This window comes from Micromys minutus (assembly GCF_963924665.1).
Source record: "Micromys minutus genome assembly, chromosome: 11".
In the NCBI taxonomy this organism is placed as follows: Eukaryota; Metazoa; Chordata; class Mammalia; order Rodentia; family Muridae; genus Micromys; species Micromys minutus.
Window position 1 is genome coordinate 22,697,627 of NC_137980.1, and position 144,179 is coordinate 22,841,805.

Sequence of the window (144,179 nt, forward strand, 5' to 3'; positions counted from 1 at the left end):
AACCACTCTGGAAATCTGTCTGGCGATACCTCAGAAAATTGTATATAGTACTACCTGAAGACCCAGCTATTCCACTTCTGGGCATATACCCCAGAGACACTTTAATACACAACAAAGATATATGCACCACAATGTTCATAGCGGCTCTATGTATAATAGCCAGAAGTTGGAAGGATTCTAGATGTCCTTCAGAAGACGAATGAATACAAAAATTGTGGTACATATACACAATGGAATACTACTCAGCCACCAGAAACAATGACTTAACCAAATTCTTAAGAAAATGGCTGCATCTAGAGAAGATCATCCTGAGTGAGATAACCCAGTCACAAAAGAACAGAGATAATATGCAGTCACTGATAGTGGGATGCTAACCCCAGAGGCTTGCACTCCCCCAAAACAACTCACAGACTGTATAAAGTCCAAGAAATAAAGAAAACAAAAAAATATACATATATTCACAAAACAAGAAGACTTTGACTATTTCCATGTTGCGTTTTGTTTTACATGTACTTTACGCTTATTGTAACTAGTAGGTTTGCAATGCATACTGTCAAGCCTTTGAAAAAAATCAAGTACTGACTAAAAAATATATTCACATGGTTTTATGTAAAATTTATTTTAATGTCTGAAAAAACAGTACTGACAAAAATGTATAATTTCAAGCAAAAAATGTTTAAAATCTGTACATTTATCTTTGTTTTGCAAAATAAAGTCGTTAAAAAAAAAAACAAAACAAAGCCCATTGTATTATGAGGTGTAAGGAAAGGTTTAAAGGTGCTTGCCTGTAGTTTCTGATAGTGTTTTTTTTTATTTAAACATTAGTGTTTATTAAATACAGACACCTATTGGAATCTGTAAAGATGTGTATCTTTAAGATTCCCATGGCAGACTTTCTAGACCATTCCCTATGTCCGCCTCTTTGCCACACCATATAGCATCAGAACATGGGACCTACTGACCCACTGAAGCAGTTTCAGAAAGATCGCTGTTATGTGACTATTAGTTTTTTAAATGTTTGCTCCAAGCTTCTCCAGAATATAAGCACTCATCAAAAGCCTCCAAAATAAAAGTGGGTTCAGATGCGTTTAGTGCAGAATTCTATCAGAATTTTATAGAATACCTAATACCAATACTCTCCAAACTATTCCACAAAATAAAGTTAGACGGAATACTACTAAGTTCATTCTTCAAAGCAACAATAACACTCATTCCTAAACCACACAAAACCTGACAAGGAAAGAGAAGTTCAGACCAATCTCCTTTATGAGCATTGATGCAAAAATACTTAATAAAAATTTTGCAAACCGAATCCAAGAACATATCAAAACTATCATTCACCTTGAACAAGTAGGCTTCATTCCTTGGACGTAGGGATAGTTTAATATATGGAAATCTATTGAGATGATTATGTGGGTTTTTTTTTTAGTTTGTTTAAATGGTGAAATACATTGATGAATTTCTGTATATCAATGTGTTTTCCTCTTAGAACTGTTTTCATTTCATCCCCAAGGTTTGGGTATGTTGTCCTTTCATTTTCATTAAATTCTAGTAAATCCTTAATTTCATTATTTCTTCATTGACCATGCTATCGATGAACAGAACATTGTTCAGTTTCTTTGTGTATGTGAGCTTTATGTTGTCTTTGTTGTTAATGAAGACCATTTAGTTCATGGTGATCTGATAAGATGCATGGGAGTATTTCAATCTTCTTATATCCATTGGGGCTTGTTTTTCGAAAAGTAGGTCTAGGTGTAAGAGAACCTGTGGAACTGATCTTCAAGCACTGCCTTTCCTGGTCACACCCCAGTTTCCTCTGACAAAGGCCTGAGTCTTACTCTGGGCTGGAAACAAACCTTTTCCACAAGCACTGCTAAGTCCTCTCTGTGTTCTGATTACTCATGGCATAAACTCACTAGGCCTGTGCCCCAGGATCTCTACTGGTCCAGGTTGAAAGGAGACTGTGCATTTATTCTGCAAGCATGGCATTTCCCGGACAGATTCTGAGTACCTCTGAAAGAGGCCTGACCCTTACTGTGGGCCTGAGGGGAACCTTTTCCGGGATCGGTTCCAAGCCTTCTCTGTGCTATGTTCACTCATGGTGCAAAGTCACCAGGCCTGTGCTCCAGGATCTCTGCAGGTCCAAGTGGAAGAGAGCCTGTGCATTTAGTCATGAGAATGGCCTTTCCCAGATCAAAATCTTCTTAATCATCTGTAGAGCTGAAATCCACTTTTATACCTACATTATTCTTCACCACTTCCATCAAGTCAAGGCTGTTCAGTGAACCATATGTAAAGAGTGAGTACACCACAAGGATATTGTATGCAAAATATCAGCGGGTAATCAGTGAGATCTGTTGTATTGCATGTCTCAATCATGGAAGAGGATATTTTTTCATCTGTATAAAATAATGACTGTGGATTCTCCTAACTGCTTCAGTGCTTTGACTAAATCTTGCCTCTGTGCTGTATCTCACCATATTTTAAGTGGTTTAAAAATCAATAAAGTGTGTCCAACTGATGGGGAACAAATAGTACAATGATGTTTCTTTAACAAATGGTATCAAACATTTAGTGAAAATACAACACCAATACTTCTAATAGTATTCTACACAATGTGAAGGGGATGGAGACTATCACAGGTTGCCCATAGAAAAACATGGCATCAGAGAACTGGTATGAACAAGAAGTAATGAGACAACAAACCTGAAGGAAACTGTGAAATAATAGCTGATAAATGTATCAGCAAATTTCATTTTACATACTAATCAAGCATACTAGTGAATATGTTAACATTTCCAGCCAATAGGATAGCCTAAATGGAAAGGAAGAAACCATTCCTTGATAACCAGAAAGGACATGTGGTACGTGGTGTGCATTTTTTCACCATGGCAAGCCAGTAACATAACTTTTAGGCAAAAAGAGAAAGTTCAAGTAACACTTTGTGTGTTCCAAGCAATATAGAGTTTGTCTTTTCAGAAGACTACAAAAACGCTCATATCTCATTTTTTGCAAAATAAAATTCAACATTATTGAAGAATCTGAATGTTTGATTAGATGGCTTCATATAATAAGTACTTTATGGATCCCAGCCCAATGCTCAAGCAAACCAGCTGACATGCTTAGAACGGCCACAACTCGGGATGGCATTTCCATAGAACCACAATGGATTTCACAGTCTGTCTCCATTATAGACAGAATGTATATTATTAGTAGATTAAACATAGCCATATATTATATGAAATGTATACATCCAGTGTACAAAATGATACAAATTTACTTAGTAAGTAGGTCTGTAAAAGTACTGAAATAGTATTTAAACTGACAAAGGTATAATTTAACCAAAGGATGTGACAAATTTTTATTCAGATTAACACATTTAGTGCAACAAGCTCAATAGAAAGATTCTATTTTAAGCCAATGAAGTATCAACCATTCTTAAAATTCATTCAGTGGTGTTGAATAGATAGTTTTAAAAACAACAATTTCTAATGGGGATAGGATTCAGTGTGGCAATCATGAGCATACATATAAGGTAGTTCAAACTATTACAAATTAAAATCAATGCTCTATTTGTGTAACTCATTGTAATTGAAACAAGTTACATAAATTAGTATATCAGACATTCAACTGCGTTGTTGCAAAGTCATCCAAAAGAGCACTGTATGAAAACAAATACCGAGTAAATGAAAAAAAAAAGGTAAGGTTTATACTAATATTACAGATTAAATTTGCTTATAAATGACAATGAAATTATCTCATTCCTTTGAGTAAAACATATAAAAATGTTCTTAATCATCTTAATGATATATGGATAAACATCAACCAAATTCAATGTTTCATTAAATGGCACTGACTGCCAGGGACTGATTATCAGGCAAGCAATAAGCATTATAACTCAGTGAATGTCATCACAGGTAGTGATATTGGACAGGAGGGTGTTGAATCCCTGTAATTCTAGGCATTACTGGATGTAACATGATCACAGATTCTCCAGCTGACAGGAATCACAGAAAGTTGGAGGAGATTTTCCAAATATGGCTGACATAGAATAGTGTATATGCAACAGACAGAATGTTTGGCTCCTGGCTCATGTTGCATATGAGATTGCCCTTCTCTAGACTAGACAGTGGAACATGTAATGTTCCATGTATCAACTCAAAGTCTGAATAACATGGGATATTTATAACTTTCTCAATTCTTTGTTTAATATGAAACTTCTGATGAACTTCATTATAATTTCCAATAGTGTTCTTACATATGGCTGTCGATACATAAGTCTTTCCCAAGCTACTCAGGAGAAGACGGTCCCTGGAGTGTCTGCCATGGGATATTAATGAAATCATGGCACCTGAGGATGAAAAACATGACCTTCACAACATGTTTTCAGAAGTGTTTTGATCAAAAGATTTCAGACCTCAGATGTAGTGCTTGAGGACACAAATTTCCAGATATATCCAGGGACTATGACACAGGATGAGTGGAAAGAAATTGTAGAATATAATTCAGTGGATCTCCAGACAGCAAAACCCTTAAAACAGAAACATAGGTGTCAATGTGTGTGATGTTTGTCTGCATAAGAAACGTATTTCATAACCGCCCCATCTTAGGTCCTAGCAGCCATGAAGAAGCTGTGTGCTTTCAACGTTTTCTTCTTGCTCTTGATATTTTCTCTCATCTTGTGCAGTGTGACTGAACCCCATTGCTTCTGGAGGATACAGAATAATGAAGATAATGAAGAATTTCGTAGTGACTGTGGTTTTCTTCTTTTCCCAAGCAAGCAACTTATGGATGAAAAGTTTTACAATGATGTTATCAGTTTTAGGTAAGTCTAATTTTGTACTTTAATGTCATAAATTATAAATCTATATCTGTACATATAAGCTGTGGGATTCTGTCATGTTCTTTTCATTGTAGCATGAGGAACCACTGAAAATTGTATAGCACATCAATCATTATTTTAATAGTTTCAAATGTGTCACTGTTTAATTTGGTTTCAGTATAACGTGCTTCAATTTATATAGCTAATAGCAACATATATGCTAATGGAGTGTTGAACAGATGAAAATATTTCATATGGAGAAAAGTTCTCAGTGCTCAGGCATCACTTAAAGTTTGGAAAAGATTTAAAAACTGAGGTATTTATTAAAATAAAACTGGGAAAGTGTTTTTACCTAACTAAAAGATAACATCAAAATTGATGTACAAAAAGTCTAAAAGTTAATCTACTTATGTAGTATATTGTATTATTTTATATATTTTGATATGGGTACATGTATATTAAATTAATTACTATGATTGATAAATATTAATATTTGAAAATAATATTACACTTTTTAACAAACATTAAAAATGTAATAATTTTATATATTTTAATTCAGAATACTGTACATTTCTGGTAGCCCTTCCCAAAGTTCTTTACCCCATCCCTTCTTTGAGTCTATGAGAGGGTGTTCCACAACCCCGAATGCCTCATCCCCCTACCATACTCACCTCTCTAGATAACCCCCACAACTTCTATTCTTTACTCCCCCCACACCGCCCGCTAGCCTCCGAGGTCTCTACAAGTTTAGGCACATCCTGTCAATTGAGTTCATAATAGAGAGTCCTCTGCTACATATGTGTCAGGGCCACTGACCAACAAATGTATGCTTTTTGTACTAAGGCTATATGACAATAACAATGAAATTAACATATATGTAATGTTTGACTTCAAAGAGTTTTTCCTATTTTGTATATATATATAATTCTTGCTGATTACATAAATTCTCACATAGAAACATGGATAATGTCTTAATCTTTTATTCAGATATTTTATATATTTCCATTTCAAATGATGTCCCCTCTGCTCAAATAATATCACATCCCCCCTCCTATCCCTTCCATGATTATGCTCCCACACTAAAGAACCCACTCCTATCTTTTTGCCATGGCATTCCACTTCACTTGGGAAAACATTCTTCATGGGAACAATGGCTTCTCCTCCTAATTCTACCTGACAATTCCATCTTCTGCTACCTATGATGCTGGAACCATTGGTCTCTCCATGTGTCCTCATTAGTTTGTTTTATTCTCTGGACCTCTGGGGGTTTGGTTGATTGATATTGTTTTTCTTCCCCTGAGTTTGCAAATCCTTTCAGCTCCTTTAGTTCTCTCTCTATCTCCTCCATTTCTATCCTCCTGCTTAGTCCCATGGTTAACAGCAAGCATCCTCATCTATATGAGTATGGCTCAGGCAGAGCCTCTGAGGAGACATCCCTATCAGCAAGCACTTCTTGGCATTAGCAATATCTCTGTGTTCCAGAGATAGCCAAGGTCATCTATTGTGCTGCAGCTGGGTTGGTAATGTGTAAGAATTGCCCACGTGGTACTGGTTTTAAAGATATAAAGCTGTCATGGAGAACAGCTATAGTTTGGCAGTATAAGATGCCAGGCAAAACCATTTGTAAAGGTGCAGCCTCAGTTAATAGCCCAGGACTAAATGGGTCATTATAACAGGTGAGTTTTGTCACTGTGAAGAGAGCCGATGGGATGCTATTGAGGAAGCCTGGATGCATCAAAAGTTTTCCATGTTGCAATTGCCAGAACCAAGGAATGACTATGAAGTAAAGTAGCAGCTGTGGAGTGGAGTCAATCAAAGCCTAGAGTTATACTGAGGGCAAAGCTGGAGAAATGACACAAGGCCTTTGGAAGAAGCCATAAGATCATGTTCAAATCCCAGACATTGGAACTAGAAGCTGTGAAGTTGAAGTTGACTTGGAGACTCCAAGATTGTAAAGATGTCTGACTCAGTGTTATTAGAATTTGAAGACTATTGTGTAGCAATCTTAGTTTATCGGACTCTAATGTAGTCCATGTAATGCATCCAGAGATTAAACAAATATGTATCCATAGTCACAAATATAAAAATTTTCATATCAGAGTGACCTATTTAGGGGAGTTCTTAGGGGGCATTCATCTCTAAATTTCACTAATTTCCCAAGCTTATTTCAAGCAAGGGAGCATTTACATATTTCTTAGCACAAATTTACTGCAATTTAGGGAAATTTTCATGCTTCTAACATCCTCCTTAACCATCCCTATGACTTCTTGTAGAATACCAGCAAGAAGATATGAGTATTTTTCGGTACTGTTTTTTGCAACTGATGAGATCAACAGGAATCCTCATCTTTTACCAAATATGTCTTTGTTCTTCATTATCAATTCTGTCACATGTGAGGATATATTGGGATATATAGATGTACTAAATTCACTGGGAAATAATTCTATGAATTTTCTTAATTATGACTGTGCAATATGGCCAACATGTGAAGTAGATCTTACAGGACCATCTTGGACAGTATCTTTAAAACTGGCAATTCTTTCTAGGAATCCAAAGGTGAGGATGTGTGACACTGGATGAAGTAACAACTTTTAAATCTACTTATAGGTGCCTAGGGAGACAACTTGGTTTACATGGGTTTCTGGGTGCTGTTTTCCATATTTTATACATATTTTATTAAGGATTAAATAATCAGTTCATAGATGTATTGGGGAAGGAGATAAAACTGTTTTCTACAAAACTGAAATTTGTTAGGAATAGTTTAGAATCTAATAGTAACAATACATGATATTTATACTATAATCTTACTATCCTCAATAGGACTCCGAGAACTAAGTAATGTCATTTGTACATAAGTCAAAATTCCTAACAATCGTATTCCTTTTGGGAATGTTTAATTCTCTTTTCATTTAGATTTCCTTTGGACCATTTAATCCCCACATGAGTGACCATGATCAGTTTCCCTATGTCTATCAGATAGCAACAAAGGACACATGTTTGTCCCATTCCATGGTCTCCTTGATGTATCATTTTAGATGGACCTGGATAGGACTGGTCATCTCAGACAATGACCAGGGTATTCAGTTTCTTTCTGACTTGAGAGAAGAAATGCAAAGACATGGAATCTGTTTAGCTTTTGTGAATATGATTCCAGAAAACAAACAGATATTCATCGCAAGGAGTAGGACATATGAAACAAAAATAATGACATCATCAGCCAAGGTTGTCATCATTTATGGTGAAAGGAACTCTACTCTGGAAGTCAGCTTTAGAAGATGGGCCGATTTAGGTGTTCAGAAAATCTGGATCACAACCTCACAATGGGATGTCATCACAAATAAAAGAGATTTCAGCCTTGATTTTTTCCATGGGACTCTCACTTTTGCACACCACAATGGTGAGATTAGTTTATTTAGGAATTTTTCACAAACAATTAACACTTCTATATATCCAGTAGACATTTCTCAGTCTATGCTACTGTGGAATTATTTGAATTGTTCAATGTTTAAGAACAGCCATAGCAAAATGGACCATTTCACATTCAACAACACTTTGGAATGGTTAGCATGTCACAACTTTGACATGGCCCTGAGTGAAGAAGGCTACAATTTGTATAATGCTGTGTATGCTGTGGCCCACACATACCATGAACTATTTCTTCAACAAGTAGAATCTCAGAAAATCACAGAACCAGGAGTTTTCACTGACTGTCTGCAGGTAAAGTCTCTAACATTTCATTATGCTGAGGTTTACAGTAAGACCTTTAAATGACCTCTAGAAACTCATGTATATTTGTTAGAGATTCTTCTCTCAGTGAACAGAATTCTACAGTACAAAACTCCCCAATGGATTGTTTATTGGCTCATGTTTCCTGCACAAAGATAAAAATTTATAGAAGACAATATTTTATATGTGAACATAAGTGAGTTTTGTGGAAATGTGCCTCAACATTTTATCGAATGAGTTCAATATTTTATATAGGAGCCATGAGTTTTCTCATAAATGTTTTAACTTATTTAAGTAGAGTAGTGTTCACAAGAAGTGATACAAGATTTAATAGTCATTGAAAGTAACATTATTTAAAAATCACAAATGATCAACACAGCACATTTCTTAAGTTTATTATTATTTCATGTAGGTAAACTCTATGTGCAAGAATGACCCATTACCACTATTTGTTTCCACAACTTCCAGATATTCTGACTGCTCACTCATTATTACATACATGCCTTCAATTTCTTAAATAATTTTTGTCCATTATGTACACACACACACACACATACACGCACACACACACACACACACACACACACTCACTCACTCACTCACTCATACATGTTACATTCTATTTGGTAAGGTCTTTAATTACCAAATAGGTATACTGTATTTTCCTACATGGTATAACTTTAATATAACTGGAAGACGTTAAAATTTAGGGAAATATCAATTTTGTATTTCTTTAATTGATATGCATATATAATCATCTTATGATCCATCTCTTTTAGGTTGCTTCAGTGCTAAAGACCAGGGTATTTACTAGTCCAGTTGGAGAACATGTGAACATGAAACATAGGGAAAATCAGTGTGCGGAGTATGACATGTTCAACATTTGGAATTTTCCACAAGGCCTTGGATTAAAAGTGAAAATAGGAAGCTATTTTTCTTGTGACCTACAGAGCCAACAACTTCATATATTGGAAGACTTGGAATGGGCCACAGGAGAAACTTTGGTGTGTACACCACAATTTTTATTTTTTCTATTTGATCTATTTTCAAAAACATATTCCTTCTTGTTATTCTCTTCTTTTATTCCAGATTTTATTCCTCTCCTAGTCCATCCCAAACTACTCCACTTCTCATACCTCCTGCCTGCACCCTTTTCTCCAGGAGGATATCTTCATCCCTCCCACCAGGTCTTAAGTTCCTTGAGGGTCTCCTGTTTCTTTGTGGTTAGGTGAATCTTCTATGACTGAACACCACCTGGTAAATCTCTGCTGGATATGTGTTGCGGGACTCATATCAGATGGTGAATGCTGTGTGATTGTTTGTCCGGTGTCTGAGAGATCTCAGGGGTTATGGTCCTTTGAGACTGATGGTCCTCCTACAGAGTTGTCTTCCTCCTCACTTTCTTCCAGCTAGTCCCCAAATCAACCACAGGGGTCAGCAACTTCTGTCAATTGGTTGGATGCAAATATCTGCATCTGACTCTTTCAGCTGTTTCTTGGGACTTTTGAAGGGCAGCCATGTTATCTCCCTTTTTAATGAGTGTTCCAAAGCCTCAGTAATAGTGTCAGGTCTTGAGGTCTCCCCTTGAGCTGTATACCAGTTTGAGCCTGTGGCTAGACTGTTTTTTTCTCGGGCTCTTCTTCATTTCCATCCCTGCAGTTCTTTGAGACAGGAACAGTTATAGGTCAGAGTTTGGACTGTGGGATGGCAACACATTCTCTCTCTTTATTCTCTGACTTTCTATTGGATATGGGCTCTATAAGTTCCCTATCCCCTCTGTAGTACATTTTACCTAGGGACCCCTTCATTGAGAACTTGAAGGTCTCTCACCTCCCTGGTCTCTGGTACATTTTGCAGTGTCCCACTAAATTCCTACCATCTGAGTTTGCCTGTTTCCATTCTTTCTGGTGGCTCTCAGGGCTTTAGCCCTTCCCCCCTCTGAATAGCAGATAATGTGTTGTTTCCCTCTTCCCCCTCCTATCACATTTCCCTTCCAATTTTCTCTCTCACTCCACTTTTCTGATTGCTTTCTTCTTCCTCCACAATGTGACTGCTGTTTCCTCACTTGTGCTCTTCAGCTCGTTGACCTTTTTGAGTTCTGTGGACTGTATCTTGGTTATTCCGTACTGTTTTGTCTAATATATTCTTTTATTAATGAGTACATTCCATGAATGTCCTTCTGGTCTGAGTTAACTTACTCAGGATGATATTTTCTAGTTCAGTCCATTTGCTCGTAAACTCAGGATGCACTCGTTGTTGATAACTGGGTAGTATTTTATTCTGTATATGAACCACATTTTCTGTCTCCATTTTTTGTCATGGGACATCCAGTATATGTACTTTTAAAATATGAGGCACTGAAGTTATAGCTGTGTAGTTAAAACCAATCACTGCTGTTGCAATAGACACATCCTCTGTTACCAGCATCAGAATTTGATAACTCATAACTTCATGTAAATCTAGGTCAAAGTGATCAAAGGCCTCTGGATTCCATGTTCAATTGCACTCCTATGCCTATCCACCCCACAATGCAGAAACAGTTTTAAAAAATTTAAATTTGTATGTATGCATATTTAGGTGCATATATACATATACAATAAAATGTTTAATTAATTTTTCTATGCATACAAGGTATTTTTTAGAATTATATATAAAATATTTTATATTTTACATTTTTAATGTTTTATTTCTTTTACATTTTTATTGTTTTATTTCTTTTACATTACTAATGCTGTGTCTTTTCTATTCCCCACTCTATGAGAACCACAATCAATGTCTCCCCTTAACCTTTAAGAGAGTGCTTCTTCAATCTTCCACCCATTCCTATTTCATACCTCTACAATTAACCTTCAATGAGGAATCATATCTGCTAAAGAACAAACACATTCTTTTCCACTGAGTCTAGTCATGGCAGTCCTTTACTATGTATGAAGCAGGGGCCACGGACCACCCTATATGTGTTCTTTGGTTGGTAGCTTAATGCCTGGGAGTTCTGAGGTGTTAGATTAGTGGATAGTGTTGTTTTTCCTATGGGGATGCAATCTCCTTCAATTCCTCCAGTCCTTATCTCAACTCTTCTGCTTGAGTCCCCCATCTGAGACCAAAGGTTAGCTATAAGTATCTACATCTATCTAAGTCTGAAGCTGGTAGAGCCTCTCAAAAGACATCCATATTAGAGGGACTTGGTGTATGTACATGGAATGGATTCTAAGTTGAATGGTTTCTGGATAGCCTCCATTTTTGTTCCTGCAATTTCTTTAGGTAGGAACGATTTTTGCTCAAAATTTTTGATATGGATAGGTGGCCCCATCCCACAACTGGGGTACATGTCTAGCTACTTGACCTGGTCTCTTCAAGTTCCATCTCCCCACTTTTGGCAAATTCAGCTAATGACATCCATTGTATCTGGTATTTTCTACAGGTTCTCTACACCCCCATCCCACACCTCTATATATTTCTATTCATTTTTCTGAACCTCTGTGCTTCTCTCTTTTCTCCCTCAATACCTGATCCTGCCCCCATTTTCTTTTCCTGTCTCTCCCAGGTTCCTCCCTCTCTCCCTCTGCTTCCCAGGATTACTTTCTTCTCCCTACTAAGAAAGCATTAAGCATCCACACTTAAGCCTTTCTTCTTGTAAACTTCATATGGTCTGTGAGTTTTATGTTGGATATTATGAACTTTTGGCTTTACTTTATTTTAACAGTGAGTACATACCATGCATGTGGTTTTTGTCCCGGTTACCTGACTCAGGATTATATATTCTAGTGCCATTTTTTCCTGAAAATTCATGGTGACCATACTTTTAATAGCTGAGTAGCATTTCTGTGCAAAGGCCTATCCTTAGTTAGCAGCATGAAAATTTGATAACTCACAACTTCCTATGAATCTGGGTCATAAGAGTCAAAGGTCTTCAGATTCCATGTTCTACTGTACTCACATGCCTATTCACCCCACAATAAAAACACATTTATGAAATTTAGAACAATATATGAGTATATTTATATCAAAATTTATAATTGCAATATACCATAAAATTTTGTGATTCTGTTTGAACATTGTTATAGCCTATTAAGTACAGCATTTTTCATTAACAGCCTTGTATTAAACTTAGAAATAGTCTATTAATTCTATGAGAATTGTATATGACATGCTTTGTTCAAAGCCATCAAAGTATGTTTTTGAGCTACCCTACTTTCTCTTCTCAGCCAACTTAGTATTATTATTATTTTATTTTAAATTATGTGATATAACCTATATCACATAAATATACTATCTGAATTTAATAACTTTAGGAAGGAAACTTTTAAAATCTATATAGCACAAACATTATATACTTAATATTACAAGATGTAGTAAATATTGTCTGAAAATTGGTGCACTAGAGGCTTACACAAAATAATAAAGTGCCTGAAGTTGATAAGTGACTTTTCAAGGGAATATATATATATATATATATATATATATATATATATTAATATCTGTTAAGTATATACATAAACATACATATATTAAAATAATATAACTACATATTAAACTTGAAAATTAGGTACAGATTAGTAAATGTATACCTATACATATATGTGTGTCATTATACACTTGATATATATATACATTATACATATATATATCCTCAGGTTCCCACCTCCATGTGTAGTGTGACATGCACTCCTGGATTCAGGAAAATTTATCAGCAACAAACTGCAGACTGCTGCTTTGACTGTGCCCACTGCCCAGAAAATGAGGTTTCCAATGAGACAGGTACATACTTCTATGAGAAAAATACCTGCGGAATTCAAATATCTTTGCTTTTTATAATAGAAGTATAAATTTTCCTAGGTGGAAATGGAGGCCCTAAAATCTATGAGTTTCAGATTTTAATCATTTCATGATACCAACAATTTTGGGCCCTGCAAATAACCTTCAATATCTTCTACAATCAACTCATTATTTTCACAATATTATGGCCAGTGATTTTATATTTTGCAGAAAACTTTTAGGGGAAGAAATATTTGTAACCTTTTTTTTATTATTCCCCTCATTGTGGCTCTTCAAGTCCGTTTGAGATTAAGTGCTTCAGCTCCTTCTAAGGCCAGACATGGCAGCCCATAGGCAATTGCATATCCCACATATAGTCAACAGCTTTTGGAATAGACCCCTGCTCCAGATATTCCAGAACCCCGGTGCACCCAGCTGCATATCTGCTACATAAGATTTGAAAATTCAAGGCCCAGCCTGTGTATATTTTTTTAGAGGTTCAGTCTCCAAGAGTCCCAATCATCCAGTTTAGTTGATTCAGTTTGTGTCCCTGTTGAGATAATATCTTTAAGGGGCTGAAAGTCTTCTTCCTATTCTTCCATTAGGTTTCTAAGTACCATCCAATAATTGGCTGTTGGTGTCTGCAACTGTTTCAGTCAGCTGCTGTGTAGAGCTTCTCAGAGGACAGTCATGGTAGACTCTTGTTTTCCAGCATAACAGATTGTTATTAATAGTGTCAGGAACTGGTACTTGCCCACAGGATGGACCTGTTATTGGGTGGTCTTCCCATCAGTCTGCTGCATTCCAAACCTCTGCATTTCTTCTATGATAAATTATGTGATGAACATTTTGTGGGCGAGTTGGTGTTTCTCTGGCTGCATTGGGGTTTCTGCCTGGCCCTGAGAGGCAGTCTCACCAGTATTCATATCTCCAGTGGTGTGAGTCACAGCTAAGCACACCTGCATTGGATTTTCTCACCTCCACTATCTCAGGTCACTGTGTTTATTCTGGAGATTCTCCATAATTCCCCACCACACACCACTGGTTGCAGATTTCCTTTAATTCTCATGGCCACCCTATCCGGCCATCCTGCTTTTCACATTCTAAACAAACTCCCACACTCTCATCCATTTCCTATTTTCCACACAGTTCCCTACCTTCATAAGCTTTCCATGACCATTTTCACCCCTTGCCCCTTCTAAGTGAGTCTCAAACATCCTTACTTGGGTCATTTTGCCTGTTAAGCATCCTTGGGTCTGTGAGATGTAGCATAGGATTCCTGTACTTTATAGCTTATATACACACTTAAAAGTGCACATTTACCATGTATATTCTTTTAGGACTTGGTTACTTCATTAGGATAATAAGTTCACGATCCATCTATTTGTAAAATTTATTTAAAAATTTGTGATATCTTTGTTTTTCATAGATGAATAGTGTTTTATTGTGTAGATGCACCACATTTACTTTATCAATTCTTTTTTTTTTTTTTTTTTGAGGGATATCTAGGTTGCTAGGTTTGCCAAGGCAGTCCAGCTAACAGAACATATTTCCCACCCAGATAACAGGTTTTTGGATAGCCTCTGTTTTAGTGGCCTAGGACAAAACATGAAGACCAAGCTGCACATATGTGGCATATGTGCAGGGATGTCTATGTCTACCCCTTGTATTTTCTTTGGTTGGAGGTTCTGCCTGTGAGAACTCCTAAGATTTAGTTTAGTTGACTCTCTTAGACTTCCAATGGAGTTCTTATTTGTTTTGGGGCTCACAATCCTTTCTCCAACTTTTTTGTCTCCAAGGTTTATCCATTGGATTTGTTTGTGGGTGTCTATCTCTCTGAGTCAGCTGCTGGATGTGGCTGTCAGAGGATATTTACAGAATTTAATCCAAGATCTAGTTATTAGTGTATGTTGTGCCTTCATTTCAAATTCTAATTAAATTCTAAAAGTCTTTAATTTCTTTTTTTATTTGTCTTTGACCAAGTTATTGTTGAGAAGAGCATTGTTTAGCTTTTATGTATATATGGGCTTTTTATGTATTTATTTTATTCTTGTGGTTGTAATTAAAGACCAGTCTTTATCCCTGATGATCTAATAGAATGTATGTGATTATTTTAATCATGTATCAGTTGAGGCCTGCTTTGTTACTTAATATATGGTTAGTTTGGGAGAAGGTACCAGGAATTGCTGAGAAGAAGTTATATTCTTTTATTTTAGAATGAAATGTTTCATTTTTTCAAAACTTCTGTTAGTTTTACTGTGTCTCAGTATAGTATCTGTTTCATGATCTGTCTATTGTTGATAGTGGGGTGTTGAAGTCTTCCACTATTATTTTGTGAGGTTCAAAATAATAATTTTGAGCTTTAGTTTAATGAACGTAGGTGCCCTTGCTATTGGGACATAGATATTCAGAACTGAGATTTTTATGTTGGTGGGTTTTTTGAAGAGTATTAAGTTTCCTTCTTTATATTTTTTGAGAATTTTTGGTTGAAAGTTGATTTTATTAGTTATTATATTGGCTACTCCAGCTTGTTTCTGGGACAATTTGTTTGGAAAATTATTTTCCAGGTTTTACTCTGAGGCAGTGTCTGTCATTGTCCTTAGGTGTGTTTCCTGTATGTAGCAAATTTCTGGGTCCTCATTGTCTATCCAGTCTGTTAATCTATGTCGTTTTATTTTTAAATTGAGTCCATTCATGATCAGAAGTGTTAGGGATCAATGACTGTTGTTTTCTGTTATTTTTGTTTTTAGAGGCTGGATTATGCTTGTGTGATTGTCTTCTTATGTGTTAGTCAAAAGAAGATTACATCTTGCTTTTTCTAGGGTGCAGTTTTTCTCCTTATGTTGAAATGTTCTATCTATTTTATTATGTAGGTCTGGATTTGTTGACAGGTATTGTGAAAATTTGGTTTTGTCATGAAATAATTTGGATTCTTCATCTATGTAAATTGTGAGTTTTTCTAACTATAGTAGCCTGGGCTGGCATTTGTTTTCTCTTAGGATCTACAGGACATCTACTCAGGATCTTCTAGATTTCATAGTCTCTGTTGAGAAATGGGGTGCGATTGATAGGTCTGCCTTTATAGGTTACTTCAACTTGTCCCTTATTGCTTTTAATTTCCTTTCTTTATTTTGTGCAGTTGTTGTTCAATGTTGTGATTATGGGTGTGATTTGAAAAACTTGCATGTAATGTTTAGGATTCATAGGTCTGATGAAAACAAGTGGAGAGGTGGGAAGGGGGAGAATGAAAGTCCTTTTGGAATAGCTGGATGTTCAGAGTAGCTTGGCTTGTTTCAGAGCCAATGCAAGCATGAAAGATGGATGAGGATGAGTAGATTAACTTTATAGTTCATGCTCAGTAAATGTGATAAAGATAGGAGAGAGAGCAGTGTAATTCTTTTTTTTTCACTTTGGAGTTTTATTGAATCTCACTTTAAATCATGGAATGACAATAAAACTACAAAATGCATGTTGAATAAATTAGTCTTATGCTATAGTATAAAGGGTAGGAATGCTTTGGATCTGGGGTTGAAGTTCAGTGACAGAGTATATATTAACAAACATGAAGCAATGTGTTCAATCTCCATCTCTCCAAAACAATGAGTGTTTCATCTGAGATCTTTCTGCCCCACCGTTTTTTTCTTTAGGGGCTGCTAAAATTAAAGTTGGTTCTAGCAACTTTTACAATACAAAGCAAAGTCTTACTCAAATGTGAGTCAAACTTATTTAGCTATTTTCATTTAGAAATTTGTAGTGAATTCTTGGTCAGATTTATTGGAGGGAGCATGTGTTTTCTTCTATGGAGTAGGTCTTAAATCTAATCATAAAGGCGTTGGTTAACCATGTAATGTTTGTACCACTATAGTATCCATGAACATAAGCCTCATTTTTATGAGAAGAAATCTTTAACAATGCATATTTTCATGTGAGGAAATAAGGTTCAAGAACAAAGCCTACCCATTATTATTTAAGTTATAAACAAAAAGATACATGGTGGCTGGAGAGATGGCTCTGTAGCTAAGAACACTGACCACTCTTCCAGAGATCCTGAGTTCAATTCCCAACAACCACATGCCACATGGTGACTCACAACTATCTGTAATGGGATCTAATGCCTTCCTCTGGTATGTCTGAAGACAGCTATATTGTACTCATATAAATAAGCAAATCTTTAAGAAACCCCAAAAGCCATAGACACATATTAAATGCTTAATGTACAGCAGCAAAGCTATAGGTCACATACTTAAACTGTATTGGCATCCATCAAGATGCTTGCACTGGATTTTCAGTATCAGTGGCAGAAAAGAGACTAACAGTGGTGCTGGAGACTGATGTTTTCTTCACACATTTTATCAAGGGGTTATACATGCTACTCTAAAGACAGCTAACCAAATAAAAACCTCATATTGGCCACGGCTAGTTTCAGAAGCATAAACAGAACTCTAAACAACAAGCCATTTCTATTATCTTCTTGTGTGGTTTAGTGCAGTCCTCAGGAGGCACTGACCACAGTAGGGACTGTTTCTAAGTCCCTGTTCAACTTCCTCTTGTGTGTAGCTCTCATCATCAGTAATCAGGATGTGCTGCAACCATCACTCCCACATCCTAGAGGGCAAAAGAAGAAATGAAGAAAGATGCTTGGTTCCAAGTAGCTGCCACATGCCATATATGCTATGCCGCATAGCCAGAATTTTTCTCACTTGGACACATATAACAGCAGAGGAGACTGGGGTGGGCAGTCTTCATTTCTGGGAGACATCCACATAGTTTAACCTTCAAGTCTTACTCTTCTTTATAGATTCACAGAATCCCACTGTGTGCCATATTTTTACTATCCATTCACCAATCATAGGCAGTTTCCATTGCCTAGCTGTTATGAATAGAGCATCAATGAGCATGGGCAGCCAAGTGTCTCCATAGTTGGGTATAGAGTGCTTTCATGGTTTTTCTTCTTTGTAAGTCTTCAGAGTATATGACCTGGAGTAACTCGAAGAACTTGAAGGTAAGACCTTATTATTGCTGAAGATACCACTTGCTTCAGACACAGGACTTGGAGGAACCAAGCTGACTTGGAAGCTTCTTGCTTGAAGGCTAGCTCTCATAGCATCAGAAGATGCTGTTTTGTTCCTCACTAGCAGGGATCCTGCCATGCAAAGATCACTTACTGAGGTCTCTTCCCAGCAGGGCAGGAGTCACTTCTGAGCTTCAGCTCCTCTTCTGAAGGTTAGGAGGCTCAGTCATTGTGGTGCCCCGGAAGTGGCACAGCAAGAGTTGGCTGGCATGCTGATGGCATACTGAGTGATTTGGAATGCAAACTTAATATAGTAAGGAGTTCTTTCAGCTAAACTGTGTTTGCACAGTGGGGATATCAAACCTGAAGAGGCCACCTCTTGTATGTAGTCAGGCAGGAACCCCAGTTGTGCCATAGGGACACAAATCCACCCACAAAAATTTCTACCCCAAATTTATCCTACCCAAAAGGATAAATGCAGGGATGGAGGATGGAACAGAGACTGAGGGAATGACCAAGCAGTACCTGGTCCAACTCAGCAGTGGAATTCTATAAGCATATTTTACACAATAAATTCTATACATACTCTATGTATATATTTAATCTTGCTTGATTATTTTAACAAAGTAACTTGACTACATAATCCATAGAAAATTTTTCCCTTGTATCACCATCCAGCTTGGCCCCTGACAAAATCCAGATGCTCAGTGTAACAATTGTCGTTAGATGAAATATACTTTAAGAGTTTAGATGTCATTGAGGATGAAAAGTTTGGTGTCTGCGAATTAGAAGACCTGTAAAGTTTTCAGGAATGCACCCAAAAATGTGATAGTGCTCATCAGCAATCATAGCTCATTGAAGAAATATTGCTTTATGCAAAGTATATTTACATTAATAATTTAAAGTTTTTAAGCAATGTTCAGATATTGACAAAGGGCAAAACCATCAAGGCCAACAAAGTGCATAATGCATTTTATTATCTGACATTGTGAACTATGCCAGAACACTGCAGAGATCTGTGATAGTTTAAAGATAAAGAAAAAAATAATATGATTTTATACATATTATTGTATAAAATGCGCTCTAAAACTATGTTTCCTTTTTCTTATATAATTAATGAGTATTTTTCGCCTACATTCTGTAAGGTGGTATGTTTTTCTATCACCAAACACAGGGTAATACAGAACAGCTCTATGTCAGTGGTCCCTACAGCAATAAGGAATGACATAAATACTCAAGATCCAAAGATTTTTGTAGTGTTCTCTTATTAATAAAAATACTTCCTTATCTAGAACATAACTATGGTATTTTATTTGGGGTTTATCTTTTTTGTCAGCAGATATGGAGCAGTGTGTGAGGTGTCCAGATGATGAATATGCAAATTTTGAGCAAACCCACTGCCTCCAAAGGGCTGTGTCATTTCTGGCTTATGAAGATCCACTGGGGATGGCTCTAGCCTGCATGGCCCTGTGTTTCTCTGCCCTCACAGTTGTAGTACTAGTCACCTTTGTGAAGAACAAGGATACCCCCATTGTGAGGTCTAATAACCGAATTCTTAGCTACATCCTCCTCATTTTTCTCATCTTGTGCTTTCTTTGCTCCTTGCTCTTTATTGGTTATCCCACCCAAGCTACCTGCATCCTCCAGCAGACCACATTTGCAGTCTTTTTCACAGGGGCTGTTTCTACAGTGTTGGCCAAAACAATAACTGTGGTCATGGCTTTCAAGCTCACATCTCCAGGAAATCGGATGAGAGGGATGTTGGTAACAGGGGTACCTAACTTGGTCATTCCCATTTGTACCATAATCCAACTTGTTCTCTGTGGCATCTGGTTGGTAACATCTCCTCCCTTTATTGACAGTGATATACAATCTGAACATGGGAAGACTATCATCATTTGCAACAAAGGCTCGGTCATTGCCTTCCATCTTGTCCTGGGATACTTGGGCTCCTTGGCTCTGGGGAGCTTTGCTGTGGCTTTCTTGGCTAGGAACCTCCCTGACAGATTCAATGAAGCCAAATTCCTAACATTCAGCATGCTGGTGTTCTGCAGTGTGTGGATCACCTTCCTCCCTGTCTACCACAGCACTAGGGGAAAGTTCATGGTAGTTGTGGAGGTCTTCTCCATTTTGTCTTCTAGTGCAGGGTTGCTTGGGTGTATTTTTTTCCCAAAGTGTTATGCTATTTTACTTAGATCAGATTCAAAATTTCTGCGGAAGTAAAAAAATAAACATTATTATTGAAATTACAGTAGTTTAAAAATGTTTGATGGTACTCAACATATCTTACTACTTTGTCTTAAGAAAAATAATACTATATTATAACAAAATGCTAAGTAATAGACTAAAATCATAATAACTCATCATTTATTAGTGCTGTCTAATTAAATAGGAAGTACTATGCTCAGTGGAAAATGTGTTCATTCTTGACTACACAAACCTCAACTGTTACAATAGGGAATCTGTTTTGAATAATGGCTGCCATCATGTCGACATGTGTATGGGTGTAAGCCATGTTCTTAAATAATGACTGATATAAAGTGGCACTACTCTTTGTGTACAATGCCAACTCTAGGCAACTTGTACTGGGAATTTAAAAAAGATTTTAGACAATGTGCACATGAAGCTAGTAATGAGCATTATTCCATGGACATGGATTGGACTCCTGCACATATGTTCTTGACTTGGCTTCATTCAAATAACTGTGACTAAGATATGCAGGGAAATCAACACTTTTTTATGTGTTCCATTTTGACTCTCGTGTTTTGTTACATCAACAGTAACTAAGATATTAGAAAAATTGTAAATTTCCTAATTAGTAATTTGGAATATTAGATTACTGATGTAATAAAAAGAACCAATTTGAAAAGAGAAATAAGAGTGAATGTTAATAGACCATTGTACATAGTGAGAGCATTGCATATTATTGACGGCCATCACAGAGGATTGGATTTTGAGTGACTTTACAATGTGTTATGAAGATGTTTATAACATCAGATAACATACTAGGAAGAGTACAGTATATGAAAGAACAATGGGGTTCAGATTGTACTTGAAATATAAAGCTTTTCTACTTCATATGAAAACCCATTTTAACACCAATTAAATGTAGTTCATTCAGTGAGCAATGTCGGTAGATAAAATAGTATCATACACCATACCTTTATCACAATAAGGTCAATGAATTATATGAACATATAATTCATTCTAGATGAAGATTCTCATAAATTTTACCAGAATAAGAGATGCTAAATCTTATTTAAGCTTCATATGACAACCACAAAATATGTATACAAAACCATACATTATTATTTTTGAACATTTCCTGTTGAACTCAGTATCCTTTTTCTTTCAAAGTGCTGTTTGTTGCTTTATTTTTAAATTTTATATTAATAGTTTGTGTTTTTACATGTAATTTAATTGTTTTATTTTTACATTTTATGTCTCTAAAATGTTCTTTGTACTACTTTCTGCAATCTTAAAATTGACATGGCTTCTTATTCAATTAATTCTTATGAAATGTCTATGTGTACTTGTATAAATATATATATTTTGAAATATATCTGTAGAAATCATGAAAAATTGCATGCAATTATATTCATATTGCTCATTATTTGGTAATACATGGTTAGTCTTTGTTCCCTTTTGTGGCAATAACATTTGACTTATTCCTCCCTGTTATGACTATTTCTAAATTCCTGATAAAAACAACCTTAGAATATCCACCTCTTTCCTGCTAAATCCAGGGAATGGGGTCAAGGACTCTTCATAGCTTCTTCAAGATGAATATATGAGTATTGTGAATTTAGAAGCAGGGAGGGGGAATGTAGAACCACGACAACCTCAATAAGGAAAGCCACACAGACGATTGGTGTTGTCTCTGGTGCCTGGAATCAGGTCAGTTTAGCATTCTGATGACAAGCTTCAGTGTTGCACATATTGGTTTGGGGGAGGGGGTCCCACTCTGCTCCTCCAGGCTAAGGTAGCTTTTTATACCGCAGGTCCCAGGGAAGGCTTCTTCGGGCGTGCTCTGCCTGGCTCACAGACTGGGTGGCATGGGAGCAACTCACAGCCGGGTGCTGCCATGCTTGTGAACTCTGGTGGGACAATGCACATTCGGGTGCTGAGATTATATAGCCCTGCTGGCCAGGGCCATAAACTGACTCTTTGAAAAGTGCAGAGCTTGCGAGAAGGCTCTGGGGTAAAGCGTTCCCAGAGGACGAAGGAGTCAGGACCACAAAAAAGCCAGGACAGAGGAGAAAGTTTCAACGAGTGTCTTTATTTTCGTTCGCCTCTTTCCTTTGTTCTGTTCTTTTTAAACAGCCTGGGATCCAACCACCTGATTCCCATGTGTTTGCCTCTAAGATTGGCCATAGTTGTTTTCTAATGCTACATACATACATGAGTTCCTGCTTGTTCATGTGCATTTGTCTCTGTGTGTGTGCAGGGGAAGGAGTTAGGGAGTGGCTGATTAGGCTAGAGTCTACATCACTCTCTCCCATGGAGTTGGTGTTTGGGGCTTGCCTAGAGCCTTGTACATCTACCCCACTGTGGTGTATCCAGGCAAAGTGGATTTGCAATCAGGAGTTCAGAAAGCACCTCCCAGTTGACAGTTACCTGACCTCGGAACTCGACCGAACTCGACCTTTCACATTTCCAACTTTGGCCCTAAAAACACCCACTTCACCATAGCTGCACATCCTGTAATAAATCTAAAACTCAACAGAAAACATTTTAGTATCGAGATGTATTTTGTATGATCTCTTGAATTTAGTTTCAAATATGATCTATATAACTCCAGAATTCATGTAAACCCGAATCATCCTTTTTCAAAAACAAAAACAAAACCTTCCACCCAAAGTAGTGTGTCCCTTAGTTGGCAACTAGAATATTTTGTATTTTGTATTCTCTTCCAAGGAAATAATATAACCACAAAACTCAATATCACACCTAATTTGAAATTTGAAACAATATAAAACAAATAGATGAACTAAAAACTGTATGATTTTATTCTTAGGTCTCTAATATTCTGTTGTGTGAGAAATCAACTTAAGTTCCCAATAGATTCCATGTTAAGAAATTATGAGCTTCTTGAGGTAATTTTAAGATAATCACAAATACTCACTAGCTGGCATCTGACGAGCCATGTGTGCTTAGCAGGTTAATTCACAAAACAAACTAATTTACTCTCAGTATCAAATAAATAAGTAATCAACTTGTATAACCAAGATCTTAGCCCAAAATAATTTGATCTGTCCATGTCTCAATCTGGAGGGTCTGATCTACATTGATTAATAATTTTCCTAATATATGTCTTTATTCATTCTGCCTGACGTACAGACTTCTATATATAATAACTTTTTAACATTTAAAATCACTATTCTTTCTCTCCCTTGTAGTCACTGATTAATTTTCCTAATCTAATTCATAACTATGGGTGGAAATTTCAAAATGATTAGAGTAAACTCTGTACTCTCTTCTTCTAACTAGAAAAACAAATGTGACTTGAGCATTAAATCTGTATACCATCTTTAACACAAAGAAATCAACTTCTTAAGACATTTTCGAAACAATTCTGTCAATGAATCAGACATCTTTTAATTTCTTACTGTGTTACCCTGCCTTTTCACAGCAGGAGATCCACAGTCTACAGATAGAAGCTGCCAACCTCGTGGGAAGAATAACTTTATTAACCAACCAAACCCTCCAAAACTCCCATGGACTAAAACACCAACCATTGAGCACACATTGAGAAACAAATGGCTCCAGTTGCATATTTAGCTGAAGATAACAGTGCTAGCATCAGTGTAAGAATAGGCCTTTGGTTCAAGGAGGGCACATTTTTTTCCAGTGTAAGTGAATAACAAGGCAATGTAGTGGAGAGTGTGATTAGAAGGGAGTGCACCTTTGTGAAGACAAAGAGGGGGTTGGAGATGGGAGAAGGGTGGGGGAAGGAGATTACTTTTCAAATGGAAATACAAAGTATCTTTTTTTAAAAAAAGGAGTAAACATTTTATCTTCTCCAGTGCTGGCTCCCTCAGGGACATATGGCACTATGAAGTTCTCTAGCTGGGTGCTCCATGCCACCTCTATGAACTCAGGCATGGTTCATACCACCTCTCCTGATACTTCTTTCCAAGATGGATTATGGCTTCCCCAGAGTGTTGAATTCACTCACATTCCTTTATCACCCAGTATGAATAAAACTCACAACCATTATGTTATCAAGCAGGTTTAGATATTAAATTGTCTACCCACAAACTTTCTATACAATAAACTTACAACCAATAAAGAATGATATAAACTGCCCATCTATATGAGATAAAATAACACATAGAAACTCTTAGAAATAATAATAACCATAAATATAATGAAGAGATGCACTTAGAAAGACATAAAGCTCTGCCTACATCTCCATTCCTCCTGGAATCTCCCCCTCATTCTCCCTCCTCATCTGTTTCCTAGCCTTTTCTCCACCTACCTTTCTACTGTCCAGTTTTATATTTCCTTAGCATGAACATACAACTTTCTGGGACAAGCATATAATAATCATCACAGTGAGATAGAAGAATTCTTATTTAGACCTTCATTCTAGTTAAACTTCTTATGGTCTATGGTTTGTATCCTGGTATTCTGTTCTTTTTGTTAATATCCTCTTATCAGTGAATATATACCATCCACATCCTTTTGGATCTAAGTTACCTCATTGAGGATGATATTTTTGAGTTCCAACATTTTGCAAGCAAAATTCATGACACCTCATTTTTAAGAGTTAACAATATTTCACTGTGTAAATGATCCACATTTTCTATACGGATTCCATAGTTGAGGGACATGTGCATTGTCTCCAACTTCTGGCTATTACAAATAAGGCTGCAATTAACATATAGGAGCATGTGTTCTTGTGTTGTGGTGAGGTATCTTTTGGGTATATAGCCAGGAGTGGTATATCTGGGTTTGAAGATAGAACTATTTCCCGTTTTCTGAGAAGCTGCCATATTGATTTCTAAAGTGGTTGTACAAATTTTCACTCCAACCTGCAATGAAAGAATGTTCTCCTTGCTGCACATCATCAACAGCCTGTGCTCCCCTTTGGGATATTAATATTAGCCATTCTGATGGGTGAAAGAGGAAGATCAAAGTTGTTTTCATTTGCATTTCCCTTATGACTAAGGCCAGATCATCATGTTCAAAATTCTTCTACCGCCTAAATCCTGCCTGTCTACAAGGTATTTCATAGTAACCAAGGACATATGTGAGACTCCCACCCAAATACCCATGCCAACTAGAACACTACCAGAGCCCAGCTGACACTAGTCCTACCAACCCTATGGAGCTCCCTTTCCCTTTAGGCCTATATCTTCACAGAGGCCAGATCAGTGGGCCTGAGAACCTCTCACACCCTACAGTCTCTGACTTTCAGGAAGTCTTCAGTAACCAGGGACACAGCCTGCCTGTCTCCAAGTAGGTCTGCAGTAACAAAGACACAGGAGTACTGCATTAACAGGGGAACAGTCCTTTCACTTTGCTCCTCCATTTGCAACTAGAGCATATCCTGTTCTCAAAGCTCAGGACCTCCCTATCTACCAAAATGTTCTCCCTTGGCAGGAATACAGGAGGTCTACCCTAACCAGGGATGTAGGACGCCCACTCTAACCTGAGACAGTACTGCCTGCTTCCCAAAAGACTGGCTCTTACCCAGGTCAAAGGGTTTTAATTGCCTCCAAAGAGGCTGCCTCCATACAGAGATACCCAGAACAGTTATCACCAGAGATAAACAGATGTCAAGCCCAAGAGCATAAGCTACAGAGTCCAATACAATTAAGCACCATTAAAACAGAAATCAACCACCAGGGCAAGATCGTGATACTCTAACATACCTGAGAAGCAGTATTCTGACTTAAAATTCCATCTCTGAAGATGATGAACCTTAAGGAGGATACAAATAACTTCTTCTAAAAATACAGGAAATCACAGGCAAACAGGTTGAAGCCCTTAAAGAAGAAAGAAATATATTACTTAAAGAAATACTAGAAAATATAATCAAGTAGATGAAGAGTCCACGTTTGAAAAATGGAAATAGAAACAATAAGGAAATCACAAATGGAAACAACCCTAGAGACTGACAACTGAGGAAAGATATCAGGAGCTATAGATGCAAACATCACCAACAGAATAAAAGATATAGAAGAGAGAGTCTCAGTTGTGGAAGATACCATAGAAGATATTGACACGCTTGTAAGAGAAGCTTCATTTGGGTCCCAGTGTTCAGGTTGATGGTTAGCTGCAAGCACCCTATTCTATAACAGTATGACTCTGTCAGAGCCTCTGAGGAGGCATCCATATCAGGCTCCTGCCAGTAAGTCTGGGCATCAGCAATAAAATTGATTCTTATCCATATAAGAATAAAATTTATTCTTTTCCTCTTCTACTAAGCTCAAGTCCATGTGGATCAAGGACCTCCACATAAAACAAGATTCACTGATTCTAATAAAAGAAAAGTGGGAAAGACTCTCAAACACATTGGCATATAGGAAAATTTCCTGAATAGAACACTAGTGGCTTAGGCTCTAAGAGTAACAATTGACCAATGGGACCTGATAAAATTGCAAAGCTTCTGTAAGGCAAAGGACACTGTCAATAGGACCAGATCACAATTTACAGCTTGGAAATATATCTTACATCCAATAGAGGGCTAATATTCAAACTATACAAAGAACTGAAGAAGTTAGAATCCAGAGAACCAAATAACCCTATTAAAATTTGCATGCCTTCCAGCATAGCATGTGGTGACAATGGGAAAGACAGCTTACAAGTGTCAGTAAATCTGCTTCATGGCCTTTCTCTGAGCTGCCTTAACTGTGTGAGGATCTGGTGGTGCCCAGACAGGCCAGAGGTGGTAGGTGGAGCTGGGACTGGTGAGCAGCACGTTTAAGGCACACCTTGTGAAGTAGAGACAGCCAGCCTGCTTGGCCAGATGGAGGAGCTTTTCAAGGACGAAAAGGCTGAGCAGCAGCTATGGAGGGAGGTGGGTTGCTGCAGAGATGCGGGCTGTTGCTGATACTTGTAGTGAGAGGACCAGGACAGGAAAAAGTCTTTCCAGGAGAAGTGGCGCTAGGCAGGAGGCAGCTGAGGCTCTGGCAGCCCTGGACCCAGTCCCTATGCTGAGCAGGAGCACTGGTGGCTGAGGGGGTAGCAGTGCCTAGTAGCCAGCAGTGGGACTTGTGTGGTAGGTGGTGCGGAAGCAAGTGCTGAGAGCAGAGGAGCATCTCAGGCTCCCTTCAGCCGGGAACCAAGAATATTTTACCAAGTCTGGAAAAATTATTACTCTTGACGAAGCACAGTGATCTTGAAGAAGGTGGGTGGGTCTTCTGAATGTCTCATAAAACCTATTAGTTTCTATGTATGAGACAAGAGAAATGCTGCGTCAGTCCTTCTGTATGATAGGAGAAAAGAAGCTATAGACGATGCTCCCTGATGTGCTGAAGAACTGTTCAGTAGAATAAATTAATAAACTATGCCAGGAACAATTAGAGCTCCTGTCTTATAAAACAAAAACAAACAGCAACAACAAAAACCTTGATGATTCTTGAGGGTAACAATGGTTTGGACTAATATGGAAGAGGAAGCAGATGAAGGCTGTAACGTGGCACCTGATATGATCAATCAGCAAGATCCCTTCATCCCTGAGCGAGAACAACCAGAAGGTTTGGAATGAAAACAAGGGAAAGGTGAAGTCAGTGAAGTACTCAGTATTAATGCAGATGCTTATGACAGTGATATAGAAGACCCAAGCAATGAAGAAGCTGCTGCTGCTGTCAACACGGCCCCTGCTGCTGCTGCTGCTGCTGCTGCTGCTTCAGAGGTCCCAGGAAATACAGTCCAGAGTGAAGTTGGTCTTCTACAGAATATCCCACAGAGCTATTAATATCCCAATAGCTCTTTTAGCTCATAGTTCCAAAGTCCTTACATAGTCCTCCCCAAAACATTGTCAGGTTGTCACAGAAATACCCTCACTTCTGTTAACCAATTTTTCTTAGTCAGGGTTTCTATTCCTGCACAAACATCATGAACAAGAAGCAAGTTGGGGAGAAAAAGGCATATCCATCTTAAACTTCCACATTGCTGTTTATCACCAGAGAAAGTCATGACTGGAACCCAAGCAGGTCAGGAAGCAGGAACTGATGCAGATGCCATGGAAGGATGGTGCTTACTGGCTTGCTTATCTTGCTTTATTATAGAACACAGGTCTCTCTGCCCAATGATGGTAAAACGCATAATGGTCTGGGCTTTCACCCCTTGATTAGTAGTTGAGAAAATGCCTTACAGCTAGATCTCATGGAGGCATTTTTTCAACAGAGGCTCCTTGCTCTGTGATAACTCCAGCTTGTGTCAAGTTGACACAAAACCAGCCAGTACATTGAGGATATGGAATCTGAACTGACCATCCTTTGTAGCCAGGCAGGGCTTCAATGGCGGGAATGGGTTACATTTGGTTGAGCTGCTGCCCAAGGAGGTCCTAGGAGATCCTTAAACAACCCATGCTGATGCTAGGACAAAACTTGTTTCTCTTAAAACTGACAGCAGGGCCCCATTGATGAGGACAATTTCTACACAGCTCCATTGAATATAGAGGTCAAGCATCACTGCTATGTTCTAGTCTCTTTTAGGAGAGAAGGGTCTCTACAGGCTACAGAGAGATCACTTATGCCAACTACTTCCAAAGGAAGAAAGCTCTCACCTTCCTTCCTATCCCTTCCATGCTGTGATGTCTTACACAGGTCCTTATTCACCACTAATTCCCCTGCAAATGTCAGGGAGATAAGAAAACATTCATTATATAGTCTCACTTCCTGTTCACTGACCAGTGAGGACTCAGCCCAGAAGCAATTGCAAAACTCTTTTTCAGTCACAGAACAGCAGAGGCAGGATAGGATGTTCAAACCAAGTCTTAACTATATAGCCAAGCCTGAGAGACAGAAGATATTGTTCTAAGCAGAAACAAATTATCAAAGCCCTTGAGGAAAAAAAAATTCTTAACTACACAGAGATATTGAACAATAGAAACAAATAATAGATCAGTGATTCATTAAGAACTTAAAATTAATCCCAACATTGGCTTCTTAAAAAAATACAAATAAAAAAAGTGCATAGTTCTAGTAACTTTACAAAAGAACAGGCCATTCCTTGGCATCAATAAGATATCATTTGATCTTGCTCCCTTGTGCAATGTTAGCTGCTGAGAACTGTATCCTGACACATACAGCTATAGCCAAAGGCCTGTGTCTCAGGCCCACGGAGCTAACTTAACTATGTCAAAAAAGATTGTACACATCTCTATAAGACAGTCTCCTAATTAGAAGTTCAATATTCTTTAGCTAAACACGAACTTCCCAAATTGTATATCCACTAATCTGGTCTGTTCTCACTAATATCCATGAATTAATACATGCTGCGAGATTACAAAATCACCACACTGCCTGAATCAGAACTTTGATCATAATAGTGAACTTGCTTTTGTTATAATCTCAGGTGTAGGGATGTGGGGCTGCTTCTGATTGTCTATAGTCACTGACCATGATTTGCCTTGTGCTCCAGCAGAAGGATGGTTTAACAAGCTACAGGTTTCTGTGATGTGACATTTGGAATTCTGGAAACTTTTTGAGGGCACTCCAAGGACCCCAAGAGGCAGTGTGATGATGGTGTGTATATGCTTGGGCCAGGGAATGGCACTATTAGGAGCTATGACCTTGTAGGAGTAGGTGTGTCAGGTGGGCATGGGTTTTAATACCTCAGTCCTAGCTGCCTAAAAATCAGTCTTCTCTTAGAGGCCTGCAAGTGAAGATGTAGAAATCTCAGCTCTTCCTGCACCATGCCTTCTTGGAAGCTGCCATGCTCCTACCTTGATGATAATGGACTGAATCTCTGAACCTGTAAGCCAGCCCCAAATAAATGTCTTTATAAAAGTTGTTTTGGTCATGGCGTCTGTTCCCAGCAATAAAATCCTAAGACTGGCAGGGTGCTTGTTGGTCTTTTAGAGAGGTTGGATGTACTTTGGTGAGTAGCTTAAACAAAAGGAAAGAAATCACATTCAAGGATGTCTTTCTCTTCTATCCTTGTTTCTTTCATATCTTGTGTTGGGGTGAAGGGGGAGGTGGTAGTGGTGGATAAAGTATGGGAAAAAGAAGAAACCACAAACTAGGAAAACCCAGCTACACTGGTTAAGGCTAAAAGAGGAGTCAGCCTAGGGTGAAGTTTGTATTCCACATATGCTCTCCCCCTTAAGTCTCTTTTAGGTTCAGATCCCAGGTTATAATTTGAACCATTTAAACATGGATTGGAGACTACAAGTCTAGTCACTTAGACAGATTAGAGTCTTATACAGCAAAGATATCCCCAGGATCATTTCTTAAATACACAGTTTCTTAAAACTGCTGGTCATTCTTTAGTGACAGGGTCTTGAGAGGAAGGTCACATATGGGAAACACATAGGAAAAGGAGATGATAGAATGTGTAAATGCTGGGGTGGGGGGGGCTTGTATATGCTATGTTTTATGCTAAGTAAGCTTCTTAAGAATAACATCTTGGGCCCTGCCCTGCCTGATCCAGGGCCCAGGAACCCAGCATTGGGACCTCTGTCCCCACCCAGCGGCTTGGGGCGCAGAACCGATCTCGGCCAATCTGCCACTTGGGCCAGCAGTTTACAAAGGTAAGGCCTGGTGAGAAGGATATCTGTGAAGCCAGGGAGCAGAGAGATCTCTGCCGAGTGTACACAGTGAGTGCTCCCCTGCCCTATCTGATCCAGCAACCAGGAACACAGCATTGGGACCTCTATTCTCACCTGGCAGCGCACGGAAAGCCCGCCCCAACCTGCCTGATCCAGAAACCAGGAACCCACCATTGGGAACTCTTTTCCCACCAGGTGACTTGGGGTGCAAAACAGGTCTTTGCCCATCTGCCAACTGGGCCAGCAGTTCGAAAAGTCTAAGGCCTGGTGAGTAGGAGATCTGAGCAGCCAAGAGGCAGAGAGACCTCTGCCAAGTGAGCACGGAAAGCACGCCCCTGCCCTGCCTGATCCAGGGCCCAAAAACCCAGCATTAAGACCTCTGTTCCCACCTCGGGGCGGACTGAAAGCACGCCCCTGACCTGCCTGATCCAGGGACCAGAAACCCAGCATTGGGACCTCTGTTCCCACCCATCGGCTTTGGGACACAGAACAGGGCTCATACCATCCAACACCTGGAGCAGTGGAGATTCAGGGACATAGACAGGTACAAGCTCAAAGCAAGAACATATCAGTGACAACAAGATGGCAAGAGGAAAGCGAAAGAGCATATCCCAAAAAAACCAAGACAACCTGGCAACACCAGGACCCAGCTCTCCCATCACAGCAAACATTAGAATGACAAACACTCCAGAAAAAGAAGACGCAGACCTAAAATCATACCTCAAGACGATGATAGAGATCCTTAAACAAGAACGGTAGGAAAAGCAAAAAGAATCAGAAGCTTTTAAAGAGGAAACAAGAAAATCACTCGAAGAACTCATAGAACTAGAAAAAAACAGAACCAAAGAGAATGAGGAATGGAGGAAATAATTTAAAACAGAAATGACACAATAAAAAAACACTAAAAGAGATAACCCTAGAGGTAGAACACCAAAAAAAGAAATCAGGAGTCACAGAAGCAAGCATTTCCAGTAGACTGCAAGAGATGGAAGAGAGAATCTCGGGGGCAGAAGACAACATTGTAAACATAGACAAGATAGCCAGAGAAGATGCAAAAAACAAAAAGCTCCTAACCCAAAATGTCTAGGAGATCCAGGACACAATGAGAAGACCAAACCTAAGGATAACAGGAATGGAAGAGGGAGAGGAATATCAACTAAGAGGCACAGTAAATATCTTCAACAAAATCATAGAAGAAAACTTCCCTACACTTAAGAATGAGATGACCACGAGCATAAGAAGCCTTCAGAACTCCAAATAGGTTAGACCAGAAAAGAAATTCTTCCCGACACATAATAATCAAAACACCAAGTGCCCAGGCAAAGAAAGAATACTAAAAGCAGTAATGGAAAACAGTCAGGTAACATATAAAGTCAGACCAATCAGAATCACACCCGATTTCTCAACAGAGACTATGAAAGCTATAAGAGCCTGGACAAACATCATGCAGACCCTAAGAGAGCACAAGTGCCAGCCCAAACTGCTATACCCAGCAAAACTATAAATCACCATAGATGGAGAGATGAAGATATTTCAAGACAAATCGAAATTTACACAATATCTGACCACAAACCCAGCACTACAACGAATTAAGGTGGAAAACCCAATACAATGAGGGGAACTACATTCTCGTAAAAACAAGAAAACTCCTAAGCAAGAAAACCAAAACAATAAGGAGGCACAGACACAACTCAATCTACAGAAGCAATAAGACTAGGGAACAGAAACCACTATTCCTTGATATCTATTGTCATAAATAGTCTCAACTACCCAATAAAAAGACATAGGCTGTCAGACTGGATATATAAACAAAATTCAGCATTTTGCAGCATACAAGAAACTCATCTCAGAGACAAAGACAGATACTATCTCAGAGTAAAAGGGTGAAAAAAAAACTTCCACGCAAACAGCCCCAAGAAGCAAGATGGAGTGGTTATTCTAATATCAAATAAAATAAATTTCCAACCAAAAGTTATCAAAAAAGATAAGGAAGGACACTCTTTACTCATTACAAGGGAAATCTGTCAAGAGGAACTCTCAATCTTTAACATATATACTCCAAATACAAAAGCAACCACATTCATAAAAGAAACCCTACTAAAGGTAAAAAATACATTTCACCCCACACAATAATAGTGGGAGACTTTAATACCCCACTCTCACCAATGGACAGATCATGGAAACAGAAACTGAATAAGGATACTATAAAACAAGCAGAGACTATGAACCAACTGGTAGTAATAGATATCTACAGAACATATCATCCTAACATAAAAGAAAACACCTTCTTCTCAGCACCCCATGGTACCTTCTTGAAAACTGACCACATAATTTGACACAGAACAAGCCTCAATCGATATAAGAAGATTGAAATACTCCCATGCATCTACTCAGATCAACATGGTCCAAGGTTGGTCTTTAACAACAACAAAGACAACAAAAATCCCACATACACATGGAAACTAAACAATGCTCTGTTAAACGATAGCAGGGTCAAAGAAGAAATATAGAAAGAAATTAAGGATTTTCTAGAATTCAATGAAAACAAAAACACAACATAACCAAACCTATGGGATGCAATGAATGCAGTACTGAGAGGAAAACTCATAGCCCTAAGTGCTTCCAAAAAGAAACTGGAGAGAGCATACATCAGCAACTTGACAGCACAGCTAAAAGATCTAGAACAAAAGGAAGCACATATACCCAAGAGGAGTAGATGGCAAGAAATAATCAAAATTAGGGCAGAAATAGACCAAATAGAAACAAAAAGAACCATTGAAAAATCAACAAAACCAAGAGTTGGTTCTTTGAGAAAATCAACAAGATTGATAAACCCCTAGCCATACTAACTAGAGGGCAAAGAGAGAGTATACAAATTAACAAAATCAGAAAGGAAAGTGGAGATATAACATCTGAAACTGAGGAAATTCAAGAAATCATCAGATCCTACTACAAAAGCCTATACTCCTCAAAGTTGAAAAATGTGGAGGAAATGGATGAATTTCTAGACAGATACAAGATCCTAAAGTTAAACCAGGACCAAGCAAACCATCTAAATAATACCATAACACCTAAAGAAATAGAAGAATTCATCAAAAGCCTCCCAACCAAAAAAAGCCCAGGTCCAGATGGGTTCAGTGCAGAATTTTATCAGACATTTATTGTGAACATAACACCAATACTCTCCAAACTATTCTACAAGATAGAATCAGATGGAATACTACCTAACTCATTTTTTGAGGCTACAATAACCCTCATTCCTAAAACACACAATGAACCTACAAGAAAAGAGAACTTCAGACCAATCTCATTTATGAACATTGATGGAAAAATACTCAACAAAATCCTTGCAAACCGAATCCAAGAACACATCAAAACGATGATTTACCATGACCATGTAGGCTTCATCCCTGAGATGCTGGGATGGTTTAATATAAGGAAATCCATCAATGTAATCCACCATATAAACAAACTCAAAGAACAAAATCACAAGGTCATCTCACTAGATTCTGAGAAAGCATTGACAAAATTCAACACCCCTTCATGTTAAAAGTCCTGGAAAGAACAGTAATCCAAGGTCCATACCTAAACATAATAAAAGCAATATACAGCAAATCCACAGCCAACGTCTAACTTAACAGTGGGAAAATTGATGCAATCGCACTAAAATCAGGGACTAGATAAGGCTGCCCACTCAACCCCTACCTGGTCAACATAGTACTGGAAGTCTTGGCTGGAGTAATTAGACAGCAAAAAAAAAATCTGAGGGATACAAATCAGAAAGGAAGAAGAAGAACATCACTCTTTCCAAATGACATGATAGTGTACTAAGTGACCCCACAAATTCCACCAGAAAACTCCTACAGCAGATAAACGAGTTCAGCAAAGTGGCTGGATAGAAAATTAACTCAAACAAATCAGTAGCCTTTCTATACTCAAAGGACAAACATGTGGAGAAATAAATTAGGAAAAAGATACCTTTCACAATAGTCACAAGAACTATGAAATACTTTGGTGTGACTCTAACTGCACAAGTGAAGGACCTGTATGACAAGAACTTCAAACCTCTTAAGAAGGAAATTGAGGAAGATCTCAGAAAATGAAAAGATTTCCCATGCTCATGGAAGGATCAACATTTTAAAAATGGCCATCCTACCAAAAGCAATCTACAGATTCAATGCAAACCCCATCAAAATTCCAACCCAATTCTTCATTGAGTTGGAAAGATCAATGCGCAATTTCATCTGGAATAACAAAAGACCCAGAATAGGGAAATCCATCCTCAACAACAAGAAAACATCTGCGGGAATCACTATCCCTGATCAAGCTATATAACAAGACAATTGTGCTGAAAACGGTCTGGTACTTGTACAGAAATAGGCACCTGGATCAATGGAATAGAATGGAAGACCCAGAAATGAGCCCTCATGTATATGGTCACCTGATTTTTGACGAGGTGCTGTAAACATTCAATGGAAAAAAGACAGCCTATTCAACAAATGGTGTTGGTCCAACTGGCACTCAGCATGCAGAAGAATGAAAATAGACCCTTTCTTATCTCATTGTACAAAGCTCAAGTGTAAGTGGATCAAAATCTCCACATTAAACCAGATACACTGAAACTATTAGAAGAGAAAATAGAGAAAACCTTATAACACATAGGCATAGGAGAAAATTTTCTGAACAAAACACCAATGGCTCAAGCTCTAAGGTCAGATTAACAAATGGCACCTAATGAGATTGCAAAGTTTCTTTAAGGCTAAAGACATTTTCAAGAAAACAAAATGGCAGCCAACAGAATGTGAAAAGATCTTTACCAAGTCCACATTATATACAGGCCTAATATCCAAGGTAAACAAAGAACTCAAAAAGCTAGAACCCAGAAAATCAAACAGCCCTATTAAAAAATGGGGTACAGGGCTAATGTTCTCAATTGAGGAATGTGGAATGGCTGAGAAACATCTAAGGAAGTGCTTGACATCCTTAGTCATCAGGGAAATGCAAATCAAAACAACCCTGAGATTCCAACTCACACCAGTCAGATTGGCCAAGATCCAAAAATCAGATGACAGCAGATGCTGGTGAGGTTGCAGAGAAAAAGGAACAGTTCTCCACTGCTGGTGTGGTTGTAAACTGATACAACCACTCTGGAAATCAGTCTGGCCATTCCTTATAAAATTGGACATAGTACTACCTGAAGATCCAGCTATTCCATTTCTTGGCCTATACATCAGAGACACTCCAATATACAACAAAGATACATGCACCAAAATGTTCATAGCAGCTCTATTTATAATAGCCAGAAGCTGGAAAGAACCCAGATGTCCTTCAGTAGATGAATGGATACAAATATTGTGGTACATTTTCATAATGGAGTACTACTCAGCGATCAGAACCAATGACTTAAACAAATTTTTAAGAAAATGGTTGCATTTAAAAATATCATCCTGAGTGAGATAATCCAGTCACAAAATAACAGACATAATATGCAGTCACTGATATTGGGATGTTAACCCCATAGGCTCGGACTGCCCCAGAAACAACTCACAGACTGTGTGAAGTTCAAGAAAAAAAGAAAACAGAACAAAACTAACAAAAAAAATTAACATTATACTCAATCCTTACACACCAACAAAACATTGACTAATTCTGGGTTACATCCTGTTTTACATGTAATTTTTGCTCATTTTAACTAGTAAGACCTTAATGCAGAGTATTAAACCCTAAAAAAAAAAAGTAAAAAAAAAAAAAAAAAAAAAAAAAAAAGCAAAGCACTGACACAATTGTATTTGTATACATTTATGCAAAAATGATTAAATTTTTTTCTTTTATCTTTGTTTTTTTAAAATAAAGTTTAAAAAAGTTGCTCAATTGAAAAAAAAAGAATACCATCTTGCATACTACTTACATGGGGTAAATGGAAGGAAGTGGGTGAGGTCTATGAAGTCAGCAGAAGCATCATACAATGGGGCACACTGAGAAGTCTAAACAAACGGGTTTTCAAGAACATTCCTGACCAAGCCTATAGTGGCCCAAGTCTGATAACCACAGTCCCAGACACTGGGAAGAGTTGTGTTCTCAGAATCTGATGCAACTACTCACTTAGACTCTGAATTATTGAGATAAAACAGAGTTCCTTCCCTAAAACCAGGAATATGTTTTAAAGAGGTGGGAATGGTCTGGGCCCTTTGGGCACTGGGACCTCAAGGAAAGAAAATCTGGTCTTATCAGGCCAGCACTCAACACAATAGTGTTTTGTTTTGTTTTTGGTTTACCTTTTCAAATGGTTGTCAACAGGTGTCATCTTGCTCATGTGGAAGAAATATACTTTTCTTAATAAGATATCTTAACCTTTACCACATCAGGCCTTACTGTTGACTGTGATCCTGTAATCCTCATCAACAGCTTGTTAAAAGTCTGCTCCTTGATATGGGATATGCTTGGTGGCTGGTTAAAAATTAGGGTTATTTCCTTGGTTATGGTCTGGAGCCATATCCTGGACATTCCTGGTAAATTAACTTGTGTACCCTAATATTCTAATCTCTAACATGCCAGGTTAGCATACTGTTTATCTGTGGGGTGTTATACAGGCAGTCGTCCCTCTGCTAAATTCTACTTGTTGTCACCATCTCTTAAGCATTAGTAAATCCTTTACATCATCAGGTCTGCAGTTTTACATCACCTTAATGTTAAATAAGGACAGAACTTAGAGAAACTAGGACTCTCTGAGTTTAGCATTATGCCAAAAATGTTTCTACACACAAGCCACTGTTCTAAATGCTCTACACAGATGAAGCCCCAATAGTGAAGTTATTCAGAGGCTACCTTTGGGTGCAGCGAGTGACAGGACCACAGTGGACCTCACCAGCATCTGGCCTCTGGTTTCCACCCATCCCAGGAAGACCCACGACACCAGCTGCAGCTGCTCTGCCCTCTGCTCTTCTCCATTGTTGGCAGCGACTCTGTGCTCACCATTTCGCAACCTCGGAGCTTGTCTAAGCACTACTCACAGTCTTTTAGCAGCATTGCTCAGGGAACAACCATTCTAGCCTCCTCAGATGCTAAGGGAAACCTGCCTCAGGGCACCAGAAGAACCCGCCTCCTCTTCTGACTGGCAGATCTACATGATTGGCCAGTGAATCTTGAGGGACATGAGTTTCTCCCTTACGCTGAGATTGTGCTCAGGTATATGGACAAAACAGTGGTTCTTGTCCAGATCCAGACTTTTCCCAGATCTGCAGGGATTTGCATTTCATTAGTACTTGTCCCTGTCCTCCAATAGCTTACCCATCTGTCTCAGAGAGCGGTGCTTAGGGCACATACTTGAGGACAAGCAGGCTCTTACAATATTCTACCTATCCACTCCTGTGTGATGGATCAGTCCCCTTTTCCCTTTCTCAGCAACTGCACATAGCTGTCCATGCAGCACCCTTCCAGGCTCCCACTCTGTGTTCTCCAGTTTACAGAAAAGATCCTCAGTCCCCACTGAGTCATCCCTCTAGCGAGCCTGCCTGCCTGGTAGGGATAAGAATAATATTCGAAATGCTTGTATCTCTCCCTGAGGCCAACATCTAGTGAAGCAGTGGACTCCATGAAATTTAGCTTTCCCCAGGAATCTCATTCTGGAAAAAATTGATTTCTCCAGATGAAAATGTCTATACTAAATAAACATTATCTTATTATCTGAATACCTTGAAGGGTAGAAAGAAGCTGAGAATGTGGGAGGGATTTATGAATAGGAAAATATTATTTACATGGCTTGGTTAGATTATTTCGTTGTTCATTTGTCTTTTCTTATTTCTATCTAAACCTGTTAGAAGCCCAGGGATGAATTAGTTACAATATATCATCATCACTGGTCAAAATTAGTCACACCAAGAAAATGTATTAAATTGTTTTTAGTTTTCATTAATAGTTTGTTTTTTTCCATTGTTGCCCACCCCATTTTTTTTATTTTAAAGAATAGTCCAACGATGAATGTCTGGCTGTCCTTGAACTCAGAATATAGACTAGGCCGTCCTAGGACATCAGAAAGATCTGCCTACCTTACCTCCAGACTGACCGCATTATATTGGGAATATTATAGCTAGAATATTCTGTTCTTCTAGTTAACTTATTGAGGATGAGTGGCTAAACCTGGCTGGTTAGGGTACCAGTACCCAGGCTCCAGTCATAACTCCAGTTGCAGAAGAAGGTCCCAGCAACTGCAACTCTCTTTAAATTCAACTGTCTTCCAACTATGAGCAATGGTGTTGCACTTTATCATTGAGTCTGTTATGGCTCATCAAAGGACTAGGGCAGAGTTCTGTCCTTACTCTACAGAGAATAAAATCCACCCACAGAGAAGCGTGGTTTTTTAGTATAGTTTAGTGCAGCTGTTGGTTGTACTCACCCTGTCATTCTATTAAGTCATTAAATCACGTTGAAACAACCTAAGACAGGCATGGTGGCACGGGCCAGTAATCACGGTGCTTAGAGAGGCAGAAATTTCAGGATTACAAAATCATCCAAGGAGAGAATGGTCAATGGAATGGTGGGTAGTCCACAGAATAAAGAGACACTTCTATGTTTAAAGTCTGTATTTCCAGAGGAACTTACCTGAGCTCTCGGAATTGGGGTGCGTGGGTCTATCTTGGCATTTATCTGCCACAGCAACCTAGCTAATCGGGTAGAGAGAGGTTTCCAGAGCTCAGGGCCAGAGAGTTTGCCAAGATGAAAACACCCTGCTGGTGCCATGTGGCCTTCTGGTGCCAGTGCCGGTTCTAACCTTAGGTCACTATGTTGTTTTCAGTCTTAGTTTAGTCATAGGGTTAACCTAAGTTCAGGTTCTCAATTCCTGGAGGAGCTGGGGATTTCCCAATAGCAATCCTTCCATTATTATTTTTGTTGTTGTTGTTCCTGAAAACATTGACTGTCTTTAATAATACCTTCTGCCATTCATCTTGTCCTCCTCAAAAGGTAACATTTGTTCCTACCATTCAACAAATAAATGAGACTGGTACACTGTAACACCCACATTCTATATCAGTTGACATAGAAAATGACATAAGGAAAGCACTTATCTCTAATACTGATTGGTGAGGAAGTGTAGCTGTAACTTGGCACAATGTTTCTGGTTTTCAAACTTAAAAGCTCTAAAACACTCCAGCTCACAATGGGGGATGGGTGCATGGCGGGACAGACATTAGGTTCCGAGTATGTTCTCTGGTCATGATCAGCAGCTTGATTATAATAAGTTCTTGCCATTTAAGTTTGATCTCAGCTTGAGATATCAGAGGATCCCATAACAAAAGGCTTTGACACATTGCTTATGCTCACAGAGATTACTGTTTATTGATTAATATTTACTACTGTAGCTACGTGGGAAGACAGTCATGCATTTCCTTCCAGGCTGCGCCTTCACTACTCAGTGAAAGAAAAACTAGGGCAGTGAGTGTCCTCCCACCTCTGTGTCTTTATTGGTAGTTGCAAACAAAGAAGAGTCTGTGCAGGAACTGAGTTCTGTGACCAGTCTTGAACCTAGTGTTGTCACAGCAGAAAAGGAGATGGACGAGAAGGAGGGTGAAAGCTTTCCTGCTTTGACAGTAGTTGACATCATCAAGTAGTAGCGAGGTAATCAATTGTACATGATCAACTAATGTCCAGACTGCGATTTCTCAGACCCACAAACCAGGCAATCAAGACTACGGATTTAAGAAAACCGACTGAATTTATTATGAAACCAAATGGTTATAGTTACACTAGTTCAATCAAAATAGAACATCTGGCTGCCCTGGTAAATAGGACTGCTATTTTCCAGTTTAAAGATGTTCTGTCCTAGAGAAAAGGTATGAATTGTGTTTGGTGTGCTCTAATTCAAATCCCTACACAGCATAATGCTTGGTTAAACTTTTAAAAAAATTTTCTGGGACTATAATTACATCTTTTCACCATCATTTTACTGCTTCCAAGCCGTCCCATAGACCCCATACTGTTTTCTAATTCATGGCCTCATTAACAACAGTTACTGTTTGAATGCGACTTCTGTTGGGCTACAGGGCTTCCTGGGTATGAAGCAAAGGGAAGGCAGAACTGTACATTTAGTGTGTAATAGAATGTACACACAAGAGACCTTGCTTAGAAGAGAAGTACTCTGGGAGAATGGAAGAATTTCTGCAAAACTAAAAATTTCCCATACTAGGGTCCTGTCTGCTCCTAGTGTGGAAACTGTGTAAGTCTGTGTGGTCTGAGTCATGTGATCTCTGCTCACCACTAGGGGACCTGTTACAGAAGAGGCAGTGCTGGGTGGCCTTGGCTAATGATAAACTCTAGGAAGGCCTAGCAACCAGAGCACTAGTGAAAGGGAGCCTGTAAGTTCTTTCCAGGATTTTCCTCTGATGAAATTGTGGGACCTGTTAAAGAAACCACAGACATACCATGTGAGAGCCTATACAAAAGAGGGCTAATATTATCCAAAGATGGCATTCTCATTTTAGAAAAGATTAATAATCCTTTGTGGAGAGTACAAAATATTCATCTCCAAACTTCTGATCAAAGTCTTCCCAGTCTGTGTGATCAGGGAGAGGAGGATATGATTTTGAAGCCTTTAGAGCCACAGAAGCCATCGAGTTGATGTCTGAACCAGCATTTTAAAATAAATTATTTATTTACATTTCATATGTTGTCCATTTCCAGGTCTCCCCTCTGGAACGCTCCCACCCCATTCTCCATCCCCTTCACCTCTAAGAGGGTGCTTACCCACCTAACCAACCAACCACTCTGGCCTCACTCTTCTAGCATCTCCCTATGCTGGGAAAACAAGCCTCCACATGACCAAGGACCTCCCCTTCCTCTGATGCCAGACAAGGAAGTCATCTACTACATATGTAGCTGGAACTATGGACCCATGGACCCATTGTGCATACTCTTTAGTGTTTAGTCCTGGGAGCTCTGGTGGTTGGATTAGTTGATATTGTTGTTCCACCTATGGGGTTGAAATCCCTTTCCTCTCCTTAAGTCCTTCCTTTAACTCTTCCATTAGAGTCCCAGGGCTCAGACCGGTGGTTGGATATAAGTATTTGCATCTGTCTTAGTTGGATGCTGGCAGAGCCTCTCAGAGGAGAGATACACTAGGCTCCTGTCTCGGAGCACTTTTTGGCATCACCCAATAGTGTCAGGGTTTGGTGTCTGCAGATGGGATGGATCCCAAGGTGGGACCATCTCTGGATGGCCTTTCCTGCAGTTACTGCTCCATTTTGTTGCCCCTGTGTTTTCTTTAGACAGAAACTATTCTGGGTTAAAAATTTTGAGATTAAATTTTGAGAAAAATTTGAGGATAAAAAAAATGGGTGGGTGGCCCCATCCCTCAACTGGGGGCTATACTTATATACTGGATGTGTTCTCTACAGGTTCAATCTCCCCTCTGTTGAGTATGTCAGCTAATGCCATTCTCTTGGGTCCTGGAAGCCTCTTGATTCCCTGGGTGTCTGAGACTTTCTAATGGTTCCCCCCTTCCCACCCCCACTGCTACACATTTCTATTCATTCTCCTGACCTCCTGGACTTCTCTCTGTAGGACCACCTTTCGGGGACCCCCACATGAGTCTCAGGACACGGGGTTAACCAGTGAAACACGAGAGACCTTCTTGTTGCAAAAGCATGAGGTAGTTTAATGATGGGGATCCGGGCTGATATCTCACGCACGAGTATCGGCCAAGAGGCTTGAAAGCTAAGGGTTTTTATAGAGGGAGGGTCAAGGGGGGCTAGGAAGAGAAGCTTGCCCAATATTCACTGCAGTCAGGTAGTCAGAAGCCTGGGCTCCACACAATGACCTCTTTGCTCCATTCCCCCTATGTAGGAGCATGGGCTTTTCTCAAGGACCTGGCATTTACACAAGAATTAATTACACTCTAGGGACCCAGGCACTGCAGTGTTTATACAAGATAAGTCACAGCTTCCCTAAGGACTGTGAATTCCAGAGCTCTGCAATCAATTGTGTCCAGGTGTCTGGAGGAGGCACTTAAGCAGTTAAGCCCTAAATTTCCTAGCTAACAACTGACAAGATACTTCTCTCTGTCTGGTCACTCCCACATTCTATCTCTTTATATAAGAGATAGCCTAGACAAACCATATTCAGGCAATAAGAATCATTATTTCTTCAAAAAAGAGTGAAATCAGCATTGCAGAGACTGCCAGATAGTGGAAGGTCTTAATTATTAAGGACTGAAATATACTATGAAGAGAACAACAAAATCCAGCAATAAGATTATCAGGCCTTGAGATTATCAGGCCTTGAATTTAATTTCCTTTCATTTCCTGTCCCGCCTGATACCTGATTCTGCCCCCCTTTCCCTCCCCACCTCTTCCTTTCATGTCCCTCTCTCCCTCTACCTCCTGTGATTATTTTGTTTCACCTTCCAAGTAGGATTGTAGCATCCACACTTTGGTCTTCCTTCTTGTTAAATTTCATATGGGCTGTGAGTTATATTGTGGGTATTCTGAGGTTTTGGGCTAATATCCACTTATTGGTGAGTACATGCCATGTGTGTCCTTTTGGGTCTGGGTTACCTTATTCAGGATGGTAATTTTTCGTTCTACCTATTCGCCTGCAAAATACATGAAGCCATTGGTTTTAATAGCAGAGTAGTACTCCATTGTGTATATTTACTGCATTTTTTGTACCTGTTTTTCTATTGATGAACCTCTGGATTATTTCTAGCTTCTGGCTATTCTTACTATTCAAGTAAAGCTACTATGAACATAGTGGAGAAGATGACCATCTTTTAGGTATATGCCCAGGATGGGGGTTATAGCTGGTTCTTCAGTTAGACCAATTTCAAATTTTCTAAGAATCTCCCAGACTGATTTCCAGAGTAGTTGTACCAGTTTGCAATCTCACCAGCAATGGAGAAGTATTCCTCTTTCTCCACATCCTCACCAGCATCTGTTGTCACCTTGGTGTTTGATCCTAAGGATTCTGATTAGTGTGAGGTAGAATCTCAGGGTTGTTTTGATTTGCATTTCCCTGAAGACTAAGGATGCTGAACATTTCTTTTCTCTTTTTTCCCCCAATTGTTTGTATATTCTCTGTATTTACATTTCAAATGTTATACCCCTCCCCTCCCTCTTCTTCCTTCTCAACTTGCTTTCAGGAAGGTACTCCCTCTTCAAGTCATCCTTTCTACCTCAGTGCCTTGGCTGGTTGATGATGTTGTTCTTCCCATGAGGTTGCAAATCTTTCAACTCTTTTAGTCCTTTCTCTAGCTCTTTAACTGGAGTCCACCTATACAGTTTGATGTTTGAACATTTCTTTAGATGCTTCTCTGCCATTTGAGATTTCTTAATAGAGAATTCTTTGTTTATATATGTACCCCATCTTTTAAAGGTGATAATTTGTTTATTAAAAATTATACAAACTTAGCTTAATTATAACATCAACTTATCAAAGGTTCTAAAAGTCAATTTTGCTTCAGGAAAAGTATCAAGTCTTCATATCCAGAATCTCAGCCATTTATTATCTTGATTTATGGAACTATACACCAGTTCTTCTAACAATGACATGAAATGAAACCCTGTATCATATTGTTCCTTTACTCATAGCTTGGAATGTGTATCGCAATTTGTTTTATTTTATTTTATTGAGGGAAAATGTGAACAAAAGACCAAACATATATCAGAATGGCTTGTTTCTGGATTTCAACATGCAAAAATTAACTTTACATTGTTAAAAAATAGCCTTAAGTTGATTTTTTTATTAAAGAAGTTTTAAAGCAAGTTTGATCTCTGAGCCTTATAAAAACAGTTAGTTAATTTTAGCTAGGAAACTCACACTCACAAAAAGACATCGTCCAACAGTAATTATGTTAAAAGTACACAAAAGTAAATAAAGTTCTTAAATTGCTAAGAAATCCAGGAAGAGAAATCTAATATTCTGTTGAAAAATTTAGGTAACCTTAATAGAAAGATGCTTGGTCAATCTTTCTTAAAGCTTTTGTGTTTTTTGCCCAAATGTTTAAAAACAAAGGAAAAATTTTTCTGTTTCCTTCTTGTTGGCTTTTAAGATATCAATTTATAGACATTGACTTAAAGAAATATCCAAGGTATCTAACCATATTTGTCATGAATTTAGATACTCGCCTAAAATCTATAATATAAAAGTAAAAAATATATATACTTTCAGCCTAAGATGAGTTTACCTAACAAGTTTTACAAGAGAAATATCACATGAGACCTAAATAAACATTAGATACACAATTATATGACATAGCTTCATTCAAACACACATAATATCCAAGTCAGAAAACTAGACTGGCTTTTCTATGTCACCAGCTTTCATCAGAGCCTTACTTGCTCTTGCCCTTATTTCAAGTTCTAGAAGCTCCAGTTACTGCGCAGAAGGCTGAACATCTGCTGGAGGAACAGTCAGGGTGGCCGCTTGGGTTCCTTTGGGCTAGACTCTGCCAGTCCCAAAATCTCATCCAAACTGTTTCAATATCTCTCTCCAGGTCATCTATCTGACCAACTTCACTCTGGACTGTATTTCCTGGGACCTCTGAAACAGCAGCAGCAGCAGCAGCAGCAGCAGCAGCAGCAGCAGCAGCAGCAGCAGCAGCAGCAGCAGCAGCAGCAGCAGCAACAGGGGCCATGTTGACAGCAGCAGCAGCTTCTTCATTGCTTGGGTCTTCCATATCACTGTCATAAGCATCTGCATTAATACTGAGTACTTCACTGACTTCACCTTTCCCTTGTTTTCATTCCAAACCTTCTGGTTGTTCTCTCTCAGGGATGAAGGGATCTTGCTGATTGACCAAATCAGGTGCCACCTTACAGCCTTCATCTGCTTCCTCTTCCATATTAGTCCAAACCATTGTTACCCTCAAGAATCATCAAGGTTTTTGTTGTTGTTGTTGTTTTTGTTTTTTAAGACAGGAGCTCTAATTGTTCCTGGCATAGTTTATTAATTTATTCTACTGAACAGTTCTTCAGCACATCAGGGAGCATCATCTGTGGCTTCTTTTCTCCTATCATACAGAAGGACTGACGCAGTATTTCTCTTGTCTCATACATAGAATCTAATAGGTTTCAATAAGACATTCAGAATACCCACCCACCTTCTTCAAGATCACTGTGCTTTGTCAAGAGTAATTATTTTTCCAGACTTGGTAAAATATTCTTGGTTTCCTGCTGCAGGGAGCCTGAGATGCTCCTCTGCTCTCAGCACTTGCTTTCGCACAACCTACTGTTTCATGCAACCATCTCGCCAGCAAGAATGACGCGGCACACGAAATAGGATTCTTCTGTGGTAAAGCTTTAATGCATCTCAAGAGGCAGAGCATAAGCTTGCAACACGTGAAGACGAACACCCCTAACTATCTAGCCCATCCCCTTATATAGGAATCAGTCCTCCCCTTGGACGTGGAGCCCCCTGATTGGTTGAAACTCATCAGGCCATATGACGCCACGGGAGAGGCAGAGCTCAAGGAGTGGAAAGTTATCCAGCACGTGCGTGCGCACATCACTTGTTTACTGCTAACTCCAGCCGGATGTCAGCGCCATCTTGTAATGGAGAATGTGCAGGCTGCGCCCCAAATCTCCCCCTTTCTTTTATTCTTTAAGCAAAGTAGGACACCCATATTAGGGGGTGGAGATAGAAGTCAAATCCTCATTAAGGTGTATAAAGACCATGTACAGAAGTAACCGCTAGGCTTTTTGTAGCCCGTAGTACTCCTGACCTGTCACTCTGCCATTTTTCTGAGGGAGGGACACTGGGGCAGGCAAGCCTCATGCAAATTGACATATCTCCCAGAGATACCCCGCGGCGAGGGGATCTCAGTTCGATGCTTAGCTCAGCATCCCTCATGGGCTGCTCAAACCAGACATTCTAATCCTGTGCAATGAACCAAAGTTCTAGGAGACAAGGGCTGTCTGGCCGGCGACCTACTGCTTAAGTATAGACAACCAGATATCAGCTGATGCTCCATGTTCCAGAGCAATAACCACCTTGTCTCTCTTTTTGTTTGGGCCTTGAGCTTACAAACCAGCCAGAGAAGCAACACAAGTCCACAGCAAAGGATTGCTCCAAAGGGTCCCACCCCCACTCAAGTTGGTATCAGTGGTGAAAAACTTAGGGAAGACTGTAGCATCATGTTTCACTGGAATTGGTTTCGGGAATGCCGACAGAATCGCCCATCTCGCCTCTCCTCTGACTCTCTGGTTCCAAAGCATCAGGAGCAGGGCTGTCATCAGGAGTCTCCACCATTTTTCAAGTGAGCCTCTCGGGGACCCAGAAGGGATTATTTTCATCCTGAGGGAAAACACAAACATCTCCCCTGGATCTGATCAATACAAGATCCGGTCCTTTCCATTTATTAGTTTTGACATCTTTTCATTTCACCATCTCTCTTGGTTTGTCCATGAGTAGGCAATGCCTTTCAGCCGCCGTATGGCCGTGGTCATCAAGATTTAAAAAATTTAAGGTGAATAGTGCCATGGAAGTTGCAGTTCTAGGCACAGGGGGTAGAGCTTGCATAATTCCCCCTTTTTGTTTTATTAAATAGGATTTGAGGGTATGGTGAGCACGTTCCACAATGCCTTGCCCTTGTGGGTTGTAAGGCAAACCTGTGAGATGTGTCATGGCCATGTGGCTACAAAATTGTTGGAATTTTTGTGAGGTATAAGCCGGACCATTATCTGTTTTTAAGAACTTTGGTTTATCCCAGGCACTCCAGGCCTCTAGGCAATGTTGGATGGCGTGCGAGGCCTTCTCTCCAGATAAGGGAGTGGCTGCAATTACACCCAAACAGTTGTCAATGGATACATGTACATATTGCAGCATAGTCAGGCTATTAGCCATGCCCTGAGGCAGGACCTTCCATTGGAACCTCTTGTCAGGTTCTGCATGATTAATAGAAGGAAGGGTAAAGTCAAACCTGGGCCTATCTTGAGAATGTAAAGGTATGAAAAAGAAACAATATTTTTTTTTTGCTTAAAATTATACATTATTGTCAGTACTGTTTTTTCAGACATTAAAATAAATTTTACATAAAACCATGTGAATATGATTTTTAGTCAGTACTTGATTTTTTTCAAGGGCTTGACAGTATGCATTGAAAACGTACTAGTTACAATAAGCGTAAAGTACATGCAAAACAAAACGCAACATGGAAATAGTCAAAGTCTTCTTGTTTTGTGAATATATGTATAGTTTTTGTTTTCTTTATTTCTTGGACTTCATACACTCTGTGAGTTGTTTCTGGGGGAGAGCAAGCCTCTGGGGTTAGCATCCCACTATCAGTGACTGCATATTATGTCTGTTCTTTTGTGACTGGGTTATCTCACTCAGGATGATCTTCTCTAGATGCAGCCATTTTCTTAAGAATTTGGTTAAGTCATTGTTTCTGGTGGCTGAGTAGTATTCCATTGTGTATATGTACCACAATTTTTGTATCCATTCATCTTCTGAAGGACATCTGGGTTCCTTCCAGCTTCTGGCTATTATAAATAGAGCCGCTATGAACATTGTGGTGCATATATCTTTGTTGTGTATTAAAGTGTCTCTGGGGTATATGCCCAGAAGTGGAATAGCTGGGTCTTCAGGTAGTACTATATCCAATTTTCTGAGGTATCGCCAGACAGATTTCCAGAGTGGTTGTATTAGCTTGCAACCCCACCAACAGTGAAGAAGTGTTCCTATTTCTCCGCAGCCTCGCCAGCATCTGCTGTCATCTGAGTTTTTGATCTTGGCCAATCTGACTGGTGTGAGGTGGAATCTTAGGGTTGTTTTGATTTGCATTTCCCTGATGGCTAAGGATGTTGAGCACTTCCTCAGATGTTTCTCGGCCATTCGGTGTTCCTCAACTGAAAATGATTTGTTTAGGTCTGTACCCCATTTTTTAATAGGGTTATTTGATTCTCTGGTGTCTAGCTTTTTGAGTTCCTTGTACACCTTGGATATTAGGCCTCTATCTGATGTGGTGTTGGTAAAGATCTTTTCCCATTCTGTCGGTTGCCGTTTTGTTTTCTTGACAAAAAAACATGTCTTTAACCTTACAGTAACTTTGCAATCTCATTAAGTCCCATTTGTTAATCTTTGACCTTAGAGCTTGAGCCATTCATGTTTTGTTCAGGAAATTTTCTCCTGTGCCTATGTGTTCTAAGGTTTTCCCTACTTTCTCATCTAATAGTTTCAGTGTATCTGGTTTAATCGGAGGTAATTGAAGAACCCATACTTGATCTTCCATTTTCCATGGTATGGGCCATACTGCCTCAATGGCGCTTAGGAAAAACCCAGACCCTGCCTTTCTTTGTTGGGGTTAGGCGAAACAGGCTCTAGGGATCCTTGTTCATAACGTCCCAAGCCTTTTCCCTCTTTATATCCCATCTTATCCATAATATCATAAGCCTGTGCATAATATTTATTAGACAGAATTAGCCCCATTTGTTGCATTATATCTCTCCCCCATAAGTTAACTGGAAGAGGGAGTACATAGGGGACAAATCGCCCACATTGGCTTTCAGGGGCTTTCCAGGTGAGTGAGGCTGCACTGATGGTAGGGCAGGACTTATAACCCAATCCTTGTAAGGAGTGTGATGACTCTACAACAGGCCAGTGTTTGGGCCACCAATGAGTGGATATAATACTTTTATCGGCCCCTGTATTGAGGATGCCCTCAAATTTCTTCTCATTAACCCACAACTTAAGCCTTGGCCTGGTATTCAAAGATACTGCTAAATAGGCTAAGTGGGTCCCAGAGGAACCCATCTGTTTTTCTGCTTTTTCCTTAGTCTTTTTATCAGAGTTATCAGGGAGGAGCAATAACTGTGCAATCCTGTCACCCTGAGTTACAGAGAATATGCCCGTTGGGCTAGAGCAGAGTACCTGTATTTCAGAGGAGTGGTCATTGTCTACTATGCCTGGGTGGACTATCAGTCCTTGTGCTGTAAGGGATCCTCGTCCAATGATCAGTCCTAGGGTTCCTGGAGGCAAGGTGACCGCTCCTACAGGGATGGGCTAAACGCCCATCTGAGGCATTAATTAATATGAGTGAGGAGGAGGCACACAGGTCCATTCTTGTTGGCCTGTTTTTTGGCATCCAATTGGTCTGGGCGGTCTGGCTCTCTAGTGGATGGAGGAGCCATCCTTTGAGGTCTCTGACGGAGCGGCAATGTTCAGCTTTATGGTACCCCTTGCCACATCTTGTGCAAAGGGGCGGAGGATCTCTAGTGACCATCGATGATCTTTTTTCAAGTGTCCAGATTTTCCACATCTAAAACAGATCCATCTATCAGGGGCTCATGGAGGGCCCCTCTGGGACTGCAAAATGGCTGCCGCGAGACCTGCATTAGTCTCTGGCAGTCTGCGCAAGGCCTAAATCTCTACCCAATTTTTTTCATGAGGCTGGTGAGAGAGACCCAGAGACCACAAACCAAAAGGCAGCAAGCTCTACCTCTTTTACGAAATGCTGTAAGACTCCGGTGGGCAATTCTAGATCTCTCTGTTTAAGAATTGACTGCAGGGCTCTAACAGTCAAGTGTGAAGAGCTCATCACAGCAATGAAATGCCCGAGGCTTATTTACATTGTGGCACAAAGTGAAACTGAAAGGCGAGTAAGCACAAAACTAACACCAGCCTCAATGGACACAATAGGAAATTAAGAGGAAGAGAATAAAAACTGCACTGACAAAGACCAGAGCCTCTATGGACCCTTACCACAGCCGGGGAAGATTTAAACCAAAATTAAAGAAAGATTCAGGGTAAGACATACCTTGCCGAACTTATCTCCCTGCAGTTCTGGATCCTCCATGCCCGGAGACAGGGGGTCTTCGCTGGTGCTGACAATGGAGTGGTCTGAGTTCCCAGGTTCAGGCACCAGATGTATCGTGCAACCTTCTCGCCAGCAAGAATGACATGGCACACAAAGTAGGATTCTTCTGCTGTAAAGCTTTAATGCATCTCGAGAGGCAGAGCATAAATTTGCAACACGTGAAGACGAAGACCCCGAACTATCTAGCCCGTCCCCTTATATAGGAGTCAGTCCTTGCCTTGGACGTGGAGCCCCCTGATTGGTTGAAACTCATCAGGCCATGTGACACCACGAGAGAGGCAGAGCTCAAGGAGTGGAAAGTTACCCAGCGCGTACGCACATAACTTGTTTACTGCTAACTCCAGCCGAATGTCAGCGCCATCTTGTAATAGAGAATGTGCAGGCTGTGCCCCACACCTGAGATGTTTGTTCCTCAGCTCTCAGCACTTGCTTCCGCACCACATACCAAACAAGTCCCACTGCTGGCGACCAGGCACTGCTACCCCCTCAGCCACCAGCGCTCCTGCTCAGCAAAGGGATCCGGTCAAGGGATGCCAGTGCCTCAGCTGCATCCTGCCCAGCTTCACTTCTCCTGGAAAGACTTTTTCCTGTCATGGTCCTCGCACTACAATTATCAGCAACAGCCCGCATCTCTGCAGCAACCCACCTCCCTTGATAGCTGCTGCTCAGCCTTTTCGTCCTTGAAGATCTCCTCCATCTGGACAAGCAGGCTGGCTGTCTCTGCTTCACAAGCTGTGCCTTAAAGGTGCTGCTCACCAGTCCCAGCTCCACCTACCACCTCTGGCACGGGCTAGGCACCACCGGATCCTCACACAGTTAAGGCAGCTCCGAGAAAGGCCATGAAGCAGATTTACTGACACTTGTAAGCTGTCTTTCCCATCGTCACCACATGCCATGCCGGAAAGCATGCAAATTTTAATAGGGTTATTTGGTTCTCTGGATTCTAACTTCTTCAGTTCTTTGTATAGATTGAATATTAGCCCTCTATTGGATGTAAGATATATTCCCAAGCTGTAAATTGTGATCTGGTCCTATTGACAGTGTCCTTTGCCTTACAGAAGCTTTGCAATTTTATCAGGTCCCATTGGTCAATTGTTACTCTTAGAGCCTAAGCCACTAGTGTTCTATTCAGGAAATTTTCCTATATGCCAATGTGCTTGAGAGTCTTTCCCACTTTTCTTTTATTAGAGTCAGTGAATCTTGTTTTATGTGGAGGTCCTTGATCCACATGGACTTGAGCTTAGTAGAAGAAGATAAGAATAGATTTTATTCTTATATGGATAAGAATCAATTTTATTGCTGATGCCCAGACTTACTGGCAGGAGCCTGATATGGATGCCTCCTCAGAGGCTCTGACAGAGTCATACTGTTATAGAATAGGGTGCTTGCAGCTAACCATCAACCTGAACACTGGGACCCAAATGAAGCTTCTCTTGCAAGCGTGTCAATATCTTCTATGGTATCTTCCACAGCTGAGATTCTCTCTTCTATCTCTTTTATTCTGTTGGTGATGTTTGCATCTATAGCTCCTGATATCTTTCCTCAGTTGTCAGTCTCTAGGTTTGCTTCCATTTGTGATTTTCTTATTGTTTCTATTTCCATTTTTCAAACGTGGACTCTTTATCTACTTGATTATACTTTCTAGTATTTCTTTAAGTAATATATTTCTTTCCTCTTTAAGGGCTTCTACCTGTTTGCTGTGATTTCCTGTATTTTTAGAAGAAGTTATTTGTATCCTCCTCAAGGTTCATCATCTTCAGAAATGGAATTTTAAGTCAGAGTACTTCTTCTCAGGTATGTTAGAGTATCACGATCTTGCCGTGGTGGTAGAATTCTGTTTTAATGGTGCTTAATTGTATTGGACTCTGTAGCTTATGCTCTTGGGCTTGACATCTGTTTATCTCTGGTGATAACTGGTCTGGGTATCTCTGTATGGAGCCAGCCTTTTTGGAAGCAATTAAAACCCTGTGACCTGGGTAAGAGCCAGTCTTTTGGGAAGCAGGCAGTAATGTCTCAGGTTAGAGTGGGTGTTCTGCATCCCTGGTTAGGGTAGACCTCCTGTATTCCTGCCAAGGGAGAACATTTTGGTAGATAGGGAGGTCCTGAGCTTTGAGAACAGGATATGCTCTAGTTGCAAATGGAGGAGCAAAGTGAAAGGACTGTTCCCCTGTTAATGCAGTACTCCTGTGTCTTTGTTACTGCAGACCTCCTGGGAGACAGGCAGGCTGTGTCCCTGGTTACAGAAGACTTTCTGGGAGTCAGAGGCTGTAGGGTGTGAGAGGTTATCAGGCCCACTGATCTGGCCTCTGTGAAGATATAGGCCTAAAGGAAAAGGGAACTTTATAGGGTTGGTAGGACTAGTGTCAGCTGGGCTCTGGGAGTGTTCTAGCTGGCATGGGCATTTGGGTGGGAGTCTCACCTATGTCCTTGGTTACTATGAAATACCTTGTAGACAGGCAGGCTATAGGCGGTAGAAGAATTTTGGGCATGATGATCTGGCCTTAGTCATAGGGGAAATGAAAATGAAAACAACTTTGAGCTTCCTCCTTTCACCCATCAGAATGGCTAATATTAAGATCCCAAAGGGGAGCACAAGCTGGTGATGATGTGGAGCAATGGGAACATTCCTTCATTGCAGGTTGGAGTGAAAACTTGTACAACCACTTTGGAATCAATATGGCAGCTTCTCAGAAAACAGGAAATAGTTCTATCTTCAAACCCAGATATACCACTCCTGGCTATATACCCAAAAGATACCTCACCACAACACAAGAACAAATGCTCTTCTATATTAATTGCAGCCTTATTTGTAATAGCCAGAAGTTGGAGACAATGCACATGTCCCTCAACCATAGAATCAGTATAGAAAATGTGGATAATTTACACAGTGAATATAGTTAACTCTTAAAAATGAGGTGTCATGAATTTTGCTTGCAAAATAATGGGACTCAAAAATATCATCCTCAATGAGGTAACTTAGATCCAAAAGGATGTGGATGGTATATATTCACTGATAAGAGGATATTAACAAAAAGAACAGAATACCAGGGTACAAACCATAGATTATAAGAAGTTTAACTAGAATGAAGGTCTAAATAACAATGCTTCAATCTCTCTGTGATGATTATTATATGCTTTTCCCAGAAAGTTGTATGTTTATGCTAAGGAGATATAAAATTGGAGAGTAGAAAGGTAGGTGGAGAAAAGGCTAGGAAACAGAGGAGGAGGCAGAATGAGGGGGAGATTCCAGGAGGAATGGAGATGGAGGCAGAGGTTTATGTCTTTCTAAGTGCATCTCTTCATTATATTTATGGTTGCTATTATTTCTAAGGGTTTCTATGGGTTATTTTATCTCATATAGATGGGCAGTTTATATCATTGTTTATTGGTTGTAAGTTTATTGTATAGAAAGTTTGTGGGTAGACAATTTAATATCTAAACCTGCTTGATAACATAATGGTTGTGAGTTTTATTCATACTGGGTGATGAAGGAAAGTGAGTGAAATCAACACACTGGGGAACCCATTAACCATCGGGGACATAAGCATCAGGTGTATGATCCATGCCTGAGTTCATAGAGGTGGCATGGAGCAAACAGGTAGAGAACCTCATGGTGTCATATGTCCCTGAGGGAGCCAGCACTGGAGAGGATAATAGGTTTACTCCTTTTTTAAAAAAAGATACTCTGTATTTCCATTTGAAAAGTAATCTTATTCCCCCACCCTTCTCCCATCTCCAACCCCCTCCTTTGTCTTCACAAATGTGCACTCCCTTCTAATCACACTCTCCACCCCAGTGCCTTGGCATTCACTAACACTGGAAAAAAAATGTGACCTCCTTGAACCAAAGGCCTCTTTTTAAAATGATGCCAGACACTGCTATCTTCAGCTAAATATGCAACTGGAGCCATTGGTTTCTCAATGTGTGCTCAATGGTTGGTGTTTTAGTCCATGGGAGTTTTGGAGGGTTTGGTTGGTTAATAATGTTATTCTTCACATGAGGTTGGCAGCTTCTATCTGTAGACTGTGGATCTCCTGCTGTGAAAAGGCAGGGTAACACAGTGAGAAATTAAAAGATGTCTGATTCATTGACAGAATTGTTTGGAAAATATATTAAGAAGTTGATTTCTTTCTTTCTTTTTTTTTTTTTGGTATAGGACAGAATAGTTTATTCAAGTCATGGGAGAGTTCAGAGGGTAGTAGAGGCAGAGAGAGAGAGAGAGGAATAATAGAATAGAGAGAGAGAATAGAGGAGCAGAGTCTCCATGAGCACGTGGAGAGAGAGGAGATTAGGGAGGGGGAAGAATAAGGATAGTTTGAAGAGCCAGGCTGCAAGAAAGCAAGAGAGCAAGAAGTTGATATCTTTATGTTAATGATGGTATACAGATTTAATGCTCAAGTCAAATTTGTTTTTCTAGTTAGAAAAAGAGAGTACCGAGTTTACTCTAATCATATTGAGATTTCCACCCATAGTTATAAAATAGATTAGAAAAATTAATCAGTGACTACAAGGGAGAGAAAGAATAGTGACTTTAAAATTAAAAAGTTATTATATACAGAAGTCTGTACCCCAGGCAGAATGAATTAAGACATATAATATAATAATAATGTATGGTTTTTTATACATATGTTGTGGTTGTAATATGAAGCTCAAATAAGATTTAGCAACTCCTATTCTGGTAAAATTTATGAGACTCTTTATCTAGAATGAATTATATGTTCACATAATTCATTGACCTTATTGTGATAAAGGTATGGTATATGATACTATTTTATCTATCGACATTGCTCACTGAATGAACCACATTTAATTCGTGTTAAAATGGGTTTTCATATGAAGTGGAAAAGCCTTATGTTTAAAGCACAATCTGAACCCCATTGTCCTTTCATATACTGTACTCTTCCTAGTATGTTATCTGATGTTATTAACATCTTCATAACACATTGTAAAGCCACTCAAAATCCAGCTCCTCTGTGATGGCCATCAATAATATGCAATGCTATCACTATGTGCCATGGGCTATTAACATTCATTCTTGTTTCTCTTTTCAAAATTGGTTCTTTTTATTAAATCAGTAATCTATGATATCCCAAATTACTAATTAGGAAATTTACAATTTTTCTAATATCTTAGTTACTGTTGCTGTAACAAAACACTACAGTCAAAATGGAACACAAAAAAAGTGTTGATTTCCCTGTGTACCTTGATCACAGTTATTTGTATGAAGCCAAGTCAAGAACATATGTGCAGGAGTCCAATCCATGTCCATGGAATAATGCTCATTACTAGCCTCATGTGCACATTGTCTAAAATCTTTTTTAAATTCCCAAGACAAGTTGCCTAGAGGTGGCATTGTACACAAAGAGTAGTGCCACTTTATATCAGTCATTATTTAAGAACATGGCTTACACCCATACACATGTCGACATGATGGCAGCCATTATTCAACACAGATTCCCTATTGTAACAGTTGAGGTTTGTGTAGTCAAGAATGAACCCATTTTCCACTGAGCATAGTACTTCCTATTTTATTAGACAGCACTAATAAATGATGAGTTATTATGATTTTAGTATATTACTTAGCATTTTGTTATAATATAGTATTATTTTTCTTAAGACAAAGTAGTAAGATATGTTGAGTACCATCAAACATTTTTAAACTACTATAATTTCAATAATAATGTTTATTTTTTTACTTCCGCAGAAATTTTGATTCTGATCTAAGTAAAATAGCATAACACTTTGGGAAAAAAATACACCCAAGCAACCCTGCACTAGAAGACAAAATGGAGAAGACCTCCACAACTACCATGAACTTTCCTCTAGTGCTGTGATAGACAGGGAGGAAGGTGATCCACACACTGCAGAACACCAGCATGCTGAATGTTAGGAATTTGGCTTCATTGAATCTGTCAGGGAGGTTCCTAGCCAAGAAAGCCACAACAAAGCTCCCCAGAGCCAAGGAGCCCAAGTATCCCAGGACAAGATGGAAGGCAATGACCGAGCCTTTGTTGCAAATGATGATGGTCTTCCCATGTTCAGATTGTATATCACTGTCAATAAAGGGAGGAGATGTTACCAACCAGATGCCACAGAGAACAAGTTGGATTAGGGTACAAATGGGAATGACCAAGTTAGGTACCCCTGTTACCAACATCCCTCTCATCCGATTTCCTGGAGATGTGAGCTTGAAAGCCATGACCACAGTTATTGTTTTGGCCAACACTGTAGAAACAGCCCCTGTGAAAAAGACTGCAAATGTGGTCTGCTGGAGGATGCAGGTAGCTTGGGTGGGATAACCAATAAAGAGCAAGGAGCAAAGCAAGCACAAGATGAGAAAAATGAGGAGGATGTAGCTAAGAATTCGGTTATTAGATCTCACAATGGGGGTATCCTTGTTCTTCACAAAGGTGACTAGTACTACAAATGTGAAGGCAGAGAAGCACAGGGCCATGCAGCCTAGAGCCATCCCCAGTGGATCTTCATAAGCCAGAAATGACACAGCTCTTTGGAGGCAGTGGGTTTGCTCAAAATTTGCATATTCACCATCTGGACACCTCACACACTGCTCCATATCTGCTGACAAAAAAGATAAACCCCAAATAACATACCATAGTTATGTTCTAGATAAGGAAGTATTTTTATTAATAAGAGAACACTACAAAAATCTTTGGATCTTGAGTATTTATGTCATTCCTTATTGCTGTAGGGACCACTGACATAGAGCTGTTCTGTATTACCCTGTGTTTGGTGATAGAAAAACATACCACCTTACAGAATGGAGGCGAAAAACACTTATTAATTATATAAGAAAAAGGAAACAAAATTTTAGAACGCATTTTATACAATAATATGTATAAAATCATATTATTTAATTTCTTTATCTTTAAACTATCACAGATCTCTGCAGTGTTCTGGCATAGTTCACAATGTCAGATAATAAAATGCATTATGGACTTTGTTGGCCTTGATGGTTGTGCCCTTTGTCAATATCTGAACATTGCTTAAAAACTTTAAATTATTATTGTAAATATACTTTGCATAAAGCAATATTTCTTCAATGAGCTGTGATTGATGATGAGCACTTTCACATTTTTGGATGCATTCCTGAAAACTTTACAGGTGTTCTAATTCGCAGACACCAAACATTTCATCCTTAATGACATCTAAGCTCTTAAAGTATATTTCATCTAAAGACAATTGCTTTACTGAGCATCTCGATTTTGTCAGGGGCCAAGCTGGATGGTGATACCAGGGAAAAGTTTTATATGGATTTTGTAGTCAAGTTACTTTGTTAAAATTATCAAGCAAGATTAAATATATACATAGAGTATGTGTAGAATTTTTTGTGTAAAATATGCTTATAGAATTCCACTGCTCAGTTGGACCAGGTACTGCTTGGTCATTCCCTCAGTCTCTGTTCCATCCTCCATCCCTGCATTTATCCTTGTGGGTAGGATAAATTTGGGGTAGAAATTTTTGTGGGTGGATTGGTGTTCCTATGGCACCACTGGGGTTCCTGCCTGACTACATACAAGAGGTGGCCTCTTCAGGTTTCATATCCCCACTGTGCAAACACAGTTTAGCTGAAAGAACTCCTTACTATATTAAGTTTGCATTCCAAATCACTCAGTATGCCATCAGCATGCCAGCCAACTCTTGCTGTGCCACTTCCTGGGCACCACAATGACTGAGCCTCCTAACCTTCAGAAGAGGACCTTAAGCTCAGAAGTGACTCCTGCCCTGCTGGGAAGAGACCTTAGTAAGTGATCTTTGCATGGCAGGATTTCTGCTAGTGAGGAACAAAACAGCATCTTCTGATGCTATGAGAGCTAACCTTCAAGCAAGAAGCTTCCAAGTCAGCTTGGTTCCTCCAAGTCCTGTGTCACAGGAGCTGGTCACACAGAAGTGTTTACACACCTGTGAACACAAATAAGTCCACAACTGCTGTTCTAAGGAACCTAAGGATAATAGGCATAGAAGAAAGCAAAGATTTCCAACTTAAAGAGCCAGTAAATATCTTCAACAAAATTATAGAAGAAAACTTCCCTAACAAAAGAGATGCTCATAAATGTACAAAAAGACGAGAGACCTCCAAACAGATTCAACCAGAAAAAAATTTTCTCCTGTCACATAACAGTTGAACAACAACTGCACAAAATAAAGAAAGGAAATTAAAAGCAATAAGGGACAAGTTGAAGTAACCTATAAAGGCAGACCTATCAATCGCACCCCATTTCTCAACAGAGACTATGAAATCTAGAAGGTCCTGAGTAGATGTCATGTAGATCCTAAGAGAAAACAAATGCCAGCCCAGGCTACTATAGTTAGAAAAACTCACAATTTACATAGATGAAGAATACAAAATATTTCATGACCAAACCAAATTTTCACAATATCTGTCATCAAATCCATTCCTACATAATAAAATAAATAGAACATTTCAACGTAAGGAGGGAAACTGCACCCTAGAAAAAGCAAGATGTAATCTACTTTTGACTAACACATAAGAAGACAATCACACAAGCATAATTCAGCCTCTAAAAACAAAAATAACAGAAAACAACAGTCATTGATCCCTGACACTTCTGATCATGAATGGACTCAATTTAAAAATAAAACGACATAGATTAACAGACTGGCTAGACAATGAGGACCCAGAAATTTGCTACATACAGGAAACACACCTAAGGACAACGACAAACACTGCCTCAGAGCAAAACCTGGAAAACAATTTTCCAAACAAATTGTTCCAGAAACAAGCTTGAGTAGACAATATAATAGCTAATAAAATCAACTTTCAACCAAAAATTCTCAAAAAATATAAAGAAGGAAACTTAATACTCCTCAAAAAACCCACCAACATAAAAATCTCAGTTCTGAATATCTATGTCCCAATAGCAAGGGCACCTACGTTCATTAAACTAAAGCTCAAAGCACACATTCACCTCACAAAATAATAGTGGAAGACTTCAACACCCCACTATCAACAATAGACAGATCATGAAACAGATACTATACTGAGACACAGTAAAACTAACAGAAGTTTTGAAAAAATAAAACATTTCATTCTAAAATCAAAGAATATAACTTCTTCTCAGCAAACTCATGGTACCTTCTCCCAAACTAACCATTTATTAAGTAACAAAGCAGGCCTCAACTGATACATGATTAAAATAATCACATACATTCTATTAGATCATCAGGGATAAAGACTGGTCTTTAATTACAACCACAAGAATAAAATAAATACATAAAAAGCCCATATATACATAAAAGCTAAACAATGCTCTACTCAATAATAACTTGGTCAAAGACAAACAAAAACAGGAATTAAAGACTTTTAGAATTTAATTAGAATTTAAAATGAAGGCACAACGTACACTAATAACTAGATCTTGGATTAAATTTTGTAAATATCCTCTGACAGCCACATCCAGCAGCTGACTCAGAGAGATAGACACCCACAAACAAAACCAATGGATAAACTTTGGGGACAAAAAAGTTGGAGGAAGGATTGTGAGCCCCAAAACAAATAAAAACTCCATAGGAAGTCCAAGAGAGTCAACTAAACTAAATCTTAGGAGTTCTCACAGGCAGAACCTCCAACCAAATAATACAAGGGGTAGACATAGACATCCCTGCACATATGCCACATATGTGCAGCTTGGTCTTCATGTTTTGTCCTAGGCCACTAAAACAGAGGCTATCCAAAAACCTGTTATCTGGGTGGGGAATATGTTCTGTTAGCTGGACTGCCTTGGCAAACCTAGCAACCTAGATATCCCTCAAAAAAAAAAAAAAAAAAAAAAAAAAAAAAAAAAGAATTGATAAAGTAAATGTGGTGCATCTGCACAATAAAACACTATTCATCTATGAAAAACAAAATTATCACAAATTTTTAAATAAATTTTACAAATAGATGTATCGTGAACTTATTATCCTAATGAAGTAACAAAGTCCTAAAAGAATATACATGGTACATATGCACTTTTAAGTGTGTATATAAGCTATAAAGTACAGGAATCCTATGCTACATTTCACAGACCCAAGGACGCTTAACAGGCAAAATGACCCAAGCAAGGATGTTTGAGACTCACTTAGAAGGGGCAAGGGGTGAAAATGGTCATGGAAAGCTTATTAAAGTAGGGAACTGTGTGGAAAAGAGGATCTGGATGGGAGTGTGGGAGTTTGTTTAGAATGTAAAAAGCAGGATGGCCGGATAGGGTGGCCATGAGAATTAAAGGAAATCTGCAACCAGTGGTGTGTGGTGGGGAATTATGGAGAATCTCCAGAATAAACACAGAGACCTGAGATAGTGGAGGTGAGAAAATCCAATGCAGGTGTGCTTAGCTGTGACTCACACCACTGGAGAATATGAATACTGGGGAGACTGCCTCTCAGGGCCAGGCTGAAACCCCAATGGAGCAAGAGAAACACCAACTCGCGCACAAAATGTTCATCACATAATTTATCATAGAAGAAATGCAGAGGTTTGGAATGGAGCAGACTGATGGGAAGACCACCCAATAACAGGTCCATCCTGTGGGCAAGTACCAGTTCCTGACACTATTAATAACAATCTGTTATGCTGGAAAACAAGAGTCTACCATGACTGTCCTCTGAGAAGCTCTACACAGCAGCTGACTGAAACAGATGCAGACACCAACAGCCAATCATTGGATGGTACTTAGAAACCTAATGGAAGAATAGGAAGAAGACTTTCAGCCCCTTAAAGATATTATCTCGACAGGGACACCAACTGAATCAACTAAACTGGTTGTTTGGGACTCTTGGAGACTGAACCTCTAAAAGAATATACACAGGCTGGGCCTAGAATTTTCAAATCTTATGTAGCAGATATGCAGCTGGGTGCACGGGGTTCTGGAATATCTGGAGCAGGGGTCTATTCCAAAAGCTGTTGACTATATGTGGGATGTGCAGTTGCCTATGGGCTGCCATGAAGGAGCTTCTGGCCTTAGAAGGAGCTGAAGCACTTAATCTCACACGGACTTGAAGCCACAATGAGGGGAATAATAAAAAAGAGTTACAAATATTTCTTCCCCTAAAAGTTTTCTGCAAAATATAAAATCACTGGCCATAATATTGTGAAAATAATGAGTTGTTTGTAGAAGATATTGAAGGTTAATTTGCAGGGCCCAAAATTGTTGGTATCATCAAATGATTAAAATCTGAAACTCATAGATTTTAGGGCCTCCATTTCCACCTAGGAAAATTTGCACTTCTAATATAAAAAGCAAAGATACTTGACATCCGCAGGTGTTTTGCTCATAGAAGTATGTACCTGTCTCATTGGAAACCTCATTTTCTGGGCACTGGGCACAGTCAAAGCAGCAGTCTGCAGTTTGTTGCTGATAAATTTTCCTGAATCCAGGAGTGCATGTCACACTACACATGGAGGTGGGAACCTGAGGATATATATATATGTATAATGTATGTATATATCAAGTGTATAATGACACACATAAATGTATAGGTATACATTTACAAATCTGTATCTAATTTTCAAGTTTTATATGTAGTTATATAATTTTAATATATGTATGTCTTTGTATATACTTAACAGATATATATATATATATATATATATATATATATATATATATATATATATATATATATATTCCCTTGAAAAGTCACTTATCAACTTCAGGCACTTTATTATTTTGTGTAAGCCTCTAGTGCACCAATTGTCAGACAATATTTACTACATCTTGTAATATTAAGTATATAATGTTTGTGCTATATAGATTTTAAAAGTTTCCTTCCTAAAGTTGTAAAATTCAAATAGAATATTGATGTGACATAGGTTATAGCACTTAATTTAAAATAAAATAATAATAATACTATGTTGGCTGAGAGGAGAAAGTAGGGTACATCAAAACCATTTTTTGATGACTTTGAGCAAAGCATGTTATATACGATTCTCATAGAATTAATAGACTATTTCTAAGTTTAAAACAAGGCTGTTAATGAAATACGCTGTACTTAATAGGCTATAACAATGTTCAAACAGAATCACAAAATTTTAAGGTTTATTGAAATTATAAATTTTGATACAAATATACTCATATATTGTTCTAAATTTCATAAATGTGTTTTTATTGTGGGGTGAATAGGCATGTGAGTACAGTAGAATATGGAATCTGAAGACCTTTGACTCCTATGACCCAGATTCATAGGAAGTTGTGAGTTATCACATTTTCATGCTGCTAACTAAGGATAGGCCTGTTGCACAGAAATGCTACTCAGTTTTAAAAGTAAGGTCACCATGAATTTTTAGGCAAAAATGGCACTAGAATATATAATCCTGAGTCAGGTAACCGGGACAAAAACCACATGCATGGTATGTACTCACTGTTAAGCTAAAGTTAAGCCAAGAGTTCATAATATCCAACATACAACTCACAGACCATATGAAGTTTACAAGAAGAAAGGCGCACTACTGGATGATTAATGCCTTCTTAGTAGGGAGAACAAAGTAATCCTGGGAAGCAGAGGGAGGGAGGGAGGAACCTGGGAGAGACAGGAATAGAATATGGGGGCAGGATCAGGTTTGAGGGAGAAAGAGGAAGCACAGAGGCTCAGAAAAATGAATAGAAATTTATAGCAGTGTGGGATGGGGGTGTAGAGAACCTCTAGAAAATACCAGATACAATGGATGCCATTAGCTGAATTTGCCGAAAGTGGGGAGATGGAACTTGAAGAGACCAGGCCCAATAGCTAGACATGTACCCCAGTTGAGGTATGGGACCACCTATCCATATCAAAAATTTTGAGCAAAAAATTTTCCTGCCTAAAGAAATTGCAGGAACAAAATGCAGGCTATCCAGAAACCATTCAACTTAGAATCCATTCCATGCACATACACAAAGTCCCTATAATATGGATGTCTTCTGAGAGGCTCTACCAGCTTCAGACTGAGATAGATGTAGATACTTATAGCTAACCTTTGGTCTCAGCTGAAGGACCCAAGCAGAAGAGTTGGGTAAGGACTGGAGGAGTTGAAGGAGATTGCATCCCCATAGGAAAAACAACACGATCCAGTAATCTAACACCTCAGAGCTCCCAGCCATTAAGCTACCAACCAAAGAACACATATAGGGTGGTCCGTGGCCCCTGCTTCATACATAGTAAAGGACTGCCATGACTAGACTCAGTGGGAAAGAATGTGTTTGTTCTTTAGCAGGTATGATTCCTCATTGAAGGTTAATTGTAGAGGTGTGAAATAGGAATGGGTGGAAGGGTGAGGGAGCACTCTCTTAAAGGTTAAGGGGAGACAGATTGATTGTGGTTTTCATAGAGTGGGGAATAGAAAAGACACAGCATTAGTAATGTAAAAGAAATAAAATAATAAAAATGTAAAATATAAAATATTTTATTTATAATTCTAAACTATACCTTGTATGCATCAAAAAATTAATTTAACATTTTATTATATATGTATATATGTACCTAAATATGCATACATACAAATTTAAATTTTATAAAACTGTTTCTGCATTGTGGGGTAAATAGGCATAGGAGTGCAATTGAACATGGAATCCAGAGGCCTTTGATCACTTTGACCTAGATTTACATGAAGTTATGAGTTATCAAATTCTGATGCTGGTAACAGAGGATGAGTCTATTGCAACAGCTGTGATTGGTTTTAACTACACAGCTATAACTTCAGTGCCTCATATTTTAAAATTACATATACTGGATGTCCCATGACAGAAAATGGAGACAGAAAATGTGGTTCATATACAGAATAAAATACTACTCAGTTATCAACAACGAGGGCATCCTGAGTGTACAAGCAAATGGATTGAACTAGAAAATATCATCCTGAGTAAGTTAACTCTGACCAGAAGAACATTCATGGAATGTACTCATTAATAAAAGAATATATTAGACGAAACAGTATGGAATAACCAAGATACAGTCCACAAAACTCAAAAAGGTCAACGAGCTGAAGGGCCCAAGTGAGGAAACAGCAGTCACATTTTGGAGGAAGAAGAAAGCAATCAGAAAAGTGGAGTGAGAGAGAAAATTGGAAGGGAAATGTGATAGGATGGGGAAGAGGGGAACAACACATTATCTGCTATTCAGAGGGGGGAAGGGCTGAAGCCCTGAGAGCCTCCAGAAAGAATGGAAACAGGCAAACTCAGAAGGTAGGAATTTAGTGGGACATTGCAAAATGTACCAGAGACCAGGGAGGTGAGAGACCTTCAAGTTCTCAATGAAGGGGTCCCTAGGTAAAATGTACTACAGAGGGGATGGGGAACTTATAGAGCCCATATACAACAGAAAGTCAGAGAATAGAGAGATTGTGTTGCCATCCCACAGTCAAAACTCTGACCTATAACTGTTCCTGTCTCAAAGAACTGCAGGGATGGAAATGAAAAGAGCCCAAGGGAAAAACAGTCCAACCACAGGCTCAAACTGGTATACAGCTCAAGGGGAGGCCTCAAGACCTGACACTATTACTGAGGCCATGGAGCACTCATTAAAAAGGGAGCTAACATGGCTGCCCTTCAAAAGTCCCAAGAAACAGCTGAAAGAGTCAGTTGCAAATATTTGCACCCAACAAATGGACAGAAGTTGCTGACCCCTGTGGTTGATTTAGGGACTAGCTGGAAGGAAGTGAGAAGGAAGACAACTCTGTAGGAGGACCATCAGTCTCAAAGGACCATAACCCCTGAGATCTCTCAGACACCGGACAAACAATCACACAGCATTTACCATCTGATATGAGTCCCGCAACCCATATCCAGCAGAGATTTATTAGCTGGTGTTCAGTCAGAGAAGATTCACCTAACCACAAAGAAACAGGAGACCCTCAAGGAACTTAAGACCTGGTGGGGTGGGATGAAGATATCCTCCTGGAGACAAGGGTGCAGGCAGGAGGTATGAGAAGTGGAGTAGTTAGGGATGGACTAGGAGAGGAATAAAATCTGGAATAAAAGAAGAGAATAACAAGAAGGAATATGTTTTTGAAAATAGATCAAAAAGAAAAGAATGAAAATTGTGGTGTACACACCGAAGTTCCTCCTGTGGCCCATTCCAAGTCTTCCAATATATGAAGTTGTTGGCTCTGTGGGACACAAGAAAAATAGCTTCCTATTCTCACTTTAAATCCAAGGCCTTGTGGAAAATTCCAAATGTTGAAAATGTCATACTCCGCACACTGATTTTCCCTATGTTTCATGTTCACAAGTTCTCCAATCGGACTAGTAAATACCCTGGTCTTTAGCACTGAAGCAACCTAAAAGAGATGGATCATAAGATGATTATATATGCATATCAATTAAAGAAATACAAAATTGATATTTCCCTAAATTTTAACGTCTTCCAGTGAATACAGCTATATTAAAGTTATACCATGTAGGAAAATACAGTATACCTATTTGGTAATTAAAGACCTTATCAAATAGAAAGTAACATGTATGAGTGAGTGAGTGAGTGAGTGTGTGTATGTGTGTGTGTGTGTGTGTGTGTGTGTGTGTGTGTGTGTGTATGTGTGTGTGTGTGTGTACATAATGGGCAAAAATTATTTAAGAAATTAAAGGCATGTATGTAATAATGAGTGGGCAGTCAGAATATCTGGAAGTTGTGGAAACAAATAGTGGTAATGGGTCATTCTTGCACATAGAGTTTACATACATGAAATAATAATAAACTTAAGAAATGTGCTGTGTTGATCATTTGTGTTTTTTAAATAATGTTACTTTCAATGACTATTAATTCTTGTATCACTTCTTGTGAACACTACTCTACTTAAATAATAAGTTAAGGCATTCATGAGAAAATTCATGGCTCCTATATAAAATATTGAACTCATTCGATAAAATGTTGAGGCACATTTCCACAAAACTCACTTATGTTCACATATAAAATATTGTCTTCTGTAAATTTTTATCTTTGTGCAGGAAACATGAGCCAATAAACAATCCATTGGGGAGTTCTGTACTGTAGAATTCTGTCCACTGAGAGAAGAATCTCTAACAAATATACATGAGTTTCTAGAGGTCATTTAAAGGTCTCACTGTAAACCTCAGCATAATGAAATGTAAGAGACTTTACCTGCCGACAGTCAGTGAAAACTCCTGGTTCTGTGATTTTCTGAGATTCTAATTGTTGAAGAAATAGTTCATGGTATGTGTGGGCCACAGCATACACAGCATTATACAAATTGTAGCCTTCTTCACTCAGGGTTATGTCAAAGTTGTGACATGCTAACCATTCCAAAGTGTTGTTGAATGTATAATGGTCCATTTTGCTATGGCTGTTCTTAGACATTGAACAATTCAAATAATTCCACAGTAGCATAGACTGAGAAATGTCTACTGGATATATAGAAGTGTTAATTATTTGTGAAAAATTCCTAAATAAAGTAATCTCACCATTGTGGTGTGCAAAAGTGAGAGTCCCATGGAAAAAATCAAGGCTGAAATCTCTTTTATTTGTGATGACATCCCATTGTGAGGTTGTGATCCAGATTTTCTGTACACCTAAATATGCCCATCTTCTAAAGCTGACTTCCAGAGTAGAGTTCCTTTCACCATAAATGATAACAACCTTGGCTGATGATGTCATTATTTGTGTTTCATATGTCCTACTCCTTGCGATGAATATCTGTTTGTTTTCTGGAATCATATTCACAAAAGCTAAACAGATTCCATGTCTTTGCATTTCTTCTCTCAAGTCAGAAAGAAACTGAATACCCTGGTCATCGTCTGAGATGACCAGTCCTATCCAGGTCCATCTAAAATGATACATCAAGGAGACCATGGAATGGGACAAACATGTGTCCTTTGTTGCTATCTGATAGACATTGGGAAACTGATCATGGTCACTCATGTGAGGATTAAATGGTCCAAAGAAAATCTAAATGATGTAAAAAGAGAATTAAACATTCCCAAAAGGAATACAATTGTTAGGAATTTTGACTTATGTACAAATGACATTACTTACTTCTCAGAGTCCTATTGAGGATAGTTAGATTATAGTATAAATATCATGTATTGTTACTATTAGATTCTAAACTATTCCTAACAAATTTCAGTTTTGTAGAAAACAGTTTTCTCTCCTTCCCCAATACATCTATGGACTGATCATTTAATCCTTAATAAAATATGTATAAAATATGGAAAACAGCAAACAGAAACCCATGTAAACCAAGTTGTCTCCCTAGGCACCTATGAGTAGATTTAAAAGTTGTTACTTCATCCAGTGTCACACATCCTCACCTTTGGATTCCTAGAAAGAATTGCCAGTTTTAAAGATGCTGTCCAAGATGGTCCTGTAAGTTCTACATCACATGTTGGCCATATTGCACAGTCATAATTAAGAAAATTCATAAAATTATTTCCCAGTGAATTTAGTAAATTTATATATCCCAATATATTCTCACATGTGACATAATTGATAATGAAGAACAAAGACATATTTGGTAAAAGATGAGGATTCCTGTTGATCTCATCAGTTGCAAAAATCAGTACCAAAAAATACTCATATCTTCTTGCTGGTATTCTACAAGAAGTCATAGGGATGGTTAAGGAGGATGTTAGAAGCATGAAAATTTTCCTAAATTGCAGTAAATTTGTGCTAAAAGATATGTAAATGCTCTATTGCTTGAAATAAGCTTGGGAAATTAGTTAAATTTAGAGATGAATGCCCCCTAAGAACTCCCCTAAATAGGTCACTCTGATATGAAAATTTTTATATTTGTGACTATGGATACATATTTGTTTTATCTCTGGATGCATTACATGGACTACATTACAGTCCGATAAGCTAAGATTGCTACACAATAGTCTTCAAATTCTAATAACACTGAATCAGGCATCTTTACAATCTTGGAGTTTTCAAGTCAACTTCAGCTTCACAGCTTCTAGTTCCAATGTCTGGGATTTGAACATGATCTTATGGCTTCTTCCAAAGGTCTTGTGTCATTTCTCCAGCTTTGCCCTCAGTATAACTCTAGGCTTTGATTCACTCCACTCCACAGCTGGTACTTTACTTCATAGTCATTCCTTGGTTCTGGCAATTCCAACACAGAAACTTTTGATGCATCCAGGATTCCTCAATAGCATCCCATCAGCTCTCTTCATAGTGCCAAAACTCACCTTCTATAACTACCCATTTAGTCCTGGGTCATTAACTGAAGCTGTACCTTTACCAATGGTTTTGCCTGGCATCTTATACTGCCAAACTATAGCTGTTCTCCATGACAGCTTTATATCTTTAAAACCAGTACCACCTGGGCAATTCGTACACCTTACCATCTCAGCTGCAGCACAAGGGATGACCTTGGCTATCTCTGGAACACAGAGATATTGCTAATGCCAAGAAGTGCTTGCTGATAGGGATGTCTCCTCAGAGGCTCTGCCTGAGCCATACTCATATAGATGAGGATGCTTGCTGTTAACCATCGGACTAAGCAAGAGGATAGAAATGGAGGAGATAGAGAACTAAAGGAGCTGAAAGGATTTGCAAACTCAGGGGAAGAAAAACAATATCAATCAACCAATCCTCCAGAGCTCTAGAGAATAACACAAACTAATGAGGACACATGGAGAGACCAATGGCTCCAGCAGCATAGGTAGCAGAAGATGGAACTGTCTGGCAGAATTAGGAGGAGAAGCCATTGTTCCCATGAAGAATTGTTTCCCAAGTGAAGTGGAATGCCATGGCAAAAAGATAGGAGTGGGTTCTTTAGTGTGGGAGCATAATCATGGAAGGGATAGGAGGGGGGATGTGATATTATTTGAGCAGAGAGGGGACATCATTTGAAATGGAAATATATAAAATATCTGAATAAAAGATTAAGACATTATCCATGTTTCTATGTGAGAATTTATGTAATCAGCAAGAATTATATATATATATATATATATATATATATATATATATATATATATATATATATACACATACATACATACATACATATATATACATATATATGTATATATATATATATATATACAAAATAGGAAAAACTCTTTGAAGTCAAACATTACATATATGTTAATTTCATTGTTATTGTTATATAGCCTTAGTACAAAAAGCATACATTTGTTGGTCAGTGGCCGTGGCACATATGTAGCAGAGGATTCTCTATTATGAACTCAATTGACAGGATGTGCCTAAACTTGTAGAGACCTCAGAGGCTGGCGGAAGTTGTTGGGAAAGTAAAGAATAGAAGGTGTGGGGGTTATCTAGAGAGGTGAGTATGGTAGGGGGATGAGGCAGTCGGGGTTGGGGAAAACCCTCTCAGAGACTCAAAGAAGGGATGGGGTAAAGAACTTTGGGAAGGGCTACCAGAAATGTACAGTATTCTGAATTAAAATATATAGAATTATTACATTTTTAAAGTTTGGTAAAAAGTGTAACATTATTTTCAAATATTAATATTTATCAATCATGGTAATTAATTTAATACACATGTATCCATATCAAAATATATAATATAATACAATATACTACATAGGTAGATTAACTTTTAGACTTTTTATACATCAATTTTGATGTTATCTTTTAGTTAGGTAAAAATACTTTCCCAGTTTTATTTTAATAAATACCTCAGTTTTTTAATTCTTTCCCAACCTTTAAGTGATGCCTGAGCACTGAGAACTTTTCTCCATATGAAATATTTTCATCTGTTCCACAATCCATTAGCATATATGTTACTATTAGCTATATAAATTGAAGCACGTTATACTGAAACCAAATTAAACAGTGACACATTTGAAACTATTAAAATAATGATTGATGTGCTATACAATTTTCAGTGGTTCCTCATGCTACAATGGAAAGAACAGGACAGAATCCCACAGTTTATATGTACACATATAGATTTATAATTAATGACATTAAAGTACAAAAATTAGGCTTACCTAAAACTGATAACATCATTGTAAAACTTTTCATCTATAAGTGGCTTGGCTGGGAAAAGAAGAAAACCACAGTCACTACGAAATTCTTCATTATCTTCATTATTCTGTATCCTCCAGAAGCAACGGGGTTCAGTCACACTGCACAAGATGAGAGAATATATCAAGAGCAAGAAGAAAACGGTGAAAGCACACAGCTTCTTCATGGCTGCTAGGACCTAAGATGGGGCAGTTATGAAATACGTTTCTTATGCACACAAACATCACACACATTGACACCTATGTTTCTGTTTTAAGGGTTTTGCTGTCTGGAGATCCACTGAATTATATTCTACAATTGCTTTCCACTCATCCTGTGTCATAGTCCCTGGATATATCTGGAAATTTGTGGCCTCAAGCACTACATCTGAGGTCTGAAATCTTTTGATCAAAACACTTCTAAAAAACATGTTGTGAAGGTCATGTTTTTCATCCTCAGGTGCCATGATTTCATTCATATCCCATGGCAGACACTCCAGGGACCGTCTTCTCCTGAGTAGCTTGGGAAAGACTATGTATCGACAGCCATATGTAAGAACACTATTGGCAATTATAATGAAGTTCATCAGAAGTTTCATATTAAAAAAAGAATTGAGAAAGTCATAAATATCCCATGTTATTCAGACTTTGAGTTGATACATGGAACATTACACGTTCCATTGTCTAGTCTAGAGAAGGGCAATCTCATATGCAACATGAGCCAGGAGCCAAACATTCTCTCTGTTGCATATACACTATTCTATGTCAGTCATATTTGGAAACTCTCCTCCAACTTTCTGTGATTCCTGTCAGCTGGAGAATCTGTGATCATGTTACATCCAGTAATGCCTGGAATTACAGGGATTCAACACCCTCCTGTCTAATATCACTTCCTATGATGACATTCACTGAGTTATAATGCTTATTGCTTGCCTGATAATCAGTCCCTGGCAGTCAGTGCCATTTAATGAAATATTTCTTTGGTTGATGTGTATCTATATATCATTAAGATGATTAAGAACATTTTTATATGTTTTACTCAAAGGAATGAGATAATATCATTGTCATTTATAAGCAAATTTAATCTGTAATATTAGTATAAAACTTACCTTTTTTTTTTCTTTTACTCGGTATTTGTTTTGATACAGTGCTGTCTAGGATTACTTTGCAACAACACAGTTGAATGTCTGATATACTAATTTATGTAACTTGTTTCAATTACAATGAATTAGACAAATAGAGCATTGATTTTAATTTGTAATATTTTGAACTACCTTATATGTATGCTCATGATTGCCGCACTGAATCCTATCCCCATGAGAAATTGTAGTTTTTAAAAGTATCTCTTCAACACCACTGAATGAATTTTAAGAATGGTTGATATTCATTGGTTTAAAATAGAATCTTTCTATTGAGTTTGTTGCACTACATGTGTTAATCTGAATAAAAATTTGTCACATCCTTTGGTTAAATTATACCTTTGTCAGTTTAAATACTATTTCAGTACTTTTACAGACCTACTTACTAAGTAAATTTGTATCATTTTTGTACACTGGATGTATACATTTTATATAATATATGGCTATGTTTAATCTACTAATAATATACATTCTGTCTATAATGGAGACAGACTGTGAAATCCATTGTGGTTCTATGGAAATGCCATCCGGAGTTGTGGCCGTTCTAAGCATGTCAGCTGGTTTGCTTGAGCATTGGGCTGGGATCCATAAAATACTTATTATATGAAGCCAGCTAATCAAACATTCAGATTCTTCAATAATGTTGAATTTTATTTTGCCAAAATTGGGATATGAGGGTTCATGTAGTCTTCTGAAAAGACAAACTCTATATTGCTTAGAACACACAAAGTGTTACTTGAACTTTCTCTTTTTGCCTAAAAGTTATGTTACTGGCTTGCCATGGTGGAAAAATGCACACCACGTACCACATGTCCTTTCTGGTTATCAAGGAATGGTTTCTTCCTTTCCGTTTAGGCTATTCTATTGGCTGGAAATGTTAACATATTCACTACTATGCTTGATTAGTATGTAAAATGAAATTTGCTGATACATTTATCAGCTATTATTTCACAGTTTCCTTCAGGTTTGTTGTCTCATTACTTCTTGTTCATATCAGTTCTCTGATGCCATGTTTTTCTATGGGCAACCTGTGATAGTCTCCATCCCCTTCACATTGTGTAGAATAATATTAGAAGTATAGGTGTTGTATTTTCACTAAATGTTTGATACCATTTGTTAATGAAACATCATTGTACTATTTGATCCCCATCAGTTGGACACACTTTATTCATTCTTAAACCACTTAAAATATGGTGAGATACAGCACAGAGGAAAGATTTATTCAAAGCACTGAAGCAGTTATGAGAATCCACTGTTATTATTTTATACAGATGAAAAAATATCCTCTTCCATGATTGAGACATGCAATACAACAGATCTCACTGATTACCCGCTGATATTTTGCATACAATATCCTTATGGTGTACTCACTCTTTACATATGGTTCACTGAACAGCCTTGACTTGATGGAAGTGGTGAAGAATAATGTAGGTATAAAAGCTGATTTGAGCTCTACATATGATTAAGAAGATTTTTATCTGGGAAAGGCCATTCTCGTGACTAAATGCACAGGCTCTCTTCCACTTGGACCAGCAGAGATCCTGGAGCACAAGCCTGGTGACGTTGCACCATGAGTAACCATAGCACAGAGAAGGCTTGGCACTGATCCCGGAAAAGGTTCCCCTCAAGCCCACAGTAAGGGTCAGGCCTCTTTCAGAGGTACTCAGAATCTGTCCAGGAAATGACATGCTTGCAGAATAAATGCACAGGTTCTTTTCAACCTGGACCAGTAGAGATCCTGGGGCACAGGCCTAGTGAGGTTATGCCATGAGTAACAAGAACACTGAGAGGACTTAGCAGTGCTTTTGGAAAAGGTTTGTTTCCAGCCCATAGTAAGACTCAAACCTTTGTCAGAGGAAACTGGGCTGTGACCAGGAAAGGCAGTGCTTGAAGATCAGCTCCACAGGTTCTCTTACACCTAGACCTACTTCTCAGCACCTCATAGCACCTTTTTCAAAACTGAGCATATAGTCAGTCGAAAAACAAGCCCCAATGGATATAAGAAGATTGAAATACTCCCATGTATCTTATACGATCACCATGAACTAAAATGGTCTTCATTAACAACAAAGACAACATAAAGCTCACATACACAAAGAAACTGAACAATGTTCTACTCATCGATACCATGGTCAAAGAAGAAATAATGAAATTAAGGATTTACTAAAATTTAATGAAAATGAAAGGACAACATATCCAAACCTTGGGGATGAAATGAAAACAGTTCTAAGAGGAAAACACATTGATATACAGAAGTTCATCAATGTATTTCACCATTTAAACAAACTAAAAAAAAACCCACATAATCATCTCAATAGATTTCCATATATTAAACTATCCCTACATCCAAGGAATGAAGCCTACTTGTTCATGGTGAATGATAGTTTTGATATGTTCTTGGATTCGGTTTGCAAAATTTTATTAAGTATTTTTGTATCAATGTTCATAAAGGAGATTGGCCTGAAGTTCTCTTTCCTTGTAAGGTGTTGTGTAGTTTAGGAATGAGTGTTATTGTTGCTTTGAAGAATGAACTTAGTAGTATTCCATCTAACTTTATTTTGTGGAATAGTTTGGAGAGTATTGGTATTAGGTATTCTATAAAATTCTGATAGAATTCTGCACTGAACCCATCTGAACCCATTTTTTATTTTGGAGGCTTTTGATGAGTGTTTATATTTCTTTAGATGGGATTTTTAGATGGTTTTTCTCATCCTGAGTTAACGTTGGTATCTAGTATCTGTCTAGAAATATATCCATTACCTCAAGATTTTCCTGTTTTGTTGAGTATAGGCTTTTGTAGTAAGATCTGATAATTTTCAATTTCCTCAGTTCTGTTACATCTTCCCTTTTATTTCTGATTTTGTTAATTTCTGTACTGTCTTTTTGTCTTCTAGTTAGTCTGGCTAAGGGTTTTTCAATCTTGTAGTCCATGAAGTGAACTCACCCAGCCTGCCGACCTGGCAGGAGTGGCTCCTCCTCATTTACTTTCTAAGGGAGGGGAGACAAGAATTCTCCTCCCTTTTTTGGCAAGGGTTTTGTATTTATATTTTTGACACAATTTCCCAGTATCAATATCCATAATAATTAATAATTTTTAAGTTTAATTTTATACATAATACATAATAGTTAATGTATTTAAGTTTAATTTTCTGATAAAGAACACATTTATAGTAGATCAAGATAACTAGATGGAAGAAATACACACTGCACTTGACAACAGTTTTTGAAAGCAGACTCCTTTTAACTGGCATTGTGTACACCTGAAAGCTGCTCTCTTATTTTCCTGATGCATGATTAACAGCTGAGCAAATGCCAGAGAAATACCACTTTTTAGTTTAAAGTCTGCTAGCGAAAATTTCATGATGGTAAGGTGGTTTTCCTGCATAATGTGATTCCGGTGCGTTAGATGGTCAGGAAGTGATAATAAACAGCCACAGCAATGTGGTTGAGTCAAACTATGCTCAATACATGTAAAATTGTATAGTAATAGCATAGAACTCAGACACATTCTCCTTACAGTGTAAGTCAGCTTAGAGGTTTTACCATATTTAATATGATGTTGATTCTATAAAACACACCGAATTACTAGGAAATCATAATCTCTCAACAAACATTGAAGACCAGAATCCATTCACTGTTCATCAGACAGCATTACCCAGGAGAAACGGTACAATACCTCAGAGACAAATCATAGATCATGGTTTGCATGATGTACAAGGACAGAGGAGGGAAAGATTTTAGAAAAACCCACAGGACTTTTCTTTTCCTGTCCATCACTAACAGCCAAAGGTACTCTGGACATTGTGTATTCTTCCTGTGAACCTTCCAAATTCTGGAGAAGCTTGGAGCAAACATTTAAAAAACTAATAGTCACATAACAGCGATCTTTCTGAAACGGCTTCAGTGGGTCAGTAGGTCCCATGTTCTGATGCTATATGGTATGGCAAGGAGGCAGACATGGGGAATGGTCTAGAAAGTCTGCCATGGGAATCTTAAAGATACACATCTCTACCGATTCCAATAGGTTCTGTATTTAATAAACACTAATGTTTAAATAAAAAAAAAAAAAAAAACACTATCAGAAGCTACAGGCAAGCACCTTTAAACCTTTCCTTACACCTCATAATACAATGGGCTTTGTATCTCCGGCCAAAAATCATTAGTCTGTTAGAGCAGCTCCTGGAGTCCTTGTCTGGCTTATGAGGGCCTTTATGTTGCTTTAAGATCTAGTCCCTCTTGGTTATTTTGGTGCCTCTTATTTTCTCAAGTGTAACAAACTGCTTTAGAACTGACTCCTAGGCTCACTCCATATCCCTGCAGTAATGGGCTTCTAGGAGCAAACGGAAGTGGAGGTGTGGCTGTAATCTCTGAGTCTACTCCTCCATATTGTCATCCCCTTAGCAAGTTTCCAAAGGCAACACAGTGAATTTGTAGCTCAGACTTCCACACCCATGGATTCAGCATAAAAAACCTGGCATGACATACACACCTATAATCTCGGCCTTCAAGAGGCAGAGGCAGGAGGATTTTCAATTCAAGACCATCCTGTGTTACACGTGAGATTCTACCTTAATATATCTCTGTCCTCATAGGAAAAAAGAAATGGAAAGTAAAAGGAAATGTAGAAGAATATAGATGAGGAAAATGGAAGGAGGAGAGGAAGGATAAAATGACTATTTAGAAGATGTTATTTCTGCATCAAACATGCAGAGATCTATCTGTGTGTCATGATTTCCAAAAAATTCAATGTGTTTTCTTAGAATCAATATTGTATTGAAGATTATAAAATATCTACGTTGATTTCTCATGTAAGAAGGATTGTGTTTGGGTTCATAAAGTTTACATAAAGTTTACATAGGAGACCTGGCCATCCCTAGATGTGATATTGATGAGGGGGCTGGAACCAGAGTCCCAGTTATACTGAGAACTGACTGTATGTTGATTGTTAACTACATCTTATGGAAATTGTCAAGGTGACAATCAGAATCTAGGGAAGAATCATTAATACAGATGAGTCATTCTGTCCCATGTATGATCAGACAGGGTGAGAGTAAAGAAGTTGGCACAGAGTCAAACAGTGAGCACCAACAGCCCTCCCATCTTGTCTCTTACATAGTATATTCTATGACAAGAGTTGTCCAAAGGAATAAAAAAAAGAAGGCAAAACCCAGAGATTATAGCCTTCATTGTTCTCTGCCTTTTAAATTCTTTCTGAAGATATGTTAGGAGCCCACATACAGAAAGTATATTAAACAGCATCTAACAGAAACCTTACCAATCTCTCCCCTTCTGTGCATAGCAAGTACCCATTACTCAAAGGTGCAATAGTACTTTTCAAGAAAGGACACAGGAAGAAGGGTGGGAACCTCTTCTTCTGCTTGCCATAGGTTAGCCTATTTGTGGTCAGTTGAAGCAAGATTTTTTTTTTTTTTTTTTTTTTTGCATTCAAAGCAATAAAACATCTATTGCTGTATGCTAAGAGTCACGGTTTTGGCATAGTGTGTTCTATTTTTAAAAATTTTATTTTATGTATGTTAGTAAACTGTCATTGTCTTCAGACATACAAAAGAGGGCATCAGATCACATGACCAATAGTTGTGAGCCACCATGTGGTTGCTGGGAATTGAACTCGGGACCTTGTAGATTGTCCTGTAGCTTGTTTGTATTTTAATGTTAATGCTACTTCCAGAAGAAGACTGCAACTGAACCTTCCTATTTTAATTGGTAAAATAAAGGAAAGGCAGTGACTGGGTGGGGTGGGGGAAGTATGAGGGCTGAGAGGTTGGAAGAAGGTCAGAGGATAGAGGTTAGAGGTCGAGGCAACATGGAGCTCCACAAAGTCCAGCTGGGCCAAGGTGGTATTTATTGGTGTTAAAAAGCTATGATCATTAAGGATTTTACAGGTCTAACATCTCATAAAAAAAGGGCAGTTTATCTTTGTCTATTTGATGCAATCTTGTTGTGTAGAGAGTTTTTGGATTGAGAGTTGAATATATAAATCTATATGAAAAGCTATTGGGCTGTAGAGTTGTGTTTGTGTGGAATTTTGGGGTACAGAATTACCCTGGGACAGAGGCAGAGAACAGGTGGTAGAAAACTGCCAAGGGAAGGGAGTTGCACCAATGAGTTGAGCCATGGTGGCAACTCAGACTGACACCCTGTCCTACCTAAAGCATTGAGGTTCCAGTAGGTTTCTATTATCACATCTTTGTAAAGAATCTTCTGTGAAGGATACAGCAAAGCCCATTCTTCTTGAGTGAAGTTCACATGCACATCATCATAGGTCACTGCATCCTAAAATATCTCATACTTTTGTAAGACAGAAACCATGATACAGACAATCACATAAACATATACTTTGCTGACAATATATTCATATAATTCTGGTGGTTCTTCCACTTATTACTTGACCTAGAGGTTCTTATGTAATCACCAGGTGATCCTAGAAGTAAACTGTCATTTTTTGCTCTGTGAATAGGATATAAATGTAGCCTTGAAAGAGAAATGTCAACACAGAAGTGGGGTGGGGAGAGAGGGATGAATGGAGAGAAAGAAGGAGAGAAAAAGAGAAACCACAACAAGCAAACAGTACTAAGCACACATCAGAGAAATTATATGAACAATTACTAACTACAAAAAGTGATGGGGAAACTGGATGTATTGACTCATGTCTTCCTTTAATCCCATCATTCAGGAGGTAGAGCGAGGTGTATCTCATTGAGTTACATGCCTGTCTGGTCTATCGAGGACAGACACAGATACATATTAAGATCCTGGCTCTCCTATGAAAAACAATCAAACAAGAAATAGGCAAAGAACTCAGATGTTTTACTAAAGATTATTATACATTCATTCTAGTTGTGTATTCATCTTCCAAAATCTTCCAAAAGTGCCCAAGTTTAAACTGTAACACTAATAAGATCTTACTAGAATGGATCTATGTTTAAACAGTTACAAATAAACAGATAAAAATATTAGTAGTGTAAATGTTGATCCTCAATAACCAACATAGGACAGGAGAGTTGGCTCCGCAGTGAAGAGCTCTTGCTGGACTTGTAGATAATTGCACTCAATTGCCAGTACATACAAGGGGCCTCCCAACCATCCATTACTCCAAGTTCAGGAAGTCTGAGGCCATCCTCTGACTACAATGAGGAACAGGCACACATGAGGTACTTATTCATGCATACAGGCAAAGTACTCCCATTCTTTATGAAAACCAAAAACATCCAGAACAGGTAGGAAGAATGTTATACAGGCACAGTTCAATGACTTCAGAAGCTCAGGAAATATAAATGTCATGAATACATGCCATCCATAGACACAGAATATTCTCTCTTCCAGATTTCAAGTCACATGGATGAAGATCAATACAACAGCATATGCTTGACATGTAGCTAAATCTACATTTCAGGGCCATCAGCCAATAATATGAAAACAAGCAAACAGACAAACAAAGCAGCCATGCATGCTGACCCACATTTAATCCCAGCACTGGTGAGTCAGAGCCAGGTAGAACTTAAGTTAGAGGCTTACATGTTCTATATACATACTTTCAGGATAGCCATGGCTACACAGAAAAACATTGTCTTCAAAACCCAAAATAAAAATAAAAAAGCAGGCTATCAAAATAGCATAGCACTGACTAGTAATTACTTCTGTTGCATCTCATGTGACTTATGGCTATGGTCTATAATGGGGAAGGTATGACAGCATGAGAAGGAAGCTCACCGGTCAGTTTCACCCACAACACAGTAGAAACAAAACACAGGAAAGGGATCAAAACCCATGCTCAATAAGAAATCTAGAAAGGTTTCTCCTACAAAAACTTCTATAACCTGCCCAGAAAAAGTAACAAAGGAGAGACAAGTGTTTAAAGATACCATCCTATTTGGGAATTCTTTTTTTTTTCTTTGAAAATTTCATTGGATATTTTGTGTAATTATATTTCAAATGTTATCCCCTTTCCCATTTCTCCTCTCCCCTCTTTCTCCTTCTATGAGTATCCTCCCACTCCCACCCACCCTCTCCTACCTCAACACCCTAGCATTCCCCTACACTGGGGAAATGAGTTTTGTACTTTTAAACATGATTAACAAATGGGACTTAATGAGATTGCAAAGTTTCTGTAAAGCTAAAGACATTGTCAAGAAAACAAAAGGGCAGCCAACAGAATGGGAAAAGATCTTTACCAACTCCACATCAGATAGAGGCCTAATATCCAAGGTATACAAAGAACTCAAAAAGCTAGACACCAGAGAATCAAACAGCTCTATTTAAAATAGTGTACAGAGGTAAACAAAACATTCTCAATTGAGGAATATCAAATGGCTGAGAAACATCTAAGGAAGTGTTTGACATCCTTAGCCATCAGGGAAATGCAAATCAAAACAACCCTGAGATTCCACCTCATACCAGTCAGATTGCCCAAGATCCAAATCTCAGATGACAGCAGATGCTCTCAAGGTTGTGGAGAAAGAGGAATACTTCTCCACTGTTGGTGTGGTTGTAAACTGATACAACCACTCTGGAAATCAGTCTGGAGATTCCTCAGAATATTGGACTTAGTAGTACCTGAAGATTCAGCTATTCCACTTCTGGGCATATACCCCAGAGACACTCCAATATACAATAAAGATACATGCACCACAATGTTCATAGCAGCTCTATGTATAATAGCCAGAAGGTGGAAAGAACCCTGCTTTCCTTCAGTAGATGAAGGGATACAAAAATTGTGGTACATTAACACAATGGAGTACTACTCAGCCACCAGAAACAATGACTTAACCAAATTCATAAGAAAATGGTTGCATCTAGAGAATATTATCCTGAGTGAGATAATCCAGTCACAAAAGAACAGACATAATGTGCAGTCACTGATAGTGGGATGCTAACCCCAGAGGCTTGCACTGCCCCAGAAACAACTCACAAACTGTATGAAGTTCAAGAAAAAAAACATTAGTCTCAATCCTTACACACTAAGAAAACGTTCACTAATTCCGGGTCACATCCTGTTTTGCATGTACTTTTTGCTCATTGTAACTAGTAAGATTTTAATCCAGAGTATCAAACCTTAAAAAATGCATAACATTTGCACATTTATCTTTGTTTTTTTTTTTTAAATAAAGTTCTTCAATAAACGAAAAAAGAACCGCCCATGTTGTGTCTTTCCTTTTGTAATGAGGTTGGGCACGACATTATCCTATTCTACTGCTGGCTTCCTCAGGGACTTATGGCACTCTGGGGATCTCTAGCTGGGTGCTTCATGCCACCTCTATGAACTCAGGCATGGTTCCTACCACCACTCCTGATGCTTCTGTCCTAGATGTCTTATGGCTTCCTCAGTGTGTTGATTTCACTCACTTTCCTTCATCACCCAGTAGGAATAAAACTCACAACCATTATGTTATCGAGCAGGTTTAGATGTTAAATTCTCAACCCACAAACTCTCTACACAATAAACTTACAACCAATAAAGAATGATATAAACTGCCCATCTATATGAGATAAAATGACCCATAGAAACCTTTAGAAATAATAACCATATATATAATGAAGAGATGCACTTAGAAAATAGTAAACATCTGCCTCCATCTCCATTTTTCCTGGAATCTCCCCCTCTTTCTCCCTCCTCTTCTGTTTCCTAGCCTTTTCTCCACCTACCATCCTACTGTCCAATTGTATATCACCTAAGTATAAACCTACAAATTTCTTGGACAAGCATATAATAATCATTACAGAGAGATATAAGCATTCTTATTTAGACCTTCATTCTAAACTTCTTATGGTCTATGGGTTGTATTCTGGGTAGTCTGTTCTTTTTGTTAATATCCGCTTATCAATGAATATATACCATCCACATCCTTTTGGATCTAAGTTACCTCATTGAGGATGATATTTTATAGTTCCATCATTTTGCCTGCAAAATTCATGACATTCTCATTTTTAAGAGTTAACAATATTTTACTGTGTAAATGATCCACATTTTCTATACCGATTCCATAGTTGAGGGACATATGCATTGTCCCCAACTTCTGGCTATTACAAATAATGCTGCTAAAAACATAGGGGAGCATGTGTTCTTGTGATGTGGTGAGGTATCTTTTGGGTATATAGCCAGGTATGGTATGTCTGGGTTTGAAGATAGAACTATTTCCAGTTTTCTGAGAAGCTGCCACATTGAATTCCAAAGTGGTTGTACAGGTTTTCACTCTAACCTGCAATGAAAGAATGTTTTCCTTGCTCCACATCATCACCAGCATGTGCTCAACTTTGAGATCTTAATATTAGCCATTCTGAAGGGTGAAAGGGGGAAGCTCAAAGTTGTTTTCATTTGCATTTCCCTTATGACTAAGGCCAGATCATCATGTCCAAAGTTCTTCTACCTTCCATAGCCTGCCTTTCTCCAAGGAAGCTCATAATAACCAAGAACATAGGTGAGACTCCCACCCAAATACCCATGCCAGCTAGAACACTCACAGAGCCTAGCTGACACTAGTACTACCCACACTGTGGAGCTCCGATTTCCTTTAGGCCTATATCTTCACAGAGGCCAGATCAGTGGGCCTGATTACCTCTCACACCCTAAAGCCTCTGACTCCGAGGAAATCTTCTGTAACCAGGGACAAAGCCTGCCTATCTCCCAGGAGGTCTGCAGTAACAAAAACACAGGAGTACCGCATTAACATGGGAACAGTCCTTTCACTTTGCTCCTCCATTTGCAACTTGAGCATATCCTGTTCCCATAGCTCAGGACCTGTCTATCTACCAGGATGTTTTTCCTGGGGAGGAATACAGGAGGTCTGCCCTAACCAGAGATGCAGGAAGCCCACTCTAACCTGAGACAGTACTGCCTGCTTCCCAAAAGACTGGCTCTTACCCAGGTCACAAAGTTTTAATTGCCTCCATAGAGGCTGGCTGCATACAGAGATATCACCGGTCCAGTTATCACCGGAGATAAACAGATGTCAATCCCAAGAGAATAAGCTAGAGTCCTGTGAGGTTGGCTGTGGTCCTGCCATTCACTGCACCCAGAGGTAGCCTCTGAATAACTTCACTATTGGAGCTTCATCTGTGTAGAGCATTTAGAACAGTGGCTTGTGTGTAGAAACATCCTTGGCATGATGCTAAACTCAGAGAGCCCTAGTTTCTCTAAGTTCTGTTCTTATTTAACATTAAGGTGATGTAAAAGAACAGACCTGATGATGTAAAGGATTTACTAATGCTTAGGAGATGGTGACACCTAGTAGAATTTAGCAGAGAGAGGACTGCCTATGAAACACCCCACAGATAAACAGTATGCTAACCTGGCCTGGTAGAGATTAGAATGTTAGGGTACACAAGTTTATTTACCAGGATTGTCCAGGGTATGGCTCCAGACCATAACAAAGCAATAACCCTAATTTATAACCAGCCACCAAGCCCATCCCATATCAAGGAGCAGACTTTTAACAAGCTGCTTGATGAGGATTACAGGATCACAGTCAACAGTAAGGCCTGAAGTGGTAAAGGCTAAGATATCTTCTTGAGAAAAGCATACTCTGCCACATGAGCAAGATGACACCAGGTAACAACCATTTTCAAAGTTAAACCAGAAACAAAACTAAACACTATTGTGTTGAGTGCTGGCCTGATTAAACCAGGTTTTCTTTCCTTGAGGTCCCAGTGCCCCAAAGGGCCCAGACCTTTCCCAGCTCTTGCAAACATATTTCTGGTTTTAGGGAAGGAACTCTGTTTTATCTCAATAATTCAGAGTCTAAGTGAGTGGTTGCATCAGATTCTGAGAACATAACTCTTCCCAGTGCTTGGGGCTGTAGTTATCAGTCCTATGGCCACTATAGCCTTGGTCAGGAACGTTCTTGAAAACACCTGTTTGTTTAGACTTCTGAGTGTGCCCCATTGCATGATGCTTCTGCTAACTTCAAATTTTCCTCTCTCTGCTGACTTCATAGACCTTCCCTACTTCCTTCCATTTGCCCCATGTAAGTAGTATGCAAGATGTTATTCTTAAGAAGCTTAGTTAGCATAAAACATAGCATGTGCAAGGCCTTCCCACCCCAGCATTTACACATTTTATCATCTCCTTTTCCTATGTGTTTCCTTCCCATTTGTGACCTTCCTCAAAAGACCCTGTCACTGAAGATTGATCAGCAGTTTTAAGAAACTGTATTTAAGAAATGTTCCTGCCCCAGAACGGTAGCTTGTAAAGGCTGAACAACTGGTGAGTGGGAGACCTAGGCTGCAGGGGAGCAGAGAGATCTCTGCGGAGTGCACACGGAACGTGCACCCCCTGCCTTGCCCTTCACTGCCGTGCTTGATCCAGCGACCAGAAACAGAACGTTGGAACTTCTGTTCCCACCCGACGACTCTGAGGCATAGAACAGGGCTCGGCCCATCTGACACCTGGACCAGTGGAGATCCAGGGACAAAGACCAGATACAAGGGAAAGGCAAGAACAACAAAATCGCAAGAGGAAAGCAAAAGAGTATATCTCAAGGAAACCAAGACAATCTAGCAACACCAGAACCCAGCTCTCCCATAACAGCAAACATCGGAATTCCAAACACTCCAGAAAAAGAAGACACAGACCTGAAATCATACCTCAAGATGCTGAGAAAGATACTTAAACAAGAAACGGAGAAAAAGCAAAAAGATTCAGAAGCTTTTAAAGAAGAAACAAGAAAAAAACTCAAGGAACTCAAAGAACTAGAAGGAAACAGAACCAAAGAAATAAAGGAATGGAAAAGGGAAATTAAAACGGAAATTGACACAATAAAGAAAACCCTAAAAGAGATAACCCTAGAGTCAGAACACCAAAAAAAGTAATCAGGAGTCACAGAAGCAAGCATTTCCAATAGATTACAAGAGATCGAAGAGAGAATCTCGGGGGCAGAAGACAACATTGCAAACATAGACAAAACAGCCAGAGAAGATGCAAAAAACAAAAAAATCCTAACCCAAAATGTCCAGGAGATCTAGGACACAAAGAGAAGACTGAACTTAAGGATAATAGGAATAGAAGAGGGAGAAGAGTATCAACTAAGAGGCACAGTAAATATCTTCAACAAAATCGTAGAAGAAAACTTCCCTACCCTCAAGAATGAGATGACCACGAGCATAAAAGAAGCCTTCAGAACTCCAAATAGGTTGGACCAGAAAAGAAATACCTCCTGACACATAATAGTAAAAACATCAAGTGCCCAAAGTAAAGAAAGAATACTAAAAGCAGTAAGGGAAAAAGGTCAGGTAACATATAAAGGCAGACCAATCAGACTCACACCCGATTTCTCAACAGAGACTATGAAAGCTAGAAGAGCCTGGACAGACATCATGCACTCCTTAAGAGAGCACAAGTGCCAGCCCAAGCTGCTATACCCAGCAAAACTATCAATCACCATTGATGGAGAGACAACGATATTTCAAGACAAATCAAAATTCACACAATATCTGACCACAAACCCAGCAGTACAATGAACTATAGGTGGAAAACCCAATACAAGGAGGAAAATACAGCCTAGTAAAAACAAGAAAACTCCTAAACAAGAAAACTGAATGAAGAAAAAAACACAGACACAACTCAACCCAAAAAAGCAATAATGGCAGGAAACAGAAACAACTATTCCTTGATATCTATTAACATAAATGGTCTCAACTCCCCAATAAAAAGACATAGACTATCAGACTGGATACATAAACAAAATCCAGCCTTTTGCTGCATACAGAAAACTCATCTCAGAGACAAAGACAGACACTATCTCAGAGTAAAAGGGTGGGAAAAAAACTTCCAAGCAAACAGCTCCAAGAAGCAAGCTGGAGTGGCTATTCTAATATCGAATAAAGTAAATTTCCAACCTAAAGTTATCAAAAAAGATAAGGAAGGACACTTTTTACTCATTACCGGGGAAATCTGTCAGTAGGAACTCTCAATCCTTAACATATATGCTCCAAATAAAAAATCACCCACATTCATAAAAGAAACTCTACTAAAGCTCAAAAAATACATTTCACCCCAAACAATAATAGTGGGAGACTTTAATACCCCACTCTCACCAATGGACGGATCAGGGAAACAGAAACTGAACAAGGACACTGAAAAACTAGCAGAGACTTTGAACCAACTAGAATTAATAGATATATACAGAACATACTATCGCAAAGTAAAAGAATACAACTTCTTCTCACCACCCCATGGCACCTTCTCGAAAATTGACCACATAATTGGACACAAAACGAGCCTTCACCGATATAAGAAGATTGAAATACTCCCATGCATCCTCTCAGATCACCATGGTCTACGGCTGGCCTTTAACAACAACAAAGATAACAAAAAGCCCACATACACATGGAACTAAACAACGCTCTGTTAAAGGATAGCAGGGTCAAAGAAGAAATAAAGAAAGATATTAAGGACTTTCTAGAATTCAACGAAAACGATAAAACAACATACCCAAACCTATGGGATGCAATGAAAGCAGAATTGAGAGGAAAACTCATAGCCCTAAATGCTTCCAAAAATAAACTGGAGAGAGCTCATATCAGCAACCTGACAGCACAGCGAAAAGCCCTAGAACAAAAGGAAGCAGATATACCCAAAAAGAGTAGACGGCAAGAAATAATCAAACTTAGGGCAGAAATAGACCAAATAGAAACAAAAAGAACCATTGAAAAAATCAACAAAACCAAGACCCGGTCCTTTGAGAAAATCAACAAGATTGATAAACCCCTAGCCAGACTAACTAAAGGGCAAAGAGAGAGTATCCAAATTAACAAAATCAGAAATGAAAGTGGTGACATAACAACTGAAACTAAGGAAATTCAAGAAATCATCAGATCCTACTACAAAAACTTATACTCCACAAAATTGGAAAATCTGGAGGAAATGAACGAATTCCTAGACAGATACAAGGTCCCAAAGTTTAACCAGGACCAAGTAAACCATCTAAATAACCCTATAACACCTTAAGAAATAGAAGTCATCAAAAGCCTCCCAACCAAAAAAAGCCCAGGTCCAGACGGGTTCAGTGCAGAATTTTATCAGAAATTTATTGGGGATATAACACCAATATTCTCCAAACTATTCCAAAAGATAGAATCAGATGGAATATTACGCAACTCATTTTTTGAGGCTACAAAAACCCTCGTACCTAAACCACACAAAGACCCTACAAGGAAAGAGAGCTTCAGACCAATCTCACTTATGAACATTGATGCAAAAATACTCAACAAAATCCTTGCAAACCGAATCCAAGAACACATCAAAACAATCATTCATCATGACCAAGTAGGCTTCATCCCTGGGATGCAGGGATGGTTTAACATAAGGAAATCCATCAATGTAATCCACCATATAAACAAATTTAAAGACCAAAATACATGGTCATCTCACTAGAGGCTGACAAAGCATTTGACAAAATCCAACACCCCTTCATGTTAAAAGTCCTGGAAAGAACAGGAATCCAAGGCCCATATTTAAACATAATAAAAGCAATATACAGCAAAACAACAGCCAACATCAAACTTAATGGCGAGAAACTTGAAGCAATCCAACTTAATCAGGGACTCGACAAGGCTGCCCACTCTCCCCCTACCTATTCAACATAGTACTGGACGTCCTGGCTGGAACAATTAGACACCAAAAGGAGATCAAGGGGATAAAAATCGGAAAGAAAGAGATAAAAACATCACTCTTTGCCGATGACATGATAGTGTACTTGAGTGATCCCAAAAATTCCACCAGAGAAATCCTACAGCTGATAAACAAGTTCAGCTAAGTGGCCGGATACAACATTAACTCAAACAAATCAGTAGCCTTCCTATACTCAAAGGACAAACATGTGGAGAAAGAAATTAGGGAAAAGGTACCCTTCACAATCATTACAAAAACTATGAAATACCTTGGTGTGACTCTAACTAAGCAAGTGAAGGACCTGTATGACAAAAACTTCAAACCTCTAAAGAAAGAAATTGAGGAGGATCTCAGAAAATGGAAAGATCTCCCATGCTCACGGATTGGAAAGATCAACATCTTAAAAATGGCCATCCTACCAAAAGCAATCTACAGATTCAATGCAATCCCCATCAAAATTACAACCCAGTTATTCATGGAATTGGAAAGATCAGTGTGCAATTTCATATGGAATAACAAAAGACCTAGAATAGCGAAATCCATCCTCAACAACAAAAAAACATCTGCGGGAATCACTATCCCTGACCTCAAGCTATATTACAAGGCAATAGTGCTGAAAACTGCATGGTACTGGTACAGAAATAAGCAGGTGGATCAATGGAATAGAATAGAAGATCCAGAAATGAGCCCTCATGTATACGGTCACCTGATTTTTGACAAAGGAGCAGTAAACATTCAATGGAAAAAGGACAGCCTATTCAACAAATGGTGCTGGTCCAACTGGCACTAAACATGCAAAAGAATGAAAATAGACCCGTTCTTATCTCCTTGTAAAAAGCTCAAGTGTAAATGGATTAAAGATCTCCACATTAAACCAGATACACTGAAACTATTAGATGAGAAAGTAGGGAAAACCTTAGAATACATAGGCGCAGGAGAAAATTTCCTGAACAAATCACCAATGGCTCAAGCTCTAAGGTCAAAGATTAACAAATGGGACTTAATGAGATTGCAAAGTTTCTGTAAGGCTAAGGACATCGTCAAGAAAACAAAACGGCAACCAACAGAATGGGAAAAGATCTTTACCAAAACCACATCAGATAGAGGCCTTATATCCATGGTGTACAAGGAACTCAAAAAGCTAGACACCAGAGAATCAAATAACCCTATTAAAAAATAAGGTACAGAGCTAAACAAATCATTTTCAGTTGAGGAACACCGAATGGCCGAGAAACATCTGAGGAAGTGCTCAACATCCTTAGTCATCAGGGAAATGCAAATCAAAACAACACTAAGATTCCACCTCACACCAGTCAGATTGGCCAAGATCCAAAACTCAGATGACAGCAGATGCTGGCGAGGATGTGGAGAAAGAGGAACACTTCTCCATTGTTGGTGGGGTTGCAAGCTAATACAACCACTCTGGAAATCTGTCTGGCGATACCTCAGAAAATTGGATATAGTACTACCTGAAGACCCAGCTATTCCACTTCTGGGCATATACCCCAGAGACACTTTAATACACAACAAAGATATATGCACCACAATGTTCATAGCGGCTCTATGTATAATAGCCAGAAGCTGGAAGGATCCCAGATGTCCTTCAGAAGACGAATGAATACAAAAATTGTGGTACATATACACAATGGAATACTACTCAGCCACCAGAAACAACGACTTAACCAAATTCTTAAGAAAATGGCTGCATCTAGAGAAGATCATCCTGAGTGAGATAACCCAGTCACAAAAGAACAGACATAATATGCAGTCACTGATAGTGGGATGCTAACCCCAGAGGCTTGCACTCCCCCAGAAACAACTCACAGACTGTATGAAGTCCAAGAAATAAAGAAAACAAAAAAATATACATATATTCACAAAACAAGAAGACTTTGACTATTTCCATGTTGCGTTTTGTTTTACATGTACTTTACGCTTATTGTAACTAGTAGGTTTGCAATGCATACTGTCAAGCCCTTGAAAAAAATCAAGTACTGTCTAAAAAATATATTCACATGATTTTATGTAAAATTTATTTTAATGTCTGAAAAAACAGTACTGACAAAAATGTATAATTTCAAGCAAAAAATGTTTAAAATCTGTACATTTATCTTTGTTTTGCAAAATAAATTCGTTAAAAAAAAAAAAAAAAAACAAAACAAAGCCCATTGTATTATGAGGTGTAAGGAAAGGTTTAAAGGTGCTTGCCTGTAGTTTCTGATAGTGTTTTTTTTATTTAGACATTAGTGTTTATTAAATACAGACACCTATTGGAATCTGTAAAGATGTGTATCTTTAAGATTCCCATGGCAGACTTTCTAGACCATTCCCTATGTCCGCCTCTTTGCCATACCATATAGCATCAGAACATGGGACCTACTGACCCACTGAAGCAGTTTCAGAAAGATCGCTGTTATGTGACTATTAGTTTTTTAAACGTTTGCTCCAAGCTTCTCCAGAATATAAGCACTCATCAAAAGCCTCCAAAATAAAAGTGGATTCAGATGCGTTTAGTGCAGAATTCTATCAAAATTTTATAGAATACCTAATACCAATACTCTCCAAACTATTCCACAAAATAAAGTTAGACGGAATACTACTAAGTTCATTCTTCAAAGCAACAATAACACTCATTCCTAAACCACACAAAACCTGACAAGGAAAGAGAAGTTCAGACCAATCTCCTTTATGAGCATTGATACAAAAATACTTAATAAAAATTTTGCAAACCGAATCAAAGTACATATCAAAACTATCAATCACCTTGAACAAGTAGGCTTCATTCCTTGGACGTAGGGATAGTTTAATATATGGAAATCTATTGAGATGATTATGTGGGTTTTTTTTTAGTTTGTTTAAATGGTGAAATACATTGATGAATTTCTGTATATCAATGAGTTTTCCTCTTAGAATTGTTTTCATTTCATCCCCAAGGTTTGGGTATGTTGTCCTTTCATTTTCATTAAATTCTAGTAAATCCTTAATTTCATTATTTCTTCTTTGACCAGGCATTGATGAGTAGAACATTGTTCAGTTTCTTTGTGTATGTGAGCTTTATGTTGTCTTTGTTGTTAATGAAGACCAGCCTTAGATCATGGTGATCGTATAAGATGCATGGGAGTATTTCAATCTTCTTATATCCATTGGGGCTTGTTTTTCGACTGACTATATGCTCAGTTTTGGAAAGGTGCTATGAGGTGCTGAGACGTAGGTCCAGTTGTAAGAGAACCTGTGGAGCTGATCTTCAAGCACTGCCTTTCCTGTTCACACCCCAATTTCCTCTGACAAAGGCCTGAGTCTTACTATGGGCTGGAAACAAACCTTTCCCACAAGCACTGCTAAGTCCTCTCTGTGTTCTGATTACTCATGGCATAAACTCACCAGGCCTGTGCCCCAGGATCTCTACTGGTCCATGTTAAAAAGAGCCTGTGCATTTATTCTGCAAGCATGGCATTTCCCGGACAGATTCTGAGTACCTCTGACAGAGGCCTGACCCTTACTGTTGGCCTGAGGGGATCATTTTCCAGGAGCACTGCCAAGCCCTCTCTGCAATATGGTTACTCATGGTGCAACCTCACCAGGCCTGTGCTCCACGATCTCTGCTGGTCCAGGTGGAAGAGATCCTGTGCGTTCAGTCGCGAGCATGGCCTTTCCCAAATCAAAATCTTCTTAATGATCTGTAGAGCTGAAATCCACTTTTATACCTACATTATTCTTCACCACTTCCATCAAGTCTAGGCTGTTCAGTGAGCCTTTTGTAAAGAGTGAGCACACCACAAGGACATTGTATGCAAAATATCAGCGGGTAATCAGTGAGATCTGTTGTATTGCATGTCTCAATCATGAAATAGGACGTTTTTTAATCTGTATAAAATAATGACTGTGGATTCTCATAACTGCTTCAGTGCTTTGACTAAATCTTGCCTCTGTGCTGTAAAACACCATGTTTTAAGTGGTTTAAGAATCAATAAACTGCATCCAACTAATGGGGAACAAATAGTACAACAATGTTTCATTAACAAATGGTATCAAACATTTAGTGAAAATACAACACCAATACTTGTAATGTTATTGTACACAATGTGAAGGGGATGGAGACTATCACATGTTGCCCATAAAACAACATGGCATCAGAGAACTGATATCAACAAGAAGTAATGAGACAACAAACCTGAAGGAAACTGTGAAATAATAGCTGATAAATGTATCAGCAAAATTACATTTTACATACTCATCAAGCATAGTAGTGAATATGTTAACATTTCTAGCCAGTACGATAGCCTAAATGGAAAGGAAAAAACCTTTCCTTGATAATCACGAAGGACACTGTGGTACATGGTGTGCATTCTTTCCACCATGGCAAGCCAGTAACATATGTTTTAGACAAAAAGAGAAAGTTCAAGTAACACTTTTTGTGTTCCAAGAAATATGGAGTTTGTCTTTTCAGAAGACTACATGGACGTTCATATCCCAATTTTGGCAAAGTAAAATTCAACATTATTGAAGAATTCAAATGTTTGATTAGCTGGCTTCATATAATAATTACGTTGTGGATCCCAGCCAAATGCTCACGCAAACCAGCTGACATGTTTAGAACTGCCACAGATCAGAATGAGATTTCCATAGAATCACAATGGAATTCACAGTCTGTCTCCATTATAGACAGAATGTACATTACTAGTAGATTAGACATAGCCATATATTATACAAAAAATATAAAACAGGTGTACAAAAATTATACAAATTTACTTAATCAGTAGGTCTGTAAAAGTACTGAAATAGTATTTAAACTGACAAAGGTATAATTTAACCAAAGGATGAGACAAATTTTTATTCAGATTAACACATTTAGTGCAACAAACTCAATAGAAAGATTCTATTTCAAGCCAATGAAGTATCCACCATTCTTAAAATGCATTCAGTGATGTTGAATATATAGTTTTAAAAACCACAATTTCTCATGAAGATAGGGATCAGTGTGGCCATCATGACCATACATATAAGGTAGTTCAAAAAATTATGAATCAAAATCAATGCTCCATTTGTATATCTCATTGTAATTGAAACAAGTTACATAAATTAGTATATCAGACATTCATCTGTGTTGTTGCAAAGTCATCCAAAACAGCACTGTATCAAAACAAATACCGAGGTAAATGAAAAAAAAAGGTAAGGTGTATACTAATATTACAGATTAAATTTGCTAATAAATGAAAAATGAAATTATCTCATTTCTTTGAGTAAAACATATAAAAATGTTCTTAATCATCTTAATGATATATGGATAAACATCAACCAAAGAAATATTTCATTAAATGGCACTGACTGCCAGGGACTGATTATCAGGCAAGCAATAAGTATTATAACTCAGTGAATGTTGCCACAGGTAGTGATATTGGACAGGAGGGTGTTGAATACTGTAATTCTAGGCATTACTGGATGTAACATGATCACAGATTCTCCAGCTGACAGGAATCACAGAAAGTTGGAGGAGATTTTCCAAATATGACTGACATAGAATAGTGTATATGCAACAGACAGAATGTTTGGCTCCTGGCTCATGTTGCATATGAGATTGCCCTTCTCTAGACAATGGAACATGTAATGTTCCATGTATCAACTCAAAGTCTGAATAACATGGGATATTTATGACTTTCTCAATTCTTTTTTTAATATGAAACTTCTGATGAACTTCATTATAATTTCCAATAGTGTTCTTACATATGGCTGTCGATACATAGTCTTTCCCAAGCTACTCAGGAGAAGACGGTCCCTGGAGTGTCTGCCATGGGATATGAATGAAATCATGGCACCTGAGGATGAAAAACATGACCTTCACAACATGTTTTCAGAAGTGTTTTGATCAAAAGATTTCAGACCTCAGATGCAGTGCTTGAGGCCACAAATTTCCAGATATATCCAGGGACTATGACACAGGATGAGTGGAAAGAAATTGTAGAATATAATTAAGTGGATATCTAGACAGCAAAACCCTTAAAACAGAAACATAGGTGTCAATGTGAGTGATGTTTGTCTGCATAAGAAACATATTTCATAACTGCCCCATCTTAGATCCTAGCAGCCATGAAGAAGCTGTTTGCTTTCTCAATTTTCTTCTTGCTCTTGATGTTTTCTCTCATCTTGTGCAGTGTGACTGAACCCAGTTGCTTCTGGAGGATTCAGAATAATGAATATAATGAAGAATTTCGTAGTGACTGTGGTTTTCTTCTTTTCCCAAGCAAGCCACTTATAGATGAAAAGTTTTACAATAATGTTATCAGTTTTAGGTAAGTCTAATTTTTGTACTATAATGTCATAAATTATAAATCTATATCTGTACATATAAACTGTGGGATTCTGTCCTGTTCTTTCCTTTGTAGCATGAGAAACCACTGAAATTTGTATAGCACATCAATCATTATTTTAATAGTTTCAAATGTGTCACTGTTTAATTTGGTTTCAGTATAACGTGCTTCAATTTATGTATCTAATAGTAACATATGTGCTAATGGAGTGTGGAACAGATGAAAATATTTCATATGGAGAAAAGTTCTCAGTGCTCAGGCATCACTTAAAGGTTGGGAAAGTATTTTAAAAACTTAGGTATTTATTAAAATAAAACTGGGAAAGTATTCTTACCTAACTAAAAGATAACATTAAAATTGAAATGAAAAGAGTCTAAAAGTTAATAATCTACTTATGTAGTATATTGTATTATTTTATATATTTTGATAGGGATACATGTGTGTTAAATTAATTACCATGATTGATAAATATTCACATTTGAAAATAATGTTACACTTTTTTACAAACATTAAAAATTTAAATATTTTATATATTTTCATTCAGAATACTGTACCCTTGTGGTAGTCCTTCCCAATATTCTTTACCCCATCCCTTCTTTGATACTCTGAGAGGGTGTTCCCCAACCCTGACTGCCTCATCACCCTACCATACTCACCTCTCTAACCCACACCTTCTATTCTTTACTCCCTCCACAGCCCCCAGGCAACCTCTGAGGTCTCTACAAGTTTAGGCATATGCTCTCTCATTGAGGTCATAAAAGAGAGTCCTCTGCTACATATGTGCCAGGGGCCACTGAGCAACAAATGTATGCTTTTTGTACTAAGGCTATATGTCAATAACAATGAAATGAACATATATCTAATGTTTGACTTCAAAGATTTTTTCCTATATATATATATATATATATATATATATATATATATATATATATATATATATATATATATATAATTCTTGCCTATTACATAAATTCTCACATAGAATCATGGATAATGTCTCAATCTTTTTTATCAGATATTTTATATATTTCAATTTCAAATGATGTCCTCTCTCTGCTCAAATAATATCACATTCCCCCTCCTATCCCTTCCATGATGATGCTCCCACACTGAAGAACCCACTTCTACCTTTTGAGACTGGGTTATCTCACTCAGGATGATCTTCTCTAGATGCAGCCATTTTCTTAAGAATTTGGTTAAGTCATTGTTTCTGGTGGCTGAGTAGTATTCCATTGTGTATATGTACCACAATTTTTGTATCCATTCGTCTTCTGAAGGACATCTGGGATCCTTCCAGCTTCTGGCTATTATAAATAGAGCCGCTATGAACATAGTGGTGCATATATCTTTGTTGTGTATTAAAGTGTCTCTGGGGTATATGCCCAGAAGTGGAATAGCTGGTTCTTCAGATAGTACTATATCCAATTTTCTGAGGTATCGCCAGACAGATTTCCAGAGTGGTTGTATTAGCTTGCAACCCCACTAACAGTGGAGAAGTGTTCCTATTTCTCCGCAGCCTCGCCAGCATCTGCTGTCATCTGAGATTTGGATCTTGGCCAATCTGACTGGAGTGAGGTGGAATCTTAGGGTTGTTTTGATTTGCATTTCCCTGATGGCTAAGGATGTCGAGCACTTCCTCAGATGTTTTTCGGCCATTCGGAGTTCCTCAACTGAAAAAGATTTGTTTAGCTCTGTACCCCATTTTTTAATAGGGTTATTTGATTCTCTGGTGTCGAGCTTTTTGAGTTCCTTGTACACCTTAGATATTAGGCCTCTATCTGATGTGGTGTTGGTAAAGATCTTTTCCCATTCTGTTGGTTGCCGTTTTGTTTTCTTGACGATGTCCTTAGCCTTACAGAAACTTTGCAATCTCATTAAGTCCCATTTGTTAATCTTTGACCTTAGAGCTTGAGCCATTGGTGTTTTGTTTAGGAAATTTTCTCCTGTGCCTATGTGTTCTAAGGTTTTCCCTACTTTCTCATCTAATAATTCCAGTGTATCAGGTTTAATGTGGAGATCTTTAATCCACTTACACTTGAGCTTTGTACAAGGAGATAAGAACGGGTCTATTTTCATTCTTTTGCATGTTGAGTGCCAGTTGGACCAGCACAATTTGTTGAATAGGCTGTCCTTTTTCCATTGAATGTTTACTGCTCCCTTGTCAAAAATCAGGTGACCATATACATGAGGGCTCATTTCTGAATCTTCTATTCTATTCCATTGATCCACTTGCCTATTTCTGTACCAGTACCATGCAGTTTTCAGCACAATTGCCTTGTAATATAGCTTGAGGTCAGGGATAGTGATTCCCGCTGATGTTTTTTTGTTGTTGAGGATGGTTTTCGCTATTCTAGGTCTTTTGTTATTCCAGATGAAATTGCACATTGATCTTTCCAATTCCATGAAGAACTGGGTTGGAATTTTGATGGGGATTGCATTGAATCTGTAGATTGCTTTTGGTAGGATGGCCATTTTTAAGATGTTGATCTTTCCAATCCATGAGCATGGGAGATCTTTCCATTTTCTGAGATCCTCCTCAATTTCTTTCTTCAGAGGTTTGAAGTTCTTGTCATACAGGTCCTTCACTTCCTTAGTTAGAGTCACACCAAGGTATTTCATAGTTTTTGTAACTATTGTGAAGGGTACCTTTTCCCCAATTTCTTTCTCCACATGTTTGTTTTTTGAGTATAGGAATGCTACTGATTTGTTTGAGTTAATTTTGTATCCGGCCACTTTGCTGAACTTGTTTATCAGCTGTAGGAGTTCTCTGGTAGAATTTTTGGGGTCACTCAAGTACACTATCATGTCATCGGCAAAGAGTGATGTTTTTATCTCTTCCTTTCCGATTTGTATCCCCTTGATCTCCTTTTGCTGTCTAATTGCTCCAGCCAGGACTTCCAGTACTATGTTGAATAGGTAGGGAGAGAGTGGGCAGCCTTGTCGAGTCCCTGATTTTAGTGGGATTGCTTCAAGTTTCTCGCCATTAAGTTTGATGTTGGCTGTTGGTTTGCTGTATATTGCTTTTATTATGTTTAAATATGGGCCTTGGATTCCTGTTCTTTCCAGGACTTTTAACATGAAGGGGTGTTGGATTTTGTCGAATGCTTTCTCAGCGTCTAGTGAGATGACCATGTGATTTTGGTCTTTAAGTTTGTTTATATGGTGGATTACATTGATGGATTTCCTTATGTTAAACCATCCCTGCATCCCAGGGATGAAGCCTACTTGGTCATGATGAATGATGGTTTTGATGTGTTCTTGGATTCGGTTTGCAAGGATTTTGTTGAGTATTTTTGCATCAATGTTCATAAGTGAGATTGGTCTGAAGTTCTCTTTCCTTGTAGGGTCTTTGTGTGGTTTAGGTACGAGGGTTTTGTAGCCTCAAAAAATGAGTTGGGTAATATTCCATCTGATTCTATCTTTTGGAATAGCTTGGTGAATATTGGTGTTATATCCCCAATAAATGTCTGATAAAATTCTGCACTGAACCCGTCTGGACCTGGGCTTTTTTTGGTTGGGAGGCTTTTGATGACTTCTATTTCTTTAGGTGTTATAGGGTTATTTAGATGGTTTACTTGGTCCTGGTTCAACTTTGGTACCTTGTATCTGTCTAGGAATTCGTCTATTTCCTCCAGATTTTCCAATTTTGTGGAGTATAAGTTTTTGTAGTAGGATCTGATGATTTCTTGAATTTCCTTAGTTTCAGTTGTTATGTCACCACTTTCCTTTCTGATTTTGTTAATTTGGATACTCTCTCTTTGCCCTTTAGTTAGTCTGGCTAGGGGTTTATCAATCTTGTTGATTTTCTCAAAGAACCAACTCTTTGTTTTGTTGATTTTTTCAATGGTTTTTTTTGTTTCTATTTGGTCTATTTCTGCCCTAATTTTGATTATTTCTTGCCGTCTACTCTTTTTGGGTAAATCTGCTTCCTTTTGTTCTAGGGCTTTTAGCTGTGCTGTCAGGTTGCTGATGTGAGCTCTCTCCAGTTTCTTCTTGGAAGCACTTAGAGCAATGAGTTTTCCTCTCAATACTGCTTTCATTGCATCCCATAGGTTTGGGTATGTTGTGTTTTCGTTTTCGTTGTATTCTAGAAAATCCTTAATTTCTTTCTTTATTTCTTCTTTGACCCTGCTATCCTTTAGCAGAGTGTTGTTTAGTTTCCATGTGTATGTGGGCATTTTGTTGTCTTTGTTGTTGTTAAAGACCAGCCGTAGACCATGGTGATCTGATAGGATGCATGGGAGTATTTCAATCTTCTTATATCGATGAAGGCTCGTTCTGTGTCCAATTATGTGGTCAATTTTCGAGAAGGTGCCATGGGGTGGTGAGAAGAAGGTGTATTCTTTTACTTTAGGATAGTATGTTCTGTATATATCTATTAATTCTTGTTGGTTCAAAGTCTCTGCTAGTTTTGCAGTGTCCTTGTTCAGTTTTTGTTTCCCTGATCTGTCCATTGGTGAGAGTGGGGTGTTAAAGTCTCCCACTATTATTGTGTGGTGTGAAATGTATTTTTTGAGCTTTAGTAGAGTTTCTTTTATGAATGTGGGTGATTTTTTATTTGGAGCATATATGTTAAGGATTGAGAGTTCCTCCTGACAGATTTTCCCGGTAATGAGTAAAAAGTGTCCTTCTTTATCTTTTTTGATAACTTTTGGTTGGAAATTTACTTTATTCAATATTAGAATAGCCACTCCAGCTTTCTTCTTGGAGCTGTTTGCTTGGAAGTTTTTTTCCCACCCTTTTACTGTGAGATAGTGTCTGTCTCTGTCTCTGAGATGAGTTTCCTGTATGCAGCAAAAGGCTGGATTTTGTTTATGTATCCAGTCTGATAGTCTGTGTCTCTTTATTGGGGAGTTGAGCCCATTTATGTTAATAGATATCAAGGAATAATTGTTTCTGTATCCTGCCATTTTTGCTTTTTTGGGTTGAGTTGTGTCCGTGTTTTTTTTCTTTTTTTAGTTTTCTTGTTTAGGAGTTTTCTTGTTTTTACTAGGCTGTATTTTTCCTCCTTGTATTGGGTTTTCCACCTGTAATTCGTTGTAGTGCTGGGTTTGTGGTCATATATTGTGTGAATTTTGATTTGTCTTGAAATATCTTTGTCTCTCCATCGATGGTGATTGATAGTTTTGCTGGGTATAGCAGCTTGGGTTGGCACTTGTGCTCTCTTAAGGAGTGCATGATGTCTGTCCAGGCTCTTCTAGCTTTCACAGTCTCTGCTGAGAAATCGGGTGTGAGTCTGATTGGTCTGCCTTTATAAGTTACCTGACCTTTTTCCCTTACTGCTTTTAGTATTCTTTCTTTACTTTGGGCACTTGATGTTTTTACTATTATGTGTCGGGAGGTATTTCTTTTCTGGTCCAACCTATTTGGAGTTCTGAAGGCTTCTTTTATGCTCGTGGTCATCTCATTCTTGAGGGTAGGGAAGTTTTCTTCTATGATTTTGTTGAAGATATTTCCTGTGCCTCTTAGTTGATACTCTTCTCCCTCTTCTATTCCTATTATTCTTAGGTTCGGTCTTCTCATTGTGTCTTGTATTTCCTGGACATTTTGGGTTAGGAGCTTTTTGTTTTTTGCATCTTCTCTGGCTGTTTTGTCTATGTTTGCAATGTTGTCTTCTGCCCCCGAGATTCTCTCCTCAATCTCTTGTAATCTGTTGGAAATGCTTGCTTCTGTGACTCCTGATTTCTTTTTTTGGTGTTCTGACTCTAGGGTTATCTCTTTTAGCGCTTTTTTTATTGTGTCAATTTCTGTTTTAATTTCCCTCTTCCATTCCTTTATTTCCTTGGTTCTGTTTTCGTCTCGTTCTTTGAGTTCTTTGAGTGTTTTTCTTGTTTCTTCTTTAAAAGCTTCTGAATCTTTTTGCTTTTCCTCCCTTTCTTGTTTAAGTAACTCTATCAGCGTCTTGAGGCATGTTTTCAGGTCTGTGTCTTCTTTCTCTGGAGTGTTTGGAATTCCGATGTTTGCTACTATCGGAGAGCTGGGTTCTGGTGTTGCTAGATTGTCTTGGTTTCCTTGGGATATACTCTTTCTCTTTCCTCTTGCCATTTTGTTGTCAGTGATATGTTCTTGCCTTTCCCTTGTATCTGGTCTGTGTCCCTGGTACACTTTCCGTGTGCACTCCTCAGAGATCTCTCTACTCCCCAGCAGCCCCGGTTCCGGGTGGCAGCTGGGCCAGGCTCTGCTCTGCGTACTGAAGTCACCTCCGGGTGGGAACAGATGTTCCTAAGATTTGTTCCTGGTCACAGTAGCTCAGCCTGTACGAGCCGCCTTTCCGGCTGGTGGTTGAGCCAGGCTCTGCTCTGCGACCTGAAGTCGTATCCGGGTGGGAACAGAAGTTACTAAGATCTGTTTACGGTTACTGGATCGGGGAGGACAGGGCAGGTCAGGGCAGGGGGTGCCCTTTCCGTGTGCACTCCGCAGAGATCCCTCTGCTCCCCCGCAGCCTAGGTCTCCCACTCACCAGTTGCTCAGCCTGTAAGAGCCGCCTTTCTGGCTGGAGCCGCCTTTCCGGCTGGTGGTTGGGCCAGGCTCTGCTCTGCGACCTGAAGTCCTCTCCGGGTGGGAACAGAAGTTCCTAAGATCTGTTCCAGGTCTCAGTAGCTCAGCCTGTATGAGCCGCCTTTCTGGCTGGAGCCGCCTTTCCGGCTGGTGGTTGGGCCAGGCTCTGCTCTGCGACCTGAAGTCCTCTCCGGGTGGGAACAGAAGTTCCTAAGATCTGTTCCAGGTCTCAGTAGCTCAGCCTGTACGAGCCGCCTTTCTGGCTGGAGCCCCCTTTCCGGCTGGTGGTTGGGCCAGGCTCTGCTCTGTGACCTGAAGTCCTCTCCGGGTTTTTTGACTTCTTTCTAATCTGTATCTCTTTGACCTCTTTTTGTTGTCTTACTGCTTTGGCTAGTACTTCTAGAACTATATTGAATAGGTAGGGAGATAGTGGGCAGCCTTGTCTAGTCCCTGGTTTTAGTGGGATTGCTTCAAGTTTCTCACCATTTACTTTGATGTTGGCTACTGTTTGCTGTATATTGCTTTTACTATGTTTAAGTATGTGCCTTGAATACTTGACCTATCCAAGATTTTTAACATGAAGGGGTGTTGAATTTTGTCAAATGTTTTCTTAGCCTCTAGAAAGATAATCATGTGATTTTTTTCTTTGAGTTTGTTTATGTAATGGATGACATTGCTGGGTCTCTGTATATTGAACCATTCTTGCATGCCTGGGATGAAGCCCACCTGATCATGGCAAATGATTGCTTTGATGTATTCTTGGATTCTGTTTGCAAGAATTTTGTTGGGTATTTTTGAATCAATAATCATGAGGGAAATTGGTCTAATGTTTTTTCTTCATAAGATCTTTGTATGGTTAAGGAATAAGTGTAATTTTGGCTTCAAAGAATAAATTGGGTTGTATTCTCATTTTTCCATATATTTTGGAATAGTTTAGAGATTATTGGTATTAGGTCTTCTATGAAGGTCTGATAGAATTCTGTACTAAACCCATCAGGTCCTGGGCTTCTTTTGGTTGGGGGCTTTTTGATAACTGCTTCTATTTCCTCAGGGGTTATGGGGCTGTTTAGATGGTTTATCTGATTCTGATTTAACTTTGGTAACTGGTATCTGTCTAGAAAATTGCCCATTTCTTCTAGATTTTTTTAGTTTTGTTGAGTCTATGCTTTTGTAATAGGATCTGATGATTTCTTGAGTTTCTTCAGTTTCTGTTGTTATGTCTCCCCTTTCATTTCTGATTTTGTCAACTTGGATACTCTCTCTGAGCCCTCTGGTTAGTCTGGCTAAGGGTTTATAAATCTTGTTGGTTTTCTCAAAGAACCAGCTCTTGATTTTGTTGATTCTTTGTATAGTTCTTTTTGTCTCTATTTGGTTGATTTCAGCTCTGAGTTTAATTATTTCCTGCCGTTTACTTCTCTTGGGTATATCTGCTTCTTTTTGTTCTAGAACTTTCAGTTGTGCTGTCAAGTCGTTAGTGTATGCTCTCCCCAATTTCTTTTTGGAGGCACCCAGTTGTCCTCTTAGCACTATTTTTATTGTATCCCATAAGTTTGGGTATGTTGACTCTTCATTCTTGTTAAATTCTAAGAAATATTTGATTTCTTTCTTTATTTCTTCCTTGATTATGTTATCATTGAGTAGAGCATTGCTTAGCTTTCACATGTATGTGGGAGTTTTGTTGTTGTTGTTGTTATTGAAGACCAACCTTAGTCTATGGTGATCTAATAGAATGTATGGGAGTATTTTTATCTTTTTATATCCGTTGAGGCTTGTTTTGTGATCAAGTATATAGTCAATTTTGGAGAAAGTGCCATGAGGTGCTGAGAAGAAGGTATATTATTTTGTTTTAGGATGAAATATTCTATAGATGTCTGTTAAATCCATTTGGTTCCTAACTTCTGTTAGTTTAACTATGTCTCTGTTCAGTTTCTTCTACCATGATCTGTCCATTGATGAGAGTCTCCCACTATTATTGTGTGTGGTGTAATGTATGCTTTGAGATTTAGTAGAGTTTCTTTTATGAATGTGGGTGCTCTTGTATTTGGAGCATAGATGTTCAGGATTGAGATTTCCTCTTGATAGATTTTTTCCTGTGATGAATAAAAAGTATCCTTCCTTGTCTTTTTTGATGAATTCTGTTTGAAAATCAGTTTTACTTGATATCAAGATGATTACTCCAGCTTGTTTTTTGGACCATTTGCTTGAAAAGTTTTTTTTCCAACCTTTTACGCTGAGGTAGTGCCTGTCTTTGTTGCTGAGATGAGTTTCCTGTATGCAGCAAAAAGCTGGATTCTGTGTATCCAGTCTGATAGTCTATGTCTCTTTATTGGAGAATTAATTCTATTGATGTTAAGGGATATTAAGGAATAGTAATTGTTGTTTCCTGTTATTTTTGTTGTTACAGGTAGAGTTATATTTGTGTGCTTTTCTTCTTTGGTGTTTGTTGCAAGAGGATTAGTTTTTTTGATTTTCCTAGGGTAAAGTTTTCCTCTTTGTGGCAGTGTTTTTCTATTATTTTTTGTAGGGCTGGATTTTTGGACAGATATTGTGTAAATTTGTTTTTGTCCTGGAATAGCTTGGTTTCTCCACCTATGATGATTGAGAGTTTTGCTGAATATAGTAACCTGAACTGTAATTCTGACCAGTCTTTCTTTATGTTTCCTGTCCTTTTTCTCTTACTGCTTTTAGTATTCTTTCTTTGTTTTGAGCATTTGTTGTTTTGACTATTATGTGTTGAGAAGAATTTCTTTTCTGGTTCAGTCTATTTGAGGTTCTGTAGGCTTCTTGTATATTCATGGTCATTTTTTCTTTTTCTTTTTTCTTTTTAGGTTTGGGAAGTTTTCTTCTATTATTTTGTTGAAGAATTTTTTTTATTCTGTGCTTTAGTTGCTATTTTTTTATATTTACTGTGCTTTAGTTGCTATTCTTTGCCATCTTCTATACCTATTATCCTTAGGTTTGGTCTTCTCAATAAGTCCTGGATTTCCTGGATGTTTTGGCTTAGAACCTTTTTGATTTTTGCATTTTCTATGACTGTTGTGTCAATGATTTATATGTTATCTTCTGTTCCTGAGATTCTCTCCTCCATCTCTTGTATTCTGTTGGTGATGCTAGCATTGCTTCCTGATGTCTTTTCAAGGTTTTCCAATTTCAGGGTTGTCTCCTTTAGTTTTATCTTCATTGTTTCTATTTCTGTTTTCAGTTCCTTCATCTGGTTGTTTGTGCTTTCCTTTAGCTCTTTAAGTGATTTTTGTGTTTCCTTTTTAAGGGCTTTACCTTCTTTTTGTGTATTCCCCTGGTTTTCCTGTGCTTCTTTAAGTGTGTTATTTATGTGCTTCATAAAGATCTTCATCATCATTATGAAGTATGATTTTAAGTCTAAATCTTGTTTTTTTTTGGTGCGTTGGGATATCCACTATTTGTGGTGGTGGGAGAATTGGGTTCTGATGTTCCCAGATTGTCTTGGTTTCTTTTTCTTAGCCTCTTGCCATCTTGTTATATGTGATCTTGTTGTGTCTTAGTAGCGCTTGTCTCTCATGTGGGTCTGTGGGCCCATGGTCTCCAGAGGAAGATTGTTTCTGGGTGTTCCTCTCTCAGGGTAGGTTGTGAATTCTGATGGCAGAGTCCAGTCCTGATGTACCTGGGCTGGGCATGGCCTTGTGCCAGAAGTTTGCACTTCTAGGCAGTACTTCTGCCTGTGTTATGAGAGTTCTGGGTGGCCTCTCCTGGGGTAAAACTTGAGCAGAAGAAGTTGACTCACCCTTCTGCTTAGGATGGAAAGTACTCCTGCAGCTCTTCCGAGCTCTCAGGGACCTGCTGATGAAACTGGGCCGGGTCTCCCGTGTAAACTTTAAATGGCCTCTAGAAACTCATGTACAGTTGTTGAAGATTATTCTCTCAGTGGAAAGAATTCTACACAGCAAATCTCCCTAATGAATTGTTTATATGCTTATATATTTTGCACAAGAATAACAGTTAATAGCAGACAATATTCTTATCTGAACATCAGTGAGTTTTGTGAAAATGTGTCTCAACATTTTACCAAATGTGTTCAATATTTTAAACAGAAACCATGAGTTTTCTTATAAAAGCCTTAAAATAATTTTCTCAAGAATTGATACATGTGCTGTGATTAATAGTCATTAAAGTAACACTATTTTAAAAACATAAATGATTAACATAGCACACTTCTTAAGCTTATGTTTATTTCATGTATGTAAACTGTATGTACATGAATGACTCATTACCACTATTGATTTCCACAACTTCCAGATATTCTGACTGCCCATTCATTCTCACATACATGCCTTCATGTTTTAAATTATTTTTGCCAAATGTGACACACACACACACACACACAGACACACACACACACACACACACACACACACACACACACACACTGTGTTACTCTTTATTGGTAAGCATTTTAATTATCTATGAGGTATATTGTACTTTACTACATGGGATAACTTTAATATAGCTGTATTTCCTGAAAGACATTAAAAATTCAGAGACAGGGCAGAGAGATGGCTCAGCGGTTAAGAGCACTGACTGCTCTTCCAAAGGTCCTGAGTTCAATTTCCAGCAACCACATGGTGGCTTACAACCATCTGCAAGAGGATCAGATGCCCTCTTCTGATGTGTCTGAAGACAGCAACAATGTACTCACATAAAAATAAATAAATCTTAAAAAAATTCTATATCAGTGGAGTCTCCTGACTTATACACACACATACACACACACACACACACACACACACACACACACACACACACACACCCATCATGTGCACATGGAATTCTACAGACTACAGGAGGAACCACCTTCTTGGTTAAGATAGCACCAGTCATTTAAAAAAAATTCAGGGACAATCTCAATTTTGTATTGCTTTAATTGATATGCATATATAATCATGATCCATCTCTTTTAGGTCTCTTCCTTGCTAAAGACCAAGGTATTTACTAACCCGGTTGGAGAACTTGTGAATATGAATCATAGGGAAAATCAGTGTGCAGAGTATGACATTTTCAACATTTGGAATTTTCCACAAGGCCTTGGATTAAAAGTGAAAATAGGAAGCTATTTTCCTTGTGTCCCACAGAGCCAACAACTTCATATATTGGAAGACTTGGAATGGGCCACAGGAGAAACTTCGGTGTGTACACCACAATTTTCATTCTTTTCTTTTTGATCTATTTTCAAAAACATATTCCTTTTTTTATTCTTTTCCTTTACTCCAGATTTTATTCCCCTCCTGGGCCACACATTGAATATTTCATACATCCTCCCTGCTCACCCGTCTCTATGAGGTTATCCTTGTTCCACCCACTCCACCAGACCTCTAAACTCCTGGGGCCTCCAGTCTCTTGAAAGTTAGGTGCATCTTCTCTGACTGAGCCCAAACCTGGCAGTCCTCTGCTGAATATGTGTTGTGGGGCTAATATCAGCTGGTGTGTGCTGCCTGGTTGGTGTTCCTCTATTTGAGAGATCTTGGGGATCAAGGTTAATTGAGACTGCTGGTGCTCCTACTGAGTTGTTTCTGGGCCTGTGCTGGAGGCTTCACACGGAGATGTCTGGTCCTGCTAGGTGCATGGGTTCAGGAGAGGAGAGAGAGCTCCACATGGGTTTGAGACCGGTTCTGCCACCTCTGAACTGGAGTTGCCCTGCCCCCTGCTGCTGGAGGTTGGGATGGTACAAAAGGCCCATCCTTAGTTAGCAGCATAAAAATTTGATAACTCACAACTTCCTATGAATCTGGGTCATAGGAGTCATAGGTTTCTGAATTCCTTGTTCTAATGTACTCACATGCCTACTCGCCCCACAATAAAAAACACATTTATAAAATTTAGAATAATATATGAGTATGTTTATAATAAAAATTCTGTAAGTACAATAAACCATAAAATTTTGTGATTCTGTTTGAACATTGTTATAGCCTAATGAAGTACAGCGTATTTCATTAACAGTTTTTTTAAGCTTAGAAAAAGTTGATTAATTCTTTGAAAGTCTTATTTAACATGCTTTGTTCATATTCATCAAAGAATTTTTCTTAATCTACCCTATTTTCTCTTCTCACTCAACTCAATATCACTATTATTTTATTTATAAATAATGTGGTAGAACCTGGTATCACATAAATGTTCTATTTGCATTTAATCACTTTAGGAAAAAAATTAAAAAATATATACAACATAAATATTACACACTTAATATTATATACATATATTAAAATTATATAACTACATATAAATTATGAAATTTTGTTATATATATATATATATATGTGTATGTGTGTGTGTGTTTGTATTTGTGTGTGTGTGATTATACATTTGATATATTCATACATTATACATATATATATCCTCAGGTTCCCACCTCCGTGTGTAGTGTGACATGCACTCCTGGATTCAGGAAAATTCATCAGCAACAAACAGCAGACTGCTGCTTTGACTGTGCCCATTGCCCAGAAAATGAAGTTTCCAATGAGACAGGTACATATTGCCATGCAGAAAAAACCCTGCTGAATTCAAGTATCTTCTCTTTCCAAACTAGAAATGTAAAATGTCCTAGGTGGCAATAGAAGACCTAAAATCTGTGTGTTTCAGATTTTAATCTAATGATACCAACATTTTTGGACCCTGCAAATAACCTGAAGTATCTTCTACAAACAACCAATTTCTCTCACAATAGTATGGTGAGTGATTTTATATTTTGCAGAAAACTTTTAGGGATAAATACATTTATTTTTTTGTATTATTTGCCTCATTCTGGCACTTCAAGTCTGTGTGGGACTAGGTGCTTCAGCTCCCTCTAAGGCCAGACAAGGCAGCCCAGATAGAAGTACATATCCCACATACAGGCAACAGCTTTTGGGATAGTTCCCTGCTCCAGATGTTTGTCCCCATATGGCACCCGGCTGCATATCTGTTACATAAGTCTGGGGAGTCCTGGGTCCAGCCTGTGTATATTCTTTGCTTGGAGGTTCAGTCTCCAAGAGGCCCAAGCATCCAGGTTACTTGATTCAGTTGGTCTCCCTGTGGAGATACTATCCTTTAAGGGGCTGAAAGTCTTCTTCATATTCTTCCATAAGGTTTCTAAGTACCATCCAATGATTGGCTGTTGGTGTCTGCATCTGTTTCAGTCAGCTGCTGTGTAGATCTTCTCAGAGGACAGCCATGATAGACTCTTGTTTTCCAGCATAACAGATTATCATTAATAGTGTCAGGGATTGGTGTTTGCCCATAGGTTGTGTCTGATGGTGGACCTGTTATTGGGTGGCCTTTCCATAAGTCTGCTCCATTCCAAACCTCTGCATTTCTTCTATGATAAATTTTGTGATGAACATTTTGTGGGTGAGTTGGTGTTACTCTGGCTCCATTGGGGTTCCTGCCTGGCCCTGAGAGGCAGTCTCTCCAGTATTCATATCTCCAGTGCTGTGAGTCACAGCTAAAGCACACCTGCATTGGTTTTTCTCACCTTCCCTGTCTCAAGTCTCTGTGTTTTTCCTGGAGATTCTCTATAATTACTTACCTGCCACCTACCGGTTGCAGATTTCAATTAATTCTCATGGCCACCCAATCTGTCCATTCTGTTTGCGACTCCCTAAACAAATTCCCCAACTCTCATCCAGATCCTCTTTTCCAACTAGCTCCCTCCCTTCATATGTTTTCCATGACCATTTCCACACCTTGCCCTTCTAAGTAAGTCTCAAGTATCCTTGCTTGGACTTTCCTTCCTGTCCAGCCTCCTTGGGTCTGCAAGTACCATGTATGTCCTTTTGGGACTGGGTAACTTTATTTATGATAGTATCTCACCTGCAAAATCTGTTTCAAAATTCATGGCATCTTTGCTTTTCCTTTTAAAAATTATTTTATTGGATATTCTCTGTATTACATTTTAAATATTATCCCATTTCCTCCTGTTTCCATCCCCCCCCACTTGCTTCCATGAAGGTGCTCCCTCTCCCAAACACCTTCTCCACCTCAGTGTCTTTGCATTCCCCTACACTGTAAAAATATGCCTTCAGTGGACCAGAGGCCTCTTCTCTTATTGGTGCCAGACAATACTATCCTCTGCTACATATACAACTGGAGCCATGGTCTCTTTATGTGTGCTCACTGGTTGGTGTTTTAGTCCATGGGAGTTCTGGAGGGTTTGTTTGGTTGATAATGTTGTTCTTCCCATGGGGTTGCAAACCCTTTCAGCTCCTTCTGTCCGTTCTTCAGCTCTTTCATTGGAGTCCTCATATTCAGTCTGATGGTTAGCTGGAAGCATCCTCATCTGTATCAGTATGACTCTGGCAGAGCCTCTGAGGAGGATCCATATCTGGCTCCTGCCAGTAAACAGTTCTTGGCATCAGCAATAGTGCTTTGGTTTGGTGCTGCATATGGGGTGGATCCCCAGGTGAGTCAGTCTCTGAATGATCTTTTCTCCAATCTCTGTTCCTCTATTTGACCTTGTATTTCCTCCTGTGAGTATTTTGTTCTCCGTTCTAAGAAGGGCTGAGGCATCCTCATTCTGGCCTTTCTTCTTTTTGAGCTTCATAAGGTCTGTGAATGGTTTCTTGGGTATTCAGAGCTTTTTTGGGGGGCTGCTTATCAGTGAGTGCATACCATGTGTGTTCTTTTGTGACTGGGTTGCCTTATTCAGGATGATAGTTTCTGGTTCCAGCCATTTGCCTAGAAATTTCATAAAGTCATTGTTTCTAATAGCTGAGTAGTACTCCATTGTATAAATGTACCACAATTTCTGTATCCATTCCTCTGTTGAAGGACATCTGGGATTTTTCCAACTTTTGGCTATTATAAATAAAGCTGCTATGAACATGGTCCACTTGAACTTGTGCTTTGTACAAGGAAACAAGAAACTGTTAGTGTATGCTCTCTCCAGTTGCTTTTCAGAGGCACTCAGAGCTATGAGTTTTTATCTTGGTACTACTTTCATTGCATCCCATAATTTTGGGTATGTTGTGCCTTTATTTTCATTAAATTCTAAAACTTATTAATTTTCTTTATTTCTTTCTTGACCAACTTATCATTGAAGAGAGCATTGTTCAGCTTCTATGTGTATGTGAACTTTTAGTTAATTTTGTTGTTTTTGAAGACCAGCCTTAGTCCATGGTGATCTGATGAGATGCATGGAAGTATTTCAATCTTCTTATATCTATTAAGGCTTCTTTTGTGACCAACTATATGGTAAATTTTGGAAAAGGTGCTGTGAGGTGCAGAGAAAATGGTGTATTCTTTTGTTTTAGGATGAAATGTTCTGTAGATGTCTGTTAATTCCAATTGGTTCATAACCTTCGCTGGTTTCACTGTGTCTCTGTTCAGTTTCTGCTTTCATGATCTGTGCATTAATGAGAATGTGATGTTGAAGTCTCCCACTATTAATGTGTGTGGTACAATGTATGCTTTGAGTTTTAGTAAACTTTCTTGTATGAATGTGGGTACCCTTGTATTTGGAGCATAGATGTTTAGGATTGAGAGTTCATCTTGATAGATTTTTCTTGTGATAAATTAAAAAGTGTCCTTCCTTATATTTTTTTGATAACTTTGGTTGAAAAATCTCTATTTTTTCAATATTAGAATGGCTACTCAAGCGTGTTTCTTAAGACCATTTGCTTGGAATTTTTTTTTCCAGCCTTTTACTCTGAGGTAGTGTCTGTCTTTGTCTCTGAGATGAGTTTCCTGTATGCAGCAAAATGCTGGATCCCATTTATGTATCCAGTCTGATAGTCTATGTCTTTTTATTTGGTAATTGAGTCCATTGATGTTAAGAGATATTAAAGAATAGTGATTGTTGTTTTCTGCTTTTTTTGTTGTTAGAGGTAGAATTATGTTTGTGTGGTTTTCTTCTTTTAGGTTTGTTTCAAGAAGATTATTTTTACGGTTTTCCTGGGGTATAATTCCACTCCTTTTGTTGGAGCTTTCTATCTATTATCCTTTGTAAGCCTAGGTTTATGGACAGATATTGTGTAAATTCAGTTTTGTCCTGGAATATCGTGGTTTCTCCATCTATGGTAATTTAGAGTTTTATTGGATATAGTAACCTGGGCTGGCATTTGTGTGTATGACGTCAGTCCAGAATCTTCTAGCTTTCATAGTCTCTGGTGAGAAATCTGGTGTAATTCTGATAGGTCTGCTTTAATATGTTACATGTCCTTTTCCCCTCACTGCTTTTAGTATTCTTTCTTTGTTTTGAACATTTGGTGTGTTGACTATTATATGTTGGGAAGAATTACTTTTCTGGTCCAATCTATTTGGAGTTCTGTAGGCTTCTTGTATGTTCATGGTCATCTTTTTCTTTAGGTTAGGGAAATATTCTCCCATGATTTTTATTGAAGATATTTAGTGTGTTTTTTAGTTGGGAGGATTTACTCTCTTTTACACCTATTATCCCTAGGTTTTGTCTTCTCATTGATTTGGATACCTTGGATGTTTTGGGTTAGAAGCTTTTTGATTTTTGCATTTTTTCTGACTTTTGTCTCAATGTTTTCTGTGGTATCTTCTGCCACTGAGATCCTCTCTTCCATGTCTTGTATTGGTGATGCTTGCAACTCTGACTAAGCCTTACACTTTCAGCCAGCAACCAATGAGCACTTACAGCTGGTCCTGCCATACAGGCTTCATGCTGCAATGCTCAGCCTTGGGGAAAACACTTCTCATTAAAAATCAAAGTTCCTCTATGAGAGCACCCTGGGGATGAAGGATGCTAACCATGATTTGGCCCCTCTTTCAGCAAAGATGTGATGGGAAGGACCTGAGGCCTCAGGCTTACCTTTTTAGAGAGACAGTATCTGCTAGTGTGGTTTCAAGAGGCCAGTTGTTCTTCTTCTTCTTCTTCTTCTTCTTCTTCTTCTTCTTCTTCTTCTTCTTCTTCTTCTTCTTCTTCTTCTTCTTCTTCTTCTTCTTCTTCTTCTTCTTCTTCTGTTAGTGATCTGACCTCTATAAGGAAACTTGTTCTATGTTATTTTCATAGGCATTTGCAACACCAGCACTGCATTTACTTCTGTGTAATTAAATGACAGTTGCTTTGAAGGAAATAGTCATGTGCATCAGGCCATATTTGCCTCTGGCAGGAAACATCATTTGACAAAATTTAATTTTAATTAGCACATTTCTGTTTTTTTTTTATTGGAAGATCCTGCCAGTCTCTGCTCTCTATACTCTCCTTTAAAACCCTTAAATATCCAATGTGATTAGTATGTTCTTGCATACTTTTTAAGAGTATGAAAACATCCAAATGATTTGAATAAGACTTTCCATTTTCCTTTTTCAGCAAAGAGGCAAAATCAGTTCAACACGCCAATATAAGGGGAAAAAAAAAAACCTTAACAAATTAAAATAATACTCAAACCACAACACTTAGTTTATCTACACCAGTTCAACAGACATTCATAATATATTGATAATTTTAGCAGATTTTTCTCTGTTGGACACCTTTCTTGTATGTTCTCATTCTTTACACTGTACAGGCAGAGCACACTCCCAAGTGTACAGATTTAACACAGTAACGACTATTTGCATTTATAGGATTTCTCATCAATCTAAAAAAAGACCTACTGCTGGACTGTTGAAGATATGTAGGTCTGTGACAAAAACCACTGGAGTTCTTGTACAACAGTATGTGTTCTCTCGCCATGCAGATCTCCTGGTGTTGGTTTTGCTGAGAAAACATACTTTTAAAGGAATTTATTCCTTGCCTCTTTAAATGCCTCTATGATTTTTCTAGTTCCATTTATTTACATACAAATTTAATTATGTAACTTAAAGACTGAGTAATAGTCCATTGTGTAAATGTATACATTGTCTTTGCTTTTTATTAATTATTTTATTTATTTACATTTCAGACATATTCCTCTGCCCAATGCACCATCCCAGTTCTCCATCCCATTTCCCTTTCCATTGGTCTCTAAGAGGGTGCTCCCCTTCTGCTTCCCAGCCTCCTCCTTCCCTGGTCCCTTAAGTCTCTACAGGATTAAGTACATCATCCCCAACTGAGGCCTGCAAAGTCACTGCCAGAGACTAAGCCTCTATCATCTTTGTAAGACTGGATTTATGATCATTTTCTTGTGCTTCAGTTGTAATAGGATATCCTGTTCTTGCTATAGAAGGATAGCTGTGCTCTGAAGGTGTCATATTGTGCCGGCTTTTGTTGATTCTGTTCTTTGAAGAACCTTTACAGTCAGGATGTGTTTGGTCACTGGATGTTCTTATTATAGTAGGTATTGGGGGAATCAACCTCTATGGTCTTGGTATAGGAGGACTTTGATGATTACGTGTTTCTGGATCCTTGGATTATGTGTTTCTGGATCTGTAGGCCTGCATGGTTCATGATCTACAGGCCTGTATGGTTCAAGAGCTACAGATCTGATAAAAGTGAGCAGAGAGTAGTGAAAGAAGAATGGATGTCTACCTGCAGTTGCAGGGTCCTCAGGGCAGCCTGACTTTTTCCAGAGGACTCAGGAAGCAGACATGATGAGTGGGAGAAGGGAAGCTTACATGTAATGTTTAGGATTCATAGGTCTGATAAAAACAGGTAGAGAGGTGGGCAGGGGGGAGAATAGAAGTCCTCCTGGGATAGCAGGCTGCTCAGAGTAGCTTGGTTTGTTTCAGAACCCCATCAAGTAGGTAAGATGCATGGGGGATGGAAAGATTACCTTTATAATTCAGACTCAGTAAGTTTGAGGAAGGTGGGAGGAGAAATGGCAGTGGAATCTTATAAGCATTCTTTAAACAATACCTTTTAAGCACAGACTATGTATGTGTTTAATCTCCCTTGATGCCTTGAACAAAGTAACTTGACTACATAATTCTTCCAAAATGTTTCCCTTCTATCATCCAGCTTGGTCCTTGAAAAAGACCAGATTCTCAGGGTAACCATTGTCATTTAATAAAATATATTTTAAGAGCTTAGATGTCTTAAAGGATGAAGCATTTGCTATCAAAGAATTAGAACATGAGTAAAGATTTCAGGAATGCACTCAACAATGTGATAGAGCTCATCGGCAATTGCAGCTCAGCTAAAAAATATTGCTTTATGCAAAGAGTATTTACAGGAATAATTTATAATATTGTACCTATGTGAAGATATTGACAAAGTGTACAACCCTCAAAGCCAACGAAGTGTGTAATATATTTCATCGTCTGGCATTGAGAACTATGCCACACACTGCACATATCTGTGATAGTTTAAGGTTCAAGGAATTAAATAACATGGCTTCATGCATATTGTTGTATTCAATGCAATTAGAACAAAGTGTGTATCTCTTTTCTTGTATAATTAACAAGTATTTTTTCTCCTCCATTCCCTAAGATGGTATGTTGTTCTATCAATAAGCACAGGGTAATACAGAGCAGCCCTAAATCAGTGGTTCTTACAGCAATGAAGAATGACATGAATATTCAAGACCAAATTATTTTTGAGGTATTCTCTGAGTAATAAAAATACTCTATTATTAAGACCATAACTATGGTATCTTATGAGGGCTTATCTTTTTTGTCAGCAGATATGGAGCAGTGTGTGAGGTGCCCAGATGATGAATATGCAAACTTTAAGCAAACCCACTGCCTCCAAAGGGCTGTGTCATTTCTGGCTTATGAAGATTCACTGGGGATGGCTCTAGCCTGCATGGCCCTGTGCTTCTCTGCCCTTACAGTTCTAGTACTAGTCACCTTTATGAAAAACAAGGATACTCCCACTGTGAAGGCCAATAACCGAATTCTCAGCTACATCCTCCTCATTTTTCTCATCTTGTGCTTTCTTTGCTCCTTGCTCTTCATTGGACATCCCACCCAAGCTACCTGCATCCTCCAGCAGACCACATTTGCAGTCTTTTTCACAGGGGCTGTTTCTACAGTGTTGGCCAAAACAATAACTGTGGTCATGGCTTTCAAGCTCACATCTCCAGGAAGAAGAATGAGAGGGATGTTGGTAACAGGGGTACCTAACTTGGTCATTCCCATTTGTACCCTAATCCAACTTGTTCTTTGTGGAATCTTGTTGGTAACATCTCCTCCCTTTATTGACAGAGATATAAAATCTGAACATGGGAAGACCATCATCATTTGCAACAAAGGCTCGGTCATTGCCTTCCATCTTGTCCTGGGATACTTGGGCTCCTTGGCTCTGGGGAGCTTTGCTGTGGCTTTCTTGGCTAGGAACCTCCCTGACAGATTCAATGAAGCCAAATTCCTAACATTCAGCATGCTGGTGTTCTGCAGTGTGTGGATCACCTTCCTCCCTGTCTACCACAGCACCAGGGGAAAATTCATGGTAGTTGTGGAGGTCTTCTCCATTTTGTCTTCTAGTGCAGGGTTGCTAGGGTGTATTTTTTTCCCAAAATGTTACGTTATTTTAGTTAGATCAGATTTAAATTTTCTGCAGAAGTAAAAAGATAAATTTATCACTGAAACATCACTCCTTTTAAAATATTTGATTGTACTCAACATATCTTACTACTTTGTGTTAACAAAAGTAGTGTTAAAGCAACAAAAATGTGAAGTGATATACCAATTGATGCACAAATATGTCTAAAGGATAATGATCTGTTTATGTGATATATTGTTTATTTTATATATTTTGATATGGATATTTACCTTTATTATTATTTTTTAAAGATTTATTTATTATTTTATGTGAGTACACTGAAGCTGTTCTCAGACAGACCAGAAGAGGGCATCAGATCCCATTACAGATGGTTGTAGTTTCTGGGAATTGAACTCAGGACCTTTGGAAGAGCAATTATGTGCTCTTAACCACTGAGCCATCTCTCCAGCCCTGGATACATACATTTAAATGAAATGTATGTTAAAACAATTACCATGATTGTTAAACATTAACATTTGAAAATATTAAAATTATTTCTCAAACATTAAAAATGTAATTATTTTATATATTTTCATCACAAATTCTGCCCTCCTGCTAGTCCATCTCAGAGTTCTTCACCCCATACCTCATTTTTGGCCTCTGAGAGGGTGCTCCCACAACCTCCCACTGCCTCATCCCTAACCAATTTCTACCTTTTCAGATGCCTCTACACCTTCTATTCCATAGTCCACCCTTCCTGCCACCCCCATTGCACAACATCCTTCGTTCCTGGTCTCTACAAGATTAGGCACATGGTCTCACGCTGAGGACATACAAGACTGTTCTCTGCTACATATGTGCCAGGGGCCACTGACCCAACCAGGTATGGATTTTGTGCTAAAGCTATCTGTCAATAATAATGAAATTAACATTGTTTTGCAATGTTTGACTTCAAAAAGCTTTCCCTATTTTGATATTTTAAAAATGTTTATACTGGTTACATAAATTCTCTCATAGAAACATGGATAAGCTTTTTAAAGTAAACCAATTATTAGACAATTTATACAATGCATCTTGAATACTTTCACTCTGTGTCAGGTGGAATTGTATAATGGGATTTTAACATATTTCTTAATGAGTCTCTTTTTAAAATTTTATGTTATTTTACTATGTTTAATTTTAAAAGATTATTTTCTATCTTTCAAAAAATAATTTAGTACTTAAGTATTAAAGTACTGAGTTATGGATATTATTCAATATGTGTTCAGGAAAATTTTATTGTAGTAAAGGATATAAATAGAAAAGTTGAATGAAATAACTTGTAATATTAGGTACTTAAAACACTCAATATTGTTAAGATATTTGATAAAATTTTCAAATAATAAAAAATTTAAAAAATTATGGATTTCTTATATGGTTTGAGATTTTTTTTTTGTTTTGGTGGAATTAGAGCTTCAAGAGTATTGTTTAGCAGTCTTGTTCTCTAGGAATATCATATATTTCATGTATCACTTTCAGAGTTAAAACAAGCTCTTAATGAATTTTCATAAATATAAAAATGATCCTATCAGAGTTACTTATATTTATGATCTAAAATTGTATTCAACTATAAAGATCTTTAATTTCCTAAGCTTATTTCAGGAAACCTAGCATTTACCTAGTAATTTAGCATGCCTTATAGTACAAAGTTTACTGCAATTGAATAGAAAATTTGATGTTGTGAGTAGTATTGCTTTGAAATTGTTTGGCGCAGAGAATGGCACAATTAGAAGTTCTGGCCATGTTGGAGTAGATTTTTCCTGTTGTAGGAAGTGTGTCACTGTGGGGCTGGGGCAATGAGACCCTTTTCCAAATGACATGAAAAACAGTCTTTTCTTAGCTGCATTCTGATGAACATGGAGAACTCTCAGCTCCTGTGTCATGCATGCCTGTTATGAAGAATACTCTGTTCAAGCATAGCAAGGTTAAAAAGAATGAAAGTATGAAATATATTGTTTAAATAATAGTAATAAAGGGACCCCAGAAAGTGAAATGGAACAGAATCCTGTGTTCAAGGAAATAAAGAGATTAAGGGAGATGTGATCTCAGGGCAAGATCCCACCCAGATAAGCTTATTGTTTGTGTTTGTAGTTGAACAAGGCATAGTTTATATTTTTAATCTGGAATGACCTACAATTCATAAATAGATGGCCCACTTATGATCCAGATATTGAGTTTGGAAGACATAGGAATTTGATACAGATGTTGAGAAACAGTGGCCATGAAAAGCTTAGGCACAGGCACAGATTTAATTTCAGGACACAAAAGCAAGTAGATCTCTGAACTCAAGGGCAGTCTTAGATATAACCTGTTTTAGGTGAAGAAAAGCTGATAACTAAGCTTGGTGTTACATGCCTCTAATTCCAGCATAAAGGAAACAAAGCCATGCAGTTCTTTGTATTCAACGTCAATCTATAGGGCAAGCTCCAGAAGTGAGAAAGTTGGAAAACAGAAAGCTAGTAATAGAATAAGGGGCGGCCATATTTCAGCTCCAGCAAGGAGCAAATATAGGCAACTTCTGCCTAGTTACACTAGCATTAGAGTCAAGTATAGATTACTTGACTACTAGACAGTTGATGCTCATTAGCTTCAGGTAAGAAATTAACATTAGTAAAGGAGAGACTAGCATCAGTGAGGTGAAACCTTTTGGTAAGTGTTTTCTCAGATCAAAAAGATGCTGCATTCCAGAGATAGCCAATGTTGTTCCTTCTGCTACAGCTGGGTTGGTAATGTGTAAGAATTACCCAGCTGGTACTAGGTTTAAAGGAATGAAGCTGTCTTCAAGTGTATCTGTGATTTGGCAGTATAAGATGCCTGGGAAGACCACATCCCCCCTGGGAAGGTGCAGCCTAAGTTAATGGCCCAGGATTGCATGGCTCATGTATAGAAAGTGGGCTTTGGCACAATGAATAGATCCTATGGGAGGTTATTGAGAAAGCCTGGTTACAGCAAAAGTTCCTGTAGTGTTGGAGATGCCAGAACTATGGAATGACTGCCAAGTATAGTGGCAGCAGTGGAATGGAGTCAACCAGAGCCTAGAGTGCTACAACTGTAGAAAAAATTTTATGTTTCAAACATTCTTTTAATCATCCCTATGCCTTCTTTTAGAATACCAGCAAGAAGATATATATATATATATATATACCAAAAGCTGGTTCTTTGAGAGAATCAACAAGATAGATGAACCCCTAGCCAAATCAACTAAAGGGCCTAGAGGCAGTACCCAAATTAACAAAATCAGAAATGAAAAGAAAGACATAACAACAGAAACTAAAGAAATTTAAAAAAAAATCAAATCATACCCCAAAAGCTTATAGTCAACAAAACTGGAAAGTCTTGGTGAAATGGATGGTTTTCTTTACAAATTTCACATAACAAAGTTAAATCTGGTGAACTATCTAAAGAGGACCAAATCCCACAAAGATTAGAAGAATTCACTAAAAACCTCTAAACCAAAACAACAACAATAACAACAACAAAAACAAAAAACCAACCAAAAAACAAAACAAACAACCCCCAAACCTAAGGCTAGATGGATTTAGTGTAGAATTCTACCAGACCTTCAAAGAAGACGTAATACCAATATTTCTCAAATTGTTCCATAAAATAAAAACAGAAAGAACACTACCTAATTCATTCTATGAAGCCACAATTACTCTGAAATGTAAATCACACAAGGACCCAAACAACAGAAGGAGGAGACTTTAAAGCAATCTTGCTTATCAATATCGATGCAACAATGCTCAATAAAATTCCTGCAAACTGAGTCCAAGAATACATCAAAACCATCATTCACGACAATCAAGTAGGCTTCATCCCATGGATGCAAGGTTGGTTCAATACATGAAAATCCACTAATATAATTCATTATATAAGCAAATCAAAAGGAAAAAAAATCACATAATCATCTCCTTAGATGCAGAAAAAGAAATTGATAACATACAACACACCTGAATGTTAAAAGTATTGGAGAGATCAAAAAATTCAAGGCCCAGCCCTAAATATAATAAAAGCAATTTACTGTAAACCAACAGCCAATATCAAATTAAATGGAGAGATATTTGAAGAAAATTGCACTAAAATCCTCAACAAGACAAGGATGCCTGCCCTCCCCACATCTTTTCAATATAGTACTCAGAGTGCTAGCTAGCACAATAAGACAACCAAAAGAGATCAAAGAGATATTTGGCCAAGAAGAAATAAAGTTATCAATGTCTTCAGGTGATAAGATGGTATTCATAAGTTACCCCAAAAATTCTACCAGAGAACTTCTCTAGCTGATAAACAACTTCAGCAAAGTGGCTGGATTTAAATTTTACTGAAATAAACTAGTAGCCTTCCTTTATACAAATGGTAAATAGGCTGAAAAAGAAATTAAGGAGACAACTCCCATCTCAATAGCCACAAATAATATAAAATATCTTGGGTTAACTCTAACCAAACAAATGAAAGATCTGTATGACAATAACCTCAAGAATCTAAAGAAAGAAATCGCAAAAGATCCCAGTAAATGGAGATATCTTCTATGGTCACTTATTGGCAAAATTAACATAGTAAAAATGTCCATTCTTTCAAAGGCAATCTACAGATTCAATGCAGTCCCCACAAAAAATTTTACCACAATTCTTCAAAGACATGGAAAGAACATTTATCAAATTCACCTGGAAAGGCAAGGAACCCAGGATAGTGAAAAACATTATTAACAATAAAAGAACTTCTGGGGAAATCACCATCCCTGACCTCAAGATACATTACAGAGTAATAGTTATAAAAATGACATGATTTTGGCACAGAGAAAGGCACAACAGAGCTCCCAACAAAAATCTATCTGCAAACGTTTTTTTTTCTTTTTCTTCCTATCAAATTCTCTTCTACAAATTCAAATCATTTTCTAGATTTTTGCAAGGTGCTTTAAAACATCCATTGTCAACCCGTGGGCCACAACCCAAATGGTCAACTTTAACCTACAAGAGTATTATTTAATGTGTAAAATTTATTACAGTGGCCCAATTATAGTCATGAAGTAGCAACAGAAAATGTATAGGTGAGGATCACCACAACAAGAGGAATATATATATATATAGTCACAACATTAGGATGATTGAGAACAACTGCTCTGGAATGATGAGAACTTGTTGGTGGGTATTTCATGTCAAGGCTGATAACCCTGCCTTGTACAAGCAGTCACACTCTTCATATATAGGAGAGGTTAATTGTCCTTTCCAAGCTGTTCTTATCTATTGGTAGTTCTTTGCTAGTTGAACAGGGATCCCCATGAAATTAGGTCCTTTCCTCATGTTCAAAAGTACATTGATATTACAGTTTTTTTGGTCTTGTTAATGCCATCATTTTCTAGTAGAGTGTTTTACAGCAGATGACATGGTATCTGGACTTTATATTCTTTCCCAGTCATCCTCGGTGGCATTTTCTGAGCCATAGATGCAGTATCTCGGTTGCACCTGTATTTAGAAGATGGTAGCTATACCCATATGTGTGTCAAATGCCTGAAAGTAGTTCTCAGCTTTCCTAATGCTGAAACCAATGCACCACCCCCTGGCTGGGCTGCCATGTCTGGGCTCAGTGGTAGAGGATAAACTTTGCTCTTCAGAGTCCTGATGTGTCAGGGTGGAGGGATAATCAGGGTATCTGTCACTCTTTGAACTGAAAAGAGGGGGGATGAGGGAGGGACTGTGTGAGAGGGTATGACAAGGGGGCAGCAGATGGAATATAAAGCAAATAAATAAATAAATACTTAAATAAATTAATTAATGGAAAAATCCCACTATAACATCTCTCCAACCCTGAACAGAGAACCTTTAAAATTTTTTCTATTCTCTTAAAATGAATACGTGCTAAAATACCAGGGAAATTCTAGGACCACACAGTCCAGATTTATTTCTATTCTGTGAAAGTGTCTAATAATTGAACTCCACAACATTATAAAGTAATCAGATTTCTCCTAAACATATCTGTTTAAGGGAGCTCACGTTATGTAGTTCTTGCAACCCATGTATTCCTGATTCCAAAGATAGATGAAGGTTTCAAAATCCATAGGAAAAGGCTGAATCTTCATCTTTCAGCATCAGATGAGTGTACAGAATTCTCCATGTAGGTGTGTGGATACGTGAAAAATAATCCCTCTGTTTGGCATGACAACTTTTGATGTCAAGTTATCATAGAAGCAGCTCTTTGTTACAGAGAAGACAATGCCTCTCATAATAAACTCTAGTTCTCTAAGTTTCACCATCTTCCAGGCACTTTATATGATGTTCCCATAGTCAGGGTTGGAAGGGTCATTCTGTATATATATTGCATGGGGTTGGGTACCCCACAGTTAATTTCATTACATGTTGACAAACTGAGGCTTTTGCAATCATACAACTCTATTACAAATCTGTATTGTGAGTCAAAGAAACTATGCTTATTCATGGATATAAGGATAGGCACCAAGAATTGGTTTGGTTTAGAGATACAGCCTTAGTTCTTTCTTCCTTAGGCTCCAAGATCTCAACAACTATAGGTACTTGAGTAGGTGCTTGGGTAGACATGGTTGTGGAGGTGTAGGTGTGACACAGTTCCTGCCCCTGAAACATTACCAGGCCATTGATCCCCCTTGTGCTTATGACTGTTGTTGGTCTGTATCTGATTTGCTGTCTTCTCTTTTTTACTTACGTTTTATAATTTATTTTATAAAATATTATTATGGCTCACAAATTTGTTACATAATAAAATATGATAAATACACAATATTTTTTCTAAGAAGGACTGAGGATTCCACATTTTGGCCTTCCTTCTTTTTGAGCTTCATAAGGTCTGTGACCTGTTTCTTGGGTATTCAAAGCTTTCTGGGACTAGTATCCAATTATCAGTAACTGCAAATCATGTGTGTTCTTTTGTGACTGGGTTACCTCACTTAGAATGATATTCTCTAGTTCTATTCAGTTGCCCAGGAATCTTGGAAAGTCATTGTTTCTAATAGCTGAGTAGTACTCCATTGTGTAAATGTAGCACACTTTCTGTATCCATTCCTCTACTGAAGGACATCTGGGTTCTTTCCTGCTTCTGGCTCTTATAAATAAGGCTGCTATAAACATGGTGGAGCATGTGTCATTATCATATGTTGGAGCATCTTTGGGGTATATGCCCAGGAGTGGAATAGCTGGCTCTTCAGGTAGGACTATTTCCAATTTTCTGAGGAACCACCAGTCTGATTTCTAGAGTGGTTGTACCAGCTTACAACTCCACCAATAGGGAAGAAGTGTTTCTCTTTCTCTGCATCCTCACCAGCATCTGCTGTCATCTGAAGTTTTTGATCTTAGCCATTCTGACTGATGTGAGGTGGAATCTCAAGTTTGTTTTAATTTGCGCTTTGCAAATGACTCGGGATGTTGAGCATTTCATTAGGTGCTTCTCAGCCACTTGGTATTCCTCAGTTGAGAATTCTTTGTTTGGCTCTGTACCCCATTTTTAAATAGGATTGTTGGATTCTCTGGAGTCTACCTCCTTGAGTTCTTTGTATATATTGAATATTAGTCCTCTATCCGATGTGGAATTGGTAAAGATTCTTTCCCAGTCTGTTGACTGTCATTTTGTTTTCTTGACAGCGTCCTTACCCTTACAGAAACTTTGCAGTTTCATGAAGTCCCATTTATTGATTCTTGGTCTTAGAACATAGGCCATTGGTGTTCTGTTCAGGAAAATTTTCCCTGTGCATATGTGTTCTAAGCTTTCCCCCACTTTCTCTTCTAATAGTTTCACTGTACCTGGTTTTATGTTGAAATGTTTGATCCACTTGGACTTGAGCTTTGTACAAGGTGATAAGCTATTTTACTTTCAATCTCTCTATCTAGGGATTATTTCTCCCCTTTTACTTAGAGGTAATCATTCCATAATAAATGAGAATAATGTGGGTCTCAGTAATGAGGAATAGAGGAGGTCATGAGGCTGTGGAGAAAGACAAAAATATGTTTCCCTTGTCCTTTAGTGCCACGGGAATGGGTTTAGATAACATTACCTCAGAGGCTGTAAAATGGTATATGGTATCTTGTAGAAATAGTTCATTGCCAGACTTGGGCTTAAATTTGGAACTATTAGGAAATGCATGAACCTAATACAGTGACTTGTCCAACTTGCTATACATCTCAAGGGGAGGCTTCAAGTCCTAACTTGGATGTTATGGTGTGCTTACAGACACTAGCAATGCACAGATGTCCTCTGAGAGGCCTAACCAGCAGCTGACTGGGACAGATGCACGTACTGAAACTCAACCATTGGACTGAAGTCAGGGACCCATGTGGTTGAATTAGGGAAAAGCTGGAAGAAGCTGAGGATGAGGGGAACATATAGGAACACAAGCAGTCTCAGCTAACCTGAACATAGGGGTCTCTAAAACACTGAGCCACAAACCAGGCAGCATACACTAGTTGGTCTGCATCCCTTGACACACATACAGCAGAAGAATGATTCTTCTGCCCTCAGTGAGAGAAGTCATGCCTAACCCTTAAGGGACTTGGGGCCCCAGGGAGTAGGGAGATCTGGTGTGTGTGTGTGTGTGTGTGTGTGTGTGTGTGTGTGTGTGTGTGTGTAACATCCTCTTGTAGATGGGGGAGGTTGAATGGGATAAGGAACTGTGGGAGGGGAAATTGGTGGGGGCAATATCTGATGTTAAAAAGTAAAAGTAATGAAAACAATAATAAAAATAATAATAAAGAAAATAAGCAAATGATAAATGGTTTTATCTTATAAGAGAAAGGCGTGAATATGGTCTAGAAACAAATAGTATCTGAAGGAGAGTGTATCAGGCCATAGACTTGCTAGGATAGGAAGCACAAATTAGAGAGTTAAAAATTATGCAAAAGCATTTAAAAGGTTGGTACTTTGATTTCTTAGGTACTTGAAGGACTGGAGTTGACAATGCCTAAAGAGATATTAGAGAGAAATAGCTGTTTTTCTTGCACAAATTCTAAAACTGTGCAAGAAATTATTTTAACCTTAGTAATCTATCACCTTTCTTACATGAAAATGGTTACTGAAGTTTGCTGTCTGCTGTATTAGGATGAGCTGTGTCTGGCTCCTTGTGGAGAACAGGTTGCACAAAACTATAAGAATATGTGCTTTTGTTTTGTGTTTAGTTTCTGTTTTAAGGTAGGTGTTGAAATTAATGATTCAGGACTTATAGAATTTAGGTAAATTTAAAGATTTCTGCTGCTGTTCTTGGTGACTATACCATGGTACATGTATCTTTAAAACACTGGAGTCTTCTGTTGAAAATATACTTTACCAATGACATCTCATAGTCTCTCTTCATGGTGCCAAGCTTCAACTGCTTTGAATGACCCCTTTAGTCTTGGGTCATCAACTGCAACTGAAGCAACTCCTTTACCAATGGCCTTACATGGCTTCTCACAGTGCCAAGCCTCAGTTACCCCCTCTCCATGACCCCTTCACACCTTCAAAACTGGCACTATCTGGGTGATTCTTACACGTTACCAAGTACAGCTGCAGAATGTGGTATAATCTTGGCTCTCTCTGGAACACAGCTTTGTGCGCCAGAAGAAAACTTTCTCATATTTCACCTCTGTGATGCTGGTCTCTTTGTAATCAATAAAAATATCCTAGCTCCAGCTAACCAACATCAATTGTGCCAGGAGTCCCTCCTATTATTCACTCAAAAGTCAGAGCCACATGTCTGAAACTGTAAAGTTCTGCTGCCTGCTGGGGCTGTAACATGTCTCCTTGTTTTATTACATTTTTAACTGGCTCAATATTCTTGGACTTGCTTTGTAAGTCAGGCTGAGCTTGAACTCAGAGATCCAAATTCTTCTTTAACCTGAGATATGGGATTAAAGGCTGTATTACCATGCCTGGACCTAAGATTTTCTTTAACTGGAATTTGCACTGTACCAGACTGGTCTGGAACTCACAGATCTGCTTACCTCTGTATCCTGGGATTAAAGGTATCTACAATATTGCCTGAGCCTAAGCATTATATGGCCACTGTTCCTTAAGATCCAGATCAAAAGTCTGCATCTTTTGTTCTTGGATTGTATTTATTTCTAGATTAAAAGTCCAAGTGAATACTTATCAAGCAATAATAACACCTAATATGATATGACTATTTCTTGTTCAACAGAAACTACATAAACAGTAAACTTAACTAGGTGTGCTCTTTTCCTGAGATTACCACTACCTTAATCTGCTATCTACTAGAGCATAAGTTTCATCTCCATTTTACTTCCTGGAGTCCCTTTAATACTTGAACCATATATTTTGTATTTTTCCTTTCTAAGCATGACCTTTTCATTAAAATACTCTTCATGAGAGTAAACATTAGTAACCACACAACAGAATTTGTACAAAGCTATTTTGGGATATCCTTTATAAAAGCAATTAATCTAAATCTCTTCACCTTAGTCTCCTGTAGATTCATGAGACAAGAGCAATAGGCAGCCACATTCTTCACAAGGATAGCACAAAAACAGTCTTCCCATCACATATTAAAATTCTTTTCCTCTGAAATATCTAAAGCCAGACTTCCACAGTTAAAATTATCAAATTCCATATTCCTACTAGGATATCTTGTTAAGTCCCACTTAAAGCATTTAACTACTTTGGAAATCTAAAGTACCCAAATCCACATTCTTCCAAACAAAAGAATTGTTAGGCATATCACAGCAATACCTGAGTCCCTGATACCTATTTCTGTCCTAGGGTTTCACTTCCATGAACAAGCACCATGACCAAGGAAACTTATAAATGATTTAGTAGGGGCTGTATTACAGGTTCAGAGGTTCAGTACCTGATCATCTAGGTGAGAGTAAGGAAACATGCAGGCACACATGGGGCTGGAACAGCCGAGAGTTCCACCTCTTGTTCAGAAGGCAGCCAGGAGAAAACTGGCTTCTAGGCAAATAGGAAAAAGGTCATAAAGCCCAAGAACACAGTGACATATGTACTTCAACAATAATAGTGTCACTTTCTGGGACAAGCATATAAAAACCATCACAAGCGGAGCACGCAGAAAGAGTGCGCCTGCCTTGCTTGATCCAGGGATCCAGGAACCCGGCGGCATTAGGCCTTCGGTTCGGTTCCCAGCCGGTGGATTCCGGAGTGCGCAGTCGGCACTCTGAACATCCGCCACCAGGAAGAGTGGAGATCAAGACACACAGGGCTGGTGAGTACCAGGTGAGAACAGATTCCAACTAGCCAGGGGGCAGAGAGATCTCAGCGGAGCAAGCAGAAAGAGTGTGTCTGCCAGGCTTGATCCGGGGATCCAGGAACCCCACAGCATTGGACCCTCCGTTCCCAGCCGGTGGCTTGCTGGGTGCACAATAGGTGCACAGAACATCAGCCACTAGGAACAGCAGAGATCCAGAGACACAGGCCAGGTACAAGGGAAAGGCAAGAACCAATCACTGACAACAAGATGGCAAGAGGAAAGCAAAAGAACATACCCCAGGTAAACCAAGACAACCTGGCAACACTAGAACCCAGCTCTCTCATCACAACAAACAGCGGAATACCAAACACTCCAGAAAAAGAAGACTCAGACACGAAATCCTACCTCAAGATGATGATAGAGATTCTTAAACAAGTACAGAAGGAAAAACATAAAGAATTAGAAGCTTTTAAAGAAGAAACAAGAAAAACACTTAAAGAACTAGAAGAAAACAGAACCAATGAGATGAAGAAATGGAAGAAGGAATTTAAAATGAAAATGGACACAATAAAGAAAACACTAAAAGAGACAATCCCAGAGGTAGAAATCCTAAAAAGGAAATCAGGAGTCACAGATGCAAGCATTTCCAACAGACTACAAGAGATGGAAGAGAGAATCTCGGGGGCCAAAGACAACATTGAAAACATAGACAAAACAGTCAGAGAAGATGCAAAAACCAAAAAGTTCCTAACCCAAAACATGCAGGAGATCCAGGACACAATGAGAAGACCAAACCTAAGAATAATAGGAATAGAAGAGGGTGAAGAATATCAACTCAGAGGCACAGTAAATATCTTAAACAAAATCCTGGAAGGAAACTTCCCTACCCTTAAAAATGAGATGACCATAAGCATAAAAGAAGTCTACAGAACTCCAAGTATGTGGGACCAGAAAAAAAATTCCTGCCAACACATAATATTCAAAACACCATGTACCCAAAGCAAAGAAAGAATACTAAAAGCAGTAAGGGAAAAAGGTCAGGTAACATATAAAGGCAGACCAATCATAATCACACCTGATTTCTCAACAGAGACTATGAAAGCTAGAAGAGCCTGGACAGACATCATGCAGACAATAAGAAAGCACAAGTGTCAGCCCAAGCTGCTATACCCAGCAAAACTCTCAATCACCATAGATGGCGTGACAAAGATATTCCAAGACAAAACTAAATTCACACAATATATGACCTCAACCCAGTACTACAATTAATTATAAGTGGAAAGCCCAATACAATGAGGGGAAGCACCTCATAGTAAAAACAAGAAAATTTCCAAGCAAGAAAACTAAAGGAATAAAGACACACAGGCACAATTCAACCTACCAAAGCAACAATAGCAGGAAACAGCAACCACTATTCCTTGATATCTATTAACATAAATGGGCTCAACTCCCCAATAAAAAGATATAGGCTATCAGACTGGATACATAAACAAAGCCAAGCATTTTGTTGCATACAGGAAACTCATCTCAGAGACAAAGACAGACACTATCTCAGAATAAAATGTTGGGAAAAAAACCTTCCGAGAAAATGGCCCCAAGAAGCAAGCTGGAGTGGGCATTAATATTGAATAAAGTAGATTTTCAACCAAAAGTTATCAAAAAAGATAAGGAAGAATACTTTTTACTCATTACAGGGGAAATCTGTCAGGAGGAATTCTCAAGCCTTAACATATATGCTCCAAATACAAAAGCACCCATATTAATAATAGAAACTCTACTAAAGCTCAAAAAATACATTTTAACCCACACAATAATTGTGGGAGACTTTAATACCCCACTTTCACCAATGGACAGATCATGGAATCAGAAACTGAACAAGGACACTGCAAAACTAGCAGAGACCATGAACCAAATGGAATTAATAGATATCTACAGAACATATCATCCTAAAACAAAAGAATACACCTTCTTCTCAGCACCTCAGGGCACCTTCTCAAAATTTGACCACATAATTGGACACAGAATGAGCCTCAGTCGATACAAGAAGATCAAAATACTCCCATGCATCATTACAGATCACCATGGTCTAAGGCTGGTCTTTAATAAAAACAAAGACAACAAAAAGCCCATATACACATGGAAACTAAACAATGCTCTATTAAACGATAGCAGGGTCAAAGAAGAAATAAAGAAAGAAATTAAGGATTTTCTAGAATTCAATGAAAATGAAAACACGACATACCCAAACCTATGAGATGCAATGAAAGCAGTACCGAGAGGAAAACTCATAGCTCTGAGTGCTTCCAAAAAGAAACTGGAGAGATCATACACTAGCAACCTGACAGCACAGTTGAAAGCTCTAGAACAAAAGGAAGCAGATACACCGAAGAGGAGTAGACGGCAAGAAATAATCAAACTTAGGGCAAAAATAGACCAAATAGGAACAAAAAGAACCATTGAAGGAATCAACAAAACCAAGAGCTGGTTCTTTGAGAAAATCAACACGATTGATAAACCCTTAGCCAGACTAACTAGAGGGCAAAGAGAGAGTATTCATTAACAAAATCAGAAAGGAAAGTGGAGAAATAACAACTGAAACTGAGGAAATTCAAAAAATCATCAAATCCTATTACAAAAGCCTATACTCAACAAAGCTAGAAAACCTGGAGGAAATGGATGAATTCCTAGACAGATACAAGATACTAAAGTTAAATCAGGACCAGGTAAACTATCTAAATAAACCCATAACACCTAAAGAAATAGAGGCAGTTATCAAAAGCCTCCCAACCAAAAAAAAAAAAAAAAAAAAAAAAAAAAAAAAAAAAAAAAAAAAAAAAAAAACCCAGGTCCAGATGGGTTTAGTGCAGAATTCTATCAGACATTTATTGATGACATAATGCCAACACCTTTCATACTATTCCACAAAATAGAATCAGATGGAACACTACCTAACTCATTTTTTGAGGCTACAATAACCCTTGTTCCTAAACCACACAAAGACCCTATAAGGATTGAGAACTTCAGACCTATCTCACTTATGAACATTGATGCAAAAATACTCAAGAAAATCCTTGTAAACCGAATCCAAGAACACATCAAAACAATCATTCACCATGATCAAGTAGGCTTCATCCCTGGGATGCAGGTGTGGTTTAACAAATGGAAATCCATCAATGTAATCCACCATATAAACAAACTCAAAGAAAAAAACCATATGGTCATCTCAACAGATGCTGAGAAAGCATTTGACACAATTCAGAACCCATTCATGTTAAAAGTCTTGGAAAGAACAGGAATCCAAGGCCCATTCCTAAACATAATAAAAGCAATACACAGCAAACCAACAGCCAACATCAAACTTAATGGTAGGAAACTTGAAGCAATCCCACTAAAATCAAAACTAGACAAGGCTGCCTACTCTCCCCCTACCTATTTAACATAGTACTGGAAGTCCTGGCTGGAGCAATTAGATAGCAAATGATACAAATTGAAAAGGAAGAAGTGAAAACATCAGTATTTGCAGATGACATGATAGTGTACTTAAGCGACCCCATAACTTCCAACAGAGAAATCCTGCAGCAGATAAACAAGTTCAGCAATGTGGCTGGATAAAAAATTAACTCAAACAAATCAGTGGCCTTCCTATATTCAAAAAACAAACGTGGAAAAAGAAATTAGGGAAAAGATACCCTTCACAATAGTCACAAAAACTATGAAATACATAGGTGTGACTCTAAGCAGTGAAGGACCTGTATGACAAGAACTTTAAACTTCTAAAGAAGGAAATCGAGGAAAATCTCAGAAAATGGAAAGATCTACCATGCTCATGTAATGGAAGGACCAACATTTTAAAAATGGCTATCTTAACAAAAGCAATCTGCAGATTCAATGCAATCCCCATCAAAATTCCAACCCAGTTCTTCATTGAGATGGAAAGAATAATGTGTAGTTTTATTTGGACTAACAAAAGACCCAAAATAATGAAATCCATCCTCAACAACAAGCAAACATCTGCGGGAATCACTATCCCTGACCTCAAGCTATATTACAAGGCAATTGTGCTAAAAACTGCATGATACTGGTACAGAAATAGGCATGTGGATCAATGGAATAGAATAGAAGATCCAGAAATGAGCCCTCCCGTATATGGTCACATGATTTTTGACAAAGGAGCCGTAAACATTCAATGGAAAAAGAACAGCCTATTCAACAAATGGTTTTGGTCCAACTGGCACTCAGCATACAGAAGAATGAAAATAGACCCTTCCTCATCTTCTTGTACAAAGCTCTAGAGTAACTGGATCAAAGATCTCCACATTAAACCAGGTACACTGAAACTATTAGATGAGAAAGTAGGGAAAACCTTAGAACACATAGGAACAGGAGAAAATTTCCTGAAAGAACACCAATGGCTCGAGCTCTAAGGTTAAAGATTGAAAAATGGGACTTAATGAGATTGCAAATTTTCTGTAAGGCTAAAGACACTGTCAAGAAAACAAAATGGCAGCGAACAGAGTGGGAAAAGATCTTTACCAACCCCACATCAAATGGAGGGCTAATATCCAAGGTATACAAAGACCTCATAAAGCTAGACACCAGAGAATTAAACAACCCTATTAATATGGGGTACAGACTTAAACAAAAAGATCTCAATCGAGGAATATCGAATGGCTGAGAAACATCTAAGGAAGTGCTCGACATCCTTAGCCATCAGGGAAATGCAAATCAATACTACCCTGAGATTCCACCTTACACCAGTCAGATTGGCCAAGATCCAAAATTCAGATGACAACTGATGCTGGCGAGGATGTGGAGAAAGAGGAACACTTCTCCACTGCTGGTGGGGTTGTAATCTGATACAACCACTCTGGAAATCAGTATGGCGGTTCTTTAGAAAAATGCACATAGTACTACCTGAAGACCCAGTTATTCCACTTCTTGGCATTTACCCCATAGACACTCCAATATACAACAAAGATACATGCACCACAATGTTCATAGCAGCTCTATTTATTTATTTATTTTTTTGTGTCTGTCCTTAAATTATTTTATTAATGATACTGAGAACCCAAGACAGGATCCAGACTTCCCTCATATAATTTATTTTATTTTATTTTTTTAAAACAACTTTATTTTACAAAACAAAGATAAATGTACAGATTTGAAGCATTTTTTGCTTGAAATTATACATTTTTTGTCAGTACTTTTTTCAGATTTTAACATAATTTTTACATAAACCTATATGAATATATTCTTTTAGTCAGTCCTTGATTTTTTACAAGGTTTGATTGTATGCCTTGAAAACTTAATAGTTACAATGAGCTAAAGTACATGTAAAACAAAATGTAACATCTAAATAGTTAAAGTTTTCTTGTTTTGTAAATATTTTTCTTGTTTTGTTTTGTTTTCTTTATTTCTTGGACTTCATACAGTCTGTGAGTTGTTTCTGGGGGAGTGCAAGCCTCTGGGGTTAGCATCCCAATATCAGTGACTGCATATTATTTCTGTTCTTTTGTGACTGGGTTATCTCACTCAGGATGATATTCTCTAGATGCAGCCATTTCCTTAAGATTTTGGTTAAGTCATTGTTTCTGGTGGCTGAGTAGTATTCCATTGTGTAAATGTACCACAATTTTTGTATCCAATCATCTTCTGAAGGACATCTGGGTTCTTTCCAGCTTCTGGCTATTATAAATAGAGCTGCTATGAACATTGTGGTACATATATCTTTGTTGTGTATTAAAGTGTCTCTGGGGTATATGCCCAGAAGTGGAATAGCTGGGTCTTCAGGTAGTACTATATCCAATTTTCTGAGGTATCGCCAGACAGATTTCCAGAGTGGTTGTATTAGCTTGCAGCCCCACCAACAGTGGAGAAGTGTTCCTCTTTCTCTGCAGCCTCGCCAGCATCTGCTGTCATCTGAGTTTTGGATCTTGGACAATCTGACTGGTGTGAAGTGGAATCTCAGGGTTGTTTTGATTTGCATTTCCCTGATGGTTAAGGATGTCGAGCACTTCCTCAGATATTTCTCAGCCATTCGATATTCCTCAACTGAGAACGTTTTGTTTAGCTCTGTAGCCCATTTTTAATAGGGTTATTTGATTCTCTGGTGTCTAGCTTTTTGAGTTCTTTGTACACCTTAGATATTAGGCCTCTATCTGATGTGGAGTTGGTAAAGATCTTTTCCCATTCTGTTGGCTGCCCTTTTGTTTTCTTGACAATGTCCTTAGCCTTACAGAAACTTTGCAATCTCATTAAGTCCCATTTCTTAATCTTTGACCTAAGAACTTGAGCCATTGGTGTTTTGTTCAGAAAATTTTCTCCTGTGCCTATATGTTCTAAAGTTTTCCCTACTTTCTCATCGAATAGTTTCAGTGTATCTGGTTTAATGTGGAGATCTTTGATCAACTTACACTTGAGCTTTGTACAAGGACATAAGAAAGGGTCTATTTTCATTCTTTTGCATGCTGAGTGCCAGTTGGACCAGCACCATTTGTTGAATAGGCTGTCCTTTTTCCATTGAATGTTTACGGCTCCTTTGTCAAAAATCAGGGGACCATATACATGAGGGCTCATTTCTGGATCTTCTATTCTATTCCATTGATCCACATGCCTATTTCTGTACCAGTACCATGCAGTTTTCAGCACAATTGCCTTGTAATAAAGCTAGAGGTCAGGGATAGTGATTCCCGCAAATGTTTTTTTGTTGTTGAGGATGGATTCGCTATTCTAGGTCTTTTGTTATTCCATATGAAATTGCACATTGATCTTTCCAATTCCATGAAGAACTGGGTTGGAATTTTGATGGGGATTGCATTGAATCTGTAGATTGCTTTTGGTAGGATGGCCATTTCTAAGATGTTGATTTTTCCAATCCATGAGCATGGGAGATCTTTCCATTTTCTTAGATCCTCCTCAATTTCTTCCTTTAGAGGTTTGAAGTTCTTGTGATACAGGTCCTTCACTTGCTTAGTTAGAGCAACACCAAGGTATTTCATAGTTTTTGTGACAATTGTGAAGGGTACCTTTTCCCTAATTTCTTTCTCCACATGTTTGTCCTTTGAGTATAGGAAGGCTACTGATTTGTTTGAGTTAATTTTGTATCCAGCCACTGGGCTGAACTTGTTTATCAGCTGTAGGAGTTCTCTGGTGGAATTTTTGGGGTCACTCAAGTACACTATCATGTCATCGGCAAAGAGTGATGTTTTTATCTCTTCCTTTTCGATTTGTATCTCCTTGATCTCCTTTTGCTGTCTAATCGCTACAGCCAGGACTTCCAGTACTATGTTGAATAGGTAGGGGGAGAGTAGGCAGCCTTGTCGAGTTCCTGATTTTAGTGGGATTGCTTCAATTTTTTCGCCATTAAGTTTGATGTTGGCTGTTGGTTTGCTGTATATTGCTTTTATTATGTTTAAGTATGGGCCTTGGATTCCTGTTCTTTCCAGGACTTTTAACATGAAAGGGTGTTGGATTTTGTTGAATGCTTACTCAACCTCTAGTGAGACGACCATGTGATTTTGGTCTTTGAGTTTGTTTATATGGTGGATTACGTTGATGGATTTCCTTATGTTAAATCATCCCTGCATCCCAGGGATGAAGCCTACTTGGTCATGATGAATGATCGTTTTGATGTGTTCTTGGATTCGGTTTGCAAAGATTTTGTTGAGTATTTTTGCATCAATGTTCATAAGTGAGATTGGTCTGAATTTCTCTTTCCTTGTAGGGTCTTTGTGTGGTTTAGGTACGAGGGTTATTGTAGCCTCAAAAAATGAGTTGGGTAATATTCCATCTGATTCTAAATTTTGGAAAGTTTGGAGAGTATTGTTGTTTTGTTCGCAATAAATGTTTGATAAAATTCTGCACTGAACCCATCTGGACCTGGGCCTTTTTTGGTTGGGAGGCTTTTGATGACTTCTTCTATTTCTTTAGGTGTTATTGGGTTATTTAGATGGTTTACTTGTTCCTGGTTTAACTTTGGGACCTTGTATCTGTCTAGGAATTCGTCCATTTCCTCCAGATTTTCCAATTTTGTGGAGTATAAGTTTTTGTAGTAGGATCTGATGATTTCTTGAATTTCCTCAGTTTCAGTTGTTATGTCTCCACTTTCCTTTCTGATTTTGTTAATTTCGATACTCTCTCTTTGCCCTCTAATTAGTCTGGCTAGGTGTTTATCAATCCTGTTGATTTTCTCAAAGAACCAACTCTTGGTTTTGTTGATTTTTTCAATGGTTCTTTTTGTTTCTATTTGGTCTATTTCTGCCCCAATTTTTATTATTTCTTGCCGTCTACTCTTTTTGTGTATATCTGCTTCCTTTTGTTCTAGGGCTTTGAGCTGTATTGTCAGGTTGCTGATGTGAGCTCTCTCCAGTTTCTTTTTGGAATCACTTAGGGCTATGAGTTTTCCTCTCAATAATGCTTTCATTGCATCCCTTAGGTTTGGGTATGTTGTGTTTTCGTTTTTGTTGAATTCTAGAAAATCCTTAATTTCTTTCTTTATTTCTTCTTTGACCCTGCTATTTTTTAACAGAGCGTTGTTTAGTTTCCATGTTTATGTGGGCTTTTTGTTGTCTTTGTTGTTGTTAAAGACCTGCCGTAGACCATGGTGATCTGAGAGGATGCATAGGAGTATTTCAATCTTCTTATATCGATGAAGACTCGTTCTGTATCCAATTATGTGGTTAATTTTCGAGAAGGTGCCATGGGGTGGTGAGAAGAAGGTGTATTCTTTTACTTTGCAATAGTATGTTCTGTATATATCTATTAATTCTAGTTGGTTCAAAGTCTCTGCTAGTTTTGCAGTGTCCTTGTTCAGTTTCTGTTTCCCTGATCTGTCTATTGGTTAGAGTGGGGTATTAAAGTCTCCCACTATTATTGTGTGGGGTGAAATGTATTTTTTGAGCTTTAGTAGGGTTTCTTTTATGAATGTGGGTGATTTTTTATTTGGAGCATATATGTTAAGACTTGAGAGTTCCTCCTGACAGATTTCCCCGGTAATGAGTAAAAAGTGTCCTTCCTTATCTTTTTTGATAACTTTTGGTTGGAAATTTACTTTATTCGATATTAGAATAGCCACTCCAGCTTGCTTCTTGGAGCTGTTTGCTTGGAAGTTTTTTTCCCACCCTTTTACTCTGAGATAGTGTCTGTCTCTGTCTCTGAGATGAGTTTCCTGTATGCAGGAAAAGGCTGGATTTTGTTTATGTATCTAGTCTGATAGTCTATGTCTCTTTATTGGGGAGTTGAGACCATTTATGTTAATAGATATCAAGGAATAGTTGTTTCTGTTTCCTGTCATTATTGCTTTTGTGGGTTGAGTTGTGTCTGTGTTTTTTTTTTTTTCTTTTACTTTTCTTGTTTAGGAGTTTTCTTGTTTTTACTAGGCTGTATTTTCCCTCATTGTATTGGGTTTTCCACCTATTATTCGTTGTAGTGCTGGGTTTGTGGTCAGATATTGTGTGAATTTTGATTTGTCTTGAAATATCTTCATCTCTCCATCGATAGTGATTTATAGTTTTGCTGGGTATAGCAGCTTGGGCTGGCACTTGTGCTCTCTTAGGGTGTGCATGATGTCTGTCCAGGCTCTTCTAGCTTTCATAGTCTCTGTTGAGAAATCGGGTGTGAGTCTGATTGGTCTGCCTTTATATGTTACCTGACCTTTTTTTCCTTACTGCTTTTAGTATTCTTTCTTTACTTTGGGCACTTGATGTTTTTCCTATTATGTGTCGGGAGGTATTTTTTTTTCTGGTCCAACGTATTTGGAGTTCTGAAGGCTTCTTTTATGCTCATGGTCATCTCATTCTTGAGGGTAGGGAAGTTTTCTTCTATGATTTTGTTGAAGATATTTACTGTGCCTCTTAGTTGATACTTTTCTCCCTCTTCTATTCCTATTATTTTTAGGTTCGGTCTTCTCATTGTGTCTTGGATTTCCTGGACATTTTGGGTTAGGAGCTTTTTGTTTTTTGCATCTTCTCTGGCTGTTTTGTCTATGTTTTCAATGTTGTCTTCTGCCCCCAAGATTCTTTCTTCGATCTCTTGTAATCTATTGGAAATGCTTGCTTCTGTGACTCCTGATTTCTTTTTTTGGTGTTCTGACTCTAGGGTTATCTCTTTTAGCGTTTTCTTTATTGTGTCAATTTCTGTTTTAATTTTTCTCTTCCATTCCTTTATTTCTTTGTTTCTGTTTTCCTGTAGTTCTTTGAGTTCTTTGAGTGTTTTTCTTGTTTCTTCTTTAAAAGCTTTTGAATCTTTTTGCTTTTCCTCCCTTTCTTGTTTAAGTATCTCTATCAGCATCTTGAGGTATGATTTCAGGTCTGTGTCTTCTTTTTCTGGAGTGTTTAGAATTCCGATGTTTGCTGCTATGGGAGAGCTGGGTTCTGGTGTTGCTAGATCGTCTTGGTTTCCTTGGGATATACTCTTTCTCTTTCCTCCTGCCATTTTGTTGTCAGTGATATGTTCTTGCCTTTCCCTTGTATCTGGTCTGTGTCCCTGGTTCTCCACTGGTCCAGATGTCAGATGGGCCGAGCCCTGTTTTATGCCTCAGAGTCGTTGGGTGTGAGCAGAAGTTCCAAGGTACTGTTTGTGGTTGCTGGATCAGCCACGGCAGGGCAGGGCAAGGCAGGGGGTGCACTTTCCGTGTGCACTCTGCAGAGATCTCTCTGTTCCCCGGCAGCCCAGGTCTCCCACCCACCAGTTGCTCAGCCTCTACGATTCTATGTTCCGGGTGGCAGATTGGCCAGGTTCCGCTCTGCGTCCTGAAGTCGCCTCCGGGTAGAAACAGAAGTTCTAATTTTCTGTTCCCAATCACAGTTGCTCAGCCTCTACGAGCCTTCGTTCCGGGTGGCAGATGGGCCAGGTTCCGCTCTACGTCCTGAAGTTGCCTCTGGGTGGAAACAGAAGTTCTAATTTTCTGTTCCCATCGCTGGATCGGGCAAGGCAGGGCAGGGCAAGGTAGAGTGTGCACCTTCCGTGTGCACTCCGCAGAGATCTTTCTGCTCCCCGGCAGCCCAGGACTCCCACCCACCAGTTGCTCAGCCTCTATGAGCCGCCGTTCCGGGTGGCAGATGGGCCAGGCTCCGCTCTGCGTCCTGAAGTCGCCTCGGGTGGAAACAGAAGTTCTAATTTTCTGTTCCCAATCGCTGCATCGGGCAAGGCAGAGCAGGGCAAGGTAGAGTGTGCACTTTCCGTGTGCACTCCGCAGAGATCTCTCTGCTCCCCTGCAGCCTAGGTCTCCCACTCACCAGTTGCTCAGCCTCTATGAGTCGCTGTTCTGGGTGGCAGATGGGCCAGGCTCTGCTCTGCGTCCTGTAGTCGCCTCCGGGTGGAAACAGAAGTTCTAATTTTATGTTCCCAATCGCAGTTGCTCAGCCTCCAGCTTTATTTATAATAGCCAGAAGCTGGAAAGAACCCAAATGTCCTTCAGTAGATGAATGGATACAAAAATTATGGTACATTTACACAATGGTGTACTACTCAGCTATCAGAAACGATGACTTAACAAAATACTTAAGAAAATGGATGCATCTAGAGAATATCATCCTGAGTGAGATAACCGAGTCCCAAAGAACAGACAGAATATACAGCTACTGATAATCGGATACTAACCCCACAAATCTCTGAACACCCCAGAAACAACTCACAGACTGTGTGAATTTCAACAAAAAGAAAAAGAATGTATTTTAATTAAAATAGAACTGTATCACATTCTCCTTTCCTTCCTACAGTCCCTCCTAGTTTCTCTCCTATCCCCTCAAATTAATAGCCTCTTTTCCTATTTTATTTTTTCATATATACATATGAGTATGTATATGTACCCACAAATACTTAATTACAACCTTAAAAATGTATTCCTATACTTTTATGCAAAAATGCTGAAAATTTGTACATTTATCTTTGTTTGTTAAAATAAAAAAAGACAAAAAATATTAAAAAAAAAAACATCACAGAGAGATTGAAGCATCCTCAGTTAGGCTTTCCTTCTCGTTAAACTTCTTATGGTCTCAGTGTTTTACCCTGAGTATTCTGTACATTTTGCTAATATTTACTTATCAGTGAATAATACCATTCACGTCCTCTTGGGTCTGGGTTACTTCACTCTGAATGATATTTTCTAGTTTTGTCCATTTGCCTGCAAAATTCATGATATTCTTATTTTTAAAAACTGAATAATATTTCACTGTGCAAATGAACCACATTACCTATATCAATTCTATCATTGAGGATCATGTGCATTGTTTCTAACTTCTGTCTACTCCAAATAAGGCTGCTAAGAACATAGTGGAACGTGTGTTCTTGTGGTATGGTGGAGTATCTTTTGGCTAGGAATAGTATAGCTGGGTTTTAAGACATAAGTATTTCCAGTTTTCTGAGCATCCACCAAATTGATTTCCAAAGTGGCTGTACAAGTTGGCTCTCCTGTCAGCAATGAAGGAATGTTCCCCTTGCTCCATATCCTCACTAGCATGTGCTCCCTTTTGAGAGTTTGATACTAGCCATTCTGATGGGTGACATGTGGAACCTCAGAATTGTTTTCATTTGCATTTCCCTTATGAATAATGCCATATCATCATACCCAAACTTCTTGCACCTCCTGTAGCCTGCCTGCCTCCAGTTACCAAGGACATAGGTGAGATGCCCACCCAAATACCCATGCTAGCTGTAACACTCAGAGCCCAGCTGATACTGGTCCTACACACCCTGTAGAGCTCCATTTACCTTAAGCCTGTATTTGCACAGAATTCAGATTAATGGGTCTGAAAACCTCTCACACCCTACAGGTTGCCTGCCTCCCAGGAAGTCTTCAGTAACCAGGAACACTGCTTGTCTTTCTCCCAGCAAGTCTGCAATAACAAGGGACACAGGAGGTATGCATTAACAGGGGAACTGTCTTTTTGGTTTTCACCCCCATTTGTGACTGGATGAGATCCTGTATCTGAAGCTCAGGACCTGTATGTCTCCCATGATGTTCTCTGTGGGCAGAAATACAGGAGTTATTCCTTAACCAGGGATGCAGGAGGCCTACTCTAACAAGAGCAACAGGATACCCATTCTAATCAGATACAGTATTGCCTACTTTTTAGGAGACTGGCTCTTACCCAGGTCACAAAAGTTTACCTGCCTCCAAAGAGGCTGACTCCATTCAGAGATACCCAGGCCAGTTAACACCAGAGATAACCAGATTGTGAGCCCAAAAACATAAGCTACAGAGCCCAATTCTGCACCATTTAAACCTGATTCTTCCACCACAGCAAGGTCTTGATACCCTAACATGCCTGAAAAGCAGGATTCTGACCTAAAATCCTGTATCTGACAATGATAAGGAGGATAAAAATAACTTCCTTAAAATACAGGAAAAGACAGGTAAACAGGTGGAAGTCCTTAAAGTGGAAAGAAATAAATCACTTAGAGAAATACTAGCAAATATGATCAAGTAGGTGAAGGCATTGAACAAAGCAGTCTAAGTTTTAAAAATAAAAATAAAAACAGTAAAGAAATCACAAATGGAAGCAACTGTGGAGATGGACAACTTAGGAAAGAGATCAGGACCTATAGATATAAACATCACCAACAGAATACAAGAGATAAAAGAGAGAATCTCAGTTGTAGAAGATAACATAGAAAATATTGATAGATTTGTAAAAATTTTCTGAGTTAAAATATCCAGGAAAAGAAGGTTCAACATATCCCCTAGGCACATGTCCTATTTAAACTGTAGACAGCAAGGGCAATTTTTAAAGAAGCTAGGGGAAAGACTCAGCTTCCTACAGAGAAACAAGGATTAGACCTCTTTTGAGAAGCCATGTAAACAAAAGTGGGCTATAAAACACTGTGCAGCTTAGGATTCTGTATCATCAAAGTATCCTTTGGAGGTTAAAGGGGAAATAAACACATCCCAAGCCAAAACTAAAGGAGTTCACCCACAGCTAACTGGATCTGCAAGAAATGAGAATTTCAAGCTAAGTGAAAATGGAGCTCAGAAACTTACATCTAGCCAGGCAAGGCAACACGTACCTTTAATCCCAATACTCAGAAGGCAGAGGTAGGTGGATCTCTTCAGTTCAAAGTCCAGCCTGGTCTTCAGTTTCAGGACAGCCAAGACTACATAGAGAAACCCTGTCCCAAAAATCCAAAACCCAGAGCAACCAAACAACACCCCACTCCCCCAAAAAAGTCCCTTAAATCTACATAAAGAACAGCAGTACATAAAAATGGACACAGTCTTTGGTTTATCTGACTCTTAATTTTCTACTTCTTTTTTAAGTAAATATTTTATTTTTTTAAAAAATACAGGAAATTCAGGACACAATGAAAAGATTAAACCTAAGAATAACAGGAATAGATGAAGATGAAGATTCCCAGTTCAAAGAGCCAGAAATCATCTTCAAGAAAAGCATAGAGGAAAACTCCTCTAACCTAAAGAAAGATATGTTCATAAATGTATAAGAAGCTTACAGAACACCAAATAGTTTGCACCAGAACAGAAAATCTTATCATCACATTAAAAAAAACAGTAAATGCACATAACAAAGAAAGAACATTAAAATCTGTGAGGGGAAAAAGGCCAAGTAACATATAAAGGCAGACCTATAAGAATTACATCAGCTCTTGGCCTCTCTTGCCTCCTGGCTCTCTTGCTCTCCCACTCCTATCCTTCCTCTTCCCCTTCCCTTCCCCCCTCTCCCTCCATGTGCTCATGGCCAGCCTCTACTTCCCCCCCCTCTGCCTCTACTATCCTCTTAACTCTCCCATGACCTGAATAAACTCTATTCTGTACTATACCGTTGTGTGGCTGGTCCCTCAGGGGGAAGGGATTCCCAACATGGGCCCCTCAGAGGCATCTCCCTTGCCCCCAGGCCTCACCGCACCTCCATGGGCCATATGCCCCCCACTCTCTACATCCTTCCCCTAACATTGGTGCCAAAACCCAGGACATCATCTTTTCACAACATTGGTGCCCTATGACTTTTCCTTTCAGTGACTTTCCCTTTCATTGGTGCCCCATCATTTTTTTCCTTACATTGGTGCCAAGGAGATTAGACTTCCTCATAACCAGATATCTCTTTCCTTTTATTTCGTGACTTTTAACAACATTGGATTGGTGCCTCTCTACTCAAGAAAATGCAGGTTCACATCCCGACGCTCACTAGCCCAAGACCTGGTAATGTGCCTCCCCACATTGGTCAGAGTAAGCATCCACGAGGTCCCAGGGAAGTGTTCCTGAGAACAGATGCTTTTACTGACCCTCATTCTAGGACTTTTGCCCTTGGGACCTCACTTCTCCATTTACTAGACCCAGGCCAGGCCTGGATCTCATTCTGGAGCACAGCTTCCGAGGAGCACTGCCTCTACTTTAACCCCATTGCCGACTCTCACCCATGGGCCGCCTCCGTGGAGCACAGCCTCCGAGTTTAGTGCCCCCATGGCAGCTTATTTCCTGTGATGCGTTTGTTTAATTTATAGTAAACAGAAACCAATAAACTGCACTCCATTGCTAGCTATCTGTTACCTGTGGGTCTGGCTCTGCCCCTAGTCTCCGCTTGGGACTGTTTGCTAGACAGAGCTGTTCTCATCCCACATGTGCTTTCCCAGCCCCAGTCTCTGTCCCAGACTCTTTCTGTCTGCTGGGAGCCAATGGGCAGGCATCTGGTCTGGGACACAGTGCCTGCAGGAGCAGCGGGCGGCCCCAGGCTCTAGCCATTCCTGGGGCCTGTGAGGATGGTGGCAATTGGGTTTCTGCAGGAACCCTGGCCTTGATGTCAGTCCCTAGGGAAACCATGAAAGCAGGTCTCCTAGTAAGCAGCCACCTGCCTAGCAGATCACACACGTGGCAGGTAGTGCCCTGCCCACCCAGGGGCGGGGTGGTGCGCCCCCTGGCTGGAACCACTAACCTTGCCCTGCCACCACAGAACCAAACCCCCTCCCTGTATGTGAGTGCCTTCAATGCCCCAACTGCACTTTCTCACCTGTGTGCAGTAGTGCCTGTCTCAAACATGTTTTGTTTCCCTTTATTATTTTCAATCTTATTCTGCCTGCTAGATTAAAGTTTTATTTATTCTAAGCCAGATTTCTGACTGCATTGACAGCTAAGGTAACTGCAGCTTAACAACTAAAAGAAACAGATTTCTATTTTCTAACAAGCAGCTCAGATATATGGTTACTTCCTTATGTAAGCTCTGGTTCCATTAATGCTTCATGTTTCCTCTTGCTAAACTTCCTTTTCCACTATATATAATTCTTGCTCCTTCTGCTCCATAAAGGTTCATCTTAAAAATGTTTATGTTATTAACTCATGTTGTTACCTCGTTTATAAACTTATAAGCTACAGGAAACCCAATCAGATCTACCTCCAATGGACCAAATAATACTCCACCCAGATAAGTACATCTGCCTAAAGCTCACTACCTATTCTAAAGGGTGGGATTCCTCTAGATTTCAAATGTGGGTTTCAAATGTACATTTAAGAATTTTTCTTTCTTTTCATGACTATAGCTCTTGCCGCGCAGGCCACTGAGATAGTTAAGTCAAACGCCACAGGGTTTCACTTTTCTTGATACCAGATCATGGCTAAGGTTCTCGCATAAACATCGGCAAATTGGTAGAGATTATCACTCCAGTTGGCAGAAAGAATCTCTGATTTCCCAAACAAAGCCTGGCCAGCCTTTGCGGGCAAAGAGGGTTAATTCTCTATAGCCACAGTTTTGAGACAGACATTTACCATTGAAAAGGTCCCTTCAGGAGTGCCCTTTACTTTATCCCTTCCCCCAGGGCTCTAGCAGCCTGTTCACTCAGCTGAAGACCAGGCCTGGCAAGGGTACTCTCTGCCAGATCTGGGATCTGGTGAAGCCACCAGGAGTCTGAGTGACGACTCGAGACCCCTGCACATAGGCAAAACTTTACTACCATGTTTTATCCACTGGGACGCTGGTTTGAGATAGCTCAGTAGCCCCTCCCTATACCTTCCCAATGGACAACTCAATGTCTCAAACAGTGTCACCAGACTCCCCACTGGGATATCTCCTGGAAAATTCCAAATCTCTAACACTGACACCTCAGCTACAATGTTTGGACTCAGTATCCACTAGATAATGACTCAAAATGGCACCCTAGACTCATTAATTTTATGAGACCTTCACTCATACTGCCAACGATCTGGTAAATGCAGAGAGGTTCCTCGTGTACAGGCATCTATCTATCTCTGCTCTAATCCTTCTCTGTGTTCTTCTTGTAACCCCACCCACCTCCTTTTAGCAATGAGGCAATAAGGCAGATGACACCACAGCTCTCCATCCAGCCCATGAGCCATCCTCTCTCCGCCGCAAAATCCAAACCTCTACCTCAGCTTCTACTCATGCTATTCTAAGCTTTTCAAAACTCTCCCCTCCATGGCCAGACTCACATGTGAACGTGGGCATGCCACCTGGCCTCAAGCACCACTGCTGATGCCCCTTACCTCCCTATCTTGTCCTCTTCTGCACGGCAATCTTATAGTCTGATGTTCCATGCTTTATGTATGAGTCTCACTAATAATTTACTTCCTGAAGAAAGCCAGCGAGTTTGGGAGCAGAACAAATGCATGCAGATGAGATCCATCAAACAGATAGACACTAACTTAGACCCTGAAAACCCAGAAAATAAACAACTTCTAATGACCTATTTCTTTTCCCAGAGCTACCCTGACATAAGAGGTTAGCTTAAAAGCTAGAGAGGGGACTCCTAACTCCACAGGTAGAAGAAGTCTTGGTGCTAGCCTTTAAAGTGTACCACTGGAAAAGAAAAAAGGCTCACAAACAAATACCATATGCTGGCAAAGGCTTCCCAACCAGCCCCAGCCACTGCTACACCACCAGGCCCCCTGCTAAAGATGTGGTCAATAGGTCACTGGGCAAAAGCTTGCTCCAGCCCTTACAAGCCAAGGAACCATGTCCTAAGTACGATCCAGAGGAACATTGGGCCATCAATTGCCCTGTGTCACGCAAGACAGAGGGACATCATGCCCAAATAACCCTCCAGCCTTCTAGGCTTGGCTATGGACAACTGAAGAGGCCCAGGCTCCCTTGACCTGACCACTGCCATCATGAACACGGAGCCACAGGTAGCTATCATGGTATGCGGGGAACCCATCTCCTTCCTCTGGGACACTGTGGCCACTTACTTGGTCCTGACGGAGTTTTGGGGACCCACTTCTCCCTCCCATTTTCCTATTGTCAGGTAAAAGGACACCTTACCTTTCTCACCAGATCCCACCACTTAGTTGCATCTTTAGGGGTGTAAATCTCAGTCATTCCTTTTTGGTAGTGCCAACATATCCTGTCCCCTTACTGGAAAGAAATCTTCTAGCTAAGTTGGG

At 38.7% G+C, this 144,179-nt stretch overlaps 2 protein-coding genes and 1 pseudogene across 4 annotated transcripts; 1 reads left to right on the forward strand and 2 right to left on the reverse strand.

The window, feature by feature from the left end:
- Window positions 1-4,622: 4,622 nt before the first annotated feature.
- LOC308427551 (vomeronasal type-2 receptor 116-like) lies at window positions 4,623-114,726 on the forward strand (the record flags this gene model as incomplete). Of its 2 annotated transcripts, none has more annotated exons than XM_080925697.1 (6): window positions 4,623-4,825; window positions 7,096-7,378; window positions 7,736-8,539; window positions 105,266-105,490; window positions 106,703-106,826; window positions 113,840-114,726. In XM_080925697.1, the coding sequence occupies 6 exons, from the start codon at window positions 4,623-4,625 to the stop codon at window positions 114,724-114,726; spliced, it is 2,526 nt and encodes an 841-aa protein (XP_080781823.1). The 2 variants fall into 2 exon arrangements, with proteins under 2 accessions (XP_080781823.1, XP_080781824.1); XM_080925698.1 differs by having other exon boundaries at window positions 113,843-114,726.
- LOC308427054 (caspase activity and apoptosis inhibitor 1-like) lies at window positions 45,200-50,821 on the reverse strand (annotated as a pseudogene). The gene is made up of 3 exons: window positions 50,783-50,821; window positions 45,656-46,226; window positions 45,200-45,214 (listed from the first exon to the last, which is right to left on the reverse strand). The product of its transcript is annotated as a caspase activity and apoptosis inhibitor 1-like (transcript).
- LOC308427055 (vomeronasal type-2 receptor 116-like) lies at window positions 56,535-70,952 on the reverse strand (the record flags this gene model as incomplete). The annotated part of the gene is made up of 6 exons (XM_080925096.1): window positions 56,535-57,421; window positions 62,148-62,271; window positions 65,889-66,113; window positions 66,932-67,735; window positions 68,098-68,380; window positions 70,750-70,952. 6 exons carry the CDS (start codon window positions 70,950-70,952, stop codon window positions 56,535-56,537), a joined length of 2,526 nt encoding a protein of 841 aa, XP_080781222.1.
- Window positions 114,727-144,179: the final 29,453 nt, after the last annotated feature.